At 45.3% G+C, this 141,830-nt stretch overlaps 6 protein-coding genes and 1 non-coding gene across 8 annotated transcripts in view; 3 read left to right on the forward strand and 4 right to left on the reverse strand.

Moving 5' to 3' along the window:
• Positions 1 to 2,266: 2,266 nt before the first annotated feature.
• TBPL2 (TATA-box binding protein like 2) lies at positions 2,267 to 12,718 on the forward strand. Its single transcript, XM_075712816.1, has 7 exons — positions 2,267 to 2,317; positions 5,346 to 5,752; positions 6,787 to 6,874; positions 7,547 to 7,638; positions 8,522 to 8,689; positions 10,715 to 10,809; positions 12,639 to 12,718. Exons 1-7 carry the CDS (start codon positions 2,267 to 2,269, stop codon positions 12,716 to 12,718), a joined length of 981 nt encoding a protein of 326 aa, XP_075568931.1.
• Positions 2,385 to 2,456, reverse strand: TRNAG-UCC (transfer RNA glycine (anticodon UCC)). The gene has a single exon. It is a non-coding gene; the product is annotated as a tRNA-Gly (tRNA).
• A 5,138-nt stretch (positions 12,719 to 17,856) lies between the features above and the next one.
• ATG14 (autophagy related 14) lies at positions 17,857 to 36,149 on the forward strand. Its single transcript, XM_075712973.1, has 10 exons — positions 17,857 to 18,086; positions 23,597 to 23,659; positions 23,789 to 23,831; positions 24,242 to 24,323; positions 30,137 to 30,374; positions 30,782 to 31,011; positions 31,468 to 31,585; positions 32,687 to 32,777; positions 32,889 to 32,974; positions 35,843 to 36,149. Exons 1-10 carry the CDS (start codon positions 17,857 to 17,859, stop codon positions 36,147 to 36,149), a joined length of 1,488 nt encoding a protein of 495 aa, XP_075569088.1.
• A 6,736-nt stretch (positions 36,150 to 42,885) lies between these two features.
• Positions 42,886 to 55,519, reverse strand: FBXO34 (F-box protein 34). Its single transcript, XM_075712625.1, has 2 exons — positions 55,326 to 55,519; positions 42,886 to 45,598 (listed from the first exon to the last, which is right to left on the reverse strand). Exons 1-2 carry the CDS (start codon positions 55,400 to 55,402, stop codon positions 43,408 to 43,410), a joined length of 2,268 nt encoding a protein of 755 aa, XP_075568740.1. The 5' UTR covers positions 55,403 to 55,519; the 3' UTR covers positions 42,886 to 43,407.
• A 34,997-nt stretch (positions 55,520 to 90,516) lies between these two features.
• Positions 90,517 to 114,345, forward strand: DLGAP5 (DLG associated protein 5). The gene is made up of 19 exons (XM_075711853.1): positions 90,517 to 90,530; positions 93,597 to 93,847; positions 95,185 to 95,393; positions 95,864 to 95,956; positions 97,570 to 97,654; positions 99,749 to 99,853; positions 101,015 to 101,085; positions 103,979 to 104,274; positions 104,690 to 104,811; positions 104,894 to 105,023; positions 105,426 to 105,511; positions 106,120 to 106,280; positions 107,814 to 107,906; positions 109,119 to 109,338; positions 110,505 to 110,754; positions 111,090 to 111,147; positions 112,530 to 112,701; positions 113,113 to 113,162; positions 114,223 to 114,345. The coding sequence occupies exons 1-19, from the start codon at positions 90,517 to 90,519 to the stop codon at positions 114,343 to 114,345; spliced, it is 2,589 nt and encodes an 862-aa protein (XP_075567968.1).
• A 2,531-nt stretch (positions 114,346 to 116,876) lies between these two features.
• On the reverse strand, positions 116,877 to 119,111 carry LGALS3 (galectin 3). The gene is made up of 5 exons (XM_075712975.1): positions 119,094 to 119,111; positions 118,496 to 118,774; positions 117,787 to 117,875; positions 117,347 to 117,515; positions 116,877 to 117,032 (listed from the first exon to the last, which is right to left on the reverse strand). The coding sequence occupies exons 1-5, from the start codon at positions 119,109 to 119,111 to the stop codon at positions 116,877 to 116,879; spliced, it is 711 nt and encodes a 236-aa protein (XP_075569090.1).
• A 14,003-nt stretch (positions 119,112 to 133,114) lies between these two features.
• Positions 133,115 to 141,830, reverse strand: part of MAPK1IP1L (mitogen-activated protein kinase 1 interacting protein 1 like) — an 11,948-nt gene continuing 3,232 nt past the window's right edge. The window contains exons 2-5 of one of the 2 annotated variants that reach the window (XR_012831119.1): positions 137,764 to 137,791; positions 136,505 to 137,218; positions 135,784 to 135,923; positions 133,115 to 135,497 (exon numbers count right to left, since the gene is read on the reverse strand). Coding sequence is in view for 1 of the 2 variants with exons in the window: in XM_075712134.1 (XP_075568249.1) it covers positions 135,912 to 135,923; positions 136,505 to 137,218; positions 137,764 to 137,787 (750 nt within the window). In the remaining variant the exon portion in view is untranslated. Of the gene's footprint in view, positions 135,924 to 136,504; positions 137,219 to 137,763; positions 137,792 to 141,830 lie in introns of both variants that reach the window. The other variant, XM_075712134.1, reaches the window with a different exon arrangement.

Genomic DNA, 141,830 nt, shown 5'->3' on the forward strand with positions numbered 1-141,830 from the left:
CAGGGATGGGGACTCCACCACCTCTCTGGGCAGCCTGTTCCAATGCTTGACTACCCTTTCCATGAGAAATTTTTCCTAATATCCAATTTAAACCTCCCCTGAGCCCATTTCCTCTTGTCTTATTGTTATCTATTTGGGAGAAGAGACCAAAACCCACCTCGCTACACCCTCCTTTCAGGTAGTTGTAGAGAGTGATAAGGTCTCCCCTCAGCCTCCTCTTCTCCAGGATGCCCCATCCAAGGCAAGAAGCAAGACCAATATGAAGAGATTTGTATTTTATGTTCATCTCTGACGTAGCCTTTCTCACTTAAACACCATGGTTTGACCTCTCCATCTCAGGTTCACAAGATGCAGACAAATCAGTCCCCGGGAGCTGCAAGACAAACATACCTCATCTCCAGGGGGTTCTGCAGTGCAACAAAGGATTAATTAGATGAGGAAACTCAAGGTGGTAGGGCTGCAATGCTACAGGCAGGGCCACTCCAGGGAAACACCATGACCACCACAACACTCCAGCTTCCTAACTTAAGCACAGCAACAGTGTTCACACACTGGGGGAGCACCAACCTCCTGTCCCTGCAGGACAGTGCCACGAGGACAAAACAAATTCAGCGCAATCCCTGCACTGAGTTCAATGACTTTCCTGGGCGATGCAGACCCACACTGTCATGAAGGAGCCTGCGAGGGTTGTGCTTGCTGCTGCTGGTGGGAGCAGGGCCCCCCACCACAGCCCTCAGCACCCCGTCCCATCGTGCTGAGAAAAAACCAATGCCATGGAGTTGTCTGCAACCAGCCCAAGCACCCGCCAGCCCTAAACGGGACGTTTTAGTTTTAACCATCTCGAACTGGTCCGAGCTAGCTCCACCAGCCTCCATAATTCAAGGTGCAACCTCGCAGAGAGTCTTCTCCTTGCTTTGCTGCTCAGCTTGCCTCCTGGGTGCCGCAGGATGGGCTGTGTGGTGTAAATCAACCAGCTTGAGGTTGAATTTTTCTGGGGCTGGGGGGGGCGGATTTGGCACCTGTAAAGTGCCAGGGCGAGACAAGTCCCAGAAATACCACGAAACCAGCCCAGCAGGCTATGCCGATGGAGGGAAGGGTGCTCATCAGCCACGTACGTGCTGCCCCATGGATAAAAGATACAAATCAAATCCTTCACACCTCTGAGGCAGCGAGAAGGGCCTGGCAGCACCTCCCAAGGACCTGCTGCGTGCTTGGGCCTTGACATCTTCTTCCAAAGGGTTTTTTCAGCTCAGGCAGCTATCTGCAAGCAAATCTCACAGCAGAAAGCAAAGCCCTGTCCAGGAGAGCAACAGGCGCATCGATCATGGCAGCCAGCGCATCCACCAGCACAGGCAGGGACAAGGATGCGTCCCCAGCTACACCTTCGCAAAAACCCATCCATCCATCGCCGCGCAGCGACAGGACAGGAGAGAAGGAAGGAGTCAGAGAGCAGCCGCCGGCATCGGGTCAAGCAGCGCCCGAACCGAGCTGCGCCAGCGGCGCGAGGCTCCCGCAGTGTCCGTCAGCGAGGCACGACACGAAGCCTCTCCCGGGAACACGCTGTCTCACACCTGGACTCTCGACACAGGAGTCTTTTGAAAAGGGAATGGCCTTAAATCATCCCTCACGGCCGGGCAGAGACAGAGACGCCAGCGGGGAAAATGGCTGCAAGGGGCGGACAGCAGCGACTGCAAGGAGCAACGGCTTCCTGCCCCGAAACAGCGTTAGCAACGCTGGCCCAGCTGAGAATCGGCCATTTCCTTGCAATGCCTTGCCTTTGAGGTTTATAATTTTGGACTGGAGCTCCTCTCGAAGCCAAAAGGGAGGCAGCTCGTCTTGCAGGACCAGATGTGCCTTATCGCACTTGATGAGGCAGGTGGAAGAAATTAAGGGCGCGTTACCTTTGCTCCCTAAAAAGCACCAGCTAGAGGTGCTTTATCTGTGCAAGGCCTAGGCCACAGCGCCGACTCTCCGCTTATCTCCAGCCCCGCGGAGGGGAGCGGGCTGTGTTTGTAGGCTCAAGTGAAGCACCTGAGAGCCCCCCGATTTCCACAGCCCTTCCGCGGGATGGAGCAAGCCCCTGCGGACTGCCCTGCCGAGGGCAGGTGAAAAGCTCCGAGGGGTAAAAAAACCCACAGCCGGGAGGGATCGCAGCTGGGCCCCGCTCCCCCACCAGCCGCACCTGCCCCCGGTGCCGCCCCCCCCCCAGGGGTTAAAGCAGGGCCCGGGGCGGGGTTTTGGGGGGCCCGGGTGGGCGGCTGCGCCCATGGACGGCGCGTCGCCGCTGGAGCGGTACCTGGAGCGCTGCGGCGGGCAGGTAAAATGGAGGGAGGGGAGAAGAAGAAGGAAAGGAGGAAGAAAAAAGGAAAAAGAAAATAGGAAACTGCGTTGGCCGGGAATCGAACCCGGGTCAACTGCTTGGAAGGCAGCTATGCTCACCACTATACCACCAACGCGGCGCTGTGCGCCGTTTCCTGCCCGTGCCCCATGTGCATGGCCCCGCCGTGCCGCCCGCCTCTGCCCCCCCCCACTCCAGCTCCAGCGGGGCTGTGGAGGGCTGGAGCCGCCGGGAGCATGGAGGAGCCCCCCGGGAGGCTCCCTGCTGCAAGAGGAATGCTGCTGCGGTTACACTCTTGCGAGGGTAGTGCTGTTTGTGAGGGCCGGCCTGTGCACGGGGTGTGCAGGCACTGAGGGGGCAAGGAGGCTTGGATATCTGCATGCTGGTTAGTAAATGTTTGCAAAAATGTCCCTTTTTTTTTGGTATTTAGAATGGTCCTCCCTGGTCTCCGGTGGTTGCAGAGACAACCGGGTGAGGGACTAGGAGAGGGCTGCGCTCTGCAGCTGAGCATCGTCTTCACCCAGGGAACGCAACTTTTTTTACTTGCATCCTGTTGCAAGCTATTTTTCAGCTCAGAAAATGGGTTTAGCGCCGGCTGTTTAAATCCAGAGACCTCCTCGTGGCGGTCAGTAAAGCCCTCTGAACATAGCCCTATAAAATATATAATGTGGTGAGGTACAACCAGGGTTTTACAAATGCTACTGAGCTGCTTGTATTTCAGACTTGCTGGGATAGTCGATAGTAGCAGATGTGTGCGATAGCACTGCAGGAAAAAAAAAAAACCAAAAAAATCCAGCTTTAAGCTGCTTAAAGCAGCTGGATTTGATTTCTGTGTACCTGGGTTGCAGGGATTCCTGCAGCGGAAGCAAAAATGGCTGTTTCCCCTCAAGCTGCCCCAAACTTTGCGATCTCGGACAGGATCCATGTGTGAAATCTCCTTGCTGGGAGCTGCTGGGAGATGTCCAAAGCTATGCAGTTGACGGGGCCTTCAGTGAAGTTAATTAACCCAGAGTGTATAGCACTAACCCTTGGCAGCCAGCCCAATATAAACATGGTCTTGTGCCCCCTTTCACAGCCCCTGAGCATCTGGCCAGCAAGAAGGCAGTCTTCCCCGGCGCTTAACCCTATAACGGCTTCTTCCCAGACCAGTTGTATGGAAACCGGATAAGAAAGGCAGATTTGCTTTCTATCTACTTTATGCAGCTTACTTTCTGTTGCTTTTCTTGATTTTTCAGCTGTTTAAGGCTTCCAGCCTCATATACCGCCCACTTCTCCATCAGCTTCTTTAAGCTATGCCACAAACTGTCTGCTTTACATCTCTCTTCTTTTTGTTTTTTTGACTATTACGTTTCTCATGTTCTCCGATGCCTTTAGTATGATGTGTGAGTAGTCCTACAGGCTCACAGTGATGAGGCTTTTTTTGTACCGTCTTCTCTGCATCACGGCTCATATAAAACTTTCCTTATTAGCTCCTGTAGAGCTCAGCCTTAGTCCACTGGAGATCTTGCAGAGACTGTGCCTTCCTGCCCCTGTAGCTAACTTGAAAAATATCTATTTTAAACAGATGTATTTTAGCTATTCCATAGTATATTGTTATTTGTAACTGTTAATACATTTGTATCTGCCATCTTAATTGTCAGATGGTGCTCTTGGATCTGGTTTTCCAAGGAGCTGAGGGGTTAAGGAGTACCTAGTTTTACTCTGCAGCAGTTCTGCCCCAATAATTTTGTATGAGGCTCTGTATCTAGAAGACAGTTTTAGAAACAGTTTTGAACGTAGGTGTTCATGATGCTTTCAGAGCTAGACCTGATCACATCTGTATTCCAGCTAGTAAGGGTTCTCTGGGAGGATCTGTCACTTAGTAAGAGTTTTCCAAGCGTCTATAGGCACATAGACTGCGACGTAGGAGCCGAGATCTCCCCAGGTGCATGGTTGCGTTGCTAAGTGAGCTGATTAGCACAGAACACAGAGCAGCACTGGCTCAGGGCTGAAAAGCATTGATCTGGAAGCCCTGCTCCTGCTGCAGCTCAGGCAGTTGCTGCCAGCTCGAGGGCCTCCGCCTTCTGCACCGTTCCCTGTTCTGATCTGTGCTTGGACTTTTCAAGTCCTCCTGGCTCTTGAGCTCAAAAATGCCTAAATGAACACAAAACCTCTTGTATGGATCATCTAGTCCAAGCTGTCACCTGCCTTGGGTATTGGCAGAAACCATTTTCTTGGAAGAAGCTTTCCACTAACTTAGCGGCTCATGCCCTAATGGCTAAGGGAATAAATCCTTTCCTGAACTCTTCCCTCCTCATATTACAATGCCTTTTAAATAGATTCTCATAATAAATAGCTGATAAAGGAGGACATCAGTATGCAAGAACTTGCTTGCAGATAAGTTGCATGTTTGATCTGGGAAAGCAAGCTGGCTTTGCTGACTGTGTTTCACTGAAATTATTCTGGTGACCTCCGGCAGCTGAAGGAATGAACCGCTCGTCATTCTGAGAGCTGCTGCCCTCTGTTGCACAAATCCAACACGACACTGACACCGTGCCCTGGTAGCAGGGAGAGGAAATAGGGATGTTCTGAATGGGAATTAAAGCCAGCCAGGAAACGCCAGCTGTCTTCCCTGGGAAAAAAAGTCATGAGCAATTGGAGTTGGTTATGTGCATACCTGTGGCACAACGACGGCTGTGAAGGGCAAAGTGCCAACCTTGTTCTTCCAGTGACTGCTGAAGGTATCTCATGTTTCTCAATTTGTGGTATTGCAGGAATACTCTAGGCTGCCTTTGAAGTGTGGTGGGAAAATGCGTATCTCCGCTATGGAAGTTATCTGGATTTTTATATGCTGATAGGCGAGCAAACAACACGCTTCCAAATCTTAAGACTATTCTTTGCTATTGTATGTATGGGGAAAAATTATTTCAACTTCCTGATTGAATAGAAGATTAATTTTAATTTAGTCGCCCAGTTAAAGTAAATGTTTTAATACAAGATCCTTACTGATGCTTTTTCTTAATTCAAGGATGACCTCTCAGCTAGTCCTCAGCTGTTTACTCCCATGAGCCCTTATGATGTAGACCTTCCAATTCAAACAACTGAAGATGTGTTGTTCGGTTCTCAATTTAATCAGCCCAAAGAGCTTCCAACAGACTTCTCCTCTGTGGATCTCAGCTTTCTTCCAGATATCACTCAAGACAACAAAGAACAAAATCTCTCTGAAGATGGTCATGAAATGCAAAAAGAGCCTGATGGGTCAACATCAAGAAATGAGGACAGCAGTACCCTGATGGATGAAAGCGGCTTGTCGTATCCAGATGCCACCCAACCATCTCCTGAAGCATCTGGAGCGTGTCCTCCTCTGACACCAATGACTCCTATGACCCCAGTGACACCTGCATCAGAAAGCTCTGGCATAGTTCCACAGTTACAGTAAGTTTATGTATGTATTGTGTATGTACCATATATAATAGTCATAGTTTTGCTGAAACTGCAAGGTACTGCTCCGACTTCTCGCTTAGAGAATGTAGCAAGTGAGGCTGGGTCTTAAATAAGCCCATCCAAAAAACTAGAGGGGCAGTTATTCCCCTTTGAGGAGAGGTGGAGCAAATGAATGGACAATATTGGAAGGCAACTGGATACTGTGCTGATCCGTGCAACACAAAAATGGAAATGGCACAGAACAATACCCAGCTTAGCAAAACAGGGGAGAGTTGACTTGCTAAACACGCTGGGTAAGTGAGGATCTGAAATGCCTCTGGCTTGCTAAGGGGGAAAAGTGTCTTCTGGGAGACAGGCAATGAAGTCTACCAAACACTTCCCCCATTGAGAGAAATTATTTATATATAGTAAGTACTTCTAGTTACTTCAGTCTGCAGAATGAAAAGATAAATAATACTTGAAAAGGAGGATATCTTCCAGCAAGGAGAGCGTTGAGGATGACAGCAGGCTCCAGGGGTTTAAAGATGCCAGTCTGCTTTTGTGAGGGCAGAAACAGTCTGAACTGAGCAAGGGAAAGGGGCATGAAAAGCAGTATGAGAAATTCTGGCCTCGCTAAAAGATCCTACCCCGTCTAGGCTAGAGCAACTATGGAGTAGTATATACCTGTAGAGAATAACATACCCTTACCTACTTAAGAGTGCTGTAGTAACTCTGTAAACACTCAGTAATGGTTCGATTCAAAGCTGTAGAAGACTTCAGCGATGTAGTTATTGGAACACACACAAACTTAGTATTTAGGGACTAATAATTTCATACTTTGTTATATCTCAAACTGTAATTTTGGTATTGAATTACCTAAGTTTGGCCAAAAGTAGCTTAATGCTAGAGTGGGAAAGAGGCAAGCAGGAAATTAGCTGATGGCAGTTATTAATTGGAGTGTGAATTCACATTAAGCTAATAATGTTGGGGGTTGGCTCTGCAGTGACTTGCTTTTGCAATAAGAAAATTCCCCTCTCGTTCCTCAGGAATATAGTGTCAACTGTAAACTTGGCTTGTAAACTAGATCTGAAGAACATAGCTCTGCATGCCAGAAATGCAGAGTACAACCCAAAGGTAATTCTTAAGGACTCTTAAGCTTTACCCTCTCATTCCCCTTTCTCAGTGCTGCCGGATTCTAACAGATTCATCACGAGCTTTGTCCATTTTCTAATAACACTGCTTTGACCCATAGGAGAAAGTCATAAAATTCTGCAACTTGGGCCTGTTAAATTAAAAGAAATGTAGGGGACCACAAAGAGATTTTTTTTCCCCCCTTTGAATAAAGCCCTAGCAATGAGACGTTACCAAGCTGTTTAAGAAAGGAGATGAACTCTCCCACCTGTGGCCAGCTACCTCCAGCTGAAAGGGCTCAAGCAGCCCTCACTGGGGGGGGTTAAAACTCTTGTCTGAATTGGAGAATTACTGGAGTCAGACTGGTATTACATGAGACTTCTAGCAAGTGGCCTAGATAGCAGAAACTTGCTGGGAATAGATTGGGTTTCTGTAAGTGACTCCAGACTGCTCAACAAAATGTAAGGGACAAAGCAGCGGTCCTGTGACTGTAGTCTTAAGCCCCCTGGTCCTTGGGGGAGGTGGAAAAAAACTTCAGGGTGGTAAATAAACACTTAAAACAAAGCAACTGCATGCTGTGTTGAGCTTTGACTTTCATTCTTGAAAAAAATGAACAGAAAATACAGTACTGGCTAAATCCCTCAGCTGGACTGAGGTCTTCCTTTGAATTCGTAGAGGTTTGCTGCTGTGATCATGAGAATCAGGGAACCACGAACAACTGCCCTCATCTTCAGTTCAGGAAAAATGGTCTGCACAGGAGCAAAAAGGTAATTTTTTAATTTTCCTTCCCTCTAAAGGTCTGGGTCTTGTAGCTATGCCTGTATTCTGATGAAAAATGTCAGAAAACCTTGTTTAAATTATCTAGCAAAGGGCTGTCATAATTGCAAGGAAAAAAGTGAAGCACTGGTATTGAAAAATGTCTAGCTTTCTTCATGATGGCAGCGTAGTAATTACTGAACTGTCCGCTTCTGTCCCTGAATAGATTGAGCTGAGCAGATATTAGCAGAAAAGCTGCTAAAATGCCCAGGAATTGTTAACGGGTTATTTGCATTTCTCACTGACTTTAAAGTGAATTAGGCCATAACTTGTGTCTGTCAAATCTCTCTTCAGTGTCTGTGTTCACCAGTCAACACATCTGCCTCTAGAGAAAATGGGAATTGGAGAAAAACAGATTATTTCTGTACTTTGAAGCTTTCTTCCTCAAATTCAGCAGCTGCCTTGATTTTTATGTCCCTAAACTGTCACGAGATAATGCATTAACTTACAGCTTAGCAGACCTCTTCTCCAACCCCTACCACCATCCCAACTAGCTAGATGATTGTACTGGTGTCTGTAGTCTACTTCTTGGATCAGCTCTGAGAAGCTGCTGTAAGGAACTGAGAAAGAAACCTCTGAGGGAGGGAACTCCTGGGTGATGCAACATGCTCCAGTGTGCTCCGATAGACCACAGGGAAGTGAATGACAAAGTGCCTTTTTCCTTTTAGCTCACTGAAGTGGTTCTGGGGATAGAAGTTTGCTTTTTTTTTTAAGCAGTAGCGTATCTTTTTCTGGAGGACAGATGAGCATGGTGGTGGTTCTAAACTGACTTCCAGCCCGAGAGCAGAAGAAAGTGCTAATCAAAGCTGCTTTCCCCTTCTGCTCGTCCTTCAGCGAAGAGCAATCGCGGCTTGCAGCCAGGAAGTATGCGCGTGTGGTGCAGAAGCTTGGGTTCCCTGCCAAGTTCCTGGACTTCAAGATACAGAATATGGTTGGGAGTTGTGATGTGAGGTTCCCCATCAGGCTGGAAGGCTTGGTTCTCACTCACCAGCAGTTCAGCAGGTACGTGGAAGTCAGAGTTGCAACCCCATGCAACTTGGAGCAGTGGCTTTGGAAGCTGCAAACAGACTCAAATTCTGAGGCCATACAAGCCTGGCCAAAGAGAGTAATAATTCAGTATCCAGTTAATATTGCGCACGTCTCTTCACTCACCAAAAGACATGCTCACTGGTTCAGCCAGCATGAAGTGGCTGTAGACTCCATGGGTTACAATAGTGAGGTTTGTCTTCTGCAATGACTCCTGTTGGGAGTGAGGCACAGGCCAAAATGACCCTCTGCTTAATTGCCAGGATGACATACAGCAGCTAGCGGTAAAGCTTCCAGTGCTTGAAACTGTGACTGGCATAATTCAGCAGCAAAGGGCTCTTCTGAATTGCCCTCCTGCGTGTTGTTCACTGCTCTCTCCTCGCAGGCACACCGTAACCATGAGCTTTAGAAACCTTGCAACTGGGAGCATACTACACAAGCGTTCAGTCGCTTCTGGGGTAAACTGGATGCACATTAGATGTGGTTAAGATGAAGGGCTGAGGAACTGCAAGAGCTTGTTTCTACAGATCCCCATTTTGTAATTAGATAGCTAAATGGAGCTACCCTGAGTTTTTTTTCTTCACAAGTTTTTCCTTTATTTTTTTAAAGAATCATTTCACATTATTCCACCTATGTCCATTAGCATCATTCGTCCTCTCAAAGTCCTTCACCAATTTAAGATTTCCTTACAAACAAGTCCAATCTTTTAATTCCTAAGAAAAATTCAACAATGTCAACAAAATACTAGTGAAAGCCATCAGTTTGCAGTCCAGGTTAAAACCTCTCCATGTATCCACAGGAGATAAATAAAAGAGGAAATGAAGACTCTTTCACATATCTCCTCTGAAGTGGGCATGGTTTAGTGGTGGACTTGGCAGCATTAGGTTAATGGTTGGACTCGATGACCTTAAAGGTCTTTTCCAACCTAAATGATTCTGTGATTCTATGCTCCTGGGTTTTTTGCCGAGTTGGTTGATGAAGAGATCCTCTCTTGTAAAACTTTCTCTGACCCGTGAATATTGTTGTCTGACACAATCTTCATTGTTGCTGCATATCAGCAGAGAAATGTGCACCAGAAACTTTCATTAATCTGAGCAGGGTTGGTGATCAGAATTTTACTCGTCTGTTATTGCCAAGTGCAATATCAAACCTCAGTGGGTATTTCTCTTCACCGCAGACCATGTCAGTAGGAAAATAATCAGTGTTGATTAAACACTTTGGGTTTAATTGGAGCAGCTCTTAAGCTACTTGAACCTGGTCTATGCCCTTGCTCCATTGTGAACCTTTAATACTAAGTGGGCCTCTTAACTCCCATCAAACTAGATGCATATCTGCAAGGATAAGGTTTCTAAATGTCAGGCATGAAGCCAGCCTCCAGCTGCAAAATACAGAACTGAAAAGACAGTCTGTTTCTGGGATATCACTTCAGTTCTGTCTGGATGTCTATTAGCTATCAATTTAAAATAAACCTGTCGCTGAGCGATGGGCATGCTGTGCCTTCAAGATGGGCTTGCTCAGAACTAGTTACTGCCATCACTGAGGAAAGGATGAAGATTTCGGCACTAACAAAATCAAAATTCAGTTGTGTCTTTTATTAGCACGGCATTTAGTATTTTGCATTTAATTTGGGGACTAAATATATATTAAAGATTCGCTTGGCTGTCATCTTGTCTTAGTTGTGCATGATGCTTCTTGATAAGGGCTCTTTGCAGGCTAAGAAGGATTTGAGTACTGTTTGATTACAATAATGGTTGCAATGCTATGGAAAAATCAGATTCAGAAGTCTTTAAATGTAAGTGTGAAGAACTCCTGCCACCTCCAGCTGGGATTACCAGGTTTCTCTTGAAGATGTCTAAAACCTGACCTGCCTTTCTCTGGGTAGCTAGCCAAAATCTGTGGGTTTAATTACTCTATTGTTAGTATAATTAAAGAGCACTTTAAGCATACAACATTGAAACAGTATTTGCATTTTACTAATCTTACCTGCTTGCTTTTAAACAGCTATGAACCTGAGCTATTTCCTGGCCTTATTTATAGGATGGTCAAACCAAGGATAGTGTTGCTTATCTTTGTGTCAGGAAAAGTTGTACTGACTGGTAAGTGGTCTCTGTATATCTGTAATCAAGTGCCTCCGTATCTTCTGAAAAAGCATTTAAATTGAACATTAGCTAAACTAATATCTTGCCGCAGTAAAGCCACTCGGTGAACTTTTTTAATGCTTGCTGCTGCTTATTTGTGAAAACACAGATGAGTGTTTTCTGCAGATAACAATATCAGTATTGTTGCACTAGAATCTTGTACTGCTTCATACAGCGTCTCAGATTTCCATGTTGTTAACCTGAGTATCTCTATTCAAAGTATAATTCCATGTGTCGATGTACAGAATCCCAACAGGATGCTGACATGCTAGTAACTACTCAGTCAGTTAAATAAAACTATCACAATAAGCAATTTAAAATTGCTTGAACAGGAAGCAAACTTCTCAAAACACTTCACTGACAACATTTAGTAGGGATTATTAGAGGAAAGGGTGGAGATCTAAGAACTTGTTCCGGACTGTTTGGCAAAACGCTCATGAGGCAAAAGCCTTGCTGTGTAAGTATGCTCAGCAGATACTGTCCCTCAGATCCCATGTCAAAAAAGTTGAATTCCTGAGCATGTGTTCCTAACACATTTTTTTGTAAAGCTCATTAAAATACTTTTATTCAGATGTATTGAAAGATAAATGGTACTTGTTCCCAGAGGACCCGAATGCAATATTCACAACACAGCTTTGAGGTACATGAAAGACAAAAGCGAAGCGCCTGCCTTTAGCCAGAGATTCTTACAATCATAAATCATGAACGAGCTCAGCTAACTGAAGAATGGGGTACTCTGTACAAAGCCTAAATGTTTTCCACTCCAGTGTCCCCCCATCCCCTGCCCCCCGCCTTCTTCTTAGGTCCAGTAAAATCATACTGGCCAGTTCCATTCCACTGATACTTGCATTTTTGGGTACACTAATTGCGACACCCTCAAGTGTGCAGCAGGCCCAGAAGGACTAAGGTAAGTCCTTGTCTGTGAACACCGGGCCCAACTGTAATGGCAAAACTGAATTTGAGCTATGAGGTGTTGTGGGTTTTGGTTTTTTTTCCCTTATCAAGAAAATAACTTGCAAGTAACTTTACTTTTGAAAGTAAAAGTTGTAGTAATGCAGATGAATTAGTCATGTCTAAGTGTGTTCTGAGGGAAAGGTTTACACATCCATCCCGAGTGCTGCTTAATCCAACTGCTAGTTCATTTAAAAGCAGTCTTTTGTAGCTAATGTTTGTTGCACTGGCGTGGTAGAGTATTGTCACTGTCAAGGAATGTTCCTGCCTACTACAATACAGTTAGTGTACAAGACTTGGTAGGAAAGGTTTAGCTTGCAGTAACACAGAAAAGGCTAGCTTTGAAAGCTTTGGTAGGGCACCTGTGATTAAAAATAAAAATGCTCCTCAGAACTGGAGGAGGGGAGTACTCAAACTGTGGGGCAACTTCCAGTATGGAAATAAATGCCCTTCATTTCTTGTTTCTGTCTTTCCACTTACCTTATCAACAGGCAGGGCTGTTGCTGCTAGGTAGATAATACCATGATTCTTCTCAGGTGTTGCTTTTTTACCCAAATCTAATGTTTTGCACCTGTCAAGAGTAGCCAACTGCTCTTTTGGTTCCACAGATTAACCAAAACTAGTCTAGTCTTAAAGCAAAGCAAGCTAGAAATTGTTCTTTGTGAGGTGGCAGAAGTATTGTAGAAATTCTGCCTTAAACTAATAGTAAGTTGCTTTTAAACTCCTGTGTTTGTTCATGGTTTGTAATCTTATCATTAGGTTTGAGCTGCATTCAGTTATTCTCAACACTCTGTTAATTCTTAACCTTTTTTCTTTTTTCCTAAATGTCTTTCTAGGAGCAAAAGAGCGTTCTGAAATCTATGAGGCATTTGAGAACATCTATCCCATTCTAAAAGGTTTCAAGAAAGCATCATAACATGGCCCATAAAGCAACTAAGAATAATACCTGGGTTTGTATAACTGTGCGTGGAACAGAAGCAAGAGTATTCCTGGACCCAATTGCACAGTTGTGGATTATTGAGCAAATGATGCTGTTCTGAATGCTATAAATGCTGATCCCTTTCCATAGTTTGTGAAATGTTTTTTTTTGCTTTCAGATTAGCTGTCTGTAATCCACTTGAGTTCTGACAACTTCTGTCAAGCTGAAAAATTTGCTAGATGAATGTACTTTTAATAGAATGTATATTAAGGTGGCACTTAAAGAATTCTGAAACAGGAAACCATGTGTCTTTTCCCCTGTTGAACTGGTGAACCAACACTGTACCTCACTAACTTTATCAAAATCCTCAGCTTAAGTGTGCTGAAACCTAGCTCCTGCAACGTTGTATTTTCGTGTTTAAACTCAAAATGTATTTTTGTCTACAATATAGCTTACAAAATCCGGCATGACTTGATTTCAGTGTTTTGAAGATGGTGATTGTAGAAGACATGTACCAAATCCCTCTGACGCTACCAGTTGGATAAACTCTTGTGTGTAATGGTGTTGGTGCTCCCTTTACAGAGGAGACATTCAAGGCTTCTGGCAGTGCTGGAACATACCTAGAAAGTCTGTGAGCGGAGGGGTAACTAAGCAAATTATCTAATTTGTCATAACACAAATTAGATTTTAACAAAATGGTACCCACTTGTATTAGTGAAGTCCCCTCAGATGATGGGAGTTTGTTGCTTGGCCCAGAGAAAAAGATGTTGGTTAGGGAACTGCCTTTAAAATGGACTTGAGGAAAATACGGTGGGGTTTAAGTTTTATGTCCAAGTGAACTCAAGGCTTCCTTTGCAAGAGGTGTCATGCTCAGATGGGTGATGTGACTAGGAAGAGTGTAAAGATTATCCCTTGACTGTTCTGGTATCCCCTATGATTCCCTGGAAGCAAGGGGCTTTTTTTTCCCCAGAACAGGGCTTTGGTGCTGCTGGGGTTTGTCTTGTGTCCTCCTCGTCTTTCCTGCTGAAGATGGGACAGATCTGTGTCGTGGTTTAGCCCCAGCCAGCAGCTCAGCACCACGCAGCTGCTCGCTCATTCCCCCTACCCTGATGGGATGGGGGAAAGAATTGGAGGAGTAAGGGTGAGAAACACTCCTGGGTTGAGATAAGAACAGTTTAATAATTGAAATGAGGTAAAAGAGTAATGATAATAATAACAATATAATAATAATATACAAAGCAAGTGATGCACAATGCAATTGCTCACCACCCGCTGACCGATACCCAGCCCGTCCCTGAGCAGCAATTGCTGCTCCCCTGCCACCCCCCCCAGTTTCCATACTGCCCATGACATCATATGGTATGGAATAGCCCTTTGGCCAGTTTGGATCAACTATTCTGGCTGTGCCCCCTCCCAGCTTCTTGTGCCCCTGGCAGAGCATGGGAAGCTGAAAAGTCCTTGACTGGCATAAGCAGTACTGAGCAACAACTAAACCATCAGCGTGTTATCAACATTCTTCTCATCCTAAATCCAAAACACAGCACTATGCCTGCTACTAGGAAGAAAATTAACTCTATCCCAGCCGAAACCAGGCCATCTGTCAGGAAACTCCCTGAGCCACTAGAGGTTGCTGTTAGATGACTTAAGTGTAACCCAGGCCAAAAGCTACCTCTGTCCTGGATGGAAATGCACAATACGGGCGATGGCTTAGTACGGAACAGGCTGTCATTGCCTTGCTGGGCTTAGTTTTGCTGTCACAAGTTTATTTCTGATTCGGTGAGGATGTGATTTCAACTTCTGTGTCTGTAGTATGTCTCACAAGTGCTTTTATAACTGTCTCTCTGCTCCTCTGGGAAAAAAGTTTGGAAGACTTCATGCACTTCCTTATGATAAACTGGTCTAAACTATGTTATCGGTTTCTGTGTCACAGTCAAACTGTGGATTTCCACACTCAAATCTATTCTAAACAGAGGCTTACTTTTCTGTTTGTTTTCTAAAGCTGCAGACTTTCCACAGCTACGGGCTGGATTTTTATTTGCGCTGTAGCTGTAAAAGCTGATAAGCTTGAGTGACAATAATCTTTTTGCAAGTGAAAAACAACCTGCTCTTATTGGGATGCTGGAAAAAGTTTATCTAAGATGAGTCCGCTTCAAGAAACTGCATTTTAATTAAGAGCTTGCCACATGATTTCACCAGTGAAGCTACTGCTCTTTAAAAGTGTGGCTGAAGGCTTAAAGATAAGAAGTGTGCTCTGTGCCTTTTCACTGAGCTACTGATAACTTAGTGTTTGCTATGGTTGTCCTAAAAACAACTACATAGTGCTGTTCATGCTAGTGTTTTGTAGCACTTAAATACGCTAGGAAGGGGAAACAATATAGGCTGGGATTCTCTCTCTTTTTTTTTTTTTAAACTGGGACATGTTTTTATTTTAAGGTTTTTTAGGGGGGGCGGTTCAGGGAGTATTTCTTTAAGTTATTCTGGCTTGCATGGACTCTGTCTCTCTTCTAATTGCATGGTGTTTCCCGCTCTATCCTCACCAGAGAACTGGCTTCTAGGTACTAGTTGATCATACCTGTTTTACTCTTGATTCTGGCTCCAACCTTGAGGCTGGGGTGAGGAAGCCTACTAGCCTGTCACTCTTAAGGATGTGTATCAGTATTTGCCACTTTTATACAAATTGTTCTTGATGTTACTGTAAATATATCCCCCAGGGACTGACTTTGGGCATAGGCAGGCCATGTGGCAGTGTTACTGGCTGGCTGTGGTGCAGGGGCCACCCTTGGGACTGCAGTGAGGATAAACTGCAGTGGGACCCCCACCACTGCCCTGCTGCTGGCCAGGGTGTCCCACCCGGGGAAGTCAAATGATGCCTCTCCTGGGTTACAGACTAGTGCTGTACCTGTATCGGGTCCATGTGAACACCTGGGAAGCAGAATAAAACCGCCTTAGAGATCCTTTCCAATCTTAATGATTCCTAGGTTTTACTTTCATTAAAAATAATCCAGCCACCAAGCCAGGAAACATGAAACTGCTACTCTCCCCTTAACTGGTTTAGTGGTGGACTTGGTAATCGTAGAATCATAGAATCTTTTAGGTTGGAAAAGACCTTTAAGATCATAGAATCATAGGATGCTTTGGGTTGGAAGGGACCTTGAGAGATCATCTAGCCCAACCCTCCTGCAGTGAGCAGGGATTGAACCCATCCAACCATTAACCTAACACTACCAAGTCCACCACTAAACCAATTAAGGGGAGAGTAATAATTTCAAATGTTCGGTTAATGGTTGGACTGGATGATCTTAAAGGTCGTTTCCAACCTAAACAATTCTATGCTGCTTACCGCAGGCTTTAGTAAGCGTGATGGTAGACCTGCAGTGGATGTTTTATTTTCCTTCAGCTTTTGCAAAGAAAAGAAAACCGCACAATTTCCTTACCAGGCCCAGCGGAGGTGTGCTGGCTGACCTGCCTGCTGCAGGGCAGGCCCCGTGCCCCTGCTAGCCCACCTCCTCCTCCGGGAGCAGAGAATCATAGAATTGTAGAATCATTTAGGTTGGAAAAGACCTTTAAGATCATCCAGTCCAACCATTAACCTACACTACCAAGTCCACATTAAACCAATCAAGGGTAGACTAGACTAAACCATGTCCCGAAGTGCCACCTCTGCCCGTTTTTTGAACACTTCCAGGGATGGGGACTCCACCACCTCTCTGGGCAGCCTGGTCCAATTCTTGACCACCCTTTCCATAAAGAAATTTTTCCTAATTTGCAACCTAAACCTCCCCTGGCACAGCTTGAGCCCATTTCCTCTCATCCTATCGCTAACTACTTGGGAGAAGAGCCCAACACCCACCTCACTACTACCTCCTTTCAGGTAGTTGTAGAGAGCGATGAGGTCTCCCCTCAGCCTCCTCTTCTCCAGGCTGAACACCCCCAGCTCCCTCAGCCGCTCCCCACCAGCCCTGTGCTCCAGACCCTGCCCCAGCTCCGCTGCCCTTCTCTGGACACGCTCCAGCACCCCAATGTCCTTCTTGTGCTGAGGGGCCCAAAACTGGACACAGCATTCCAGGTGCGGCCTCCCCAGTGCCCAGTACAGGGGGACGATCCCTGCCCTGCTCCTGCTGGCCACACTGTCCCTGACACAAGCCAGGATGCTGTTGGCCTTCTTGGCCACCTGGGCACACTGCTGGCTCATGTTCAGCCGGCTGTCGACCAACACCCCCAGGTCCTTTTCGGCCAGGCAGCTTCCCAGCCACTCTTCCCCAGCTGCAGCGCTGCACGGGGTTGTTGTGACCCAAGTGCAGGACCCGGCACTCGGCCTTGCCGACCCTCACACCGCTGGCCCCGGCCGAGGGGCAGCCCACCTTCCTTCAGCCGGTGCTGCAGGCAGCCAGGCTCCGGGGCGGAGAGAAGGGGGGGTTATTTCTGGGGCAAGTTATTTTTGGTTGCAGCCAAAGGTCAGGGGTACAGTAGGTGCGCGTTACTCCGTGGTAAACAGGAGCCTGGTACGGTGCGCTTTTGTAATTTCCACGATGACTGGTGGGGTGAGGACACGCAGGAGGAGCGAATGCGCCGGCTTGGGCAGCCGGGCTCCAGTTGCACCACATTCCTCCGGCTCACGCGTGGCCTCTGGCTTTTATGCCGAGCACCTGCATTTGGTTTTGGTTTGTTTTGGAAGGAAAATGGGTATTTTTGGTTGGCTACGAAGGCAGCAGCTGGTAGTTTTGTTGTTGTTTTAATGCTAATGTCATCTGGAAGGGTGATTGCACGCTTTGTGAACCCGAAGATGGTCTCTAAGCTCTCAGATTTCAGCTCTTCAAGGAAAGAAATGAAGCATTTTAAAGTTTTACCTCAATTCAAACCCAGAGAGCTGAGTAGGGAGGCACAAGATGCCATCCTGTCAAGGCTTAGGGTGTAACTCGTTATAAATAAAGCTTAGATATCGCTGAAATAAAGGGCTTGATGGGTCGTACGTGAAGTATTAGGCCTCTGCTAGGATGAGGCGGCGGGCAGGGGGTGGCGGGAGGCCGGGGCCGGGGTCGGGGGGGTCCGGGGCCGCCGGCCTCCGCCGCCCGTTTCCCACAATGCCCCTGCCCGCCACCGGCGTCCCACGTGACCGAGGGCGCGCGGAGCCCATCATGGCGTCTCCCAGCGGCTGCCGGCCGCAGGCGGGCGGGCAGGGCGGCGGGGCAGAGCCCGGGCCCGGGGCCGGGCCGGCGGGGCTGCGGGGTGCCGAGGAAGACGCCGAGGGGCTGTACGTGGCGGTGGAGCGCTGCCCGCTCTGCAACACCACCCGCCGCCGCCTCACCTGCGCCAAGTGCGTCCAGAGCGGCGACTTCGTCTTCTTCGACGGTCGCGACTCCGAGAGGTACCGGCGGCCCTGAGGGGAACGGGGACGGTGAGGGGTGTGGGGGGGGAGCGGGACACCCTCTCCATCCCTGCCACGGCGCCGGGGTCCGCCCCGCCTCGGCGGCGGCCGTTGGGCTGCCCCTCCCCCGCTCCCCTCAGGGCCGGGGGCGGGGGGGGCGATTTGTCCCCCTCTTTCCCGCCGCTCCGCACCCCCCCCCGGGGCCGGGAGCGGTAAACGGGGGTCGGGGATCGAGAAATGGCGGTGGGGTCGGAAATGGGGGTCAGTGGGGCGGGGGAACGGTTCTGCCGCTGCCGGGCCCACCGTGGGGCTGTCTGCTGGGGGGGCCGCCCCACGCAGGTAGAGCAGGGCCTGCAGCGTGTTGCTTAAAATAATGGTAAAAGTAATAATAATAATAATGCCCCGACTTTCACTTAGTCAGGTGCAGCAATCAGCAGGCGTGCCCATGTCGATGGAGCTGACAGAAGCTCCAGACAGTCCAGGGCAAAAAGAGAGCTGTGCGGTAGGATATTTGGAATGCGTATCTTATTTGCAGCAGCATGCGTTAGAACGGTAGCCGTGTAAATCATTAAGCAAAATTAGGAAGGTGTGCGAGAAAGCGGCCCCTCTTTTTTATTTTCCTGTCTATTTATATAGTCCTAATCACGGGCCCCCTTTTATAATTACAAAAAATACTCCGCTTGAGTTAATCATGCACCTTCCTGCTCCTTTTTTGCAAAGTGTTGGCTCTACAGGAGGGCAGCTGGATGAGTGTTACATCAGTAAGCAAATATTCTCATTATATGACTCAGATGCAGATCACCCCTCCGTGGCTGTCGTTCACAGCACGTCCATCCCAGATTCTTAAAAAGTCTGCCCAGCACCGTCTCCGGAATAGCTCTGATTTTTGGCTGACGTCGTGTTCTTGGTCCTTCATTTGTAGCTTCATTAGCAGCTGTTGAGAGTGATTTCTTGAACTATTTTGGGAAGGTGGTGAGCAGCGTGTGGTGCGCTACCGTCCTCACACCAAAGCCTCTTCGCGTCCTTCTGCCAAATACAAGAACAGCCAAGGGGACGGCAGTGCCTTTCTTCTGCTAACATCGGTGGGAGTGGGCACAGGGTGTCAGCCGGCGTGAATCAGTTTGCAAAATTGAGACCTTAGTCTGCCACTGGATGGGTTTTCTTGGTTTTTTACGTGAAAGGCTGTGTCATGGAACCACAAACGGTGTTTAGTCTTTCTAAAATAGAGGGAAAACTTGAATTTGCGTGAGACTGCTCGGGGTTATCTGCAGCTTCCATGAAAAAATTGGGTTTGGCTTTCAGAACGTAAACCGACTATTTTCTCCTGCCCCTTTTGTAGCCTTAAGATTTTGGCCAAACGTCTGGCCTAATTATAGAAATTCAGTTGTAGCCTTCGTTATAGTGGAACCACTGTTGTTCTGTGTTAACCAAGGCTTAAGCAGTTTCTCTACCCATCAGAAAAATAAAACCATAAAGAAGCAGCCTTAGCCAAAGTACTGGAAGCAACAGCTAGTTGGGGAAAAAAAACCCTCTTTATCTTCCTCGTATCTTCTCACGTGCGACAAGATCAGCTTTTCTGTCTGCCGTTTTCACTGCTTCCTCCTAAGATGCTTTAACTGTCCCATTCATCTGTGACTAGAAAACCTTCTCTATATTTACACTGTGTTTCTTAACTGCAGGAATTAGGCTCCTTTTTTTTTTTTTGGTCTTTTTTTCCCCCTTCTGCCTGGACATCATGGTTCCACTGGTGGGGATCACTGCTGTTCTGTTCTCCTAGAGTCTGCATTCTGGGGGATCTACCTGTATGCCCAATTTCCTCAGGCTTTGTTTCTCCTGCTGCTCAAAACTTTCCCAAGCAGTAGTACAATTCATTGAAAAGAGCAACTTCATATTAATGAATAAAAGGAACACATAAACATGTGAATAACATGACCTGAGTAACATAAGCATGTTTGATTGCAGCAGGAGCGCTCAGTGTAGGGACAAAGCCCCATAGAGCTTGGATTTCTTCTTCTGAAGATAATGGAATTGCTTATCTTTAAAACTGTGCTTGAAGTGGTGTGTCTGCATTCTATAATTAATACTTGGGATGACTGATATTAGAGTGAGAGAGAAAGAGCCTGTCATTTCAGAGGTCGGTTTTCTTTGTTTCCTCTTTGTAAGCAGCGAGCGGGCATCTATGAATTTCTAGTGATGCGAGCAGAGAGAGGGAGTGACTTTTTAAGCTGTGACCACACACACCACGGCAAAGTCACGCAGGGACAGGTGCAGTTAACTGGCTGCATTTAAGGTTGTGTTTACTGTCACCATTATTTATTTGTTTATTTTATGCCTTCTAGTAGTACCCGGGTTAATTTTAGATCAGCATTATGGCCGATGCTGGAGGAGGCCAACAGGGTCGTGACAAGGGCTTTTCTGTGCGACTCAGTTACAAGCACGGTGTGAGAAATTCAGAGTGAGGAAGTGTATGGGGTCGCTTGGGCCTCCCATTTGTCTTTTCAAAGTGTCACAGACTGGGGGAAAGGGTTGTTCTCTCTCTTGTGAAAAGTAAGGAAAGCGAGCATTACCCCTTGTATCCAGTGGTGTTTTATTTTTAGAATTTTCTTGTGATCTTTCCTTATAAGAAGATAAATGATTTCATGTTCTAACAGCAAGAATTATTTGAGATTTCTTTTCATTGGACTGTTTTGTGTGCTAATTTTTATAAAAGCTGCGGTAAGATTGCAGTTGTTCATATGTCTGGCAAAAATCACACCCTGTATCTGTGAGGAGGAGAGATTGAGGATCTGTTAAGATTAATTATTGAAGTACAGCTACAATTAAGGATGAGTAGTCCGGAAGTCCTCCAGTAAAATAATCACTGACATTCTTCTTTTCATTAGTAATGAGCTGTGTATTCAAAAGCTAAGCCGGCATCTTGATACTGGTTTCCGCTTGGAGGCTGCTCTTGCTCCTGGGAGTTTACTCCAGCCTGTCATGTGCATAAATTCACAGAGTGTATTTTACAAGCGTACTAAATTGCTTTGCTTTGTACATCTGCAGATGGCAAAAGCCAAAGACAATATAATTGTGACGTCTAAGCCTGTCCGACTTCTCTAAGCTGTGGTTTATGATTAGGAATAGTGACTTTTTGCAGCAATGGAGTTTTATTACAGTGAATAAGTACGGTAATGGATGCAGATATTGCTGTCCCCAACTCGTTCAGCATTACTCAATTCCTATAGATTAGGAAGTCCTCCTTTCTGGTTGCTTCTCTCTACTTATGAACATGTGGAAATGAGCCAGGTAGCTGTAGAAAAATCTCAGCTTAATGTGATAAGACTTGAGGAAAGAGAAACATTTAATGGATAATTTGAGATGCTGAGTTCTCTGCTTCTCAGTTTACATTTTATGGGAGTTCCTATAATAGTTCATCCAAAGTTTTGTTTCTTTGCCAAATTGAAAGGCTGTAGATTGTATAAAGAAAAATTAGTTACACGATGTGATGCAGTTAAAATTAGGGCTATATAAAGAAATGGAAATGTTTGCTTAGGAGAAACCTGCTAAAGAAGTTTGTAGGAGCTGTTTGACATAGTTGCTGAAGTGCGTGGTGAGCTGTAATTTTTGCAGGCTTTTCACAAATATTTCTATCTTCCCTCCCCAGTAAGAACTTAATTTAGTCCCAGATTCTTGACAGATCATTCAACTTTTTGCTGATGTGACGGACGCGATTTGGGTAATTGCGTTGAGTCAGACTCCGTGCCCATTAATCCAGCTTTGAAAACAACAATTGCCAAATTACCCCAGCACGCTCTCCCTGTGCGACTGCTGAGCGGTGTGTTTCTGGGGCAAGTTATTTTTGGTTGCAGCCAAAGGTCAGGGGTACAGTAGGTGCGCGTTACTCCGTGGTAAACAGGAGCCTGGTACGGTGCGCTTTTGTAATTTCCACGATGACTGGTGGGGTGAGGACGCGCAGGAGGAGCGAATGCGCCGGCTTGGGCAGCCGGGCTCCAGTTGCACCACATTCCTCCGGCTCACGCGTGGCCTCTGGCTTTTATGCCGAGCACCTGCATTTGGTTTTGGTTTGTTTTGGAAGGAAAATGGGTATTTTTGGTTGGCTACGAAGGCAGCAGCTGGTAGTTTTGTTGTTGTTTTAATGCTAATGTCATCTGGAAGGGTGATTGCACGCTTTGTGAACCCGAAGATGGTCTCTAAGCTCTCAGATTTCAGCTCTTCAAGGAAAGAAATGAAGCATTTTAAAGTTTTACCTCAATTCAAACCCAGAGAGCTGAGTAGGGAGGCACAAGATGCCATCCTGTCAAGGCTTAGGGTGTAACTCGTTATAAATAAAGCTTAGATATCGCTGAAATAAAGGGCTTGATGGGTTCTACATGAAGTATTAGGCCTCTGCTAGGATGAAATTGTCAATTCTATGTGTTCCAGAGGGAAAAGTAATTAATTGGTTTTCCGTACTTGGACTTAGCCCAAGACACACTTTTGAGGTGTGGATCCAGGATGGTGCTGTAACATGGGAGGCACAAAGGAAAGTTGGAAAGCCATATGCTGGGAGAAGACAAAGCACATTTCCTGTTTTTTTTATGCCATCTAAATCTCTTGGCTGTCTCTCATGCTGTTTGCTCTTACTGTTAGCTTTGTCACTTCATGCTTCATCGTAATTTCTCAATATGCATTGTTCATATGCTATCTTCTTTAAATGTATTTCTCAATACGTTGTGAAACATGGAGGGGAGCAGAACATGGCTGCTGCATATTCAAAGGGTGAAAACAGAGGGTGGTGAATCCTAAAAAAAATTGCCTTCTGATCAGTTCTTTGCAGTTCCTATACCTCAGACACCCAGTGAAGCTGAACTCAGGCAGATATTTGGGTCATGGACTTGTGAGGGCTACAGGTGCCTAGCAGAAATAAGCAGAAGACAATGCAACTTATTGCTGTTACTAATACAAGAAAGATTTGGATACTATGTAAAACTCTTGAGAGTGTACTGTCCTATTTGGACCCATTAATTAATAAAGTGTGAGACATTTCCACGTTAGAAGGGAGAAAATGCAGTGCATAGTGTATGAAAACCTGCATTTCCCACTACTGTAGTGGACTCAGCTAATACCGTCGCAGCTTGTGAAATAATGCAGTTCAGACTAACGCTACGGTATCTGAGGTAGTACTATTAATTTCTCCAGTGACTAAAGGTTTTTAGAGTACCATATGTTTTTCTTAATACACAAAATATTGATCTTGCTAAGCTATAAATCTTCTAGAAATGGCAAGTAATTTGCTTACAAGTGTGATAACATGCAAGCTGATGTTTTCTAAGCTTAGAGGTTCTGTTGCAATTCCTGTGAGACAGATGCTCTAGAATTCTGCAAGAGCTTTATACATTTTGGCATTACTTTCACAGATTAAGACAGCTGAGGTTGAAAGACTCACACAAGCTTCAGTCTTTTTATTGTTTCAGGCAACTTACAATGCCATATTGTGCAAAATATCAATAAAAACATTTAATCTCTTCCAGGTTTTCAGACAAGAAAGAAAGGCTGATGCATCTTAAAACCAAACAGAGAGAATTCCAAAAACAGTAAGTTATTAAATGGCAATAAACTATAAGAACTCTGAGAGAAACAAAACAGTCTCTCTAATGCACTGTTGCTGGAGACAGACGTAGTCCAGATAGTCATAAAACTTTTAATCATGTTTTTTCCTCTAGTGTTTTGAAGGCCATGGAAGGGAAAGAGATAACTGATCAGCTGGTGAGTTGTTCAAAGCGTCCCATAGTTTTTAAACTCTCTGAATTCCTAGATCGCGTAGTTTAAAGTTACAATTTACCTTGAGGGCGTTGTGTTGCTTTCCCAAAAAGCCTGTTGTAAGCAAAACTGAAATTGGCTCTGCAAGCAGAGTGCTTCAAACCGTCAATATTTTTCATTTCTCACTAGATATTTGTTCAATAGCTTATTATACTGATTGACTTTATCCTAAGCATTCCGTTTGTTTGTGGCATTCTTCTGTGCACAAAACAGTGTATGAAATACTTATTTATTCGTCTGATCCAATTAAGAACATCCTGCTACGTTTGCACTAAAGCTGCTGGCTTTGTTGTTAATCATTAGTCAGTGTGTTTGAAGTCGTTTGTGCCCTAGAGTTGCTGAATGTTCTTTTTCAGAGATGGAAAATAATGTCTTGCAAGATGAGGATTGAGCAGCTGAAACAGACCATTTGCAAAGAAAATGATGAAATGACAAGACGTGAGTACTGCCTGTGCTTTTGTGGTGTGTAAAACTCTGTGCCTTAGAGTGAAAAACCATTTGATGTGGATTTGAGTGTTAGTTTTTAAAAATGGTGAATTTCCAAACCGTCACTTCCTAAATCAGCTTGAAGGCAAATCGGTGAGTAGATTTTAGCTTTTTTATGCCTGGGCTTTAATTAGCAAACAGTAGACATTATTCAGCTGGATGGAGATCATTTTGCAACAGCTTTAAAAGTAAATGCTTAGCAGTTGATGACTTTGGCTTTGTCCTTAGGGATGGCTTTATTCAGTGTAGTGTTTCTGATTGCTCCCTCTTGATAAAGAGAAGCAAACAGCTCTGCTGCTCTTATGAATTTCATGTAACTGATGAATTTTAACCCACACCTGTCTAGAAGTCTTAAAATCCTACTTGAGCAAGACTGACTGAAATACGGTATAGGCTGGTGAGTTGCAGCTTCGGTTTTGAAACTCGTTAAATATTTTACACGAGAGATGTGTAGGGTTGTTTTTCAGAAGAGAATATGCAGCACTCCTTACAACCTGCATGCAAAGGGAAGATAGGAAGCATAATCAGAAGCGTATTGATTGAATTGGGAACATTTTTATGACCTGAAATTCAAGAAGAGCCATATAGAGAGCAGAAGCACAGGCATATACTTGAGAATAGTTATAAAGGAATAGCACAAGCTTGCAGTGATAACATCAAAAAGGCTGAGATGCAAAATGCTTTTCAATTAATAAGGAGGATGGGTAGTAACAATAAGAAATGTATAATAAGAAAGAGATTAAGGAGTAGGTAAGCCTGTTAGTTAACAGGAAAGAGCAAATAACAGTGCAGAGAAGTCTGAAGCACTCGGCACCCTCCTTGCTTCGTCTTCTGACAAAGAAAATGTGATCAACTGCTTAGCCAGCTTAAATTTTACATCATGAGAGGACTGCAGACTAAGGAAAGAAAACAGCCAGCTAAATATTATTTTGATTATGTCAGCAAGGCCTTATAAGATTCATCTTAGGGAACTTAAGGAACAAGCTGAAGTAGTCTGTGGAGTGCTTGAGAACACAGGAGGGAGAGATGATGTCCCAGGAAACAGAGTGAAAACAGCATCTTTTTTCGAAGGGTGGAAGAAGGAACTGATGACACAGTCATGGTATTATAAACCTCTGACCACTTTGTAGGTAGTTAGAAGATAAGGTAATTAAAAATAGGCATCACTTTGTTAAGAATAGGCCATGTCAAATCAACACCTTGTCTGGGGATCAGGTGGTCTAGGAGGAGAAAGCAGAAGGTGCAACATACCTTGCCATTGGGCACTACCCCAAACTGTCTCACGAGCAAGCAAAGACATTTGCTGTGGGTGTAATCAACGTAAGGTTGACACAAAAGGCTAGGAAGGCTGCATTCAAAGAGCAGCGATACTTGACAAACCGAGGAGGTGAGACAGGTGGAGCTCAGCAGGAACCGGTTCCTGGTCCAGGTTTGTTCAGTATTTTCCACAATAACTTAGGTGGTAGAATAGAAGGTGGAATGGAGGAAGCCAAGGTGGATGCTGTGCAGAACACGATCAAATTCAAAATCATGTAGATAAGTTGACAATATCATCTGAAAAGAGCAAAGTCAAGTGCGTATTGTTTAGGAAAGAGAAACATATGAACCCAAAGTAGGGGACGATGGTGAGATTTGACAGGAAACGATCTGGGGAATTGCAAATTAAAGAAAAAATATCAATCTAATGCTGCTCCAGAAAGGTTCAGACCTTATTCTGGGTTATGCTAATATAAGCATTGTATTTAAGATGGAGATAATTATCCTGCTGTGCCTGGTGTTGGTGTTACCTCAGTGGAAGTCTGGAGTCCAGTTTGAGGAATTTAAGATGCGAATTAATTGAAGAAAGCCTGGAGGAGAATATTAGCAATAAAACACAAGGAATAGCTAAGAAAATTGATGTTTGATTTGGTTTAGAGAAGAGGAAGGTGAAGAAAAACAAGCTTTCAGCAGGTAGAAGATAATTATGAAGGAGATAATAACTACTTGTTCTCTTTAGCCTGTGAAGAAAGGGGAAGAGGAGATCAATGTGGCTTTGAGGAACTTAGTCACCTTTTCTCAAAATGCAGCTCTGAAGGTGGCAAAATGTTAGGACCAGCTGGGGAGGGGAGTTCCTTCACTTTTCTGCTATTCTGTGAAGCGCATTATCTGCAGCTTTTGCAACTTCTCCGATTCACAGTGAAATTGATGAGATTTAACCCCTGAACTGACCTACACCAGCCTGTTGTTAACTCAGTTACCCCAAAACTGCTCTTGCAGGTAGACCCAAAATGAACTCTTGCCATGGGTAGCCAATAGATCAGGAACTCAACTTGGTTCATTCTTGGACCACGTTAGAAAATGCAAATAGGTTGTTTCTCTTCTCTTGGATATAGCATAGTTTAGTTTTCGGAAATAAGAACAATTTCTAGAACACTGGGCTCCTCATTTTGCAGTTGACTGGGTACCTCAGTAATTGGTGCTTCTTAAAATAAGTTTTTAAAATATGTGTGTTTGCCTTCTGTCTGCGGAGAACAGTTCAAGGAGACAATCTTGCAAATATCTGGCGTAGCTCTCCGTCGGGCAGACATTGGTTGTGCCTGTGCTTGCATTTATCAGGCAGTGTAGATGCGTGGGACGTAGTGGTGTCCTGAAATACTTCTGGGGACAAATTGTAATCACCTCATAAACTGGGTCATAAAGCAGAGGTGCTGTGCCAAAAAAAGGACAGTTGTTTCTGCACTGGGACTGCTAAAGAGGAAATGTGTGTGCAGTGTTCTCCTCTTCTCAAGTAATTGCTGTTGGCCCTGCAGAAAAGGGAGGTCGCTCTGTGAAAAAAATAGCCTTTCAAGTACAACAGGAATGTGAAAATTGAACAGGTGGATATTTTACTCCTCCTCTGCCTCTTAAGCTTTATGCAAAGGGAGAGTTTGGGAATATGAATGCAAGCATTAATTGATTTTCTGTTGATGTTACAGGAATGCTTAAAGGAAAGTGAATTACTAGCTGGCACATAGGGATTTTTGGTACCGCTCAGAGAAAAGTCGATTCTTTTTCTACGGTTCTTCTAACAGAGGGTCACTTATTTTGCAAACCTGAGGGTTATTAGTTCCAATCTGCACAGGGAAACTCCTCTCACAGTCTTGAATTTGGGACTTTGCATCCCAAACAAAGCTGGTGAAGGGTCTGGAGCACAGGTCTTATGAGGAGTGGCTGAGGGAGCTGGGGTTGTTTAGTCTGGAGAAGAGGAGGCTGAGGGGAGACCTCATCGCTCTCTACAACTACCTGATAGGAGAGGGTAGGGAGGTGGGTGTTGGTCTCCCAAGTAACAAGTGATAGGACGAAAGGAAATGCCCTCAAGCTGCATCAGGGGAGGTTTAGATTGGATATTAGGAAAAATTTCTTCATGGAAAGGGTAGTCAAGCATTGGACCAGGCTGCCCAGAGAGGTGGTGGAGTCCCCATCCCTGGAGGGGTTCAAAAAGCATGCAGACATGGCACTCTGGGACATGGTTTAGTGGGCATGGGGGTGTTGGGTTGATGGGTGGACTGATGATCTTAGAGGTTCTTTCCAACCTTAGTGATTCCTAGTTTTTACTTTCATTAAAAAATAATGCAGCCAGCAAGCCAGGAAACATGAAATTGCTACTCTCCCCTTAATTGGTTTAGTGGTGGACTTGGTGGTGTTAGGTTACTGGTTGGACTGGATGATCTTAAAGGTCTTTTCCAACCTAAACGATTCTATGATTCTATGATCCCCCGTGTATCAGATCGTCCTTCCTACCAAACACATCACGGATCACAACAGATCAGTTAGATGACTAGAAATAATTCCTGATGTTCCGAGAAAGTGCTCTCTGTGTCTCTGGGGGTCTGTCTCCCACCCTGCCAGGCCAGGGACCAGCCCGAGTTCTGTGCAGTTCCAGCTCTGCAGGTGCAAACCAGTACTGGCAGGAGGGTATCGTGTGCTGGCCAGGCATGGCCGGGCACAGACCTGTAGATGGGAATGGGTCTTGGGTCCCATTCTTCGGATGTAGCCTTTAATTTCTGTGTCCCCCTGTTGGGAAGACTGACAGTCTGAATGTGTTGTTTGAGGTAGCTGTAGCTGCCTAGAAGTTTTCTTGATTTTAGTAGTATATAATGCAGCTTCTTTGAGTAGCAGATGCCATGGAGCATTCTTATTGTAGCTCTGGTCTCATATATGCCTTGCAATCAAAATATATCAGTAAAATGATACCAGGGCTTAGTGCTTCCCTTCTGTGCACGGGGCAGTTATCCCACTTCTTGATGACAGGAGAGTGATGCCTTGCTGTGAGAGAACCTGACTAACACTGTTTCTTTTCAGCCATAAAAATGGAAAGTAAGTGACTAGTAGATGGGTGCTTTCATTCAAACTAGGGTACGTTAAGAGTTTTAGACATGTATTTGGAGAGCGTGTGTCGTGGTTTAACCCCAGCCGGCAACTAAGCCCCACACAGCCCTTGCTCACTCCCCCCGGTGGGATGGGGGAGAGAATCAGAAGAGTAAAAGTGAGAAAACTCATGGGTTGAGATAAAGGCAGTTTAATAGGTAAAGCAAAAGCTGCGTACTCAAGCAAAGCAAAACAAGGAATTCATTCCCTACTGCCTGTCGGCAGGCGGGTGTTCAGCCATCCCCAGGAAAGCAGGGCTCCATCACGCGTAACGGTGACTTGGGAAGACAAACGCCATCACTCTGAACATCCCCCATTCCTTCTTCTTCCCCCAGCTCTATGTGCTGAGCATGACGCCATACGGTGTGGGACACCCCTTGGGTCAGTGGGGGTCAGCTGTCCCGGCTGGGTCCCTCCCAGCTTCTTGTGCCCCCCAGCCTGCTCGCTGCTGGGGTGGGGTGAGGAGCAGAAAAGGCCTTGACCCTGTGTGAGCACTGCTCAGCAGTGACCAAAACATCCCTGTGTTACCAACACTGTTTCCAGCACAAACCCAAAACATAGCCCCATGCTAGCTACTGTGAAGAAAATTAACTCTACCCCAGCCAAAACCAGCACAGTGTATATAAGAAATATTTCCCTATGCTTTTGAGAGCCAGAGGAGGTTAACTCACTCTCTTTAGCACCATATGTTTGTGGAAGCATTACTGCAGTCAGTTATTTTATAGGAGAATCCGCAGATGCTCTTGAAGGGTATTTTTCCAAGCCTGAGTGCGCCTGACACATGGAGTAAATTCAGGCAGTTGCACCGCTTCAGTGCATAAACGCATTTCTCTTTTTGGGACTAGGAAGGGAGATAGTCAGCGTTCCCGTGTGGTAACGAGACGTCTGCACCGTTGGGATCCCAGTGCTTTATGAGCACATACATGAGTGCAAAGCCCGAATAGCATACGCTAATAGAAGCAGCGGTGCCAGAAATGGCGAATGAAGATGCTATCTGCACTTGATTTTGGCTGCAAGCAATGCGTGTCTTTTTGGCCAGCGCCATGCAAACATGTACAGTCAAGCTATTTCTGTCATGATGATTCCCTCAGAAGTTTAATTAAACTATGAAATCTTGGCTTTTCTGCCTCAAATCCAAAAATAGTTGGGTAAAAGATAGGAAAGATTAATCGCAATTTCGGTCTCTTTGGAGATCTTCAGAAAAGATTAAAAAGTTGTACCACTTAGCAGCTGGAAAATGTTAATAGTTTAGCAGGGTTTTCTGTTTTGAGCTGCTATAGATCTTGTTTTCTATAAATATTAATAACGCTTTTCTCAAGCATACTACAAGTACCTCACAGCTCCTTTTCCAAGGCTAACATCTGCTGCTGTTTTCACAGACGCGGAGGGGCTTCTGAGAATTAAAGAGGAAAACCAGAAGCATTATCGCAGGGCTCAGCGGCATCAGGAGAAGAAAGAGAAGATCCAGAGGCACAACCGCAAGCTGGGAGACTTGGTAGAGAAAAAAACCTATGACTTGAAAACCCAGTATGAGCATCTGGCAAATCTTCGTCGGACGCATATCCTGGAGCTAACATCAGTCATATTTCCCATTGAGGAAGTAAAGACAAGCATGAGGTACAGAAGGCTTATCCTTTTGGACTCGTTTTGCTTAGCTTTAGACACCCAGAAGTGAGTCATGTAAGTCTAAGCTAGACACTCTGGCTCCCTTAGCATCTGTGGGGAGAAGGAGGTGTTTCCCAAAGGCAAAACAGCTGACCCAAAGATAGAGGTCCGGAACAGAAGAGTCTGGAGGTGCTAGCATCTCCCCACTGAGAGGTCTGAGGTATGTGTCCAATGTTATACTTTCTTAAAATAGATAATTAAAAATCCCAGAACAAAGGAGTTTGGGGAATAAGGAGTTTTGCAGGAGTGTTTCTACGAGCATTTTGTTCTCTGTGAAGTCTAAGTGCCTGCCAAGTACATCTCTGATGGTATTTTTAAAACTTCTTTAAAAACACTGTGTTCCTCTTTGGGTGCTACAGAGATCCTGCAGACGTGTCTTCTGAGAGTGACAATGCTATGACCTCTAGCACTGTGAGCAAGCTCGCGGAAGCCAGGAGAACCACGTATCTCTCTGGGAGATGGGTGTGTGATGATCATAACGGGGACACCAGCATCAGTATCACAGGGCCTTGGATAACCCTCCCTAATAACGGGGACTACTCAGCGTATTACAACTGGGTGGAAGAGAAGAAGACTACGCAAGGACCAGGTAAGGAGCAAGGTCTGATTAGGCATCTGGGTTACTCCAGAAGCTGTAGAACTCGCAGCCTTGTATGCCAACAGAAGGCACCAAGGAGCAATAGTTCGGTCCGTTTGTTCTCACCCAGACAAACCTGAGTCAGAAATAGATACCGGCATAGGGATTAGTCCACGGAAATGCTCTTCTGCAGGAAATGCTCACTGGGGCACAGCACAATGTAATAGAGAGGTAAAGTTAATTATTCACAGTTTTGACATGGTTCACATGCCATCGCTTTAACAGGAATTCCAAGAATTACTATTTTCTACCAACTTCTGACAGATTTCACTGTAAATGATTGCTGGATTCAGGCTGCTCTCAATACTTAGAAATTACATTTTCCAGAGTAGACTTCAGTAACACATCAACACACCCACTGAGGCTTCATTTAAAATGAGACTTTCATGATGTTTTTATTTCTTTTAGATATGGAACATAATAACCCTGCTTATACCATCAGTGCTGCATTGTGCTATGCAACTCAGCTTGTTAACACTTTGTCTCTCATACTTGACGTCAATCTTCCCAAGAAGCTCTGCAACAGGCAAGTAAATGCAAGCCTCTGAGGAGGTGAATCAGTGACCGGTTTTGACTGATCTTAATTCAGTTTGGTTTTGTGAACAAAGTCATTATTTGGAACAGCTTTTATGGTAACGATTGATGGCTCATGGATTTTTGTGCTGTTTAATTTTGGATGGAGGGCTAGTAGGATTTTAGACCACAGTTAAGAGTTTCTCCCTCCTTCTTTACCTCCTGAGAGTGTAGACCAACCATCACAGCTGGAAATAACAGCTTTCTAATTGACATATTCAGCATCCTCAAATTAGAAATGAAATATGACAGTCCATGAATAGCACTCTTCATTTTATGAGACCCTACTGTGCTTTACAAAATCCCAGCCCAATTCAGCAACTCTTAGTCATCTTGAATAGCTCCACTACATTAAGTGCTGTAGGACAAGGCCTTATAATATGGCGTGCCAGCAAAGTAATTCTCTTTGGGATAAAATACCAATGGGGAAGGTACCTGGCTGCCAGACATCTGGGAGCATATTGCGTAAACCCCATTTGTGATGAAAAGCGCTGTTAGATTTTTAGTGTCTATGTGGAGCAGATGTACAGAAGAAGTACTGAGGAAGCTGTAGACCTGGTCAGTCTTCCAGAGGTCTCAAATACACTGCTGAGATTCTTTTAAGTGTTTAAAATAATGGTTGCCGAAGTGAGGGCATGAAAGTTGTGTAGGGTCTCTGCAGGTTTTTTATACTGTTATTTAGGTGCTCAGTCTTCGCAGAAGGAAAAGGTCGGGAACAGGAAATGATGCAAGATTTAAAAGGAGAGCTGAAATAGCTTGGCTGCAGTGGATCTTTGAGTTTCATACAGTTTACATCACCTGTCCTGTTGAAACCGGTGAGACTAGGGCAAGCAGTGCTTGTTGATGAAATGCTAACAGTCTTGCGAGGTGAAAAATTAATCTCCTGAGCGCTCTAAAACTGCCTGTACAGTTTAAACAAGTGTTCGCTGCGAGGATGTTTACTCCAGGGTTTGTTAGAAAGCCAGGACACAGAATGCTGGTGTCTCCAGTAGGTGTATTTTCACAGCATTTTGCTTTGTGTATATATATATGTGGGTGTGTGGTGTTTCAACAGCGAGTTCTGTGGAGAGAATCTCAGCAGACACAGGTTCACACGGGCAGTGAAGAAGCTGAACGCTAATATCCTTCACCTTTGCTTCTCTCAGGTAGGGGGAATGTACATTTGGATTCTTTAAATAGCTTTTAAAATATCAACTTGTGCCTGCAGATTTCCTTCAGTAACTGATCGTGTTTTTTTCTTACCTTCCCTGTGGTAGCATGTAAATTTAGATCTGTTGCACCCACTGCACACGCTCAGGAACCTTATGTACCTGGTCAGCCCAGACACTGAGAACTTGGGCAGGTAAGAAAAGCAGCATCTCAACTCACCTGTGACTGAATCCCGTTTGAAGTTATGCGTTTGCCTTGTTACTTATAAGGGAAAGTCTTCTCTTCTGCTGTACCTGTAGATCAGTCCTTGGCACATCAGAAATCAGGCTAGTTACAAAGAGGAGACAGGAGAGGACAGAAGAAGGGAGTCCTGAGTAGGAAATTCGATTTCAGAGATGTGTGTGTGCTGCGCTTCTGCGTATGGCAGGCTCAGCTGGAGGCTTTATAGCTGATTATGGACTTGTTTCCCCTACTCCCAGAAGCAGGAACTCCTTCCTTCCAGGGAACAGCAGCACATATGCCAGGCAGTCTCACTGTGCTCCAAATGTGACCCTGCCCACCTCTCACCAACATATAAATACCTAAGAGCATCCAGCAATATAAACCCTAAAATGAATACTAGCTAAAGCTTTCCCCAAATACTTCCAGTCAGTGAACACCCTGGGCCAAAGCCGACACTTCAAATAGTATTAATTTCTGTGTAAATTAAGATTAAAGACAACTTTTCTGTTAACTTAGTACGCGATGAAAAGAACAGCAGTTCCTGTGGGCTGCACGCACCAGGTTTAATAATCCTTTTTTTTAACAACTTAAATATAAGAAAGCCAACAGCATTGACTTCCTGTTGGGATAATCCAGTCACAAGTCACTTGTGCCTGAGACAGTCTGCAAATAATTGATTAATCTGACTACTGCCTTATTCCCCCTTAAACACAGTAATGTTCTGAAATCTACTTTTCTGCTTTGTTCTCATGTACAGATCTAGTTTTATTTAAAAACCTGCAGTGCCACTAAGAGGAACTGAATGCCTCTAACCACTTACCTTGCGTTCCTTGGGTATATCCCTACTGATTCAGCCCTAAGATATGGGGAGCCAAATCTTTGTACCATAGCTCAGTTTGGAAAAAAATGATGTGCTTGCTGCTGCTTGTCTGAAAACAGGGAGAGTGCAGGAAATACCCAGAGAATGAAGAAGTCTGTCCTGGAAAGCAGCGGCTGTAAAAGATCCAAGCACCACCGTGGACAAAAAGCTAAGCCTGACAGATCCCCATGGTGTGAAGTAAAAGGGCTGAGCAGAGAGATGGGTCTCACTTCTCTGTGCAAATGTTACAGAGCTCCGCACGCATCCATCATGTCCATGTAGTAAAAGAAGAGGTTACAGGAAGAGTCAGAGAAAATACTTACCAGGGAGGGGAATAGTTTAGTCTGTATAAAACTGTCCTAGGTCGCTAGAGATGAGACTGGGAGATGGCTTGATTTCTATGCCTTCATGGTGAGAAAATACAGGCTACTGGATGGCTTTACAGACACCACTGGAAGCAAAGAGTCTGAGCTGCGTTGAGCTGAGGCGCGTGTGCTTGACACAGAGTTTAATTACCCGCAAGAATGAAGGTGGGGATTCTCTGTTTCCTTATGTCATCCTGTCAAGGCTGGATGAGTTTCTGGAATGGGCGCTTTCATCAGGCAGAAGTTACTGGGCCCAGGACAGGGGGAACGGGTGGAACGTAATGGCCTTTGTTGTAGAGGAGGTCACTTGAGATGATCTAATGGTCCCTTCTGGCCTTAAACCTGATGACTCTCTTCGTCTGTTGCCTTGTTAAGCAGAATGCTTTGCCAGAAGGCAGCGCTCCCATTCCTTTCCGGATTATGAAAGAGGAACGTTTACCTTTAATTTATTCTCAGCTGTCTGCAAAGTTTGCAGCAACCAGCTCTCTTTATTTTCCTTTCTCTACCTAGGCCTATAGTTGCCCAATAGTCTTGTCTATAAGCTACTGCTTTCATTGCCTGGATTAAAGTTTTCCATGCTAAATCGCTGCTTCAGGCTCCTTCTCCCACTAAGGCTGGAGAAACGCTCTTACCCGTGTTAAATTCTTGCTCCTGTTAAATTCGTGTTTTGGAATGAACTTTGGCAGGGACGCTGTTTGTTGTGGGGCATCCACCTTTCACCGCCTCTGTGAAAACCTCGTCCTCTCTGCCCGTGGGTCACGGGCCTCTGAAACCGCCTGCTTTGGCTCAGTAAAGACGTTCCAAATTTTGGCTGCCCGTCCTCCAGTGCAAAGCAGTGGGATGGGGCGGGATGCAATTGCTTCTCCCACCAGGCAGTGGCAGCAGGGATCTCGGAGTCACAGCGCAGGTGGGTTTGGCTGGGACCTCTGGAGATGAGCCCGTCGCCCCGCTCAAAGCAGAGCCCACTAGAGCAAGTTACTCAGGACCGTGGCCGGTGGGGTTTTGAGTATCTCCAACGATGGAGACTCCGCAGCCTCTCTGGGCAACCCGTGCCAGTGTTTGGCCAGCCTTGTAGTAAAAAAAGATCTTGAGATGTCGCTCAGGGTGAAGTGCTGCTATGGGAAGTCTCCACTGGCGAGCTGTGCCAACCCAGTTCTGTAAGTTGTAAACTACACCCTTCCCCTCGCTGACAGGGCTGCAGCCGTCTTGGCCTGGCCGGGGCTAGCGTTAAAAATAAAAGCTGTCCCACATCAAGCTGAGACTTCCACCAGTGGAGCTGTGAGTTATTATCAGTAGCCTTTTCTTTTGTGCGTGCGTGTTCCACTATCCGCTGCCAAAGCAGAACAGCTCTTCCGCCGTTCCTGCTCCGTGGATTGGAACCCGGCTATCGCTTCCTTGGCCAACTGTTTTCGTTTCACCATTGTCATAATACAGTTATCTCTGTAGCCAGTGAGTTTCTCTCTGCCCGCTGATAAACTCAGCGGTGTTTTAATTTCTCTGCTCTACGTGTGACAGGGCAGGGTGCTTTGGCATGCCTAGGACTCGCACCAGCAAGTGACGGTCCCTCTCCTGCGTGGTACCAAACGGGCTGACGGCGTTGTGTCCATGTTCGCAGGTCTGGGCCTTTCGAAATCAGCGCTGATCTCGAAGACTCCATGGAGTTTGTGGATCCCAGTGCCACCGGCGAAACGGATGAGAGCGGAGACGAGCACGTCAGTGATGAAGAGACAGACCTAGGGACAGACTGGGAGAATCTGCCGAGCCCCAGGTTCTGCGATATCCCCTCGCAGCAGGTGGAGATGCTGCAGAGCCAGAGCACGCAGGTATCTCAGCCCATTGCCAGCAGCAGCGCTGGTGGAATGATCTCGTCCGCTGCTGCCTCGGTGACCTCATGGTGGAAGGCGTACACTGGGCATCGCTAACGAGCATGGGAAAAGGATCATGGGATTTGTGGAAGGAATCCCTCCCCGACAATGCTGTAGTAAACCTTACATATTCAGTTAAGTAGTGCCTGGAACAAAGAAAAGGTCAGACTTCTGTTTTGTAAACCAGAAAAAGCTTTTTATTTACCCAAGATGACTGTGATGGTACCATTTTGTAAATTAGCTAGCTACGTACTTCTGACGGATTCTGTGATGGCACTTTGTGTCTTGGTTCTGTCTGCGTTGTCGAGTATCGAAGAAAAAGGACCCGGTAGCCTCCAGCTCTACTTTCTAAAGAAGAGATGGATTTTGGAGTATTTGGATCGGGATGCATACAGAGGGAAGGCTGCGCAGCGTGCAGTCTGGACAGCGGTGCAAATGCAGTTCACATTTTCTTAACTCCTTACAGGGTTTTCGTTTGTGTGTGTTTTAAATCTGTCTTGCATAATGCAAAAATGTGTATTTCTAAATTTTTTTCATTCAGGACATGAAAATTATGCATTTTTAACATGTTTTCTAATCTCTGTTGCCATATTTTTAATACAAAGAATCAGCATGGACAGGAGTTCACACAGCAAATTGCTCTTATTTTAGAATTGGTTGTGAATCTTTACCCAGTTTTGCCGTAGAAAACTGGCTTGTTTCATGCTGTTTCCACCTGTAGGTAGTCTAAAAGTTTCGTGTTGTGCTGTCCAAAGCACACAGGCTCTTTACTCTTAATATCATACACCAAAGAAACACTGGACGTTCTCTTAGCTAGACCTACATTTGACGCCGATACAGGATTGCGTTGTTGCAATAATACTCATCAGTTACACCACCACGTTGCCACTTTTTAATATTAGAAAAACCTCATTTCAAGCTAGTTTATTGAAGCTACATGGTCTTCGCACTACATACATTTTAAACCCTATTCTATTTTATGTTTATGGTGGGGTTTGGGGTTTTGTTTTGTTTTGTTTTGTTTTTCTTGTTTACTGAATGCCAAGAAGTTTATTTCATTTCACTGCAGAAATGCTCCCAGCACAGCTGGCTTGCATGTAGAACTACAGGAGGTGCGATACCCACAGATGCGTTTGTTAACAAGCGCTCCTCCGCTTCCTCTGCCTTTGCGGTATGTATTACTTAAAGATGGGTTCGCTCAGTGAGGCTTCCGACGTATGGTTTACATTTTATATAGCTGGGACGTTGTACTTTCTCCATGGGGTAAACAAATGGAAAAGCCTCCTCGCGTCCCCGCAGGAGGGAAGATTTCTGCCACTCGTCCCTGCGGCGACGCGGCTCGTAACGGAGGCACGGCGAGGCCGCGGGGAGCGATGCGTGAGCCATGTCCTTGCCATCAGCTTTGATTTTTCACGTCCTCCTGCGTGTTTGAAGTCCCAGCTCCTTACCCGGCCATCTCACAGAGCGTTCTGCTCTGTTCCTCTCCAGGCCAGCCAGCGCTGCCTCCCGTCTCCACCGAGGAGTGGGTGGCAAAGCAGTTTTGGTACCGATGCCTGTGTGCCCCAGCGAGCTCCGCGCCGGGGTACCAGCTGCGTACCCTGCCACTTCAAGAATGCCAGTCGCTTTTTCAATAGCTAAAACTCTCTCCATGTGTTACTGGGTAGGAACACCAGATGTTTTCTCCTACTCCTACTCCTCTGTCCTCCCCTCTCGTACGGCAGCTCTTTCTCTTTGGGGATGGGCGTCTGTTGTCAGCAGTTTCTTTTTTCTTTTTTTTTTTAAAACCGAAGACCCTTAACTCCACCCTAACAGCACATACATTGTTAGAGGAAGACACCCTCGGTCCTACCATTCTTTTGGTCTGAATTCAACAGTTGGGTCAAGACTCCCTTGACTCCTGTGGCCTGGACGGGGACGGTGCCCCCAGCTCCCCCAGCAGCGAGCGCTGCCCGGGCCGGGGCCGGGAGAGTTTGGTCACTCGTCACTTCCCAGCACTTCACTCACCCGCAGCTATCGGATCCCTTGCGGTTCCGAGCAGCCAGCCCATACTCGCCAGTACCCCCCTATATTGGGCTCTTAGCATCGCGCAGCCCCTTCTGGTTCCCGTTTATTTTGCACTGGACCCCGCCATATAAATATCTTTTTTTTTGTTGTTTTGGGTTTTTTTATGCATTTCAGTCACTCTTTCATTGCTGCCTTTGTGCTATTTTGAACCCCTAAAGGTCAGGCCCGTGATTCAGCTTTGTCCACTGTCGTTTACTTACTTAGGGAAAGAAAAACCAACACAAAAAACCAACCTTTTTAAGCCATATACTTCATAAGCATCATGTTTTCCAAATAATTTATTTGCAACCATGTCAGAGGCTGAAAGTGCACAACAGCACTGCGAGGGTGTTAAAATGCATCGGGATAGGTCTTTTCACAAAACATTTTTGTAACAGAACACAGATTGTGGAGGTTTCTTTTTTTTTTTTTCTTTTTTTTTTTTTTTTTTTTAAAGTGTTTTGCACATGTGTAGCTAAGGAAGAATTGTGTGTGTCCAAACCTTGAGTGCAATCGCCAGGATTAGTTTTCCAGGTTGTTTTGGGGGAGGGAGGGCAGGAATATCTGTAATTATAGATATGTGAAGACAGCCAGCTGAGAGTTTACAAAACACTTTGCGTAGCATGAATGCGGGAATTTCAGTTCAGGCCGTGACTTTTGCCCGTGACCAGTGATCCGGGGTGGCCGATCTGAGCTGCCAAGGAAGAACCTGATTTTGAGAGCCCAGGCCTCTGCAGAAAATCGGGCGCCTCTGAAGGGTCTCAGGTGGGACACCCGAGGGCCGCTCGTCACCTGCAAAAACTCGGGGCCTCTCTCTGCAACTTCCAACCTAGATGTAACTAAACACAAATGTTTTGGGGTTTTTTTTTCTTTTTTTCTAAATTTTATTGTATTATTGCAATAAATCTTTAACAGTAATTTTTTTAAAGTTGTATATTTATAATCGTTCCTTCTGTGTGGTTTGTTTTTAACCGTGCTGGGGATGGACACAAGAATTTCCAGCCTTCAAAGCATCACAGCGACCGGGCCTGTTACAGGGCAGTCGTACAGCGGCGGAATAAGCAATACCCATTGTAAAAAAATACTCTTAAGTAAAATAACTGCATCTCCACTGGAGCAGGTACAAGAGTCCTGCCAAATGCCCACGTGCCCGCGCATCCCTGTACATAGATGTGGCGGATAAATCTCTCGTGTAAGCCTGGCTTTGAACTCCGCCGGGCGACGTGTTTCTGCAGGCGGCGAGCCTGAACGACTGCTGCGCGCAAGGGAACACGCTCCTCTTCACGGGGTGGTTTCAGGAGGGCGTGAGCACGTGTCTTTTGAAGGAGGCACCTGTTAAGGTGAACCGGCTGTGTGTCTGAGCGACGGGGATGGGAAAGGGCTGTGTTTGCCAGCGAGAGGCAAGCTCTGCCCGCGGGACCTGGTACCCTGGCAGGCTGTGGTTTACTGGCCGCTGAACGACGGAAGAGAAACGACCCATCCCACTTAATTCCCACTGATGGGGAGGACCGGCGCCCCTCAAGAGCAGGAGCGGCAGCAGCCTGGGGCTCCTGCACGCGGGGCTGGGGCAATTTTTGCTGCCCTGCTCGCGGCGTAGCCGGTCACAGCCACGCAAGAAAGCAGCCTGCGCGCAAAGCCAAGCCTGGCTCTGAGCTCAGCTCGTGCCTACGGGTTGCTTAGGTCACTTCTGCTGAAGCGGTGCCATCAGCAGGAGGTTTCACCCTCTGCCAGCGCTGGTTTGTGGCAGGAGAGCGGCCCCGTAACGCCCCGAGGCCGCTCGGGTTGCCCGGACCAGCCCAACACGGGAGGCCTCAGCACCATTCCCACCTTCACAAGAAGCGGGACGCAAGACAAGAGGTCGGATGCATCGGTGCAGTTTTGTGCGGGCATGACGTGACCGTTCTGGGGCTGGCACGGGGCCAGACGTTGCAGAAGGTGACCTGGAGCCGACGTAAAGGGAGCTGAACCCCGGTAAAGCCCCGCAGGGCCTCGCTGCAGGGAGCAGGGACGCAGCAACGGGGAAAAGCTGCTGCAGGAACAGGCAGGGTGGAGCGAGAGCCCAACCGCAAGCCTCAGCCACGGGTGGCTTTTGCAGTGGTGTCCATGCCAGGAGATCCCCAGAACTTGATGAAAACTGGAAGCTTAGGAACAATGGAAATGTTATTACAGTTTCTTCACAGGCGTATCTGGAAATTCAGTCCAGACACTCCAACCGCTCCCAGGCAGGGAAGTCAAGCACGCAGCGCACTCTTTAGTCCTCAGTTCTGAACACTGAATTTTGTAAATCCAATGCTGGACTTTTTTTTTTTTAAATTGCCTCTTTTAAAAAAAAGAAAAGTTCATCAGACCTCGGGGTCTCCCTGAACTGGCCCTTAAGGAAACAGAAATCTGCACTTCACTACTTTATGGGACCAAAACAAAAAGCAAGCTTGCAGGCAGCTCGGCACGGCTACATTCAGAACCAACCCACTTCTGGATGCAAAAGTTCGTTCTGTAAAACAATTTTTAACAGCCATGCTGTGCAACAGGGCTAGTTCCAGCAAACAGCATAGTAAATGATGTAGAAAACAGCCTTGTTCCTCAGCCAGCTTGGGGGGAAGGCGGGGACGGGATAGCATAGGGAGCAAATTGTCCTCCGTCTGTAACTGCTCCAAGGAACAAACCAGCCCGATGCTATTATTTTATTCTCATTTTTCTCCTTGTCCAATGAAGGCGACCAAAATTTCATACCCTGTTCCAAAAAAAAATGACATCACTGCCCCCTTATCTAGTTACAAAATATTTTCCTCTGCTGCTTCTAGGGACTTTCAGGCTGTCAGCCTGGCACAGGTTAGCTCAAGTTTTCCAGAGTCTTGGGTGGGGGGGAGGAAGGCAGTTTCTTCCCCCTCTTCCTTAACTGAAATTAAGCTGAAGGCCTTTGATGCTGATGGCTTCAGCACGACACCTCCTGCCAGAAGCTCTTTTGCTGCTCATCCCAGCGCAGCTGACGGAGCAGATTGAAGCTCGGGTGAAGGCTGCGCCCCGTTAGGGAATGAAGTCAGAAATTACCGAGGGATCCTGCTTTTCCTCTCCCTCTTCACAGCTGATTACAAGGCAGCCGCACCCTCCGTTTAGATTTCTAATTTCATTCCTCCTGCTTGTCATCGTGTCTGCTGCATTGCAGAGATGGCTGAGCAGCACTGGGGAGGGGTGCCTGACGCCCAGGGTGGCGGGCAGCAGGTAAAGCAGGGACTAGGGGGGAAAAAAAAAAAAATTACAGCATCCCTTTTAAATCTACCATGAACATCCTGAGCTTACCAAACCCCCATTTCATGCTCTAAGGGCTCAGTTTTCTTTCTCTCACTGTTAATGGAGAGAATAAAAGCATCTGCCTTCAAACCCTCTCTGTCCTCACGCTCCAAAACGACGCACATCACTCCACGCGATCCCACTGCGGTTTTAGGCACGCACAGGCAAAGTAGAAGGACATGGGCAGTTCAGCCCGGCCACCGCAGCCAGCAGCGCTCCTCGCTCATCCGCACCGTGCTGATCTTGTGCCGAAGGTCAGAGAACGGGACCAGGCGGGCGCCTCATCCAGACGCTGCTCCCTGAAGAGCCCTCACCTTGTCCCCGCGCTCCCTTGGGGTTTGCAGGGCAGAGGACGGCCCGGGGGGAGCCCCGTGGGAAGGTGGCACCAGCTCTTCTTGCTCCGGGTCAGAGATTTTTGTCTGCTCCCGCTGCGATGATGATTGCCAGGGCTCCATCCTTGTTGCAAGAAGGGGAAGAGAAACAGCCACAGCATGAAGTGCAGGGAGAGGGGGGACTCACCCCAGGCACAAGTGCCGCTCTCCACTGGCTCCCGTAGCCTGCAAAATGGCTCCTGCTCCACTTACTCTGCTCCCAGGAACCAAAAGCAGCTGCTGGGCTGTCCAGGGTACGTTCCCGGACTTCCCAACTGTTCACTCTGGGGCAGTGAGCTGGGCACAAGGAGGGCTGGAACCGGAGGCTGGAACACAGCACTGCAGGAGAGGAATGCGTTTCAGGAAACACTCGAATAGATGCCATACTCAGCTCCCGGCCGGAGTTCGAGGAATTGCCGTTCGTCTGCACTCCGGACACAAACGTTCACAACTCCCCTTTAAAAGCACCGACTCACGCCTCAGAAATAAGATGCCAGAGGCTGAAGTAGAGCAGGGCAAAGCAGTGCAAGGATTCCTCTTGCAAGGGAAAAATTCCATATACAGCAAAGCTTCCAGCACATCACTGAGCCAAGGCAACTCTGCTTTCATCCTGCCCGACCCACGCTCCGTCCTCGAGCATCCGCTGCACGGCTGAGCGGCCAGCACGAGAGTTGGGAAGCAGGACTCAAACCCGAGCGCCCCAGTTCTTGCAAGTCACCAGCTTTCCGGACAACGGGAGCCTCTGTCGAGCCTCTGCCGCACACACAGCTGATGGGAGGGAAAGGAAAAGCTGGAATTTGTGAATGTTACAGCAGGAAGTTCTCCAGGTAATACAGGTTTTGGGGTTTTTTTTTTTTTGTTTCTTTCTTAGTAGGAGGACTAGTTTTCTACCGGAAGCACACTGCAAGTCTCAACTACATCACAGTACCAAGTTTCTGCCAGGTATTTTACAGTATTTTTATTTTGGGGCAGAAGTTTTACACGAGAAAGTCAGGTAAGGCAGATCTAGAATGCACATTTTATTTAAGTAAAAAAAAAAAACCAAACAAAAACAAAACAAAAAAACCCAAAAAAAACCCAGACAACATGGATAAGGTAAACAAGAATTTTTTATATTCTGACTATACAATAATATTCCTCTCTTTTTATCCACTGCCACGCTACTATAATGGATCTGTTCTAGTTTAGTTTTAAGGTTGTCCAGTTAAGTTGTCTGAAGATTCTTTAAACAAGTTGACCTTTACCTTTTTAGAGTTTCTTCTCAGAAACATTCATATATTATACAGGATATACAGATTTTTGAAACAAGACACTTAAAAACACACACAACTATAGCCGCAACACTATCATAGCTGCATTGTAGTGATTACCTTGTTCAGCCAGCTGTAGACTCTGTATGTACAATTAGTTTTTATAGTGTTATTTACATAGATGGACTAAAAGCTATCTTTAATCTAAAAGGTAAAGGCTCTTGTGTTGAAGTATGTGCAGTTTCATAGCCCTGTGAAAAAAAAAAAAAAAACAAACCACGACAATTATATACACTGTAAACAGCACAAGGCATGAGAATCTCCCTCCTACCCCAAACAATCTCGCAGGAAAGTGTATGTGCACTAATACTCCTCTTCCGCTTCAGCTCCCGCTCCTCTGTTTTTCTTATGAATAGCTCTGTTAAAGCTGTGGCAGGCAGGAACCCAATGATTGTCATGAAGACCCAACTTACAGCCCGGGATGCCCTTCTGAGACCGGTGACAGCACATCCAGTACCCAGGCCCGTAGGGTAAAGCTTGACAGTATGGTTTGGGGTGCCACCGGCACAGCGATACGTCCCCTTTCACGTACTTCTTCTTGCACTGCTTGCAAGGGTCTTCTCTGTAGCGGGGATCGCGGACCCAGCGGGAGTCCGCTGGCCTGATGTTGTAGTATTCGATGATGAATTTGAAGTAGTAGCAAGTGCATTTTAGGGCAACCAGACTCCTAGTAGGAAGCAATCCAAAAATCTTCACTATGATGTGGTGAGGCAGGAAGGCCATATACTGCTGAGGCTCCAAAAGCTGCTGAATTTTAAACCTGGTCTCCAGAAAGTCATGCGAAACCTGCCTTTTTAAGCAGGAAGCATCAAGTACTTGCAAAGCCCCTTCTGTCGGAGGAACAGAAAGGGCAGATGGCTCTGTAGGGACGCTGCTTCTGACGCATGATCTGTCAGATGCCAAAGCATCCTCATCCTCAGTTTGGGCTACTTCTCCTGGCTTTTCTTGGGTACTTGCCCGTAGCGGCTGTTGCTCGTGAGTGGCGGGCTGGTCAGACTGGAGAAAAAAGAGCCTCCCTGGGAGCGGATCTTCACTAGAACTGGAGTTAGCGAGCTTCTCTTTCCTGCATCCTTTCTCAGTCTTGGTGACCGATATGCTGATGCATAAGGGCTCCTTCCTAGGAGCGTGCAGACTCTGCTTTGGGAAAATTACAGGCTCTTTCGACGTACAATCAACAGTCACGCTCTTGCTCTGCAAGGAATCCGGCGCCAACCTGGCGGCAGCGGGACACGCAGGCGGCAGAGGTCTGGGAGGCTCAATTCGCGTTTCAGAATCGCTCCTGCCGGCGGTTATCGCCAACACCGCATGAGCAAGTCCCGAATTCACATTCCCCATCCGAGTATCCAGCCCAGAAGGAAAAGGCTGCCGAGCAGAGGCAGCGCCATCCCACAACTCGGTGTCACCCGGATGACCACACCGCCCTCCGTATCCAGCCTCTGCCACCCCTGCCTCCTCCAAGCCATCCCCCGGAGCCAGGACCCCCGAGGAGACCTTCCCCGCCTCTCCCTCGGGCTGGGTGCCGTTCGCCAGGAGCACCCTCCCGACGTTTCTGCGGAAGCTGTTGTTCCGCGAGAGGCTCCCGGCCTCCCGCTCGCTCTGCCGCCTCAGGCACTCCGACTCCAGCTTGGCCACCATGTCCAGCACGCGCACGGGCTCGCTCTGCTGCTGCTCGCTACCGCCGCAGGGTCCCCTCTCCGCGTGCGCCTCGCATGCCCCGGCGGAGGAGAAAGGGTCTGAGCTGGGGAGCGCGCCTTTAGGCTGAGCGCTCAGCCTCGTAGTAGAAGCAGGCGTGCAAGTTTTAGCACAGTCTACCAGTAAAGCACTTGCTCGTTGCTCCAGAAAAGCCACCATCTCTATCACCGAGAGGGACCGGCCCGGGAACACACCCTCACCGTTATCGTTCACGTAATGCACCGAGCAGTGCTCAATGCCGCAGGCAAAAGGCTCCGGCTGGGAGCACCTGGCGTTCGCCTCCCTCATTCTTTCCAGTTGAATTTTGGCTTTTTTAAGATCGACTGATTTTTTCCTGCGTTTAGCTGTTCTTCCATCGATATCCCACGTGCTCTTAATTTTCATAGAGCCTAGCCGGTTGCTGCTGCTGCACTGCTGGGCCGCAAAGAATGCGATCTTCTCCTTTGTATTGCCAGGTTTCACGACAGCCCAGACATCCAGAGGCCCTTCTCCTTCTTCTCCCTGATGGATCGTCGCAGAGAGGCCGTTCTTCTTTTCCCTTGCACTTGGGCCATCCGCCGGACCTTTCCCATTCATATTGCACATAGTATTTGGATAAATAATCCCCAGAAGCTTTCGAGATGGAGTCACGAGGGAGGGTTTTGGGAAGACGCTCAGTTTGGTGCAGTTGTTGGCATATTTTTCTTCTTGTGCTGATCTCTGACGGCTCATAGGTGGGCCTCTCAGGGAATCCTGGCTTATTTCTGGAGATCGCTCTTTCTTCTGTAACTTGAGATATGGCTTTAAGTGCATACCAGAAACCCTAGAAAAAACAGAAAGGGAAGAAGTTATAGTTGCAAAATGTGCCTGCCTGGAATTGGAAAAGGTGGCCTAGGGTAGGCACCGGCATGCCTCCTACTCTACATCAAACAGCCCACACCTCAGAAGGAACCACATGAGAAAGGAAAAGGAGCAACCAAAGCTGCAACATCCACCCTTGGAGAACTTCTTGCAATAGGATTATGATCTTAAGGACAGCAGAGATCTTCCCGTTAGAGAAATCTGTTTCCAGGGAGTTGCAAGAAGAAATCCTAACGTTTAAGTTACATCAGTTGTGCAAATGTAGCTAGTGGTTCGTTCTAGAGTTAGAGCCATCCTTCTGGCCATCCATTCCTTCATCCAGTTGTAAGGTACCTGCAGGTCAAAGGGTTTATCTTGACATTAGCTACCAGATTTTTTTTTTATATATATATATATATATATGTATGTATGTATGTTATTTTCAATAGATAAAGTACTGTTAAAGCTGAAAAGAGAAATTAGCAAGTGTAATTACATTCATCAGAGATCCCAGCAAATAGCTAATCTCCTAATACCACCCAAAATGAAACCTATCCTTTACTATATTAATAATGGCAAATTTGGTGTACTTTCCCATAAGGGTCCTTCTGTCCAAAAAGTGACAGAAGCACCACGTACGGCTGAAGAGAACCACTTCCAAGTACGTGTTTTTCTGGTTAAGAATTTAAGAGCTGTGAAGGAGACGCTTGGATGCTGCTGACATTACAGCAGCAGCACCACCCCTGCGACAGTCCCAGGCACTCAGCTCCTCCTTTCTGTTACACCTTCGCAGTAATCTTCAATTCAAAGCTCAAAAAAACCCACCACAAAAGCCCAGGGCACTGCCACATAGGATGCAATTACCAGGAGACTTCAGGCTCTTCTCCCAGGAGTATCGCATAAGCATATTACGGAACTAACTATAGATTATGTTTCCATGGTAATCTTTGAATTGTTACATTAAAAGGCCTCCTTTTTGAAACGGGGATAATCCGTGCTTGCTGGTTTAAGAACAGCAGGTTCAATGCCACATTTATCATGAGCTGATACGGACACATTCAGACACTGAATATGTTTCCCTTGACAGCCACCACCAGAACAGTTGCTGGAGTATTGCATTCCTAGCCTAAAACCAGCTTTTAATTAAAAACCTCAAGCCATAACATCTATAAAAGTCGGACAAATTTATAGTTGTAACGCCTGCAGTTAACACACATGACAGGTTTGTATCGGATGCAGCCAGAGTCCAGCTGGGCTCTCCCCTGCCGCACCGCAGAGTGATCAGGACACGCAGCCACCTCGCGACACCCTCGCCGACGCTACGCAGGTACCCATGGGGTCTGCGCACGACGAGGAGGGAACCCCGCTCACCCAAACCTTGCGCAGACCCGCCAGGACGGCTGTAAGAGGGAAGCTGTAACAGCAACAGCAGGTGCTGACCAAGGACACCCATGGACATGCCGTACGAGCGACCTGGAGCGCAACCTGGGGACCTTCCAGGCAGCCCTGCCCCATGGAGCAGCCAGGGCTGCAGCCCCTCCGGAGTAACCGACGGCAGAACGGAGAGCTGAGCCAGAGAGCCGCGGAGTCAGCCGAGGGAAGGCTTCGAAAGCGTGATCACAGAATCATAGAATCGTTTAGGTTGGAAAAGACCTTTAAGATCATCCAGTCCAACCAGTAACCTAACATTGCCAAGTCCACCACTAAACCAATTAACAGGAGAGTAGCAAACCCACGCCTGCTGGCTTGGTGGCTGGGTTATTTTTTAATGAGAGTAAAAACTAGGAATCATTAAGGTTGGACTGATGATCTTGGAGATCCTTTCCAACCATCAACCCAACACCCCCATGCCCACTAAACCATGTCCCAAAGTGCCACCTCTGCCCGTTTTTTTAACCCCTCCAGGGATGGGGACTCCACCACCTCTCTGGGCAGCCTGGTCCAATGCTTGACTACCCTTTCCATTAAGAAATTTTTCCTAATGTCCAATCTAAACCTCCCCTGACGCAGCTTGAGCCCATTTCCTCTCGTCCTATCGCTTGTCACTTGGGAGAAGAGACCAACACCCCCCTCCCTGCCCCCTCCTGTCAGGAGCTGCAGAGAGCGATGAGGTCTCCCCTCAGCCTCCTCTTCTCCAGGCTGAACACCCCCAGCTCCCTCAGCCGCTCCCCACCAGCCCTGTGCTCCAGACCCTGCCCCAGCTCCGCTGCCCTTCTCTGGACACGCCCCAGCACCCCAATGTCCTTCTTGTGCTGAGGGGCCCAAAATGGACACAGCATTCCAGGTGCGGCCTCCCCAGTGCCCAGTACAGGGGGACGATCCCTGCCCTGCTCCTGCTGGCCACACTGTTCCTGACACAAGCCAGGATGCTGTTGGCCTTCTTGGCCACCTGGGCACACTGCTGGCTCATGATGCTCCACTCCGCGCTAACACAACACTCCAGTACACCAGGGCGACAACTTGGCCAGGCACCACCTGCGCCTGTCCCAGCAGAGGAAGCCTCCTACATTATTAGCAGCCACGCTGCTTAACCATTGCTTTCCCTTGAGATTTTGGTTCCTCCTTCTGGCCCTAGCGGTAAGCAGCGAGGGGATGGGTGACAAGCACAGGCAGAGAGGTTTTGGGGAGGTACATCAAGAGGAAGGGCTTAGTTCACCTTTCTACGAGTGTGCATAAAACCTAAGGGACCCCTTTGGTCCCGTGCAGTGCTTTGAAGGCACTGCACGTGCTTCGGAGACACTGCAAAGGATGTTGTTACGTTCTCTCCCCTCCTGATTTTATAGGAAGATCATCACCTCGCTCTTCCAGCCAGACAGTGCCAAAACCATCTGCACTTCACCTACAGACTGGGGGGATAAGAGAACTCCCATTAGCGCCGACACACCTACCTTAGTCCCCGGGTTAATTCTCTCCCCATGCCTTCTACGTGCTAATTCCAGCTCTTGTTGGAATTGGGTCACCTCCCAATTTAGGCTCCTCTGCTAAAACATAACCGAGCTATTTTGTTTGCCTTCTCGGTTGGATGCTAAGAGCTAAAGTAATCTGACAAAAATAGAACTTCAGGGTGCTGAAATAGATGTATAAAAGAGAATGGGAAATCAAGGGCGCCGTAGTTTGCTTCAGCCTCATTTTCCATAGGGTCTGCCTCGTCTCGGTGGCACTTTATATAGCTAAGCAGGGTCAGGCCACCAACGTGCTCGGGCCAGAGCCCAGCCCCGAGGAGCAGCGGGCGAGCCCCTGCAGCAGGCTGCTGCAGAGAGCCAAGCCTGCAGCCCTCCCTTCCCCATCCAGACGGGCAGTTCGGAGCCGTGCTTTTCCCCACTAGAGAGCGAAAAGCTCCGATGGCTGCCCGCCACCGTACCCCCGGGGAGTAGAGGTGAACACAAGTAAACACAGGACTTTGCACGTTGAAATCTCATGAGCTAGGAGCAGAAGATCAAATTTCATTCACGGGTTTTTATGCCAGGGTGTTTGAAAGATGAGCCAAACGTGTTTCTAAAAGGCTTTTTCAAGCAGTTTTCAGGAATCCAGCAGGACAATCGGTTCAACACCCTTCATTAAGAGAAGCTGCAAACGAAGGGGAGACCAGGTATTATACGAATGAAAACAGGACCAAACTGGTTACCCCAACGTGCTTCGAGGACATGTTTAGCCAGCAAAGTTGGTTCAGCTGCTCCCAGCTATTTCTGGTCTATGGAGAAAGACAAAGGGTAGAGTTATGCCTCACCTATTACAGAGTTCTCTTTTAAGGTTATATTTCTTCCTATGTTTCAGTTAGTCTCTGGCCTGGCCAACAATACCATTTAAGGTTGAAAAGTTATAATTTACATAACAAAATTATGCCTTAGTCAGAAGTTTTACTGCCAGAATAATTGCCTCATTTGAATTCAGCATTCAGTTCATTGCACTGTTTTAATGGATCCAGATTTAAAAGAAAACCTCAATTTAATAACTTCAGACAGCTATAAAGAATACTGCTAACTCCACCTGACCAGCTGAATCGCAGTGCCACCTGCCTCCCAGTTTTCAGGCAGCGGGGAAGAGAACTTCCATTTTTAAAATGGGATTAGTAATGGACCTGACCTTACCTGAAAGCATCACTTGGAAAAAAATGAGCCCCCACCCCACACACACTTTGCTGTGAACACTAAGAAGAACAAACTTCTAGGCAAGCATAGCTTCTTCCCCGCATGTCAGCAGCACATTTCATTTCTAGCTCCTAGAATTAGAACAAGGCTTCCCAGCAGAAATTGCTTTGAACATGAACCAGAGCCCAGTCCCCACCCACAGACTACCTTATTTCTGCAACATTTCAGTGCTGGCAAGCAGAGAATTGTGGCAGCTACAGGTGAGCTTTTAAATATTTAAAACCACCAAAAATAGTTGTTAAAAGGTGAAGTCACTGACACTTCCCTATGATACTTAATTCCAGAATAATTCTGTTTGCTTTCCTCCACCCTTTAAGTTATCAAGCTTTCTAATTTTATCTTTAGAGACAACGACTCTTCAGAAGTTCATGGAGTAAGCATAAAAGGTTTCCAGTCCCAAACGTGTGGTTTTGAATTGCTGATAAGAGATAATTCTGCCAGGAATGATCAGTGCTGAAACAAGTAGCAGTGCTGCCTTTATACTGTTATTCCATCCTTAAGCTGATGAATTAAAAAGGGCCAGGTTTTCTATTTCTAATCAGCCATGTCTGAAAAACAGGATACTTACACTTCTGGAATGACACTTCTGGAACGACACTGCTGTTTTTACAAGTCGTAACTACAGCTTGTTTCCACTACAGTTTTATCAAGTTAGGTACTACATGGGATTGACAGAGAAATATATGCCTTTATACGTGCGCAGACACACACGCACCCTTCCTCTCCCTACTGAGAGGAAGGCCCATAAGCTACTGTGCCAAGCTGGCCAGAATCATGCTGCGTCCTTTTGTATTTCTGTATCTTCTAAATCACAGCAGCCTACAAAAATAATGTATTTGCTTTAGCGGAAGCTCCAAAGTTGGAGGAAAAACTGGTAGAAAAGGCTCAATTTTCACAACTCCTTTCTAAGGTCCGCAGAGAGCCTAGATGCTCCTCGCTGCACCTGGGTCAGGGACTCTCACGACACCCCGTGAAGCCAAAAGATTTCCTCTGGCCAGTGGGAACAACAACAAAAAGAAAGGTAATCTGCTCAAACAGCATATTCACACCGCAAGGTTTTATTAAGGTGAATATTTCAATCAAAACCCCAAAGTTTCCTGTGGATTTCTTTTTGTAAACACCAACTCCAGTCGACAAAAGTTCCTAGCATTGCTGACTGCACATGCAGCGCCAACTACAACTCCAAAAAAACCCTCAGGACATACTAACACAAGGCAGAAGCCAAGAAGAAAAAAAAAACCCAAAACCCCAAACAAAAAATCAACAAAACCCAACAACAATAAAAACCCACACCAAGCATAACCTCTGGCAAAGCATTTCTATTCCCTGGCATCCCATTTCTCTGTTTATAGAGCTTAGCTCCTCTGTAGAGGACACTGACAATTATGAAGGACCGAGTACTGAATGCAAGTTAAACTATGGTCAACAACTTGTTATTTCTGGAAGGACTTGGTGGGTCCTTTGGACTCGATCTCCAGTACCATTTCCATCCCCTTTGCACTGCTGGGGCAAGGCAAAGCAGACGGAGAGCTGCTTCAAAGGCATTCCATGGATTCTGCTGGGGCGGGAAAGTCCCGGCCGAGCAGCCAGGATGGAAGACGCTCTGCTACTCACTGGAGCTTGTTCTGGCGCGTGGCAAGTGTCCAAGCTCGGAGAAAGGCGGGTTGGGAAGCACGACGCTCCAGACCAGGGGCGGGTTCGACTTCAGCAGCTGCAGAGGCATCTGATTTCTAGAAAACCCACTCCCTCGCAGCAGTAACTTTACATTAAAGCAACGGCTCCTGACCCACCTCCCAACGCCTGCGGAACTGCCTCTTGCATCGATTGGAGAGCAAGCGAGGATTATCATGGGCTTTGAAGGTAAACGGAAGGTATCTGACTGCTGAAGCAGCGCTCTCTGCTTGAGTGGCCAGCCTGGGGGCAAGCGGGAGCAAGCCAGACACGTGGGGCAGAGCTGGCCCAAAAGAGCTGAGGAGCTAAATGCAAAGTAGGCGCCTAACTCCTAACGCTGGATCCCCCACCGCTTGTTCACCCACGTCAGGTGTTCAAATAACCTGACTTTGGGGGAGACGACACCCAAATACAGCTGCACACAGGAGCAGCTATAAAATCCATCATGCGTAAAATCCATCATCTTCACCAAGCAGAGGCTTCAGGTGACAGATTGCACATCCAAGCCCAACGCAGACTACTCCAGTTTGAGGGCTCCCACCTGTTAATAAGTTTTGAAGACATTTTAAAAGTAAACGCACGCACATACACACCCTTCAGCATAAAGCACAGTAGCCTCAGCTACTTTCTGAATTTTACACAGGAAGAAGTGCCATTGCTTTGCCAGTCTTTTCTATAAAAGCACTTACTGTGAAGCGAGTGACATAGAAGTGACTCTTTGTTGAGCCTGAGGAAGCTCAAACCCATGCTCCCTGCTCCTCAACCATACTACAGACAACACAGGGACAACATAAAGCAGAAGGCAACAAAATAAACTGGAAGATTTGGTATTCAAGGTTATAAGCTGCTCCAGAAACACGTAGCTCAAAGATGATGGGATAGCACACATGCCTGTGGTGGAACAGGCTAAGATGAGAAGAAATCAGAAGAGGACAATAAGGGGAAAAAAAAAAAGTGGTCGTTTCATACGGCTTCTGCTGAAAGCCACCCAGAGCAGCACAGAAAAGTGACATGTTTCCTTCTGAAAATGTTTTATCTTTCTTGATTTAACATTTGTTTTCAAATTTATTAACTGCAAGAGGACCAAGAAATTTCTTGAAGAAATTTGTTGCGCCACAATATCAAACAGTTAACAAACCAAAGTGATGTTGTTTAGTCTTCATTTTTGCGCATACATAATGAGAACACATGAAAGGTTGTAGAAATTAACCTTGGACCGCACTATTGTCAAGAGACTCAGAGTTCAAAAGAAAGAATTAGCAAAAGTAGATCTGAAGGCAAGTCATCAGGTTGTTCTTTTGAAACTCAAGAGCGAAAGGAACTGGTTCATGAAGTCAGCTGCACTGCAGTGCAGAGGATTTCACTGCAGACAGCACAACCCAGCAGGCATTCTCCAGGAGTCAGAAGGTGTTTTCATTATTAAGAACGCATCCCAAACAAGAACATAAGAAAGTCCAACTGAACATGTTCCTTCTTTGGGAAGGATACAAGAAGCAGACACAGGTTTCAAGTCACCAGGTCACATCACTTGGAAACTTGTATCTTAGAGATCAAAAAGTCTAGGAATAAATGTGAGAACTGGTGCAGTGTTGAGTTGCTGCAAAGATATTTAAAAACAAATAAATAGTAAAAGGTTCTTCAGTTTGTGAGAAAAGACAGGGAGAGAAACAGGGCTGCAAGGAAGGTCAGGGCAGAGATTAAGAGTACTCTAGGTACCACACAAAATACCAAATTTGACTTTGCATCATTTTTAAGGAGGGGTGGTAAGGGTGATCATGAGGGCGAAAGCCCAGGGGTTAATTTGAACCAGAATACTGGTAGGGGGAGGATTAAAAAGCTTCATGAAAACTGTGAAGACTGGCTCATCTCAGTTTTAGAATCCAAAATAGACAGGCTCATAAACTGCAGGCCAAGAAGCAAGATTTATAAATCTCTTGAAAGGCAAAAACATGAGTTAATAAAACATGTGGCACATTGGAGGTGGCACTGCAGGGGAGAAAGCGAAGGGAGAGAGATCGCAGCCTCACCAGGCCTGGTAGCCTGACTTCAATATAAAAGGTGCTTTGCAAGCAAAGAGGATTAAGGCAACAGAGAGAAAAAGGGGGAAGAGGGAATAGTTCAATATGCCAGACTAACCTGAAGGTTCTCAAAAAAGTGATCTTTTTAGACAAATGTACTATATCTTACTCACATGGGCTTCAGAAGGCATGAGGAGATTTACTGGTTAAGACACATTGGCAGAGGAATGGGAAAACAGACAAAGGAGCTGGCTTAGCAGCAGACAGCCCCAGGTGATGCTGAATAAGAAAATACCAGCCTGGAAACCAAAGACGTGCCTCAAGAATCAGCCTTGGGAACATCCGATTTTGTTAGGAATGACCTCAGCACAAATACTACAGACGCACCCACAGAAACAAAGGCATTTCCAGAACAGCAGAGGCACAAAGCCCCAAGTAACAGAAACTGAGGAGAGTTTTGAAATACTGATGGTGATGCACCAGCAAGCTGAACACCAAGAAGTTTTGGAGCTGGCCAAGAAAGGTGCATTGGCCACTACAGACACATCCATGAAACAGAGGTAAGCAGAGACGATTCTGCGATACATTCAAGGCAGCAGCGAAAAGCCCTCCTGCCAGATCTGCTCCGGAGCACAGCATACACTTTTTGACATGACTCAGAGGAGATTCATCCACACTCAGAACGATGACGACAGTTGTTATTCAAGAAGCTACTAGGTAACACTTGGGTCATTTAGCACAGCAAAACCACGGGTGGGGGTATATACAACCACATTTTACAAAATACAGCAAAAGAGGTAAACCACTGAAAATAAGCAGCAGTCCTTACGCAAAAGGAAAAAAAAAAAAAAGGAACACAAGCTCAAATGAGCATGTAAGCTGGCATGAATGTTCAGTCTGGGAATCAAAAGAAGGTTCCTAATTGCATGGTTAGATCTGTCATCTTCAGTAATGGCTTAATCTACAGGAGAAGAGAAGAAAACACGTAATTGTTTTTAGGCTGGACTAAGTTTACAAAAGTTATGAAATACTGCTTGGGAAGACAAGTTGCTGGGTGACCAGGAAGTCTTTTCCAGCACTAAATTACCATCAGGCTAACGTAGCAAGTATATGCACAACCACAAAGAACAAAGGTTAAAGTTTGCTTTAAACCCACACAGCTTTTAGAAACCAGAAAGCTGGCTCTCTTCCTCAGGACTGAGGAAGTTTAAGAGTCTTGGTTTCAGAAAAGGGAAAAAAAAAAAAGATACATATATTTTCAAGTAGCTTGAACTCAAACAAACTGGCATGTTCTTGCATTTGCATAAGGACAAGTTGTTCTGTACGGTGTTCCTATAATGAGACACAGTGAGAGGCGTTCACTTAATTGTCACATAAGCACAAGTGTTTGAAATCAATCGTGCATTTCTTCTTAATAAGAGACACAGGAGAGCGAGCAATACAAAAATCTGAGCTTAAACTAATCTAATTACTTACTCCATAGTAAGACAAACCGCAACAGTGATTGCCAGTATTTCCACTTGCTTTAAGCTGACTGCATGTTTTAAAACCTACTATGACAAGCCATTCTCCAATTAAGTTTTACTTCAAAGCCATGTTCCCAAATTAAGTTACAGCTGTTGCTAAAAAACCCAAAGATTTCTCCAAGTACAGTACCAGCTGTGGTGAATCTGTAGCTGTCATTATCAAATAAAAACGTCAAAGAACATTTCTGCCCTTGAGCCATTACAACACTTCACTTAAAACACTATCTGAAAGCATGAATTTAGACCAAATATTTGAGCGACGCGCAAGACAATAGGAAAGTAGGAGAAGGCTAAATCGGTGCTAAATACTTAACTATAGGCAGACCAACCAGCCGGTCTGTTCATACCGTTTGACTTGGTGGAAGGTGGAGGATGTGGAATTCAGCGGTTCCCTGTGGAGGCCAGCTCTGCAGGAACTCTTCATCGTAACTACCTCTCCAGCTAAGGCACGCTGTCACAGCCAGTCCATCCTGGGCTACGCGCAAGGCTCCCCCATCAGCTCTCCTTGCCCCACACAGAGCTTCACCGTGTCTCTGCCACCTAGAAACTGAACAAACAAGAGGTACTGTAAGGAAATCCCATTCAAGTGCAGCAGCGGTTGAAGCACAGATCATCAGGACAAGGACTCATTCCCAAGAAAGAGAAAGTAAATATGTATGCACACACATACATATATATAAAAGATATAAATATATATAAAAGAACTTAACATCATCATGCCATTATCGCAGCTAGAGTTTCTGAACACCATTAAAACACAAATTAACGTCCCGCAAAACAGCCTGTCTGCACATAGAACGCCGCTTCCCCTTATATACGACTGCAGCACCACCTTGGCACCTCCCGTGGAACACGCTGTCCTCCAAGCTCCGTGCAAACAGGACGCACAAGATCTTTCTGCTTGTCGGTACCGCATCAAGCTTTGGAGGGAAATCGCTGCTAGCGGTAAGATTTGATGCTGCCAGGAGTTACATTAGCGTTCTAATCAAAATAACGCAGCGGATTGCATAAAGGACAAAAAACATGCCACCGTGCAGCCTCCGAGCCTTGTGAAAACTGCCCCATCTTTGCATCACACACAGATAAGGCAGCAGATTTCACCAAAACAAAACCGTTCTGCGGTATCTCTCGTTCACACTAGGTTGCTGCCTTCTACGCCTTGCCCTTGGAGTAGGCGCTATTACCAGCGCTTTAACGTACTTTGACGGTGAAAGAAAAACAACCTTCCAGCTGGAACATAAAAGGAAAGAGTGACACAGCAAGAGAGCCCTGGAAAAACTCAAAATACTCAAGCCTGAGTTGCCAGCAGATTGTTTTAAAGATCGTTTGCTTCCTCTCTGGAGGACCATGCACAATGATGCCGTAATAAAGGAATGCCATTTGAAGATGCTAACTATAGAGCTGTGTCCCCAGGACATTTGTGATTTAGTGCAGCAGGTCTGTTCTCTCCTTTTCAGCAGCTTTGCCCAGTGCTCCTACCACTGCCCTATTCCTACAGCGGCATTTCCACAGTGCAGCCTCGCAGAGGCACTTGCCAGAGGTTTGCGCTTGCCGGCAGCCGAGCTCTCGCAGAGATGGAGCCTCTCACATCACCCCTTTCGCAACACCTGCCAGAGGGGAAAAAAAACCCCAAAACTCCCACGCAAAAGAGCACCTACCTGTGCACGGCTCAGTTGATCAGTGCTTGACCAACGTGGTTTACAGCTCAGTGCTGCCACTAAACACTCCTGGCCTGGAAAGCCTGCTCTAACTTGGTAGCCACACTTGCCGAGAAAGTGATGAAGGATGACTTTCCAGGCAGGGAAAACAGAAAGTCCTTTAGATCCAGCTGACTTGATGTCTGCTATAGCAATTTCACAATTCCTCTAGCGATGGTGAATGAGAGGTTAATCATTTGCCTACATTTGAGTAAGCAGGAGCCTAAAATAATATATAAAATACTGTATAAACACATTCCAGTCTTCGTGAAGAAATCTCTGCTAAGCTCTACACAAGGCAAAGAAACACGTTGGACGGAGGAGACGGAAGCATTGCACTGGCAGAGCTGGAGGATGAGAGCATGCGCCATCCTCCATGAACTCAGACAGACCAGGAGTTAGGCTGCTGTGGTTAACAGCAGCAGCAATCGCAAGCTCTGTAGTTAAACACCATTTTCATTAGACTGCCCGGAGCCTATAACAAGGATCTACCTGCAAGAGTGAAACCTAGGCACAAAAATCAGCCATTTCTGATGTTTTGTGGGCTGTAAAACATATTTCCACAAACAGTAATTCAGAGGGAAAAAAAAAAAAGCACATGCCTAGTGCTTTATGAAAATCAAAAGTTAAACACAAAATCATTACTTTCCCATGAACCATCAGTAAGAGGCACTGAAATTCTGACTTTTTTCCAAGCTTTTGTCTGGCTTCCCCTTCTGGCTTTACCGACACTAGCATTTCAGACTCAGCAGGAACTGTATCACAGAAACATGATTATATCCACACCCAAATAAATGCAACCATACCATTTCAAGAATGCCAGTCACTTTTTCAATAGCTAAAACGCTCTCCATGTATTACTGGGTAGGAACACCAGATGTTTTCTCCTAGTCCTACTCCTCTGCAGATCAATTGAGAAGTAAACAATGAAAAGCCAGACAAAAAAAAAAAAAATTAAACCAAAAGATCATCTTGTTTGCAGTAAAGAGCTTGAGAAGCAAAACCGTCAAGTGAACTCGGTCAGGTCAGGGGCAGCCACAACCCCGATCCAAGCAGAGGCATTGTATGGTGGGATGTCACGCATTTAAGAAGGGACTAGCACCTACTAGAGGGAAGCAAAAGCTGACAAAATAGACACAGACAAGTTCAGATGGGCGCTGCAGCACAGCTCCAAGCACAGCTCCATACAAAGCATGCTTTTTCCCCTCCTCTAGCTGCTGGGCTATAGAAAAGAGCTTAAATAGACTATTAGTGCCAGCAAGCTACTGACAAATTCCTACTGTGTAAGTAGTAAAAAGCTGTGTTTGTGAATTTAAAAAAAAAAAAAAAAAAAAAAAAAAGAAAAAAAAAATCGGCATCCAAGCTAGCAGAGATACTTACTGCCTTTCAACTACCACAGTGTTTCTTTACCAAGGCTGATCCTTATCAGTAGGTGCTTCAGCTGATTTGTTAGTTTTGCAGAGTTGGGTACAGCCTGAAAACTGAAATACAGATGCACAGAGAAAGAAAACATAAGAGGAAGTTAAAAAACCTAATCTTGTTGTTCGCCCTTTCTGAAGCCACCCCCAAACATATGCCTTTATGCATAAGATGTGGGAAGGACTTAGATTTTGGCAGCAGTAAGCATCACGTCCTCTCAGCAACGGACAGCAGTTTGCTGAATGGTCTCACAAAACTCCCCGTCTTATCATCAATTTTGATTGAACACTGCTGCAGTTTAGGAAAGCAAATGTATTGACTCAATAGCGTGGGTGAGGGCGGGGGTCAAGGTCTCTTCATCTGTGCAGCAATACACTACAGCTTTTGATATTTTGATAGCTAAAGCTTTACTGCAAGAGCAAGTGTGTTTTAAAGAGTAGCAACAGTAACTGATAAACAAAGGAGCACAAAGTCCGAGGCCCATCCTTTCAGAAAATTTGCTTTCTAGGAAGGCGGCAGTGGCCTCGGCACTGGTCCTGAGCAGCAATCGCGCTGTTGGCAGAAGGAAGTTTGACCGCCCCACCTCCACGCAGGGCTAGCTTTAGGATGCTCCGCAGGGCCGTCGTGCTGGATCAGCTGGGCAAAGAGCATCGGCACACTCAGGATGCAGAAGGAGGCAACGGCAAGTATTTCAGAGGGGACTCGGAAGAGTCAATACCAAAAAACCAGTCATTATGAAGGACAGGTCATCTTTTAAAAATAAAAAATGCCAGTGATGAGGTTTTTTATAAGAAAGATCTCCACGTGGGTGTTTGTTGTTTTCTTGCAAGAACAGAGTTGCACATCCATCCCCCCCGACTCAGCTCAAGTTTAGGTTGCTATATGATGCTTGTCTCTAAAAGCATAATCCACCAGACATGCAATTCTGCCACTTCCCAGCGTAGCCAGCCCTCCCTCCCTCCCTCCCCAAACACCCCCCGGGACACCTATAACAGCACCAGCCTCTCCCAAGCAAGAGGCTTTGGCAGAAAGCTTTCCCTAGTCCCGACATTCCCATTTCACGGTAACAACCAGCAATCCACAGCAGCTCCCAGACCAGGCCGGACAGCGAAATGATACACCCGGTCCTCACACTCAGTCTCTTAAGACACCTGCAGCAACACAACCCTTTCTTTTTCACTGTTCTTTGTGTAATATCTACCTATTTTAAACACCTTAAAGAACTACCTTTTAACACTAAGTTCACCAGCCAAGTTTTACTTCTTTATTTAATAGAACAGCCTTAGGCGAAATAAGAGAAAACAAGGACATTGTAACGAAAGGTATCTTACGAAGAGTTTCAGAGTGCCCTCACATTTGTGTTTCCATCCACCTGCAGCTGGAAAACCCTCACATGAAACTAGGTGTTTAGTAAAGACACTGTATCCAACTTAGGAGCATTAAGAGATGCAAAGATTGATACCTACAATCAGATGAGATTCTCTGAGTCCTGCTGAACTGCAGATTGGCCTTTTCACCTGCAGCAGGAGGCTACGGGAGCCACCACAGACATCGCCTGCCTTGCGAAACCTCGTGTGCTCAGCTTCCCCTCTGTTTGATGGTCAAAAGGTGTAACTTTGCATAGATCTGATGTTATCTAACCTAAAAGCAATAAAGCTGCCACAGGGGCTCCAGCTGGAATAAACAGGGGGAGCTCCCTGTGTCTATTTACACACCAAACCTGCTGCTACCACTTCTTCTAGGCACCAGGAATTGGCACCAGCCAAGCAGCAGGGCCTCAATACCATGGCCCTTAGCTCATTTCCCCACCAAATTCACTCCAGCCCTTCTCAAAGCTTCACCAAGCTCCTGTCCATACTCTTACCCTGGATAACACCAGATGGAGCAGTTATTTAAATGAAATCTGAAGAGTCCCATGTAAATTTGAGTTTGGGCATCCACGTCAGCAGGGAGCACACGGATGCTCCAAAACACTACGCAGCCCGGCAGCCGTTTCAGTCGCTGCAATTCCTGCCATGCTGGGTCTTATCCCTCTCTTCCACCCAGCCCTTCCCCTGTATCAGCACTGGTTCCTGTCTGATTTTCTCACCTGAAGCAGCTCAAGGAACTGAATGAGGAGAAAATTAACCCAGGAGAGGCTGGCTCCCTGAAGCCAGCTACCCCCAGACCTGGCAGGCACTAGCAAAGCCCAGTGGGATGAGGCTCTCAGCAACTCGGACTGGACTCAGCTGTCTCGAATCTGCACCTTAAATCGTGCCAGGAAAGGCACCTGCCACAAAGTGGTTTTCAGCTTCTTTCAAGTCAGTGGAAAGGACACACTTCTGAATGCGCAGTGTGCGAACTACAGAGTGTCTCAGAAGCGGGGAAACAAGCACGTAGGGCTCCAAGGCAACGTTTGACTCTTCAGTGCCGTCAAACAGCGCTACTTGCTGCAACGATAAGCATACGAAATGCTTGTTCTAATGAAGCACTACAGGGAGGACCTGTCTTCCTTCCAAGATCATGTCAATAAAGAACAAGAGGCTTCAACTTTGCTCTCATGCTTTCTCTTCTCTAAGTATGGTTAGTGTTGGAAGGACTAAGTCATCCCCTCTCCCCTCAGAAGGAAAATCTCAAAAGGGAAAATGAAAATAAGAAAAGATAAGCTCTGCTGCACCTTGTTAACCCTGTATTTTAATACTGGGGGGGTGGTGGGGGGGGGGGAATATCACAAGTGTTTCCCGTGTTCAACTATTCCTGAAAGGTTTCAGCTGTCTGCACAATTTGGGTAAGGACATCATCTGTTGCTCAACTGGAAAGAAGTTAAGAACTGGCTCATTAGATTTGTTCTGCTTGATCTAAGAGGAAAACAAAAACAGTAAATCACTCATTTGCCAATGCTGCTGCAGCACTGGTGACAAACACACCCAGATCACACATTACTCTGCTTTCTAGAAAGCTACCACCTACTTTGGCACTCCTTGTCACCACATAATCTACAGTGTGCCCCGAATGATAAATAGGGGGTAGCTAAACACCCCTGAACAGGGCTACAGCTGCTGCGTCCTCAGGTTACTGGGTACGGGTAAAGATACTCACTGTAATGCTGCGCATTCGAGGCCGTGTGATCCATGAGCCACGTCTCAATTATTTAGCGTATAAAACTAGATTTGTTTTGCCATGCAGATTCTGAATTAATGAAAGCTTGGCTGAAAGGCTACACTTTCTTGGGGCGAGGGGAAGGAGAAAGCTTCCAGAAGCCTTCCTATTATAGAAGCAATAGAGCTGGTTCCAAAAATAGTAGAGCAGCACTCCCAGAACTCTGGAGATGTTGTGCCCTCGTTTTCTAAGGCTGAGGTCTCGCTGGATTGCTCCTGTACATGCAAAGAACGGTAGAAACGACTGCAAGATGCAGAAGTGACATTAAATGGGAGTTTCAGGACAAACACCAGAGACAGAAATCCGGACAGCCTACACGAAAGAAATCAGTTTGAATGCTAACAGAGAGCCAACCTGTCCCACTTTGGAGAAAGCCAGTTAAAACCAGCAAGAAGAGGAATCCCATCTTTTTCAAGAACGTAACGTTAGTTTGCTAAAGAAGATCCCGATTATTATTACACAACACTGATGTGGCAGATTAGGATTGTCAACAATAATTTCATCACCCTGTTTCGCCTGTGGATGTTAGGGATCCTGGCTGGAGAGGTCCACTTGACTCATTTTGGCACACATTTGGGAGATTCGTTTTTGCTGCGACAGCTAATAAATTGACCGTCACATGGCCTGCCTGACAGTAATTACTCACTAGTTAGTCCGTAATAGTTTGTTAGCAATCCAGCAGCACGGCATAACGACGCACTCTAATTTTTAAGATTAAAGTTCCTTTTGCCTCTTTTGTGGCAGCTCTTGTAACAGTGAAAATAAACCCATTTGCAATACTCCTCTGATTACAAGCGTATCTTTGAAACTACGTACTCCAGCACAGGACTGGCTATTTTATTAGCATATATCGACTACATATCAGCAGGAAACCAAGAAGCTCATACTTGACACTATATGGGCAAGAAGTCCCCCTGCACCATGGCATACAACGCATGATAATGCTTCTGTGCATCTCTCCACAGGCTACTAAATGGCTTCTAAAGTAGAAGAGCAACCCTGCAGCTAACTTCTACATAACCAATAAATAAATAAATACAGCTCCTTCTTTAGAACTTTGTCAATAAAGAAAACCCCACAGCAGGTGACCCAATGTTAAACACTAAAGTTATCAGCTTTGAAACTTAATTTACTGAATTAAATATGGTTTTAACTGGTTTATATGGCTCTAACCTGGCCTGGACCAGCCTTTGGGCCAAAAGTTCTTCTTTCACCAAGACCGCCCAATATACCCTGACCACAGGTCCAGCCCTAAATAGTTTAACAGAATAAAGGGTAATTCATTTTTGTTTACTTCTGTGGAATCTTACCCTTTAACCAAAAGGTTATGTTGTGGATTTCTCTGTCCTGTACCACTGTAGATACTTTCTCAACAAAACACAGGCACAAACCAAAACAAAAAACCTAAACACCACCCCCCCCAACCAACCAACCAAACAAAACACACACACACACAAACCTCAAAGCAGAACAACATTATTTTGTCCACATGGATTCATTCCCCCAACCCATTGCAGAGTTGAGAGGTTACAATATCCACTAGGCATCTCTAAAGCATCCAAATTTTTTCCTAAGGGTCTCCAAAACCAAATTCAACAAACAAAAACCAAAATACAGCAGTAGTCAAAATACAACTTTTAGAAGTAACTGTGCCATTAGTTGCAAGTATTTCTGTAATTCAAAACGCCCAAATTTTTCTATCATACTCCTGAATCCACCCTGTTTTCACATACTAGCATCTCCCACAATTTTTTGCACCAGTGTCTCATGATTTGTCAGGAAGTCTTAAATCCTTTCAGATTTTTGTTTAAACTAGGACACTGCTGATGCCCTGACATCATGCTTTCACAGAAAACTATCTTTCACCTTGCAAGGATAATGTAAAAACGCTGAACTCTGAGATTTCAAATTTAGAGGCCAGCAGTTTACAAAAAAATTCTGCTCTGCAAACTTCAGAAAACAGTTATACCAAGTATACCCAACTTCAGGACAGATTTCATGCAAAAGGAAGCTCAAACTATTTTTCACAGAACATTTTATAACAAATTGCATCATTACATCTGCTGAGGACAGAAAACTTCCAGCAGAACAGATTCATTAGGAGCATCTAAAAACTATCCACCCACCCACAAACAAACAAGACACACCACTACCCACACCCTCTCAACAACCTTTGGATTCACTCATCTTTCCAGTGGTATCTTAGGAAAAAAAAAAAAAATCAAAAAGCCCCCCACAAAGAACAGGCTGCAATCTTAAGACAAAAATAATCACTAATTAGTGTCAGGTTCTAACATGGCCTCTGTGGGAGGAGGTCACAGCTGCCCCCGGGCCCCTTCCAGCTGCCTCCACCACAACCCACTGGTGTTGAGGAAGTGTGTTTAAGGAAGGGCAAAAAACACCCAACAGAGGAGGAGGAGGGGGAAAAACCTGCCAAGGGCAGAGAAGGAAAGGGAGGATGTGCTCCGTGGCAGGGCAGGTATTCCCCTGCAGCGAAAGGAGAGAGTAAAGGTGCTGGTTTAATGTTTATCTCCTTGTTTCTCACAACCTAAATTAATCACCAGTGAAAGTAGATTAATTTTTCTGTTTTGCCCTGACTTTCATAGAATCATGGAATTGTTTAGGTTGGAAAAGACCTTTAAGATCATCCAGTCCAACCAGTAACCTAACACTACCAAGTCCACCACTAAACCAATTAAGGGGAGAGTAGCAATTTCATGTTTCCTGGCTTGCTGGCTGCATTATTTATAATGAAAGTAAACACTAGGAATCATTAAGGTTGGAAAGGACCTCTAAGATCATCAGCCCAACCATCACCAACACTATCATGCCCACTAAACCATGACCCAGAGTGCCACCTCTGCCCGTTTTTTGAACCCCTCCAGGGATGGGGACCCCACCACCTCTCTGGGCAGCCTGGTCCAATGCTTGACTACCCTTTCCATTAAGAAATTTCTCCTAATATCCAATCTAAACCTCCCCTGACACAGCTCGAGGCCATTTCCTCTCGTTCTATCGCTTGTCACTTGGGAGAAGAGCCCGACCCCCCCTCCCTGCCCCCTCCTGCCAGGAGCTGCAGAGCGATGAGGTCTCCCCTCAGCCTCCTCTTCTCCAGGCTGAACACCCCCAGCTCCCTCAGCCGCTCCCCACCAGCCCTGTGCTCCAGACCCTGCCCCAGCTCCACTGCCCTTCTCTGGACACGCCCCAGCACCCCAATGTCCTTCTTGTGCTGAGGGGCCCAAAACTGGACACAGCATTCCAGGTGCGGCCTCCCCAGTGAAGCTTTCTAAGCCTACTGCCACCCTGTGCAGCTGAAGAAGGGGAGTGAGCGAGCAGGTGGGTGGGCTGTTGGCCAAGGCTAACTTTTCGCACAACTTTTCACAAAATCTAAAGAAATTAAAGTTATTCTGACTCTGCTGTTAAGTGCTGGTGCTGTTTAACTGACACCACATGCAAGAAACACACATTTTCAATTAGCCTGCACATCAAAGGCTGCCAATCTTCACTCTTCATTAGAGACTAATCTGTCACAGTACCGGGGACATTTGCTCACTCCAGGCAGGATGAGGTCCCATCATTTCAATCCAGCAGCATATTTTTTGCCTACCATCGTGCATTGTGCTAGCATCTCTCCAACAGCTCCAGGCCTGCAGCATGAAGTCATACACGTGCGTGGCAAGGAAATGGGACAGCAGGGTGTCAAAGCCAGCAAAATAAAGATGTAATCCAAACCAATGACAGGAGGAATAACGCAGCAACGCAGATGAGGCTCACAACGGCACTTGGCACACCACCGCAATCAAAGCAGACCCCCTGGTTATCAGTCATACAAAACTAGGCACTTGCAGCCGTCACACGGCAGAGCTGGTCCAAGCAAACACAGCTCAGCAGGAGCAGGCACAGGGAGGAAATGGTGCATCGGTGAGCGGAGCCGGGGCCGCACAAATGCAGGTGAACGATCCAGGGAACAGCATCTGGATGTGGAGGGTGTTTCTCACCACTAAACTGCTTTGCAGCCTGCAAAACACCTGCTCAAAGAGACCAGAAAGGATTTTGAACACTCAAAATCACAGGCATGTCACCAGTGACATGCTAAGGCTAAACTGCTTAAGCTGAAGACAGAAGGCCAGCAATAGTACACACTAAAAATCTTTCCCAGCCAAAGTAGCTGCTCAGTTTTATACAAATTCTTAAAAGAACATACACAGAACATCTTCTGCTGAACTAACTCGGCTACAGATAAGCTTGGGTTTTTGGCAGGTAAACTGCAGTAGAGACCAACACTAAATACGGTATCTTTTTGCATGATCATTTCAAAAGACTGCTTAAAGTCTAAGCTAATTTTGAAACCTACCAATTCTGTGGATCTTTAATCTTTTTTTTGGCTACATTTTAAAAGATTTTGTTTTTCCATTAATAACTTGGAGTTACTTGAAGTTAAAAATAGTTTTATATTTTCAGAGCTTTGTAGTTGATATACCTAGCAACTAACACAATTAAATTTTCAGAAATTCCAAGCATAGCACGAATTCTGCTGTAATTCATTCTTGAAAGAAAAAAGAAAGACCCCAAAATAGCATCTGAATTTCAGTACAGGATAGCTTCTGCATGCTCAAGTACCTTGCTAACTGTGAGAACTTTTGCTGCAAATCTTTCACTTTTCATATTTTATCTTCAAAATTCAGTAGCAACTACAACAGGACACCAGAAATAATTCTGGTGCAATTCTCTCCAGGTAATGACCATTTTAGAAGTATGAACTTCCCTAAAAGTTCATCTGAAAATAACAGATTCAGGTTTGTTTCACATTACTTTTAGACTTTATAACAACATATACGTTTTTATAATAAAGCTTATATAGCTTTATAAACAAGACAGACAAGGAAAAAAAATGTATGTATTGCTTTTTAACTCAGCACTCCCCACTGCTCCCCCCCAGTACAATCAATACTCTCTTTTCAGGGTTTCCTCCTCTTGCACAAAACAGAGAAAGTATGAATGAGAAGAACCAAATCAGCAGGAAACTAAACAGAAAATAAGGTACCCCCAACTGTGTTTTAAAAAAGGATGGTTTAAGTGAACCAGGTTTTGAGCTGGGGAGTGTTACTGTACTGTGAATATACTCAGCACATTTTTAGGCTCCGCAGCTGGTGCGAGCACACCATAGAGCAGAAGACCACAGCCTTACAAATCAAATGTGCCAGCTCCAGAGCTCCTATTCCCCATGCTGGCTTTTGTCAACAAATTGCTACCAAATCCCTCTCCCAAAAGCCAGCTGAAGCTTGCTAGCCTGAAAACTAAATTACCAAAGTAATCGCCAAGCCCCATCAGCTCAATCTCTCACCATTTAACATCTCTTATTAATTCTCTATGCGCTTGCAGGAAATAGTTTCAAACAGCTCCCTCAAGAAAATAAGTTTCAAGCCGTAGTTTTTCCAGTCTGAGCCATCCCTGCACTATTTCATAGCTCTGATAATTGTACCACTGACTAACCTCCAACTGGGAATAGCTGTTTTTATCATCACTATTAAAAACAGTCCCTCACACTGTTAGGAATCTGGAAACTCATTGTAGCCACATCCCACCCTTCAGCCTCTCAAAACACTACAGAGCGATGAAACTATGTGCTGAAGCCAGAGGATCCCTGTGCCGAACAACTCCTGTAATTTTGGGGTAATTACAACTGCTTCCTAAGCAAAGGCAGCCATGGAGGTTTGGTTATTGATTTTAGAGGGGCAAGTGGCATGAGATCTTAGAAAGTCAAAGTGAACTTAAAGTTTTCCATACTGGACTGGGAAAGCTAAATTATTTTTAGAAGTGAAGCATTGTTAAAAAGCCTCACACATTCACCCAGTTTTGTAGTTGAGGGTTTTTTTTAAAAATAAAAATGATTCACCTGCAGCTTTCCCTTCCTAAGACTACATTATCTTGTTTTTTATACATTAGCCAGACAAGTGACTGACAGCTCTCAGAGAAGTAGCAAGATTGAAAAAAAAAAAAAACCAACCCACACCACTACCCAACCCCCCCGCAACCAACCAAAACCAACCAACAAACAAAAAAACCCCAAAAATACCAAAACAGTTGAAAGAAGAGTGGCTTTAAAAAAAACACTTTTAATTATTTGAAGGTACAGTTGCCAAGCAGACAGCAAAGAGGCTGTGCATCACATACGGATGGGAAAATTCCTCCAGGTTTATTTCACAGCCAATTACAGTGGATGAACCTACTAGTAAGAGCAAAATTTATTTTTCTTTTTAATGCAAGTTTCAACAACTTGAAAAATCATTGCCACTCATACTTTGATACACAGGATCAGCAATCTGTTTTATCACCCTTCCAGTCATCTCAGTCCATAAACACACCCTACAAGCAACCTCTCCCTATTTTTTAATGCATCTTCTGTCATTATTTCCTTCTCAGGGAACGGCATCCCTCTTGGCTTCCTGCTTTGAGTATCATTTTATACAGCCATTATGGTATTTCTTTATTGTTGTTAAAGAGAAGCATCAAACCCCTCCAACCTCTTTTATAGACAACCTTGCATAAACTGACAGGTGCTTATACTGTTCACTTCTGCCTCTGCGAGATGTCACCATACGACATATTTGTCAAACAGAAAAGCATCACGGCACCAAAAAGCAGCTTTCCAGGATCCCTGTGCTAAATACTGGGTGTGCCTACTTTTGTTTGGTATCACGTTCCTTCTGCTGGCTCCGCTGCAAGAGCAAACTACATGGATAGTTAAGTTTTTCCCCACCTCCAAAAACATCTGTTCCTTTTCTAAGTTCTCCAGACTTCCTTCCCCTTTACTGTACCACAAAGCCTCTCTTTTTAGCAAGGCTGCCTTCTTGATAGTCCATCACCATTATCTTCTTGTTCGCAGGGTGAATCACTGAATCTTGCAGAGCTTCCAGCCCTTTCAGCTCAAGGCCAGGCACTGAATTCAAGCATCCTGATTTAGAGAGAGGGTTGTTAAACTCCTTCCCAGCTTCTTTTTTAACACTCTACAGCTTCCTGTCCTGGGAGGCAACCAAATTGCTATAAGAAATGCCAGTTTCTGTTAAGTATCCTCAATTCCTGTGACACCGAACATTTAAAACAATTACGTTACTTCCAAATCTCGTGCTATAACAGCCTTTATTCCACAAAGTACAGAGATGAGCAAAAATTACTTCAGCACGAAGGAGTTTTAGTTGGTTATTTGCTGAATCCCACAGCATTTCAAGTTAACATTCAGCCTTGGCACGACTGACCATCCGCTCAAACACACAGCACAATCCCACCCCTCAAAACCCCACTGTTCAACCTAAAGACACTGTTGGTTTTTTTTTTTTTTATTTTATGGGTGCGTCAGCTGCTAACTGAAAGTGGGAACGCTTCATTTAGCACACACACTTGTTAAACTGCTCACAGCATGCAAATAAAATACCGCATTGTGCAAAAGTCATTCAGTCTCCCCATCCGTAGATATGAGCAATGGAACCGCGTCCAGGAAAGAGAAACTTGGAACAACATGCAAATATTTCAGTCCCTTATTCCCAATATCGACATACTACACTAAAGCCCACCTCCCTGTCCTACTGAGGGGTGACCATGTTGAGAATCTGCTCTACGTAACGGGTGGGAAAACGACCATTATCTGTCTTGCCCCAGTACTGCACCCTTTTATTTGTAGTTATTACTGCAAACTGTGCTTTTTTTTTTTCCAGACAATGGTTGTGTTATTATAGGTACCTTCATGCGGTGCCAAAGCACATACACACAGCAATTCAGAACAATCAGCCTTGTTTTCATGGGAGCAAAGGTTGCAGCCAAATGAAATGGGTGGAGATCACATTAAACAATCTTGGAATCTGCTAATAGGATATAGGAAAATGTGACCATAATGCAGATGCAGAGCTCCCCTTTCACCTTCCAATGTTATGGATAAAATAAAAGCTTTGGAAAACCAATTAAACTGTTTGAACAACATTAAGCAAGTCAAAGTGTTCTCAGCGTGCTTACAAGACCACTGAGAAGTTCTTTAAAATTAAAACAAGAAGGTGCCCTTTCAAAGCTCCGAAACCAGAGAGCAAGTTTCCCCACCCCAGAACACCACCTGTTTAAAAGACATAGGCTACCTGCAAGATGTCTGCTTATCCATGGCAAAGAGAAGCTCATTGCGACAACTGTTCCTGTCCTAAAGACCTGACCAGCCCCTCCTCTCTCCAAGAGGGGAATTTTCATACTGAAGCACCTTGCTTGGTCAGCTGTAACCTGCATTCCCCTTGTTTGCTTTTGAGATGTGCATTAGTCAGCTTTCTCCTTCACAAATCTGATCGTGCCTCTGCATGATCATACACTGAAGTCATGTCCTTGAGTCTGTGACATCAGTCTGTTGCCATGGTAATGTACAGGGCAGTCCAAAATTCAGTATTATGGCATCACTGCGGGATCAGACAGCAGAGCAAGCCAACGCCCGAGAGCTGGTTAATGCAGCACAAACAGCTAAGACATTTCAATCTAAATGTTAAAGTGTAACTGCACTTTATCATGATATTCTTCATAAATACGGCTAGAAGGCTCTCGTCAAGAAAGACGATCCAGAAGGTCATAAAGTTGAAGACAAACAGGCAAGCCATCGTGCGTCACTAAAAAGAAGGGCAATGTGTTTCCAAGGATGGCCACCAAGTATGAAGAAAGCTTAGCTCAGCTCTCTGAATAGAAACCACCATCTGTTCCTAAGGCAACACCAGACCTGCCTAAAGAGATCGCTCACAGGGAAACAGGGATGGCCCCTCGGCACCCCGGATCAAGTGCCGGGTTGCACGCCGCTTTTCTGGAAATCAGAGACTAGAGTGTCACAGCACTGTCACCCTTTTGGAAGAGACAGCATTACATAAGACATGGTTCTTCAATTTCGAGCTTTGAAGCAAAAGATCAGTGCATCCATCATTAACCCAACCTATTACAAAGCCATGTAGTTAAAAAAGGGTGGTACCTTCAAAGAGCTGTTACTCCATGTAGGGTTAGACATTACAGTTCTGTAGGTTTCTTGCACACTCACGAGAATGGCATTTCTGAAGAGCAAAAGGGAAGGAAAAAGGAAATTAGTTACACATTAATGGTGTTACAACTACTAATCAGCTCTTAAAACCCAAAAGATCCTGTTTGCCCAATGCGAAGGGCACGCGGGAGCAACCATCAATGCGCTGCTGACATGTGGAGCACCACCAATTCGAGAAGGTCTTCAGTGCCAGCAGACCACGTACGCTCCAAAAAGCGACTACAGTCGAAGGCGACTCTCCACAAGGAGAAGTCCCACCGGGTGGCTGGGCAGAAGCTGCTTTGGCACAGTGGGAGCCCAGGCTGCAGGGACAGCAAAGCGGAGAGACCACAAAGCTCTCAGTAGCCACGCTGGAGCCCGTTCTTCACCTGTTCCTCCATTCTTATCAAGCATGTGTGTTTAGGGGTCTGCGTGAGGATTTCCCAGTCTCTGCTCTAACACCAAAATTCCACAAGACCCTTGAGTGCCATTGCTTCTGCATGTGCAGGCTCCGTGTAAACCCAGCCACTCCCCGCACACTTGACTAGTTTCAGTTCACCTCCTTCCGCTTTCCCTTATGAATCCACGCGTCTCCCATAACTCACTCAACACTTCCTTCTGCAAAGCTGACCTCCATCCTTCCTATAACCTCAGGCGCACCCACAATTTCTTAACAGTGCCATTAACAAGCTGCAGGCACAACAAGGAGCATTTTATGTTCTCTACACGGATGTAACGCTCGCCCTCTCCTAAACCCTCCACCCAGGTCCTTGGCTATAATTACCCCATGCCGTGTTATCTAATACTGAACACAAGCCTCGGGGCTGGGAACCATTGTTTATTTGTCTCTCCAATGCCACACACCCCAGTGGTGTTGTATAACTAAATTCCACAACCTGTTTGAGCCTGAGCTTGATTCAGACCTGAATTATACCCGTTTCTAAATGACTGGTGCAAATACCTTCACTCACTCCCCGCTCACTTTAGCAATACCAGCTTACACAACCAGCCACCGCAGGCAGCTCCAGTGCCAAACATCACGACAGCTAATTGCTCCTATGGACCACAACTGCAGAGAAAACGAGAATTAAATCCCTCTACTTTTAAATACAAATTACAAAGGGAAGAAGAGTCAGGCAAGAGGCACACTGCTCTCAGCACGAGGACACCTGAATGACCAGTTCCACGTGCCAATGTCATCTCTCAGCCACCAAAGCATCCAGGCTTTGCCCCAACCTCAGCCCTTAAACACCCAGCAGGTTACCCAGTTGCAAGTCTGAAGCACCGCGGGGGCTGAGATTCTGGAGGCAACTCTAAGCCAAATGGATTTCAGAGCAAAATAAAGCCAGCAGGCTTCATCTCCATGGAGCTCCTGCAACATAACATAGGCTGAACAATTTGCTCTCAGGGCAGAGGTCTTACTTATTAACTACCTAGTAAATTCAGATTAAAGTCGGACAGCTTCTTCCCCTCCCTCGCATAAAGATCAGATGCTATCCAGCCCTGAGGAATCAATCCAGCTTCTGCAATAAGGAAAACTTGCTCACAGCTACATGACACCACACACAATCTACAGGATTGTGGCCCTTCAGGTACTCATTAAACTTCTTCCCCAGAAAAGGTTCCAGTACTGGATAATTTGCCTTCAATTCATTTTCTACAGTCAAGATGGACCATAACTAAGTGCTGGATATTGAAGCACACAAGCAGCCCCAGCGTACCTGTCCCAGCTCATGAACACACCACTGCAAAGACCTGTGGACACTCATCATCTACCCTCCCAGTCACGAGTGTCTAGTCAAGCAACCATATGTTGCTTCAGATGGGCGACCAAACCCCAAAGCCAAACATAAGAGAGGAAGGAAGCATGGAGGCACACTTCAAATATTAAGAGTTAATAAAGGCCGGAGAAGAGCCAAGGCTGGGTGGCTGCCATGGAAGCTTGGTTAACAAACTTCAACAGAAGCAGAGCATGGGGAAGGCAACTCCACCATTCCAAACGGCCACAAGAGCCTTGTCAACTTGCAGAGACCCATGGGCATTTCCAAAATAGTACGCGCAGCGCTGGGAAGGCAAACGGGCCATTTTGAGACATAGGGTTAGCTTTTTTACCGGAGAAAGGGAACACAACTGCACACAACTGCTGAACAACTAACAAAGCACTGTGTGTTTGAGACATCTGTGAGACACACCATTTTATCAGCCAGCAGTTCACCTCAGCACAAAAGGTGCCAAGGTCTTGCTCTGAGCAATGGTGTACACCCTCATCATAAGCATACAGGTGGAGGACCTTCACCCACTTGTAGGAAGGGGCTGTGCTTTGCAGACCCTTCCTCACTACCCAGCTGAACCTCCTGTCCATCGGTGAGTCCCTTTCCACCTGTATTACCCTCAGAGCAGGTTGACCAGCATGAAAAAAAAGTTACTGCAGCCCACGCTTTAGTTTCTTTTCCCTTACAAAGGCAAGGCCCCATACCTCATCAACAAAAGGCAGCGGGGCACCCGTGCTCCCACATGAGACTCGTGTCCTGCAATCTTCTCCCAAGGAAAGCGTGGCTAAGAACAAGCTGGGTCAACTTCCCCAGTGGGCTGGGGGTCAGGCAGCCCTGCTGCCAGATAACGCTCCAGGCTCAAACCTAGTTTTTATTTAGGCAATACCCAACTCAACCCACCAGCCTCCTGTCCCTGCAGTATCAGTGGCTAAAAATGGATCCAGGAGTCTCATCAGCTACAGATTTTCACAGGAATAAAGTCACTTCCCCCTATAAAAATAAATAAATACCTCCTTAAAAAAAGGCGATGCAGTTCATCTCATTAAAAGAAACCACAGTGTTCTTATCAAAGCATGGATCCACTCCAGCGCACAATGCACAGCCCAGTTTGCAAAGCATGTTTGGGTCTTTCCCTCTGAAAGCCACCCTATAAATGCAAGACCGAACTAAGGGGCCTTGTTCTCTTTAATTCTTTCAAATTCACCATCATTTCACCTTAAGTTATTCCCAGAGCATAATGCTGCAGTTAGATCCATACTGAGTCGCTTTACATGATCAACCCTATCAGCCAAGTTACAACCAACACAACCAAGCCCAAACTTACGAAAAACTATGAACATTAAAAAAAGGGTATTACGTTTTCTTTCCCCAAGATGTTTTACCCGTCAACAAGTGTCTTAGTGGGCTACCATCCTCCCATCATCCTGACTTGAGTTACTGTGCTTACAGCAAAAAGCAGGGAGAGCCAAGAGCATTCTGCCTGGAGTCCAGGCAGAGCCTGCAAGAACAGACCCCCTCTGGGGCAGTGACAGTTGAGTTCAATTTAAAGCAAAAACAAACTGCTTTTCCATTCAAGTCAAAAGCAGAGACAAAGCGTATGTGGCTCAGACTGCACAGTCAGCTGTCTTTTTAGGAATAGATCAGATTTAACAGTTCTACAGCAGTCCAGAAAAAGTTAGTCTGACAAGAGTTTTAAGCTTTGCCTGGTACCACGCCATGCAAAATCCAGGCACTCGTCTGTGGTGCTTTCACGGCCTTAAGCCTGTACCTCAAAATCATCAACATCGGTTCCAGGAAGGCATTTTATCAGGATTCAACCTGATGCACAAATGCACTTTTATCCTCTTTCAAAGAAAGACAAAAAGCCTCTCTGAAGCTCTGCCCAATAATTCTCTTTTGCATCATATGGGATGCATCTAAGGCCATGTCTGGGGAACCAAAACTACGCAATTCTGCTCCAAACTCGTCAACATTACCACTCTCACTGCAGGGACTCATTTTCTGAAGCAGCAGACTTGGTAGCGGAGGTGTGCTTGGGCTGTTTTACTTGACTATTTAGGGCCTAATGCAGACAGAGAAACTAATTAACGGGTATCACTATGGAAAGGATATATAATCTAAATGCTCATTGGTTTATATCTAAACCCTATGAGACATCTAATGTCAAAGCTAAACAAGTCTTCACCTGGCAAAGTACTTGGAGAGCCTTCAACTGAAGCTGCCAGGCAAGGGAATGCAGTATTTTAGGGTATTTTTGGTACATACACTGGGGACACCCCTCTAACACGCACAAAGCCCAGAGAAGCATCATGACAACTGCAGGGGGAAAAAAAAAGAAAAAAAGCCACCACCAAAACAACCCAAAACACCTTTGTCCTGGCTAACATTCACATAATGAAATTACAGTTTCACTCCAGGGAAAAAGGAAAAAGCACTTAAGTTCTGTTTAGATTAAAGCGCTGCAAGCCACGCCACTTATCTGCTATCAGAGCAGACTGCAGGGCTGCTCCAATGATTATTCAAGTAATGAAGTAACTGGAATTGGAAGGCATGCAATTAGCGCCCTTCTCCTCTTCCTCCTCCCCCCCCCCGCCCCCCCAAAAGAACAAAAACCAGCACAGACGTTATCACCTCTCCCTCCAGCTCTGCTACCCTCATCACTTAAAATACCCGCAAAGCAAAGCAGGGCTGTCGCTTACAAGCTGCTAGCAAGCCTGGCTTGGCCCCGACTGGCAGCAAAGGTGATATTCCCAGCATCTCCCCAGAAGAAAGTTACTGCTTTACTTAATGGGATGTTTTCCCAAGTACCCCCACACATGCATATATTAAGCTTAACACGCCTGCATTTAGCTGCTCCAGTGAAAGCACACCAGTTTTCGGGGGGGGGGGGGGGGGGGGGGGAAGCATTGCTGTTCCTACTAGCTTTTAAGTTAAAGCATCTCTCACTAATCCTCCTGGGCACGACCACTGCGAAGTGAATATATTAAGCTCAGGACACAGGTATTGCTTGCTGGCACTCTGTCTAGCTTTACTGACTCCAGCCTGAAAACACTGGCTCATTTTACCTTAGCAATTTGCACCCTGCCTTCCCTTAAAGAGTTGCACTTTCTGTTTGTAAAGTGGTATACACAGCTTCTTCCATTACTGCGGCTAATATATGGAAGACACAGAAAAGGCCCAGACGCCCCAAATCCAAATGGCAGCTCACAGTAAATCCCCGCTTCCAAACTGCAATTCTGATAAAATTATGTTGACATTTATTCACGCTGAAAAGCTCACTCATCCTCCACCCCAGCGATACCAGTTGGTCTAATTAAAGACATGCCTTCTCCCAACAGCCTCTGCCTCACGGATATCCCAGTAAAGTTTCTCTACCTGTGATCACTGACTTCTACATTTCCTTTTTTCTTTTTTTTTTTTTTTTTAAATCCCTAGGCTTCTTCAAACGGAAAGCAGCCTGACAGACTCCTCAGTCCTTAACTTTGTTCTGCCTGGACAGCCACCTGATGAAAAACAATTCCTTACTGGTATGCTGCGACCCACGTAACACAAGGAAAAAAAAACAATTTAAAAAAAAAAAAAAAACCACAACCAATATTAACACAACTAGCAACATCAATGAACTTGCTCTGTATAGCTCCACTACGGATGCAACAATTTTACACTCAGATTAAGTTCCTTGACTTTTTTTCCCCCGAGTCAAGTTCTTCCCAATCTCTTAAAAATGTTTTCCCAAAGATGAATGAGCCATCCCTGCAGGACACTCTGGTGCCTTCACTTCCTTGGATTCAGTCAGGCCAGGGATGAAGCTGTGTTAACTTCACAAAATCCATACACACCCCTTCCTCGCTGGCTACATCTGCTGATCCAAAAGAGGAAAAAGGGGGGGGGGGGGGGGGAAACACCCAAACTTTTAAGGCGAGAAGAGTATGCAGAATGCTGCAGAGACATTTCCTACAAAGGTATGTAAACTACTACTATTTATCCTACAATTTACCCAATTTTAGCAGTCCTGTAAGCTGTTAAAGCCTAACAAAGCAATCATCAGGAAAACTGGTTTAGTCCACTGTCAGTGGCATCCCATGCTCCATCCGGGGAGGGAGCGTGACTCAAAGGGCTCCGGGCTCAGGCTGTAAAGCTGCATGAAAAGAGAATTCCCAGTCACTTGAACCAAAGCCACGTCTCCAACTGCTTCTGCTGCAAGACCAATTCAAAACAAGTTATTATACATTTTAATATGACTACATCTGCAGTCCTACTGCATCTAAAAAAATTCACAAGCATTCTAAGAGAAATACAGGGATTTTTTCTTAACACCACGGGAGACGGGTTCACTGCTATCAGTAACCCTCCCACAGCCCAAATTTCAGAAGTGGTAGCAGATTTACTTAGATTTCAGACTCATAAACAAGCGCTCTTTGCATCACTTCATCCATGCATTTATTAAGATAAAGTCACCTCATTAAAAAAGCGACAGCAGAATACCATCCTTCTTTAGAAAGGAAATTAAATGGGGGAAAAAAGTGAGAAACCAACAGCCTGTCCCACACTTGATGGCAAGTTCTGGTGCCCTGATGGTTAAACCGAGGTCTAGAAACCCATTTCCAGAGGACAGGCTTTCCTTAAAGGATGGGTTTTTTTGCTTTTTGGGTTGTTTTTGGGGGGTTTGGTGGTTTTGGGGGTTTTGGTTTGGTTTTTTGGGGTTTGTTTTTTTGGGTTTTTTTTGAGTTCTCTTACCAAGTCCCTGACACTTATCTCAAGCTACCATACCTTGCACACCTTGACTGTTCAGCAGTGGAACCCTGCGCGGGGACAGCCCTCCTCTCCCCAGGACAGGGACACGTGCAGGCCGTCAGGAAGGCAAATGAATGAGAAAGAGAAAAATGGCAGCCAGCGTGATAGGCAGCAATACCAAAGCAAGAGCAGGCTAGGAGCAGGAGGATAAGGGGCAGCTCTGCATACGTGTTTACCGGGAGCTTCTCTCAACCTCAGGAGTCTGGACCGGGAGAAGCACAAAAGCTTTGGAGACATCAGTACATGAAGACCGCAGTCCCAATACCAGAACAGAGGCTTCATGACAGAAAGGATTTTTATGCTTTGCAATGAAGACTTAGGTGAGGCAAAGTTCAGAACAAAAGCCTCGATGAAGAGCTTTATAAATCAAAAGGGAACCAGGCTGCCTCTGGAAGCACGTGAGCCGGTGCACACAAACCCCAGTTCAACACTAGCTACTATCACCCGATACACCGCAAGTCCTGTTTGAACCCAGCGTCCAAACTCTTTTTTAAAATATAGCCTGCAGTATGACACGTTGCAGAAAGCCAAACCACAGGCACAAGCCATGAGTTCAAGTCTTTGAAGTTTAGATACAACAGAAAATTCTTTCACCTACCTAGATGCAGAGGGATAGCTGTTGCCTTTGATGCTACAAGAAATTTTGGTCTTAAACTGCCCCAAGAACTTCAAATTGCTTGCTGGGCTGCAGCAACACCCAAGCCTACATGTACACACGAATGTAATTATGCCTGGTCTAGACGGGGGGGGGGTGGTGGTGGAATCTTTTCAGTGATGTTAGCATGCAAAGAAAATAATAGCATGTACAAAGAAATCTCTAGAGTGACTTATGAACGAGATTTCATGCTTGGCATTCTGCCAATTAGAGAGGAATTAAAGAGCCTAGCAATATAACCCCGTTCATCCCAAGGAAGAAACTGCATTCTTAAGTGATCAACTGAGTAAGAGGGAGGAGGAAAGAGGGACAAAGACACAGGACTACAATCGCACATAACAAAATGGGAAGTTTCTGATGGTACCGAGAAAGAAAGCGGGCTAAGACTGTAACACAGAAGGAATAGTTAAAATTTTAAAATTAATCCAGTATATTGCATCCAAAAGAAAATTACTCAGTAAATAACAGCATTCCAATAAAGCAGACAGTATTCTTTTAGTATAAAATTCCAACCGTTTTAATATTTTACAGATTATACACCTCCCCCGACTGCCAACCAGCAAAACCAATAAAAGGAGGAGGTCACACAAACAAAAGCAAACCAAGTGGAAAAGGCATTGCTAGACACCTTGAGATGCTGAAAATGTGTCAAAATCCAGCCTTTTAGTAAGAGGCAACATTTAGTAGCTATCTGCAATGATGATTTTAAGCACCAAAGAGTTTGGATATAAGAATTCACATCATGTGACCAGCTTCTAGCAGAATTAGGACCAGACTTGACATGCCCCAGTTTCCCCAAGGTTACTTTTTGAAAACCATCTACACCTGAAATATTTCAAGTGCTCTTCTCACACTGCAGAAGAGCAATGGAAAACCTAGCTTCTAATTTGACTGTTTTAGTATTCGTTTTATGAGAATTTAATTTCAACACTTTTTTTTATTTGAATGACAGAAGGAATTCTGCCTTAGATTGCAGGTTGAAAGTTACTGGAAATGGCAGCAAGCTGCTGGTTTTTTATATATATAAAGTCACTTCAAGGAGAGGAAAAAAACCCATTACTGAAGCTTACTAAATCAAAGCTTATAAAAGACCAAAAATACAAGATGACCTAGAAGTAGCTTAGGAGTTGCTAGGGTTGTTGAAAGTTAATAAAATTCTAAATTAAATGGCTGCCGCTTAGGTTTGCCAAAAACTTATGCAAATTTCCAAAGTTCATACATAGTAATTAGCACAGCAAAAAGCGGGTCCCAAATAAGTGATGAAGTTAGTAGCCTTGCTCTTATTTTTCTAGCAGATGGAATTAGCTGTGTGTGAAGGTTTTTTTCTGGTTTGGTGTCCCCCCCCCCCCAATCAAAGATTAAACATATTATTCTGAATATCAATTCTGCAAGTACGGCATGCTGGACACATGCACACATGGTATCAGGAATATGCAAAAACCAATGTGAATCCTTCTTTTCCATCATTCTAAACAGGACACTAAAGAGGCTGGGGGAGGGTTTACATATTTAATACTTCATTTTTCAAACCGACTATCTGCCGACAATTTAGCTGAAACAAGTTCTCTCAAAGTACATTAGCGTTAATAGTCCAAACAGGTTTTTCCAAAGAAAAATGTCTGCCCTGACTAAAAAGACATCCTCTTCATGTGCTAATTGACAGATCACAAAAAGTCATCCAAATTGCAAGTTCAAACAACGTGCATAAGCTAAAAGTCTCCAGTTTTTGCCCATTACTTCTCCAAAACTTGGTTTACAGGCATCCCCATCACATACTGTATATCATATACTGTAACGCACAAGTCCGCCTTTTCCACTCCTATTACCGATTTGTCACTTCTTGCTTAGAAAGATACAGCCTTCTCCTAAGCCCCGGTATTCTCAAGCTACCTGCAGCAATGCGCTGAGCGATGGCTGAACCGCACGTGTGCCCTTGACCAAAATACTCCACCTGCGTTCCACATTCTGAATTTAGTTTCTCTTAAGCACTCGAGCCAAGAGCTGCCCCAGTACAGCAAGTTACTCTCAAAGACGTTGAAAGACCCAGCAACTTTTCTCAGTTGTTCGCCTGCCTTAACCTTGGTATTTGTATCGTGCTTATAGCAGCATGACCCATAAAGACGTATGTCAACGCACGCATCCAGTTTAGGGGGAACCCACCTAGGAGCACCCGACCTCCTACCGCGAGCATCAGCAGACAAGTCTTGAGAAAGGGCAAGGAGGTCAACAAAACCACAGCTACTGCGCTCAACATGACGAGAGAGGATAGGCTTCTCGTGCCGTACAGGCGCCGGCTTCTGAACAGAAAGGCAGCAAAGGAAGTGAAAACAAGCCGCAAGTCTTGCTACACGAACATTGCTTTGTAGCTCCAAACCCTGAAAAGGCTTCCAGAACCTGTGCGTGCTACAAAAAGAACCCAAAACCTACATAATTAAAGGAACTTAGGGAGGGGAAAGTAAAGTTTAATTTCAAAGTCAAGTATGCGACACACTGGATTGAATACTATTAGCCAAAATTGTGCAAATGAAAAGTAGATGTACTGAAAGCAGTAGAAACCCTGCTTGAAACAAAACAAGAATTCTCATACAAAAATACTTCTGTGGCCAAATGAAATCCTAAGTTTGAGTAAGAAAGCAAGCACTTACATCTATTGTGCTCTTCTTTTCCTCCCCTTCTCAACTAGGAAGTCTCATTTATCTCAAAGCCATCAAATGAAAACAATTTGATTTTTAAAGTGAGAAAAGCTGCAGAAATGAAAGCCCTGTCTGGCACGAACAAATAATATTTGAGAAATCAAAAGGAGATTCTCCAAATTAGGGGAAGGATGAAAACAGTGCTGAATAATTTACTTTGCATAGCCCAGTTCCTGCCAAAACAGTTCTGTAAATCCCATGGTAGTTCAGATAATTTCCATTCGTAGAACAAAAAAAAAAGCTAGATTGAACATTAGCAACATTAATTGTGTGATATGACCTGAATGATGCAAGAACAAGTAGTTAAGTGAACCACAACATCTGCTGAATTTTTAATCACTAGTTGTTTTGCTGCAAGGCAGAAGAACATTGTATATCAGCTTCCAAGCACTGTACAGAATGGCACATTAGGACAGCAAGATTTTAACTGGCAGAAATTGGGCCTCTGTGCTACCTAAATGCCATTACTTTGCTATGAACTGCAGACATAGCAGCTTCTGAAGCGGGATACTTTTTTTTAATCCTACAGAAAAGAACACTATTTTCTGCACCCCAAGATATCAGACAGCCATTTCTGAATTTTTTTTTTTTTTTTTAAAGCTGACATCATCTTAACAGCCATTTATGCGTCCCTCTGTAGGGTATTTTTACTCTCAAAACAGCATTAAGTAGTCATGTGGCTGCCCAGCAGCAACTCACTACAAAAGAGGTAGTTGAACCTCGGATGTGTAGGAAGGCGATCTATGTAAACATTCAAATTACCTCTGTACTGCAACGGGAGGTGCAATTGCAACATGCTTAGGCGTACCGGAGCTATATTTAATCCATCTGCCTCCGATACCCACTGCAATGACACTGCAGACACCTTAGGTTTTACCACAAACCGGCTGTCCAAGCGAGTACCCCTGATGGGAGGTCGCACAAGCCCACCCTATACCAAAGCCAGTCCCGCTGTGCTTTCTCTGCTTTTGATACCCAAAATAGCTAGATTAAAACCAACCACCCTGCCTACAGTGGTAAATATATCCCCAGTTATCCTCTAGGCATAAGACTGCAACAGCAGGATTAGCAACAGATACAGCAGATATTCCCCTTCCACAAGGAGGCAAAAAAGTTACTTGGGGAATAAACACAAATTCCACAACTACAAATGCAAATTCCAAAAACAACCCTGCAACTACGGCCAGAATCTGCGCTATGGGCAGTTATCCCAATTCATATTTCAGGGGTGGAAAAAAACCTGACATTAAAAAAAAACAGGGCAACAGTCATACAATAAAAAAGAGTCTGTCACACTGACTTTAATAGATTCTAAGTTTAATAAGTTAATAGAATCAAAATAGCTTAGAAAACAAAACCAGTAAAATATGGTACAAATAAAAACTGAGCAGCCACACATACCAAAGCAGAATTCCTGTGCCCTCCTTACTGCAGAGCTTACAAAGCTGGGAAGTCGATCTCTAACCAGCAACTTTGACTAAACTAAGATCTCCTTCAAAAGCTTAAACGGATGGATAGGAACATCTAGTAATGCATCCAATGACCAAGTAATCCACAAGAGCCACAAAAAGCAGCAGACAGGGACAAGAGAGATGCACGCTTCCAAAGCTACATTGTCTTTAATCCCAGGCTTAGGACCAGTCCCATGTTTTCCTTACAGACTCAACTACCAGCTGCAAGAAAAGCTGCCGTCTTCACTGAAACCAGCTATCAAACCTGCAACGGGAATACCGAAATATGCCATATCTGCTGGTAATAAAGCAACGAGCGTTTGAGGATTATACCAAATTGTTTGTTTTGTTACGCTACAGGGCAGCAAGAAGTGAAAATATCACCTTACAATGAACGTGTTGACACTTGGAACCTCAGGGACAGTTAGTACCTAGGTAGTATGGTGCGTCTACTACACAGTATTCATCTTCACAGCACCAGAAATCGACCTTGGCACCTCTGTATCCCAAAACCGCAGCCCTTCCTGGCAAGGGAACTACAGGCAAGTCTCAATGAACACATGCTCTCACTGCTAGATGCGATTCAAGCCAGCGGAGAGCTCACCAACGCCGTGGCACACGTCCGCAGCACGCTACGAGACGAGCTTCCAATTTTAAGGGACACACAAAGATGTTTTATACGCCGATGAGAAAATTAGTTGCAGCTTAGCACTTGACAAGTCACTCACGCTTCTTCACGAACCTTATCTAAACGAAAAAAAGATTTTAAAGAGCATTTATAACGCAAGTGAAACGTACACAGCTTCCTCCTCAACCTTTGCTCGTTCTCCAATTAAATATGAAAGACAACTTAGTCGCACGGAACACGCAAGATGATTTTAAGACACTGGTACTAAATCAAATCCCACAACTTTTCACACCTATTAAAATGGAACTTTGTCGTTAGAAGAGGAGATTTTGATAAGCGCGACGCGATTAACAGACACTGCCTTTGTTACCAGGCTGCTCGTGATGAAGCCCAGAACTCCCTGACATTCCATTTCTTTCCCTCAAAGGCTCTGCGCTACAGCAAATTTATGGTTTTAGCATGTAAGAGGAGAATTGGGAACGTTACCTTCAAAACCAGTCAATAAGGCTCTTTCACTCAGGCCTGGGGAAGGTGGGTGGCTGCTGGAAAGCAGTGCAAGGCGCTCTCTTCCCCCTCCCCTCAGGACCCAAAAACGCTGCATTCAAAACACTCCCATCCCCTGCAGCAAGGGATTAGCCATTTATTAAAAAGGAATCAAAACACTGTAAAAGGTTTCCAGTTAAGATTGGGGGGGGGGGGGGGGGAAATAAAACCCACAAAAAAACCCCTGCAACGCTGGTGCAACTGGAGTCGCATTAGGAATTCTCAGCACTGAAGGAGCTCAAACGTAAGCAGGATGTCATTTGTCCGGACCATGCTGTTCAAATGGCTCAAAAGGAGATCAGAACTAGATGATTTTTTTTTTTTTTTTTCCCCCAGTCAGTCATTTTGCTGCCTCCACGTTAAGCAGTAACAACATTAACAGCCTACAGGCATTTACGGGTTTAGACTCTGGACTTCCAAAACAACTGCCTACCTCCACGCTGCTTTTTTTTTTTTTTTTTGGCTCTTCTTTAGGGGTGACAGACAATTATAATGGCCAATTATGTTAAACCTTTCATCCGAGAAAACATGAAGCACTACGCAAACACTCATTAAGACTCACAACTCGAGTCTGCGCCGCACGTTAGCCGGTTCAAAGCTAGCCTGGATATCTCAGGCTACCAAAACTGGATACCGAGAGCCACGGCATAGCCAAGACAGCACGCAGCGCGGCAGGGTTAACCACTTGAGTACCTACGCAGCTTCGCAGGCGGGTTTTACAGCCCTCGACGAGCCCCGAGCTGCTGTGGCTGTGCTTTCCAGCCCCGTCCAAGCCGGTTATCGAGAAGCAGAGCAGAGAGACGCAGGCTGATGTCGGGCGTTGTACGGAGCACCTCGCAGGACAAGCGTCGGACACACTTCTCGGGCTGACAGAAGGAGATTTTTTTTTTTTTTTTTCCCCCTCAACTGGAAGCCACACGGCACAAGTCAATCGCCTCGGTTGACTGAAGAAACTAAAAGCTACACTTAGTGTTTCCAGCAAGGCCTCGGAGGAAGTAATTTTGAGAAGAAATCACTTCCACTGTAATTGTACTTTTAACCTTTCCTTAGGTTCTTACGCCATCCCCGCGTGAACACGTTATTAGGAGTGGTACCTACAACACCTAATAACGATTAAAGCTTTATTTTTAGATCACCGTTCACGTTTACCGAGCCTTCCTCTGAAAGGCTGACAGACCTACGAAGCACGGGGTAACCCGCACAGACAAAACACGATCAGGAAGTGACAGTACTCAGAAGACCAAAATTTGGGGAAAAATACGTGGGTTTTCGGGTTTGGTTTTTTTTGGTTTTTTTTTTTTTTTTAAAAGAAAAACCCTGCGTGGTTGCCCGCAGGCCCCGAGGGGACGGGCCCGGCGCCCACCGGGCTCACGCTGTCAGAGCCGCCGGGCCGGAGGCGGGAAGGCCACGGGAGCGCGGCCAGAGGGGCCGGGGCACAACGGGGGGGAACAACCCCCCCCCCCCAAAAGGGAGGCGGCCCCCTCCGAGCCCGCGGTGCCCCGGCACGGGAGAAAGGTGCCGGCGCCTCGGGGAGCGGAGGGAAGAACTAAAATAAAATGAAATGAAATCCAATAAAACCCCGCAGGCAGCGGAGGGCGGCGGCGGCGGGGAGGCCGCCGCGCCGAGGGAGCGAGGAGGCCCGGTGCCCTCCGCGGAGCCCGGCGCCTCGCAGCCCCGGCCGGCGGGCGGCCAGCGGCCCCTCAGCGGCCCCCGGAGCCGCCATGGCCGGCCGGGAGAGCGGGCGATGCGCACTGGGCCTGCTCGCCGCCCACCTGCCCGCGGCCCCGAGCCGAGCGGCCGCCGCCACCGCCGCCGCCGCCACCCCGTCCCGTCCCCGCCAGAAGCCTACCCGGAGCGGGGCCGGCGGTGCTCCCGCGGGGAGGAGGAAGGGGCGTCCCGGCGGCGGCGGCAGCTGCGCGGAGCCGCCAGGCTGGGCTCGGCGCGACCGGATCCCCCCCGCTCCCAGCCGCGGCGGCGGGAGGGGCCGCGCCGGCCCCGCCAATCCGCGCCCGGGGCGGGCCGGGGCGGGCCGGGCCCCGGGCCCGGCGGGGAGGGCAGCGGCAGCGCCGTGCCAGGCACCGGCAGCGCCGGGCGGGCTGCGCAGCGGCGGCGGGCCCGGGCTCGGGGCCTCTCGGGTCGCCTCAGAGCCCCGGGGGGCTCCTCCCCGCCGCCCTTCCCGCGGCCGGGGCTCTCCTCAGGGCCTCGGCGCTCGCCTCGGAGCGGGGCCAGGCCCGCGGGGGCCCGGCCAGCAGGTTCAAGGGCAGGGACGGTTCAAGGCAGAGCCCGGTGCTGGGGACCGGCGGGGCCGAGGCCTCCCCGGGCCCCCCGAGCCGTGCTCGCCCTGATGCCTCCAGGCTGGGACCTCGATGCTGGGGTGCCCTTTGCCATCAGGTTGAGCCACCAACGTGGCACTGAAGGCAACGGGGGTGCCGGCTCCCAGCCCGCTGCCTGGCACCGGCAGCTTACCTGTGGATTTAATATGGTGTTAACAGGCCAAAAATCTATACAGTCCTCTGCAGCGGTGGGCAAAGAAACTCATTTGATAAACCTTTTGGTCTTCAAAATCTATTTAACTCCTGACTGCAGGGCCAAAAGAGCTGCTGGGAGGTTAGCAGGAGCATGAAGGGGTAGTCCTTCAGGCTACTGGAAGCCCACCAGCGTGGTGCCAGCCTTGCCAGCTAGCTTGTTTTGGCAACGTTGCCCCCCGCCACAGTCACTAAATACCCTTTGCTGTCATCTGTGCAGATGCTGCCCTCGACAGAGGAAAACATGAGCTGCCGTTCCAGGTGTAGATGTACCCTGGGTAGTGCTTCGTCACGCGAGCATCACCCCAGCCGTCTTCCGTGCCGTCCTCACGAAGCCCTCAGCCCGCAGGGAGAAAGCGATGGGCACCAGAGAAGTCCTCCAAAACCAAAGGTATTGAGAACAAGCGTGAAATGCAAAAGGAAGGCATTGGGAAAAGGGGAATTAAGTGGCGGCACCAGATGGTAGCTTGAGCCTAAGGGGTTCCTGCAAGAAGGAGCCTTCCCCCTCCTTAAAGAAGATTTCAGCAGTTCGTTTCTGCTTAGAGGGAAGCGGGGAGGGATGCAGGTCCCCGCGGGGGACCACGGATGATCCAGGGTGAGAGCAGGGCTAGCAAAGCGACGAGGCCTGCTTTCTCTGACCTGCAGGAGGGCAGCAGTGGAGACACTACTTATTCTGTGTAATGCAACCCTGTCAGAAGATCCTTGAGACCGTTCTCAAGCTAAAAAGCAGTGTATGTGTGTCAGCACCGCACTGTGCCGCAGTAGTCCTGACGAGGGGCAGAGCTAATTAGCCAAGGCACGATATCACATTAACATGGCAGCTCAGATGGCTGAGATGCATCTCCCAAAGTCTCTGGAGTCCCTGTTGACTACGGCCGCTATATACAAAGACAAAGGGAGGACAGGAGGGAAGATAGGACAGGAGGGAAGATAGAGGTAAAACGAGTTGCTGAAGGTCAAATATCAGATTGGTGACAGGACAGCACTATGCCTGGTACTAGGAAGAAAATTAACTCTATTCCAGCCGAAACCAGGACAGACAGAAAACAGAACCTACAGTTCCTCATCCCTCCAGTACTTTCTCCTCTGGACCATAACAAAACCCCAGAACGCTGATGGGATTTAGCTGCTGCTGACACAGTAGCTTCACGTGTTCCAGGGGAAAATGCTGTATTTTGGTATAGGACCATGGTGATTTTTTTGTGCATGTGGAAAAACATCCTATTTACTAGCATGGTGCCACAGTTCAGTGACACACAAGATATCGCCAGATGACTTGAAGGGGAATGAAATATGTGTCCTGTCATATTAGAAAAAAAAGCCCCACAACGGTACAGACCCAATCTTCTTGTAAGTTGATAAAGACAGCTAAATGCCGTGTGCTGCTAAGTGACTTCTAATGATTAAATAACCTTGCTCCCCCCACCCCACCCCCCGGGCATTTAGTGATAATGTAAGAAAGATTTTGCACATTGTTTAGCTTACATGGCCATCTGGCACTTTTGCATTTCTGTAGCCTTGAACATTAAAAAAACAATAGATAAAGAAAACCAGTCTTATCTTTACCAGAGACCTGGAGAAGTTTAACTGTGTCAGAGTACATCGGATTAAGCAAGTCATTATAGCTCTTTTCTTGTTTCCATCTTAATTAACGGTCAGGTCATATGCCTCAAAGCTTTGCTGGTTGTACTCTCTAAACCAGGCTGTTCCTTATCACCTTTGTATTTGTTTTAGCCATGAAACACTTGACTCCAGTGGTTGCATCCAGCTTCCATACAAGATGTTCTGCGTCTGGGCAATGGAGACACAAAGGAGATGCATGCTGAGAAAAAATACATACCGGTTTTAAGCCAAAATAACAAAAATAAAATACCAGAAGTCTCATCTAAGTTAGGGAAAAGGATGCTTGTTTCAAAGGAAAACGCAACGGTCCTGGCCTAACTCAATTAGAAACCTACTTAACGCTGCTGAAACATCATCTAATACCACTGCAGTAAGTGGTTTCTTCATCTGCTTTTGCTAAAGGGGATAAAAACACAATTCACCCAGAGTAACCAACCCCAAAGCCCCTGGAAGCAAGAAGAAGTTTGGTCTCAACTCAGCAGTGGCTTATGGTTGAATCCAGCATTTGTTCTTGGGTTAATTTCCACTCTCCTCTTCCCCACGGAAGAATACCAACAAGGTTTGGGTCTGTTTGGAAACAAATGTGATTTCTGTAAGAATGTGGCTTTGGGCCTTGGAGGATGAAAACAGCTGCAGGATGCTTTCACCTGTAGTGCTAGAGCGGGTTTTTGACTGAAATCTGTAACAGCAAGGAACATGCACTGTGAACACACCGTAAATAACAGAGGATGTAAAGATATGCTGAGATAAAAACTACTCGGGCTTTGTTTCCAACTGTACTTTGCATTGTAAGATTGCTAGTTTGCATTTTAGACTGGCTCCAGTGAAAGCTGGGAGCTTATAAATGTGCTACGTCATCTAGCTATTAGTTATCAGGCTGCCAGAGTGCAATGTAATGCCCAGAGTTGGGTACAAAACGAAACCCAAAAAACAGAGCAAGAAAATGCAACAGAAGGCTTAACTGTGTTTCCTAGTTGTTGTAAGACAGGAATTTAGCTTCTGTTTTCTGCTCCTACAATTTGTTGTGGTTTTTAAACCTAACGACCACTTCAGATGAAAAGCGTAAGCAGAAGTGGGAACAATAGCCAATGCGCCGTAATGGTTTTGCTGCACAACACTCGAGCAAAGGGCTACCACTTAAATTTGGCAGGAGGACTACTCTGTGCCCTCCACAGCATTGTGCTGCGCTCCACGTACAGTAGGTTGCCTACAGAGGCTTTTCTTTGACTCTGTGCAAGTGGCAAGTATGTGGCACCATGGGCTACAGCTTTGTCACTCCGTTTGCCTGAACTTTCCCAAAAAATATATTCGGAAATTGTAATTATTTCAGAGCTAAACTTGGAGGCAGGTTTCCCTCCATGCTCCATATTGCTCTTCAGTAAGGTGTATTTATGCAAGGGTAGGAAGAATTGCCCTCACAAAAACCAATATCCCACGTGAACGAATGAAGAGTAGAAAGAGCAAGTTAGCAGATTTCCATGTAACGATCTCCTCAGTACAAAATGTACCCGATAATGACAGTTGTATTGTCAAGAAATGGATAAATTCAAATTGGTTCTCAAAGCTTCAGTGGCTAAAATGTAGGCATATTATCATAAAATCATCGGGGCTGTATGAGAATGACATGGCTAATCTTTCAGGCACGTATAATACCTGTACAGGATAATGCGTTTATATATTCATATTGCTTGTTTATCTCTATTAAATGGTATTACCTTTATTCCTCTTAATAAAATCAGCAGCAATCAGGACTTTGGCTGAAAAAAAATTCTGACCGTGTTTTATCTTCAAGTGACATTGCGATACTTTAAAATCATGGCATTTTTCAAATAGATCAAGACCCTCGCGGTGACCTAGATACCGTCAGTGGAAGGTGTCACTGCGGCGCGTTAAGGAAACCCATTCTGGCTTTAACCTGGCTCACTCAGGTAGCAGCCGGCGAAGGTGCACAGCAGAGCCTGAGCCTGCCACGGACCCGAGTCAGGTACTCGGGTTAGCAGTCCGCCTTGTAGGGCGTACTGCTGCGTTATCGCCAATGTTGTTATTTCAGCTAGTAAGATTAAAGCCCCGGCTGCAGTGCAGCCACACTTCCTAAATTTGGTATTGACATCCGTGAGTGGGAATTAGTAAATGCGCCAGTTTTTGCTCCAAGGAGCAAACAAGTATTGTTTCAGCATGAAGGAATCCTTCAGATGCAGGTATACCATGGGAAAAAATGATTTTTGGGTGGAAGGAAGACACTCCTAAACCCATCTTTTCCCTAAAACTTGTGGTTCAGGATGGCTCTCATCATTGGACTATATCCTGGTATTGTAAGGGAGAACTGCTGAATGCCCTCAAATTCCACTCATTTGGTAGAAAAAGGGGAGTAACAAAAAGCAGCAAACACTGAGGACTGCATTGGACAGGACCCTGTGGGCAGAGTCTACAAATATGAACTCCTGTACCTCTGTTGTTTAATAGGATCTTTTTCGTACCATTGGGGAACCTGGCAGTGGTCAATAACCTCCATACTCATCTTTCATTATCCTATAGCAAATCAATGATTGTAGGATTAGTCCGGATGGTCAACGTTTGCCAGTCTTTGCTGTAACCCCTGGCAGTCTATACAGGGAACCGGCGGGTGACATTTTTCCAACTGCTACGATCTGTGATGCGCAGAGCCACTTTCCAGTGATGCAAGACTGATTGCTACTGCGGGTAACAGCTCTGTGCTCTGACCAAATAGTCTTTAATCCACTTATTGCTGCCTTCATCCACTGTAATCGCGTTTATATAAAAAATTACTGACATTTTACTGTAAGGCTGTATGGAGGTCCTGCATTTTTAGGCTGTTGGGAAGGTATGGTTGTCCTCTGCGCTTTACCATCACGCCTGCTGCTCAGCAGTTTCCTGTTTGGCAACTTTTTTTTTTTTTTTCCCCCAAATGCTGTCTCCATTTTTGCAGTGCCACCAAGTGGCTGGTTTCTCCATTAGCATTTCTGCAGTTTATCATGAACAAACACAGAACAAACCATCGTGCAGATGAGACTCGCATTAAACACAATCCACCCTAGCAAACCGCAGGGTTGGTACGGTGCAAATACAGGAGCGGATACCGGGGCAGCAAACCTCGGCACGACCCCAGGCCCTTTAACGCCTGCGTAAACCCGGCTTCGGTTCCTCAGGAGGCGGCACAGCGCGGTCACTGAGATGCAGCCATAGCCCTGCCCGGGCACCGGGAGGGCGGTGACAAGGCCCGCCGGCCCCTCACGCCGCCCCCGATTCCCCGTGATGGCCCCGCAGCTCGGGCCGCGGCCTGAGCTGCCCACCCCACCGCCAGGTAACCGGCTCCGCCATCTTAGAGCGGCGCCCCCGCGGCGGGCGGGACGCCGGAGGAAAGCCTCACCCCCGCACTCCGTCAGCCAATGAGCGGCAAGTGCGCGCGGGGAAATGCTGAGCCCAGCCAATGAGTATCAAGCGTGGCGATCACCGGAGACCAATAAACAGCCCGCTCTGCGATTTCGCCCCTCCCATCAACGGTCGGCCGGGAGCGGGCCAATGAGAGCCTGCGTGCGGGCCGGGACTGGCCAATGAGCGTTGCCCGGTGAGATTTGAAAGTGAGCCGAGGCGGGCCGCGCTGTGGGCGCTGAGGAGGCGGTAGCGTCGGGGGTCGGCACAGGTATGGCGGCAGCGGGCTCTGGGTGGGGGCCTGTTCTGGGGGCCTGGCAGCGGTGCCTCCTCTCTGAGCCGGCCTGAGGACGCTGCCGGGCGGTGACGGAGAAGGCGCCAAGCCCGTGGCGGCCCTCTCGGAGCCGCGGTGGGAAGCAGGGGGCTGGAGGGGGTGTTCAACTTCCCGTGATCCCCGGGGCCCCGTCTCGAAACCTCTGAGTCTGGGCCTTCCTCAGTCCCTACACTTCCCGGGTTCCCGCTTTAAAAATAGCGATGCTTGCAGTGCCTGCTCTACTTTGTCGCTATTCGGGCTAAAAATGCTAACGGTGCACCTGAATGGTTTTCGTATCTGTATTGCTCCTTTGGTTCTTGTGGCGTTGCTGGTCAAAAGTGGTTCTTTTCCCTCACGGTTTTTTGTATAAAAATCAATCCTATAAATTTTCAGCTTGAATTTTGGTAACATATGCTAGCCAGTCCCAAGTCTTTCCTTTCATTTAAGCCCTCTGTCTCTTTCCTGCTACTAGTCTTTACTTGAATTTATGCCAATTTAAATTCCCATTAATCTTCTAGACTCCTGTTTGGGCAAGGTACTACTTGGAAACCATAACTTGGACAGAAAAGGAGACAGGTATTTTTGTCCTAAAGAGATCTTTAGAACATTGAGCATGCCATACATTTTTAATGAGCCCAAAGAGATCATGGGTAATCTGGTGTGTTACTTTTGCTGACCTGGGATATGAGTTAATAATACCTTTGTGGGAAGCGCTCTCTGTATCTCTGCTTATGTTATATTTGCCTTCTTCAAGTTTCAGATGAATCCTGCTGCAGGATTACTTACTGAAAGGTAGATCCCTTGCTCTTGAGGCTTATTCATGGTAGAAGACCTTAAGTGGACTTATATTAAAATAACTAGGAAAATATTGTTCAAAGTAGAAGGTAGAGCATAAAAATCTCTTCCATGTGTTAAACACTAATCACTGTTTAAGGCAAATGCAGCTTTCTGTAAGCTTGCATGATAGATAATGATGTATATATCCTGTGGATGGAGAGTATGTTACCTTCCATTAAGGCACTGAATTAAAAATTGTGCGTGCACTCTGGAAGGACAGTGGCTGGATGTAAAGAGCATGTTTAAGGAGTCCCAGAGCCAGGGAATTTGTCCCGCAAGTCCACAGAAGATGCGTGTAGAGATTTAGTGTTAGCTGCTGCTTTTAGAAATTATTTTCATCCACTGGGCTCAAAAAGCCCGCTTCTTCTGGGAGGTAGATAGTAGGGATATATTACCACTAACTGTTTTCTTCATGGTTTTCCGTGGGAATTACTAATAAGATCAGTCCAAAGATGATTATTGGAGGTGCTTATGAACTAACCTCCCTTAATCACTTACATATAAAACAAGGCAAATATGACCTATGAACTACAGTAGAGTTAGTCTGATCATTTGCAATCATTATTAATTAACTGACATCTTTAAAACATTTCTGAAAGTTGGAAGGCAAGATGCAGGATGAAATGTGAGATATTCACAAATCAGGTGGCACTGACATGCACCAGCTCTTCCAGGATTATGTGGAAGAGATCCAGTCTCTGATTGCAATGCTTTAAGTCTAGTTTAGCTTTTTATTCCCATTTGCTCATTTACACTTCCATTGACCGTTTTGCTCTCCTGCAGCACTGAATGTATTGGGAAAGAAAGCACCAAAATATACCCATTTAGATTTCTGACTCATGTTACCTCCAGTCTCTATTCCAAGTGCTTCCAGATGGTTGTGCAGGTACTGTTGGTGCTCTGCAAGTTACTCACTTGTGAATACTGCCATGAAGCGGGGCACAAGGAGCTGCCACTGCCAGCAGTGGTGGTAGCTGAACAGACTTTGTCTGTGTTCCTTTTTACAATAGCTCAGATTCTCTCCTTGCTTGCCTTTTCCTGAAGTATATACAGTTTAAGAGTACATTCTTATTTATTTCTGTACTCTTTCTGTTTATTTTGATACTTTTTTTTTTTTTTCCTTCTAACATTTGGGTTTTTCAGTTAGGCTGCTGGTGTTGTTTTTGGCTTTTGCTAGCAAATGGAGGGGGAGGGTGTTGACTTTAAGAAATCCTGTACACCCATAGTCAAGGCTGATCTTTTTGGCCTAGTTCACTGATGATTCCTTTAGCTTGATCAAAACTCGTTGGCTTGAAATTTAAGAACCTCAGTAAATGACCAATTTACAGGTCAAGGAGTAATTGTTGGCTATTTATTTTAGCTCTGTCATCCTCCTTACTTACTGTAAAGCTGTTTCCTGTAAGTAATGGAAGATGAGATTTTTAAAAGGCCCTGGTTGAGGTGGCAGACAGTAAGGCCGATTGCAAGAACTGATCCTGACCTCTCTCCAGGAAGAAAGCATGAAAACCCTCAACAAGACAGGCTTCAGCGGGAGGCAGGGGATGGAGCTTTTTACATTGCTGTTAGCACAACGTGTACAGACCAACTGACGTTTGCACCAAGTCTTCCTTAGGTTAAAAAAGTAGGGAGAGATCGTGCTTGAAATAAATGCTATTGTATTGCAGTTGCATCCTGGATACTCGGTTGGGAAATGGTGCCAAGTGCTCTGATGCATGACAAAAATGCCTTGCCATCAGATAGGGTATAATCTAAATGCTCAGTGGCAACGTTGCTTCCAAGTATTGTCCTACAACCTTGTCATTTACTTGCTTGTCTCCTTAATGTGAAAAACATCTGTGTTGAAAATACCCCAGCAGGACAATCTCTGGCAGTGACACAGCGTCCCCTACTAATTCTGTGTCAGACTTGTTGACCGCTTAACAAACTAGCCCCTTGAACGCATAAAATAGAGAAATGAAGACTCATTACTGACCTTGTCATTTGCATTTTCGCTGGTACACATACAGAAACAAAGAACCTAGGGCTTTCTTTGGTCGTAACGTGTAAACGCTAATGAAAAGGGCAAAACAAAACATGATAGCTTTTTTCCTAATCCTGATGATTTTTGTCTAGGGTCATCAAGATGGCTGCTACCTCCCAGTTTGCCAGTCGATACAAAAAGGATTTGAGTACAGAAACCCTCAGAACAAAAGTTGCTCGCAGGAAATCAATGCTTCAAAAGGAGAACAGACACAAGTTGTTTGAAAAGGGCAGACAGTTTGGATTGGCAGATGTCAACGTTCAGCTCTCAAAAGAGAGGGGAATTTCTCAACTACATGAGACAAGTGACATGTGCTTTCAAGAGAACAGCAGTGTGAAACAGAGTAAGTAAAGAGTTGTTATAAAGCTTTTTTTAAATTGTTAAAAATGTCTTTAAGTAGATTTGGTAACATTGTCACAGGAACCTAATGGTTGTCAATGTTTTAATTTGAAAAAAAAGGTTAAGATTTAAAAGACAATGACTACTACCAGTTCTTCTAACTGTTAAGAAACTCAAGAAAATAAAAGTCTTAATACAGCTTTATCCTCCTCACTGCTCCAGTGGTATGAATGAGGCTTTGCTCTGATTTGTCTGCAGCAGCTAAAGGAAGAATGCATTTTGCTATTAATATTCAATGGGGAGTCTCTTAATGATTGCTTTGCCCTTCAAGAAGTGAAAAACCCTGATTGAAAATCTTGTCTAACATATAACTGGTGTCTGTCATGTGCTTAAAGTATGCTTAGAAATGGGTAATTGTATATTATAATTAGGTGTATGTAATTATGAAAGGGTAAATGCATGGTATAATTTTATTTTTAAAATTGCTAGTTTTTGACAACTTCTCTTTCCTCCCAGAAAACAGGGCCTGCCTATGTATTGAATTCTGCCTCCCTGGCTCTCCTGGATTCTTATGGCCTAGGGAATTAATTTAATCTTTAAAAATCTTAACAGATTTCTTTAGAAATATTTTCACCTTTAGTGTTTTGATAGCAGAAGTTTATGGAGGAAGGAGTGCAATCCCTATGTAATCATGTCAAATATGAAATTGAAGAAATTTATATCTTGATTATCTTCAATAAATTTTAACTTTAGATACTAATTTAGATACTAATTTTTCAGATAGACATGTAATTCAAGTTTCACCTCATCTTAAGGTGAGGTATATTCTTTCATATAACTTCTGCCTCATTTATTCTCAGCTTGAGGCAGACTTTGGTATCTGAAGCTGACCTAAACTTCAGCTTTCAATGACATTACAAGTGTTTGAATAGATAAACTGATACAAATAAACTAAGTAGTTAAAGTGTTAACTTTAATATTAGTAACCTTGCAGGAACAGCCTGTACACTGTGAAATGGATACGAATTTACAGTGTCCCTCAGGTGCAGATTTGGGGAGGTGTATTTGCAAGTTGAAATTTACCATTGAATAGTCTTTTAGTAGGAAGAGTTAAAGCAATTAAGATACTTTAAGCTTTTAGCAAGCTAATAGATCACATGTATTTGCATTCTAAGACTTCAATTGGAACTTGCAAGCACATATTCCAGATGGTCTTCTGCTTTTTGACTTGGTATGTTCCTCTTCTATCTTGGAAAAGTTTTTTGAAATTTTCTGACTTGCTTATTGTTGGCTGAAAAATACCTTCAAGATTTTATAACGTGTCTTCCATCTTTGCTTCAGAACAATCTACAAATGCAGCCACCAGGAAGGTTAATGAACGCAAGGAAATGCTCCAGCGCTATAAAGAAGAAAAGGAACTTCGAAAACTGAGAGAGCAGAGAGAGAAAGCAAAAAAGGGTGTCTTTAAAGTTGGGTTATATAGACCAACTGCGCCTGGTTTTCTTTCACTTGTACCTGAAGATCCAGTGATAGTGAAGCCAAAAGAGAAGGTAATAAGAGTGGTATTAAATATCTAAATGCAGTATATGTAGTATCTTAAAATTTCTATTTGTATACAAAATTATGTGTATGTTATGCCAAATTACCAGTTTATTTTGTAAATACTTCATACTTTTTTTTATAATAAAGAACAATCAGGGAGTATTTTGGCTCAGTTTTTTTAAAACAAAGCCGGAAATGGTACAAGTAATAGGTTGATTTTTGTATTTATGGCTGTGTTCTCAGTTCAAAAACTAGAACGGCTCATCCACAAATGAAACGGCTAAGTTATTTTAGAACTGGTAACTGTTCCTATTTAGTCCACTTGACTTGGAAAGTTTTTTAGATTACACACTTGACCCGTTTTGACTCTCGAGTGCGTGGATGTGTTGCTTTTCACACTTAGGCTTCTTGCCCACTCTAACAGTGATGGGGCGGAAAAGGAGTGTGTTAACTCTTGTTTCCTTGGGGATGTTTCCAGGCAGTGCCTGCTTCCTCCGGGAGGATTACTCGATCAAAGGCCAAGAACCAAGAAGAAAAAACTGTGATACCAACGGCATCTAAGCACTCTACGGTTTGTTTTTATATAAACTTCAGCAAATAAATTGAGAGAAAAGGATGTAATTATCCTTCAGACCATAACTCAGTTGTATACTTACATGTTGAGTGCTGTCTCTGAGGAGTTTTTCCTGGTGAGAAAGACAAATTAGGTCAGAAAAGCTTTCAGCAAACTGATAGACCACATTGTGCTGAACTGAACTACAGAGAGTTTGATTAGGTCAGTACAAACACAGCAAAGTGCACTGATCTTCTGGATTCCTTTTTCAATACAAAATATGGTAGTCAGCAAAGACTGCAAGTAAGAGTAGAGGTAGTAGTGAGACTGAAGTTATATACTTTGGTTTTGGCTTGGAGAACCAGTGAATCTCTCTTGAATGCTGAAAGTCTGTCATGAATGCAGATTACAAGAAGTTTCTCCTCGATCATGTTCTAGCATAAGAAGTTGAAGGCAACCCAGCAATTTGACTGCATTCTTAAAAAGTTATTACAGTAGGAAAGAACACTTGTTTTTGAAGTTGAACTTAAAATATTCTTGCATTTTAAATTATATGCCACCTTATTTATCTGCCTGTTTAAAGAAGAGGTATTGAGTTAGCCCAACTGTGATATTAGTTTGACTTCTTGGAGTCTATACAGTGACAGATCTGGTGGACATAACTGTTGAAATAACACTTATTTTGTCAATTTGGCATCTTAATTTCATACAGTTGAAATGGTATTTAAGCTTTAAAAAACTGTAAAATGTTTCATCTCACATTAATGTATGCAAGACCACCATTGCTAAATTTTACTTTTCTTAACACGCCAGACATGGAGCTGTCTGTTTTATTTTGTTGGGGAATTTTATCAGCAAGAGGTTTTTTTGCCTTGCGTTTTCCATATTGTACTCGGTATTATAAATGGGTAAAAACAGTGGCTAAAAGTCAAAGTTGGTATATAGCATTTGTGCAAATTTCTATCTAATTTTTCCTCAAAGCCTTATAAATGGAGATGTATTTTATTGAGATGCAATTACTGTAGGTATCACCCATGATTAATCTTTACCACTCAGAACAGCATTCAAAGTCAAAGTCACTTCAATGTTGGCATATTTTTACTGTGAATCTTGGCAGTCCCTTCTGCTGTTACTGGTATAAAAAAAAGTAGGGTTTTTTGAGGAATTTCACCAGCAGTAATCTGTAAAAGAAGCTATATTTTGAATCTAACAATCTTGTCTTACAAAACTTGAATGCATTTGAAGGATTTCCAGTCATAACTTTAGAAAGGGACAATGGAGTCAATATTGAATTTTTTTTTCCTGAAAAATGGTTTTTAAAACATGTAATATGTACTAAGATGTAGCAGGAATTGGCACCTAGTTTCGTAGTAAACTGCAACTGGTTCTTAAATATTTTCCTTCATTCTTTTTCTGACAAATTCTTAATTAGCTGGATAATGCGTGTTCACACATGTCTAAAATGAGCTATTGTAGTCATCCTTAAAGGGCTTTAAAATATAAAGAGAAATCGTGCCAGATTGTTTGACCATTTGTTTTCCTGGAGCCTAGGATAGAAAAAATGAGGAAAGAAATAGGCTGCTGCATTTCTGGAAATCTGATACTTCACAAAAAATTATCTTCTCTTGTAGGTCTGTGCCAATGGGCATAGCATGCGCCCTACACAAGCAGGACGCAAACAGATGAGTACAGACAAAGTGGCTGAAAAAGAGAAAGGTATGAAAGTAGTATGAGCCCTACATCTCAATCTTGAAAGGACACTCTGGGTTTTGGGGGGATTTTGTTTGTTTGTTGTTTTCTTCCCGAGTCAGTAATTGTGACGTTATGGGAGGGAGGCAAGCAACATCTTTGGGAGAGATCCGCGGTACATTTTTGGGTGTAGGAAATGAGGAGTTTTTAGGACGGCCATTCCTACCAACTGCGACGAGGGCAGCAGCTGGCTGATGAGTGTGTGGCTCTAGGTATCTCATGTACTTGTTGCCTCTGTAGGCTGGGGGAAATGGAATGTGGGATGCTTAATGCTCTCCTGGCTGCTGATTGTTCACCCAAGGAGAGGGAAAAGAAAAAGGTCAGTAGGCAGAATTGCATGACTGCTAGCTGCCTTAGCATCTGGAGGTGTGCAGGGCCTTCTGTTTGTCTCCAAGAAGAATATCATGTGTAGTAGCTGCTCCTATTACAGAACAGCAAGTGACTTCACCTGGAAAGATGAAGAATAGCTGACATAAGTAAAATATGCATTTCCCTTTGTATTGTGGGTAGCCTGAAAAAAGTCTGATTGAGCTGTGAATATTTTCATTGAAGTCTTTCTTCTGTCTATACAGCAGATACGCTGTTGTCTGTGGTCTCTAAATGAAACTGCTTGTGTAACTGGTTTGGAAAAGGATAGCCTACCGGTAAAGCACATTGGGCTCCTGTCTCCAACATTAGATGCTAAACTTCTGATGCACACTAGTGCAACTGAGTAAATGTGTGATTGTTGTCTTCAATAAATGACAAATATGATCTTACCTTTTCATATTTTACAACAGCCTCTTCTGTTTCTGTCACTTTCTATGTGACAATTACGTATGTTTCTTAAGAAAACAACAGAAAAACCCAACCCATGCCACCTTTAAGGGATTAGAATACTTTTGATTAGAAATTCATCCTGATAGCACAGTGATGTCCATGCCTTAAGTAGATAAGGCTGTCATGGAATATTGACATTAATGCAAGACACTCAGTAATTCAGAGTGAAATGAGTTTCGCATCACTAATTTAATTAAATCAGCAAGCAGCAGACCTTTAAATAAATTTCAGTAGTGCCTTCAGTAAATACTAAAAAGATCCATTATCAGTGTTTGATATAACAATGAAAACATTTAATTTTTGAAAAATTGTAATTCACTAGACTTGATTATTCTTTTTTTGTTGAATCAAGAATATGCATTATATGTACTTAAACACTAGTACAAAAATGTTAGGGAAGTGAATGTTTGGATAAATCAAATGTTATAGTTATTTATCTAGTAATTTTTTTCCCAACTTGTCATTCTCGCTTCCACAGAATTGCAGCTTGCCATTAAAAACACAAATAGCATTAACAGTAACCAAGTGGGGCTACTAGATTTCAGGCAGATGTGGAAAGGGAAGGTATGAAATAAAGAGCTCCTGTTACATTTTTCTGTGCAGGAGAATGCTACAATTTTTGAAGGCTATTAGAAACAGTACTAAAATACAAAGATGAAAATTATTAAGCTGGGCAATACAGTACATGAACTTGTCATATTTTATAAAATATTTCAGGGGCAATTCGTCTTAAGAATACTTTGTTAGATTACATTAAATTCAGACCTTAGAATACTTTCATATAATGACCAGGGCATCACTTTGTTACACAGATGGTTCGCTTAAGCTTCCAGCTGTGCAAATAACCATGGCAAGTTATTCCTCTAGAAAACTTCGTCCATAAAACAGGGATGATGTTGACTCTGACTGCAGGGAAGATTGAGAAGGGTTCCTTAAGCTTCGTACATGGCATCTAGCACGCTGGCAGCTTGATGGTCCTGGAGGTACTACTTACAACAAAAACCTCTTCAGTCAGGATCCTTCAGAGCATTGCCTTGATGCCAAGGCTGAGCTGTGCTGCCCATGTTCAGCGCTGCTTGCACTGAACTGACAAAAAAGCCCCTGTTGATTCTGGCAAACTAATGCAACTAATAATTGCTAATGCACTTTTCTGATTTCTACAAAACGTAAACTTTCAATTATATTACTTGAATGCAGCTTCTTATTAAGCTTTGAAATCTCTGGAATTCACATTTCTTACAGTGTTGCAAACTGCAGTCCAGACAACCTCAAATGTAAGAATCACCAGAGCAGCCTCCTCTGCAGCTAGGCAGATGCTGAAAACAACAGCTACTGCTGCTACTGCTGGTAAGTGAGGCGGTGAATATAGACCTGCTTGTATAGCTCAAGCCTGATGTGCAAGGATTTGGAATAGTGTGCTGTAAAGAGATACCATCTAGTGCCGGATAAACGAGCGCTGGAAATAATGTATGTACGTTCATATGCTGCTGTTAGACTCATTGTCAAATGATATACTAAGACAGCTCTGTTGTCTTTAGGATTTTGCTCATATCTCAGGCACTTTGTTGTGCTGTAGAGATACATATCAGTTTGTTCTGAACTGTTGTAGCACACTGCATTCTGCTGTGTAACTATCTCCTTTGAATAGATAGACTGTATGTAAATCATGCCAAATTGTCATGTAAGAAAAGGACTAAATACTGTGTCACTCTCATCTGGAACTCTATTACAATGTTTAAATCAAGATGTTGAAACAAACGTTGGACAGTTTCCCATAAAATCCATCAGTGTGGAGCATCAATATCCATATGGTAATTATAAACTGAAAGAACAAAACCAGAACTGGTAAAAATTTGTCAGAGTTCTCTCACTGTTTAAGGACATATGATGATTATGTGATCAGGAACAGATACCTCTGGAAGAGATGAGAGCTATGTTCCTCAGGTCAGGAATTTCTCTTCATCCATGTTTGTCTGTTTACTAGAATAGGGGAGCATGATGGTTCTTGAAGGGGAAATTTTTAGTATATGTTCTTGTTCTCAGGATATTGTCTAGAATGCTTTGCAGTGTCCTTTGTATTATGTATGACAGAATTTAACCCCTAGGCTGAAAACACAGTTGTGTTAATATTGGTTTCAACTCTCCCATAGAAATCCTATGCCATATAGAAATTAAAAATCTAAACTCAAATTGGCTTTACATTATCGCTTCAGCCTTTAAGGAAATAAGGTGACTTTTATTTGTAGTATATGACAACATCTAAAGACTAATGACTTAATCTGTTTTCCTTTCTTGGTGATATGTCTCTTAATAGGCTGTTAAATCCTAGGCCAGGTTTTCTTTTGGATGAACTTTTGCAATTAGGTGTCTGCCCTCTAGCCACCTCCCACTCAAGAAACAAAATGGTCTCTCCCTGTCTCTAACCACTGGACTTTTATGGCAGTCTTCTGGTGATAGAGCATCTTAATCAGATGCCTTTTTGACCTTTGGGAGTTTCTCTCATTCTAGGTAACCAGTCACAGAGAAAGACAGCTAATGTAGGAAAGCAGAAGAAAGCAGTCAAACCTGACATCATGGAGGTAGGTGATTTAATATTTGAAATGGAAAAGCAGTAAAACTGATTTAAGATCCAATAACAGTGTAATTGTAGCTCAAATATACTTGTGTTCGAGCAAAGAAGTAATAAGTTCACTAATAAGCTAGATTTTTGGGAAGAAGCTGTGTGTATTTATATTGCCATATTTTTAAAATTAAGATCAAATGTAGTGTGCTTATATGGATGACTTGATTATTAATCAATATCTGGACAATGATTTAAATTAGACAAGAAGTTCTTACATGACATATCTCATGTCTAAACTAGTAAACTAAACATGTATTAACTAGTAAAAAAGGCTGGCTTTGCTGGTTTTGTCTAGCATTTGTAAATCACAGTTCATTGCTTTTTGACACATACTCTGAATGTATCTGCTCATGCTAAGGTAATGATATGAGACTGTAGAAGAAAAGAAGTGACAAGGTGACCCACTTAATGGATGAGGGAAAGGCTGTGGATGTTGCCTACCTGGACTTTAGTAAAGTCTTTGACACTGTTTCCCACAGCATTCTCCTGGAGAAACTGGCTGCTCATAGCTTGGACAGGTGTACTCTTTGCTGGGTAAAACACTGGCTGGATGGCCGGGCCCAAGGAGTTGCGGTGAATGGAGTTAAATGCAGTTGGCAGCCAGTCACAAGCGCTGTTCCCCAGGGCTCAGTATTTGGGCCAATTCTGTTTAATATCTTTATCAGTGATCTGGATGAGGGGATTGAGTGCATCCTCAGTAAGTTTGCAGATGACACCAAGTTGGGCAGGAGTGTCAATCTGCTCGAGGGTAGGATGGCCCTGCAGATGGATCTGGCCAGGCTGGGCCGATGGGCTGAGGCCAGTTATGTGAGGTTCAACAAGGCCGAGTGCCAGGTCCTGCACTTGGGTCACAACAACCCCGTGCAACGCTGCAGCTGGGGAAGAGTGGCTGGGAAGCTGCCTGGCCAAAAAGGACCTGGGGGTGTTGGTCGACAGCCGGCTGAACATGAGCCAGCAGTGTGCCCAGGTGGCCAAGGCGGCCAACAGCATCCTGGCTTGTATCAGGAATGGTGTGGCCAGCAGGAGCAGGGCAGGGATCGTCCCCCTGTACTTGGCACTGGTGAGGCCACACCTGGAATGCTGTGTCCAGTTTTGGGCCCCTCAGCACAAGAAGGACATTGGGGTGCTGGGGCGTGTCCAGAGAAGGGCAGCGGAGCTGGGGCAGGGTCTGGAGCACAGGGCTGGTGGGGAGCGGCTGAGGGAGCTGGGGGTGTTCAGCCTGGAGAAGAGGAGGCTGAGGGGAGACCTCATCGCTCTCTGCAGCTCCTGACAGGAGGGGGTAGCGACACAGGTGTTGGTCTCTCTTCCCAGGTAACAAGTGATGGGATGAGAGGAAATGGGCTCAAGTTGCACCAGGGGAGGTTTAGATTGGATATTAGGAAAAATTCCTTCACGGAAAGGGTTGTCAGGCATTGGACCAGGCTGTCCAGAGAGGTGGTGGAGTCCCCATCCCTGGAGGTATTTAAGATGTGTAGATGTGGCACTTAAGGATGTGGTTTAGTGGTGGACTTGGCAGTGTTAGGTAAACAGTTGGACTTGATGATCTTAAAGGTCTTATCCAACCTAAATGATTCTATGATTCTATGAAATAAATGTGGTTTTAGGTTTTGAACCACGAAGAAATAAGGCTGGAAATGTTACTCTCTGCAAGGTAGACAGATCATAATTAAAGGCAGTCACAGTGGCTCTCAGTGTCACTGCTATAACACAACTTTTCTGCCTCTACACAGAGACAGCAGTATGTGAATTCATTGTAGCCCTCCAAGCCAGGTTCCCAAACAATTTGTGTATGCATTCACATGCTGACAGTCCTGTGCAAGAACCATCAATTACTTTTCTCTTTCTCTGCGCTCCACCATTCCCTCTCACCTCATGTCTCCCTCACGCCTCCCATCTCCACTCCCGTTTCCGTAACTGTAGCTGTGCTCTAGTATTGTCTTGAAACTGGTGCAATTATGCACAAACACTGACAGGGGAGGTAAGAGGCACTTGGATCTTTGCTCAGGTAAGTACCTCTTCACAGGCTGGAGTTATTTTGTGCTGCCAGTTGGTAAACTCTTGCTGTAACCTCAGTCATCTCATTACAAAAGTGTGTTAAAAGTTGAATTCAAGGCTTACATTCCAAGCAGGGGTATCTAAAGTATAACAAGACTTGCAGTGGACTGAAGATGAATATTTTCTTGAAAACCAATCTAAGCTCTTTTGGCTGGTTTGAGCTAACAGTATCTTAATATAGGTATCTCAGAAATGCATTCTGTATGACTACCTGGTTACTCATCTCATAGGAATGTGGATTCAACTTACTAACTTTTTCTCCTCTTTTAATAACATTCTGTGGTCCTAACTGCACTTGTCCTGGGCTGCATTCCTCAGCTGTCAGCTTATTTTAGCTTGTTCTTTGGTCTTTGGATTAGAGTATGTGTATAAACTGTGATTATTCAACGGGCATAGTTGGTTTTGGAGCCAGTAATTCTGCTCTTGAGGAGCTGATCACCTTTAAAGCATTTTTTTTTTTCTAGCAGGGGGAACAAGTGTTTGCTAATTTTAATTACTGATTTGGTAGACAAGGTGTTCTGCTACTTTAGGCCCTTCAGTGGATCACTGCATTCCTCGTAGTGAAGTGCTATCCCTGTTGCTAGAATGATTTGCAGGCATCAAAACCAGTTGGGCTTACCGGTAACTCATGACTTCTGCACACGTATGCTATTGTAGAAAGTGACTTACCTGAAACTGTTCCCTTCCTGATGGCTTTCAGACAGTCATGTTCTAATTCAGCCCGTGCCTCTAGTAAACATTTTATTGATTTGATAATGTAGTTTTTGCTTTGTCTATTTGTGCTGTTATTATAGGTAATTCCTTCTAAACACGAAGTGGATAAAAAACCTCAGCTGGATCCAGTAATGAAAGATTCTGCAGCTGATTCTAAACATTCAGTGTCAGTAGAACTTCAACAGGAACAGACCTCAGTGGAAAACAAAAACAATTCTGCTCCAGGGAGACCCAGAACATGCTCTTTTGCACCTCAAAACTTTGTGTTTCAGCCATTAAGTGGATTAGCAACCTACAAAGTTACACCCATGACTCCTTCTAGGGCAAATGCATTTTTGACACCTGATGCCTTCTGGGATTTTTCGAGATCTCCAGTGTAAGAGTCTTTCTTCTAATGGCCTAAAATGCAAGTGAACCTCTCTGTGATGCTACAGAAAACATTAGCTTTCTATGGAGAGGTTCCCTGCATAACAAACTGTTGTGTTGAAACACCTGATCATCATGGTTGCTCTTGTTGCTTAATCAAATGTGGACTTAATATAACAGCAAAGCAAGCTATAGAATCTATAATTCTGTCTATGATTTAAAGTAAAGCAGCTCCATATATCAGGGACTTGTGCCATATATATCTATACACAGATTTATTAAAATTAATAGGAATTGCTTGCATTCTCTAGTGTTGAATGTAAGATAGCCTACCAAATGGGGCATTTTTGTGTATCTGGCCATATTTGATGTCAGTCTCTCAATGTGTCTTAACTCTAAATGTACTTTGTTGTTGTTGTTTCCAGTAATATAGCTGAAAAATCCAGTGAAACTAAGGCACAAGAGCCTAATTTAAAAAGTCAAATTTCACCTGCTGATAAAGGCATTCAAGAACAGCAAATTGCTACAACTTTGAAAGGAGAGAAAGGTATGAAGTTCATGTTTAGTTTGTTGTTCTAATGTTTTTGTTTTTCACCAGATTCTGAACAAATGCCTTTCATGTTTTTCAGCAAGTGAATTGGATGACAAAACTTCCATTCAGAGATCCAATGAAACAATTCCTGTCTCTACAGATATAACAGTGCTTGAAACAAAGTCAGATGATGTAAGAGAGCAAGAGCATGATGTCCCCTATTTCAGGTTTGTGTTCAGTTGTTTCACTTCCCTGGTGTCCATTCTGAGGTCCTTAACATGAGTAATGGGACATCTTGTAAAGATTAGGTTATGGTGCTTGGTGTCTGTCAGCAGTGGCCTGAATAGGCACACATTCCTATCTCCCTTTTTGTATTGCTAGTGCGAGTAAAGAATATAAAATTCTGGAGACTAACACCTTGTCCTAAGGAACACAAGCTTGAAAGCAGTAGAAAAGAAATTGCATCTCAGTCAGTCAGCAAGCTAAAACAGTCTAAGGGCTTCTGCTCAAAGACAGTGTAGCTTCTCTGAAAGCAAAAGGATAGTAACTATTAAGTCACATGTAGTCATGACAGCAGTTAGAAAATTCTCCAAAACCTGATTTTTTTTCAATATCCCTTTATTTTTTAGAAACATTCTTCGGTCTGAGACAGAGAGGCTGATGTCTCAGTGCCTCCAGTGGGATGGAAAATTTGAGCTGGACATTCCAGAGGATGGTAAGACTAAACTGTACTAGGCTTTAGAAGGGGTGTTACGGTAACTGAAGGGGACAGAGGGAAGTATGTATATCTGAATATATTTGCAAAATAGCACTGTCTACAGCACTTAGTAAAAGTTGTATTAGATAAAGTTTAGGGTTGTATCTGCCTCAAGACAAAAAGGCGTGCTTTATCTCCTAATACTAAAACTTGTGTAGTACTTGACATGATAGTGGTTGACACTAAAGTGAACAAAGTGCACATCGAAACAGTTTTTCTGTTTTAAGTTTTAAATATATTTAAATGTATGAACTTTAGCCAAGCTGTTTTTTTAAAATAAAATTAGATTTTAACATAGAATAAATGTTCTTATCTGGGAAAATGAAGATGACTTGTCAATGCCTATCTTAAAGACTTAAGGAGATAGTAACATGTTTTTGGAAGAAGCAAGTTTGGAGCAGTTCAATGGATATGTATGCTCCATCTGAATGGTATTGCAGGTCTGCAATAGGTAAAGTTAGTGCAAACAAGAAACAAATTCCAGACTCTTCAAATACTTATTTAAATCAATTGTGAAATGATGGATTATTTTAAGATGGACTTTCTTGTTTTCTTGTTGCTATCAGCTAAAGATCTTATTCGCACTACAATTGGTCAGACAAGGCTGCTCATAGGAGAAAGGTTTAAACAGTTTGAAGGACTGGTGGATAATTGTGAATTTAAACGGGGTGAAAAAGAAACGACGTGTACAGACTTAGATGGATTTTGGGACATGGTTAATTTTCAGGTATGTACTTGCATGTTAACCTACTAGAATAAAGTTGATGGGGTTATTGACAAGCAATGGATTGAAACTGTTCTTTAGTTTTTTGAATGTTCAGATTCTGATTTTTTTTAATGTAAAAAACGCAGGTCCTTGTTTAACACTTTATGATGGTGAATAGTATCAGCTGGTATACTACGATTTATAATTCATGGACCTGTTCATCTGTTGTGTTTTCTTGTGGTCTGTCTATCTTGTTTTTCTCTGGAATGAAGGTGTGTAGGCAAGTCTTAGTCTGGTTTGGAGGGAGGACACAGTCACAATGTCTACCTGGACCAAAAGCTAGGAGCTTTTGGAAAATTCCTGGAGCTCACCTGAAATGCAGGGGTTCCATGCTTCAGTCTGAGAATAATGCAGAAACTAAAATAACCTCATTTAGGGGTGAGCTTAGGTGGTAGAAAACCTTCACCTCTGTTTCTTTTTTGATGCTTCCATTGGTTTCAGAATGGAATATAATATCCTAAAAGATCAAAATAGCTCTCGATAGCATTTGTAAATCAGTATTCCACGAAGGAACTTGTAACTAGTTAAATCAAATGTAAAGATGGATTGATTGTTAAGGCCTTAGTTGTAGGTCTTGAATTCCCTCCAGAATGCATGAAGGTTTGACCTGCTTATACATCAGAGATATTTGAGGGCAACTCTGCTAGATCCTGTAACTTGAATAACAGGGTTTACCTATGCTTACTATGTATCTGGGAGCAGCTCAGGTTTCTCCTAAGCATCCCCACCTTTTCCCTTAGATAAACGTGGAGTAACAGAGTTGCTAACTCTGTCCCTTTTTGCATTTGTTTTTTCTTTGTGTCCTCTGAGTTTCGGGGAGGATGTAGAGGACTTGTCACCTCAGTGACTGGTCTGCTGTACGTAATTACTAGCTAATGAGGCAAGTGTCTCCATTACAGAGCCTAAGGAGAACAAGGCTGTCAGTCAGGGAGGAGGTAATGCTGCAGAGCTAGTTTGTCTGTAGTCACAGGATGTCGTGAACAAGCACAAACTGTGTCAAGAAGCTGTTCAGGCCAGTAGTTTAAAAGAGCAAACAAGCTTGCATGACGTGTTTCCTACATAATGGAAGACTCGTGCTTGGTTGGTGTAAAAACAATTATGCAATGTGTTCTTTTGCATTCCTTAAACGTGACCATTGTCAAAGTGCCTAAGTTCAGCACGAGAACAGGTTGTAAACCAGGTCCTTCATTGAAGATGTTAGATCTTACTGAACAATTCTATACTTCCCCTACTAGTCTTTAAACTACAGAAATGATACCAGTCTTGTCATCTAATCTGAAGCTTGTGTATGTTAGCATAACCTTCATGTCAAATGTATGAGAACATTTAGTACTTAATATCCGTTGGTGGTTTAATTTGTTTCTGTATTTAAAACAAAAGTACTTAAATGCATAACTGTGCTTAAATTTGTTACCCGACTTATGAAACACTGTTCTATTGTGAATCTGAGAAGTCTTGCAAATTAAACCTGGACTTTTCTGGGATTTCCAATAGATAGAAGATGTGAACAAAAAATTTGATAATCTGAAGAAGCTTCAAGACAATGAGTGGCAACCACTTGATGTCCCAAGCAAAGCAATTGTCAAGGTATGAGTAGCCCCTAAAGCGTGCCTCCTAAGGCATCAAGGTGCAACAGTGTGTTGAGATATCTAAAATAACTAGTAAGCTGCTACTGCAGTAATGAATACTCTTCTTAAATGGAAGTTCCTTCTAAAGACCTACTCATCTGGCTTCTTTAGATGTAAATTGTTTAAAAAATTCAGTGAAATTCATCTCCAGACGCACCCTTCTCCCTTGCATCTCCCAAGTGCGCTTACATTAGTTGGTGTTTGTAATGATAGTTGCCTCTTTTGGCTAGGAAGATTAGAACTAAGAATTAACAATGACCCTTTTGGAGTCATTGGATTCTTTGCTAGTAAGGCAAGTCTGTTAAATTTAGAATGGAAATTTACCCTTCAGATGTAGAACACTTTTTTTCTCTGGGCCACTGGTGTTGGCACTGACTTAATTGAAAAGCAAACCACACAGGAACTTGGCAGTGACTGCCAGTTTTGAGCGGTGAGTGCTAAATTACAATGGTGTCCCATTAATACAGTACCATGGGTAGGATTATACTACTAATTCTCTAAGCACAAATGGTTCTGACACTATCCAAAATAAGTTATTGCTTATTGCAAAATAAGCTTTATTGTAAGCTATTTTATGTACTCTTTGGTTTGGAATATGTAATTGCTTTTAATAACTGAGTATCAAGTCATATTCACATTGCCTAAGCTCCATCCCGTTCGTTGAGACTGCTCAGCTAATCATAAAAACGATATGAAGGTCGATAAGAAACTCCAGGCATGGGAAACAGGAAAGAATGTAGTCTGTGTGAGCTGCCCATAAATGTCAGAACCCTACAGATGGTACAAGACACAAAACTTGGAAAAATTGAATGCCAGGAGAGACTTCACTGGCTGACTGGTGTCTGTCCTGCAGTTACTTTATCTCCCTGCCACTAGGAGTCCCTGTATCCCACTGTTTTAAAAAAATGTTAACTGGCATTGTTAGGAAAAAAAAATTGTACTGCATATATGTGAACTGCAGACTTAATATGAAAAATCCTTAATATTGTTATCCTAGACTAACCTTAATAGCTGAATGGCAGTCCAAGACATTCTGGAGATGAACGGAGACGTTGTCTCCAGCATGCCTGTTGCTGTGTCTATGTGCGGCCAGCAGCTGTGTTAGATGTTCGCGTGCAATTGCTTCTATCTGAAACTTCCAGTTGTGACCTAGACTTCCTTACAATTTCAGAAAAAGACTGTTCCAAATGGAGTGTCTAAACCAAAGCTGGGAGCAGCTGGAAGAACTGCTGCCCGAAACCGGCTTGCTGCTATAAAAGCAGCGATGAGGGATAAAATGAAGCATGACGGAGCTGCTGATTGTACACATCAGGAGAAGCTGCCAGAAGTAGAAAAAGTGGTTTTTGAAGCGGGATTTTTCAGAATTGAAAGCCCTGTGAAAACCTTTCCAGGTGGGTGAAGTTTAATCATGATTTCTGTAACCTGAAAGTACTGAAGAGCATTTAACCAATCTCATTGGGGAGAGGAATTATGCTGTCTATACTGGCTACCACTCCAGTACTGGACACAATTAATATTTCATCTAGTGGTTAATTACGTCAGGGATCCAAAGCAAACTGTTCTACATGAATGTACTGATTTGAGTGATTATGGCAACATGAAATCTCTGCTTAGACAGAGAGGTAAAAGCAGTTGGTTCATGTTTTCTCAGCATGTGTTTAACAATCAAGTTTTAATCTGAGTGTTTCCAGACTTAGCTGACGAACCTGTTCATCAAAGTCAATGCCGGCTAATGTCCTCTATTTGCAAGACAGGAATTGGCGTTTTTTTGAATTAAATCTCTTGCAGTGCTGTCTTCAGAGCTGCAAATAAAGTATACCTGTAATCTGTATTCATGTTCAACAAGATTGTAATGTAATTCCAGTCTGCTATAAAAGCTGTTTAACAGGGTTTTTTGAGCAGATGCTCAAAATATAACTTTCTTTTCAGTATCTATCTTATTGCAATCAATGTGAAGCCAGTATTTTCAGTAAACCTTGTCTCTTTGCGAGCCATTCTGCTTCTCTCCCATTTCTAGTTCATTAGTTGACTTTTAATTTCCTGGGTTGGTTTTTTTTTTGTGTACATCTCTTCATCACAAGACTAGCAATTTTTTCATATGCCTCTTGTTAGTGGAGGAGACCTTCTGAAAAGCTCTGAGCCACACTGGGTTTAAGCAAGCTCTAGCAGAGAATCTGTTATAAGAATCTGTTCTGAATCTGTGTCTTTTTAAGTCTATTAAAATTGTCTAATGTAAAAGATGGAGATTAATGACAGCTTTCACCAGATGGACTTTTTAAGAAGAACAGCAAGTCTCATTATTTCAGTTTTTTTGTGAAGGGATAGTCATTACTAAATTGCTTAGCTGGAGTTAAGGTAGACTTGTAACTTCTTGACCTACTCTTGTCACCTTTTTTCAATTTCTCCTTGCAATCTATATAAGATTTCAATATAATATTTGCATAAGACAATTCAGCAAGCAGAAGACAATAGTGTTCCTAGCTAGAATGCAAACAAACAGTTAATTTCAGCTTCTGGAAACTGCTGTAGTAATGAAACATTAAACATGCTTTTTCAGGCTTGCTCTCAAAGGCACCTCGCAGATCTTCTCCGCGGACTTCTGAAAAACTGGCAACTCCAAGATCATCCAGTAGAGCTTTGCTTCAGAGCGTTCCTTCTGTTCTTTGTAACCCTGAGGATACAACTGCAAAACAAACACCACCAGTGCTTAAAGGCTTCCACCCAGTGCAAAATCTGAAAATGCACCCGTTTCCCACTGGAAAAACTCCCCCACTGGAAAAACTCCCCGGCGTTTTTCTTGAACAAAGGTAGACATGTTAGGGCAGCTTTTAATTAACTTTGTACAAATAATTTTATAGTTTTAACTCAAAGAATTAATATCCATTAAATGTTACCTTCCAACTTGGCAGTGATAAAGGTTCCAAAGTCCTTGTGTCTCTTCCTTACCTTGAACAAAAGCTTTGCCCAAATGTAGTTTTGCTGCAGGGGTAGAAGTTTATTTTTTGCCTGGAAAATTTGATATAACTGACCAGTGCCAAACAAGCAAGTGTAATTGCAGAATAAATTGTAGGATCAGTTGGGTAAGTCAAAAAATGATTGAAGGCGATTGAGAAGAATGAAAACATTTTGGTTTCTGTTTCAGCATTTCTGTAGTTGCAGAAGAACACGGTTCTGTTGCTGGCACAGCAGAGGGAACTAAGGTAAGTCATGCATAGTTCATTTACGTGCTTTAAATATTTTATTATCATTAGCAAAAAAAGAAGTTATTTTTATTAGCCCCAGACACTTGGATTTCTGATCAAATCCTCATTATATATCCTCTGTATTCCTCAGGCTGGTGCTTCTTCCTCGTCAGTATGGACATAGATAGGGACTGCTGCAGTTTGGGGACCCTGTCTTGCTCTTTAGGAGCTATCTTTTGTTGGCTGCTGTATGATAGCACTTGTCGCTTGGGCAAGCAGTGTTCCTTTGAAGTCCGCTACCTGTTTTCTGGTGTGAATTTTTTTAAATGCTTTTGCATTTGGGGACCGTGACTAAAGGCAACAGTAGTATTTAGCTCTCTGGATCCTCTTGCTGCCATAGCAGAGCATTGGGCTGTTACACTGTTTAAAGGTATAGCAAGAGCAAGTATCAGAAATCAGAAATGCATGCCCTGAAATGTCTGAGGACTTGGTGACATGCCTACATTTGAGTAGCCTTAAAAAGAACAGGAATGCAGCCTCCATAGTTTAGATGATGCTGTGCTACTCAGTGAAAGGCAGTGCTTTGCAGTTAATCATCCTTTAGTACCTTTAATTGGAAATGGAGTATCTTAATTTTATTTGTTAATGCTTGGATCTGTGCATGACTCTAGCAGTTGTTTCCTCCTCCCATCTCCCCATATATATTAAAAAAAAAAGTAAATAATCTTGGTTACTTTGTTCTTATGCCTTTTACTTCATCCTTTCCCTGTCAAATGAGAAATTGCTTGTTGGCGATGTCGCTCTCTGGGGAAAACTGTGGTAATCTTTAACCTCCAGTATTGCTGATAGGTGGGGGGTTTTTTTGAGGTAAAGTCTCATTAGAGAACATCTTCAGAATGTTTTTGGCGCTTTAAATTCAAAATCTTCTTTCATGTGGAAGAATGTCTTTTATACTCTCTGAGATTATCAAGCTTACAGGGGTGTTTGGGAAATACTTAATGTGAAGTGGATTTCAGTGTTAAGCTGCAAGCCTTGTCCTGCCTGTCCTTTGTACAGTGTCTGGAGTTAAAACCCTGTCTCTCCTGAACTGTCTATAAAAACTGCAGATTAGATGCATGGGTGTGGTTTGACGTAACAGGGACGTGCTGGTTTCTGTAAACTCGCATCCCTTGAATGTCCTGGCTACCTTTTCACCTTTGTGTTTTCTGCATCAAAAGCTGACAAACTTCCTTTTATTGCAGACAAGACAGAAAATACGAAAGCTTCCTGGTGTCATAGGTGCTGCCTCATGTCTGATTTCACTGATGCTTTCCTTTTGGCTCTCTGGGAAGCAAATATGGCTACTGCAGACATCTTAGTCTCTCAGAGGGCAAGCAACAGTTAAAATTCCTCTTTTTAAGGTGCTGGAAAATTCTAGCAGTGAATTCAAAGTAATGGATGGCATGGAAGAGATGGAACTATCTACTGCAGAACAACAAGGACAAGATATTGTCATGTGCAGTCCAGAGAAGGAGACCTGCACAGACACACCTGCACTTGCTCAGTCTGGAGAACCAAAAATACATCAAACAGGTGCATGTCTTAAAGTATAGTTTGTGTGGTATTGCTGGGGCCATATGGTTATTCTAAAGCTTTATGACAGTCTAAATATTACTTTGAAGTCACCGTCATTGAAGCTTGGTTAATCTCTGTATGCTATTAGCAAAGCCTCCTTTAGCTAGTGTGACTTAGACACGCATTGCACATGAGCAAACCGTGCCCCTCAGATTTTTCTGTATTGTTTCCATGTGATATATGAAGGTGAAAGCTAATAGAAAGGCTTGAGTAGAAGTAAATACAGATAGTTTGGGGTTTGTTTGGGTCGTCGTCGTGTCTTCCCCCCCCCCCCCCCCCAGTAAATGCAGAAAATAATACTGTTCTTTCAGCTTTGGCAGCAGCAGACTAACTTTTTTTTTTAAAAAATGAAATATTCTCATTTTTCAGACCTTTCGTGTAGTGATTTGACATCCATTGGCAGAAATCCTTTTGATATGGTAAGTTGACCTTCAGGTTTATTTGACTAAGACAATCTGCATGTTACACTACTGTTAACCTTTCCCACAGAATCAGTTACTGCACGAAGTAAGTTAAAAGTCTGTAAGATGTTATCAAGCCAATTCATATAACTTACTCTAAATACGAGCCACGATTCCTGTCTCCCTGCTCGGGCTCACGCTGTTATTCCTTATTGCACATGATGAGTGTAGGATGAATCAAGACATTTGTGACAGAAGAATGTCTGATTCTTATCAGATTGATCCTTTAAATTATATTTCTTGTGGATTTCCTGGTAAATATTTACTAACCTAATGAATGGCCTGGCCTTTTCCTTCCACTTTCTTCTTGGGGTTTTCCAGGTCTGTCCCATCCTTTTTTTCTTATAGCTTTATCTTTTAGAGCTGGAAGTAAGATTCAACAGGGAAAAGCAGGTGTGCAGAAACTTCCAAATGGTTAAAAGAATTTGGGTGTATGGTTTCCTTGGTGTCATGTGAAAGGCTGTCTTTCAAATATGGATTACTGCTTGAAACGGACCACATGCTCACTTCTTATTTTATGTCTGGAAATAACCTCGCAAAATTTCTCTTAGGAAAGTCATGGCACTTAGAGCAGTACATGATTTTTGAACTGTGGCTGCTGCTTTGAAACAGTATCATATATAAGCAAGCACATTTTGGTATACTTCGTACAGCTACGGAATCGTTGCAGGTTTCGGATCTGCCTGACAGATCCATGCTTTGTTTATTCTGAAGCTGCGAGGTGTCCCCAGTACTGAGAGGCAAGAGGATTGCACGCTTCTCCTGTTCCCTTGTCAAAAGCATTTGCTGCTAGTTTTTTTTTCCCCCATGATGTTGAAGTGGCCTCTCAAGTGGGTAGGCACCTAACGTACACACGCAGTTGCCTGACAGTAATTACGGTTGGTCTGGTGCTTATACAGATCTTCCTAGAGAAAGGGGAACTTGCTGTTAGCTTATTTTGTGTGTCGTTGCAGTGGTGTTTTGCAGAGCAGATAATTGTTCCTCAGACACTTACTTTGCTCTCTGATTTCTCCCACAGCCAATGCTGGATGATGAGCTTCCCTTCACTCCAGTCAAGACCAAAGCCCAGAAGTTTGCAGCAGCTGAAGCATTCAGTGACCTTATTGTATTTTCTCCCCTTTCTCCCTCTGGGGAAAAATGAAGAGTGACTTGAAATTCAAAATGTGTAAATTATATTAACAAAAAAACCCCACACCACCAAAAAAAAAAAAAACCCACCACAGAGGGTATCTGGAATACAGTCTGCTACCCTTGAACTGTGTTCTGAGCGAATTAATACCTGTAGTATTTTGTAGTGGAACTTATTAAAAATTTTTGTAACATTTTATGGTGCAGTTGTCATGCACTGTAAGTACCGCTGTATATTAGCGGGGTGTTCACTGCTTATTCCTGCTGTATCCAATGATTGCATATTCTGACTATAACCTGAAGTATTTTTATTTCTGTATAATTTCATGTATTTCCTGTCTACTTCAAGTTGTAAAACTATTGATCTTTTAAGCTTTTGTGTCCTGACCTTCTTTACCTCATGAGTTGTTATTATAAGACGCCTATAGGCTTGCTGTACCCGTGCCCTATTTCCGATGCGAGGGCATGTTCTGGGGGTAAGGCTCAGCCCGTTGCCTCCCCCAAAGCCGTGTTTCATACTCAGTCGCTGTTGTGAGGGTACTGTTGCACCCTTAGGCTCCAACATTCTGTGCATTAACAACTCTGCCTAATCAGCAGACGTGGCAGGGTTTGATGCATGTAATTCTTTCCTGTGGGAGTCTTTCCTGGTGTTTAATAGTAGAAACTATGCTGTTTCTAGGAAATAGGAAACTATTCCTGTTTGTAATAGTAGAAACTATCTCAGAACAAGGATTTCAAAGTCAGATAATAGCTTAGGCAGTGTATTAAAATAGGCATTGATTCATTATTTCCTTTAAGGACAGTTATCTATTGAATATCTTAAGTACCTTCAAGCCAAACCCTATTCTCTCTTTGCTTTTTCATGTGAAAAATCTCTTAACCTCTTTCTCTGGACACTTGACACGTGAACCTCAGCCTCTTCTTGCATCTTGTTCCTTATGTATTTTCTTATCTGGACTGTAATATATTTATGCATAAGGAGCATGCTTGTTATATATACTCTATATTTGAGTAATAGTATTAGAGTACTTCTAGTTGTTATATTTTTAACAAATACCTGACTGGGCTGCTTCTTGTAATGGTGACCCTAGTGTAATACACACATTCTTCCGCTAGCCTTTATTTTAAATGAAGCAAAAGTAATTCAAATCCCTCAGCAGAAAGCATTCCCACTACAGCTGGGCGGGCTCATCTGACTTAAGTGTTAACCTGGAAGCTGTGTACTGATTACACTGAAATAAATAGAGGCAGCTAATGTGACTTGGTGTTTCTGTGCTGGAATCAACTTTCTTCATTACTACACTCCAGTTATACGGATAGTTTCAAACAGCTCTTAATGACTTGCCTGCTCTGTTCAGTCATTAACGCTGTGCAATGAATAGAGGTAATGAGGGATTTCTGACAGATCCAATGTATATGCTTAAGCCGATGTTAGCAGTGTGCTGCTCTAGGCTACTGCATCTGCTGGAAATTTCAACGCTGTGCTGCTTGGAACTCGGCATCTCCACGTATAAATGAAGTGACTGTTATAAAAAACTACGAGACGTGTCAAAGAGATCCTTGAAAACTTTGGTAGTGGCTATTTGTGCTGTTCTTGTTTTGCAGACAAGACCAGCAGAATGACTCACAGCGAAGGGAACATTTGGTTTTTTTTATAAACCAGCCTGAGTCATGAGGTGAACTTGCCAATAAACCTCCCCGCCCTTGAAACTGGTCTTGACTCGCACAGAAGCGATGAGGGGAGAGAAGCCCAAGGCTCGTGACCTGTTCCATGGAGTACATAGCACTTGTACAAATTGGAGTCGCCTCAGGAGGGAAGTGTGTTCGGGACAGGCTGATTTGGGCACCAAATTGGGTAGAATGGGCCTTTGAAATGAAGGAGAGGGGTAACTTTTCTAGCCACGGCCTAGGGGAGAAGTTTTGCTTCCTCCAGCTCTGAACCCCCTCTTGAAACACCTCATTCTGGTCAGGCTCAGAGACTCTCGAGCATCCCCTTTTTTCCAGTGTTTCCTAGCAGACAACTTCAGTGCGGTGACGCTTCCGTGAATTGCGCACAACCCGTTCATAGCCTGATCACGCAACTCTTCCTCCTGGAGTGGGAAAAGTTAAGTCCTTTGCTGCGCTATTTTGATTCCTTTAGTGAAAAAGGAATAACTGCTCTACGTAGCAGAGCAACTGCTGAAAAGACCAAGTTACTGACTGCTGTCTGGGACTCGGAGAAGACGGGGTTGAAGATTGCTGCCCTAGTCCATAGGACCAGCGGCGGTACGCCGCTGGCCGCTTTCCCAAGTGCTCCATACAAATCGCAGGGCTCCTAGTCATCATTCCTTGGCAAAGAGATTCTCTGTCTCTACAGCAAGAACTCGGATACTTCCACATTTGAACTTGCCTTGCCGGAGGATGTCGTGTCTTTTGAGATCTTACTGAAAACCAATTTTACTTGTGAAAATACGTTTTATTACCTCAAAGTATTCATGTAAGAAGACACTTCTGTTACAGCCATATTAAGAGCACGAAGCTTGCACTAAAATTACACCGCTGTAGTTATATCATGGTGGGTGTGACGCTGGTGAGGGTGATGTCCCCAGCAATGCAGAGTTTGGTGATCGCGTTCAGCTGCTTCTCGCGGAAGCTGTACTGCAGCAAGTGAGCGTCGTTGACTGCTACCTTGAAGTGATCCACCTCGCAAAGGATCTGGAGCTGAAATAAAAACCCCAAAAGCTAACCGTCACATTTGTTCTAGGAAGAAGTTTTAAGCCCCAGACTTGAGCAGGCTGCTGCCAGCTGAGTCCAGCCCGGTGGTATGTGGATGAACTGGTGCAAGCAACGCAGCTGCAAAAACACCGGTGACCTTTGCCTTCCCCAAAGCCCTGCTCTACTCTTCCTCTTTTGTGTTTTAGCCCACAGTTCCTGTCTCCTCGTGACTACGATAGTATTTTCAAGGAGTATTGTACGGTTCACACAGCAAGAATGTTGGCACATTAAGATGGACTCAGGGTCGGGTTTTTTGGTACCTTGAAGGGTTTTCCAGCTTCAAATGGAAACCTAGGAGCTGTCCTCTCCTCCTTTCCCCAGTTATTCTGGAACATCGAATTACAGACGATGACTTTCCTGTTGTCTTCATTAAAGCGGGGATTGAAGTGGAAGGCAATGTCATTCCCTTTCTTGAAATCCAGTGAAAACCTGCAAAGACAATAACGGGTTCACTGTTTTTTTCACGAAAGCCCTGGGCTCTGTTACAGGACTTGCCAAAAGTAGCAGCAAGCTGGCAGGAAAAAAAACCCCACAGATCCCGTTGGGCAATGACAGGGCATTTACACATTTATTTTGTGTAATATTTGATTTTATACCACGCAGGTGTTATTCAGGAACAGAAAGCAAATTCCAGTTCCCTGCCCTGTCCAGCAGTGCCCCATGGAAACACCCCACCCTCGGTGCTGGACACCCCTGGTACCTGTTGGCGTTGGGGTTGATGGTCCCGGTGATGGTTATGAGCAGCCGAGGGAGGAGTCCTGCCTGCAGGGGCAGATCGAAGGGGACTTTCTGGGAGACAATGGGGATTTGGATTAGATTTGGATACATTGGATATTAGGAGAAATTTCTTCACGGAAAGAGTAGTCAAGCACTGGAACAGGCTGCCCAGAGAGGTGGTGGAGTCCCCACCCCTGGAGGTGTTAAAAAAACGGGCAGAGGTGGCACTTTGGGACATGGTTTAGTGGGCATGGGGGTGTTGGGTTGATGGTTGGGCTGATGATCTTGGAGGTCCTTTCCAACCTTAGTGATTCCTGGTTTTACTCATTAAAAAATCAGCCAGCCAGCAAGCCAGGAAATATGAAATAATTATTACTCTCCCCTTAATTGGTTTAGTGGTGGAGTTGGCAGTGTTAGGTTAATGATTGGACTGGATGATCTTAAAGGTCTTTTCCAACCTAAACAATTCTATGATCTTATGATTTGCTGTTAGCAGAAAACCACATCCAAAGCCAAATAAATGCTCGGGCACAGGCTGGCTCTCGGTGTGACGACACACCAGGGCCGCCCCACGGCATGGTGACAACCCATGCCACCCTCCCCGGGGACAGCCAGCCCCAGGTCCCTCCCATGGCCAAGCCAAACCAGGCAGTGAAGACACAGAAACCCTTCTCGTACGACCGAGCTGTTACCATCGGAGGAGCCGGTCCCCCCTGCGGAGGAGAGGGCCCGAATCCAGGGCCACTGGGCGGTTGTCCTGGGGCAGGATACAGCCCTGGTCCAGCTGGTGCTCCAGGGAACGCTCCGGGTGCTCCAGGATACGCTCCTGGTCCTCCAGGATAGGTCCCCGGGGGGCCGGGGTACGCCGGGACCCCCCCGGGAGCCGGCGGCTGGTTCCCCCAGGAGGGCCAGCCTTGGGGAGGGGGGGCAGACGGGGTGGGATTGTTGCTGGTGGCCAAGGCATCGGATAACTGGGGACAGAGGGGAGAGGAGGAGGGTTAGGGGGGTGACATGAATCCCGGGGTGAGGTTGACCCCTCCAACACCCGGCATTTGTAGCCCGCAGCGTGCGCAGAGGGCGAGCGCTCAGCTGCTCCCAAGCAGTGGCGGGGGGGTCGAGTGCCTGGGCTGAGGTTTCCGGAAAACCGATAAATGCCGATGTAACCAAAGCGGATTTGGGGAGTTAGGCAGGTTAGCGAAGCCGTGCTTCCACCCTGCCGAAGGTCCCCGCTTCAAGGCAATTAAACAATCACAGCCCCCACTTTTGTTTTTTAAAGCAAGCCATACTTACAGAGAAACCGTCTGACATTTTTTCCTAAAACAAAAAAGACGCTTAAGTCATTTTTAACATAACGCCATCCGAAAAATAGAGATTTTTGAGAAGAGTTACAGTTTGCAGTGGCAAGGGGCTGAAAATTGGGAAGTCCCCATCACGCACCTGGCAGGCAGAGCCGACAGCTCCGGTACCGCAGAACAAACCCTCGTCTGCTACCTGCGGGAGAGATGGAGGGTCACTGCCATGAGCCGCGGGAGCGGCTCCGGGGGCGAATCTAGCCCAAACACCCTCCGGCTGAAATCGGCTACTGCGGGGTTGGTGTTACGGCAACGCCGTCGATGACCTTACAGCGCTGCTGGTGTCGAGCAGAGAGGGGACGCCGGAGCGCGGGGACCTGGTGCTGCTCTGCCCCGAGAGCCCTCGGCTCCCTCCCGCCTCTCGACGGGTTTTCACCGGGTTTTCGCTCTTTGCTCCCAGGGGAGCACCACGCGGCACTGCAAACCATGCGAGCACCCTCCTCCTCCTCCTCCTAGAACCACGGGTCAGTGTGGACTTCTGCATTTCACGTACCCAAAAAAAAATGCCCATGCCACGTCTGCTGCGCTCAGAAGTCAGGAAGATTTATTCCGGCCTCAAAACACTTTATAAAAAGGAAAAAAAAAAAAACAAAAACCAAAAGGGCAGTGCAGTGGGCTGTGTTTTCTGTCTCCAGCAAACCCGCTCTTGCAGCCAGCCCTCCGCTGTCACGCTGGCTAGTTCGGCAGCGCTGGGGGCAAGCAAGGGCCTTGTGGGGGGGGGTGACAGTGGCATGGGGGGGGACACGGCCACCTCCCTGCCCTGGCTGGGGGTGCTGGCTGTCTGTGAAGGAGCGGAGCTGCTCGGTGGGATGAGTAGCGCAATATTGTCACCCACCCGTGGCACGGGAGCAGTTTTGTCCCGCACGCCGGCCACAGCCAGCAGTAGTCACTGCCCCATCCCCGAGGCATCATCCCAGAAAAGATTCCATTAAAAAAAAACCAAACAGAATCCCTGGGGCTCAGAGCTGAGCTGCGGGGGGGGGGGGGGGGGGGAGGGCTACAAAACCAGCACAACACGTTGGGGGACACGCAGCCACCCCACAACACGTGGGACGGACGCTTGCAGCAGGGCTGGAAAGGCGAGAGGAGGGTGGCACCCATGGGTGGAGGTCCCCTTTCTCCCCCCATGCAAACCCACGCATTTGGGCACCTCGCTACAAGAAGGACATTGGGGTGCTGGGGCGTGTCCAGAGAAGGGCAGCGGAGCTGGGGCAGGGTCTGGAGCACAGGGCTGGTGGGGAGCGGCTGAGGGAGCTGGGGGTGTTCAGCCTGGAGAAGAGGAGGCTGAGGGGAGACCTCATCGCTCTGCAGCTCCTGACAGGAGGGGGCAGGGAGGGGGGGGTCGGGCTCTTCTCCCAAGTAGTTAGCGATAGGATGAGAGGAAATGGGCTCAAGCTGTGCCAGGGGAGGTTTAGATTGGATATTAGGAAAAATTTCTTCACGGAAAGAGTGATCAAGCATTGGAACAGGCTGCCCAGAGAGGTGGTGGAGTCCCCATCCCTGGAAGTGTTCAAAAAAGGGGCAGACGTGGCACTTTGGGACATGGTTTAGTGGGCATGGGGGGTGTTGGGTTGATGGTTGGACTGATGATCTTGGAGATCCTTTCCAACCTTAATGATTCCTAGTTTTTACTTTCATTATAAATGATCCAGCCACCAAGCCAGCAGGCGTGGGGTTGCTACTCTCCCCCTTAACTGGTTTAGTGGTGGAGTTGGCAGTGTTAGGTTACTGGTTGGACTGGATGATCTTAAAGGTCTTTTCCAACCTAAACCATTCTGTGATTCTGTGATCCCCACTCGCCCCGCGCCGGCCGGAGGGCATGGCGGGAGGGACACACGTGCCACCGGCCGCTCCGGGCCAGCAGATAAAAGCTGCTTTACAAGTTTTATGAATCCACGCTGAGCCGCTCTACCGCGGCAGGGGCCAAACGCGTACCTGCCTGCGTGCAGGAATAGCTGCGGCCCTGAGCTGGATTCCTCCTAGCAAAGAGAGCATTCATAAGAGGAGGGCGGGGGGGTGGGAAGGGAGTGGCCAAAACGGGGAAAGAAAAGGAAAATTCCAAATTAAAAACAGAGAAGGAAAAATGCTCTTTGAAAGAAACATTTGGCTGCACAAAGGTCAAAGCAAATCTGGCTGCCCTGCCTTAGGAATAACAAAAAACCAAACCCAAGTTTTCACAACCAACGAACAACCCCTTCCCCGGCAAAACATTCACGCTCCTGAGCGCACGTGATTTTTTTTAAGCCAGTCTTTCAACCAGCATCCAGATGCCCAGACTGTTTGAACAGCCCATATCTCGCAAAGCTCTTATTTGCCTTCTGGGTTTTTTTTTTATTTTAAGCCCTCGGATTTGCCATTTGTTTGCAGGGTGACGCCGAGGGTGCGCGCACGGCTCCCGCAGACGTCCCGGGGCCGGACCCAGCTGGGTCAGGTTTGGTCGAGCCGCAGGTCCGGCTGCCGATGGCTCGTGCTGCTCCGGCGAGGGGTCCCACCTGCTCCCCCCCTCTTCTCCCCGCAATACCTCGTGGAGAAGCAATTTTGCTCCCTTGCACGGATTTCTTACGGCTTCGGCCCCGGTGGGATGGCGTGGCGGGAGTTCCGTGTCTCCGCACCGAGCCTGGGATGGCCGATTTGGTATTTGTAACCAAAGTCTTTCAAAACCACCGTTCCTCTGCCACCAAACGGGGCCGCCGAGCTTGGAGCCTGGCGGTCATCCCGTCCTCCCTCTGGCACTGCAGTGGTGGAGCTCTTGGATGTGTCTGCCTCTGGAAACGCTCCAGGAGGTGATTTAGAATAGAATCATAGAATCATAGAATGGTTTAGGTTGGAAAAGACCTTTAAGATCATCCAGTCCAACCAGTAACCTAACACTGCCCAGTCCACTACTAAACCAGTTAAGGGGAGAGGAATAATTTCATGTTTCCTGGCTTGGTGGCTGGGTTATTTTTTAATGAAAGTAAAAACTAGGAATCATTACAGTCATCATTAGGAACTAGGCAGCTCTCCGAGCTCTCACCGACCCGACGGGAGATCGGCTGCGGGGAACATCCCAGGGCAGACCTCCCTAAAGCACCCTGAGGATTTCCTATATTCACGCAAAGCGGAAAAAACACCTGTTTGGGAAAGAAATAGAAGTTTTCTTCCCCTCGGCGTGACTTCTATTTGGAAAAGCAGCCTCTTCCCCTCGGTGCTATTTCTGCCGGGATTTTCCTGGGGCGTCTTTCTGGGTGCCTCCAGCCTCCCACGCACCCACACTCGCCCCCACCCCTCCGCGTGGGTTTTGGGGGACGGGGCAGGGCTACCCCGGCAGCCTGCGGGTCCCGAAGAGCCTTCGGGCTCCTTCGTGTTCACCACCCCAGTTCCCCCAGGCATCCCCGAAAGCCAGCGGGCGCCTTCTGCGCTCTCCGGCGGCTGCTGTTGACGCCGAGCCGTGGCAGCCCCCGCGTGTCCCAGCTCCCACTCCCACGCACAAGCGGGGGGCGAGCGCACCCTTAACCCTTCCTTTGCAAGGCAATACGCGCCTGAGACCCCCTGCTGCCGCTCCCCCTGCTCCCACTCGGGCCCCCCGTGGGTGGAGGCACCCACTCACCGGCGGTGCAGCGGTGGCGGCTCCGGGGCTGGGATCCCACGCAGGCGGGTGGACCGGACACGGCAGCGCGGACCCCGCCTGCCCGGGGCGGGGACGGGGCGGGGAGCCCGGGGATGAGCCGGGAGCTGCCGCCCACGGGCACCCCGGGGACCCACGGGGTGTCCCCCGTGTCCGCCCCGCGCGGGGGAAGTCGCTGGCAGCACAAGAACATCGTCTGATTTCCCTTTATCAAGGGGTGACACCAGCAACGGGCAAAATTAGGCGGGGAAAAATTTGGGCTTCTCGTGTTTTATGTCTCGAGTGGGTCTGCTCCCACGCAGCAGAGGTTTTCCTTCTCCTGCCCCGCGGGACCCCATCCCCGCCACGACTCGCTGGCGAGCGGGGGTCTTGCGGGAGGTTTGGCTGCGGCTCTCACGGCTCCAGCCCCCCGGCTTTACTGGAGCTCAGTAAAACACACCTTTGCTTTTAAATCCGAAAGGGTTTCTGCTTCTCCCTGGCAACTGCCAAGAAAAAAAAAGCCAAGGGAAGGGAAGGGAAGGGAAGGGAAGGGAAGGGAAGGGAAGGGAAGGGAAGGGAAGGGAAGGGAAGGGAAGGGAAGGGAAGGGAAGGGAAGGGAAGGAAGGGAAGGGAAGGGAAGGGAAGGGAAGGGAAGGGAAGGGAAGGGAAGGGAAGGGAAGGGAAAGGAAGGGAAGGGAAGGGAAGGGAAGGGAAGGGAAAAAGAGAGGAGAGGAGAGGAGAGGAGAGGAGAGGAGAGGAGAGGAGAGGAGAGGAAAAGAGAAGAGAAGAGAAGAGAAGAGAAGAGAAGAGAAGAGAAGAGAAGAGAAGAGAAGAGAAGAGAAGAGAAGAGAAGAGAAGAGAAGAGAAGAGAAGAGAAGAGAAGAGAAGAGAAGAGAAGAGAAGAGAAGAGAAGAGAAGAGAAGAGAAGAGAAGAGAAGAGAGAAGAGAAGAGAAGAGAAGAGAAGAGAAGAGAAGAGAAGAGAAGAGAAGAGAAAGAGAAGAGAAGAGGAGAAGGAGAAGGAGGAGAAGGAGAAGGAGAAGGAGAAGGAGAAGGAGAAGGAGAAGGAGAAGGAGAAGGAGAAGGAGGAGAAGGAGGAGAGACAATATTTCTGTTGGAAGGGATCTACGATGATGACCTGGTCCAACTGCCTGACCAATTCAGGGCTGACCAAAGGTTATTAAGGGCTGCACACTTTAATTGGTGTCATTAAAGACACAGAAACTACTTATTTAAGGCAGCAGCTGAACTAAACAGCTAGCTGATACTGCAGCTGATAAAAAAAAAAAAAGGCAAAAATCTGTTGAGTTTGGTTTTAATGAATTTTAGTATAACTTCTTCCAGTTCATCTCTGCCTGGCTAAAAGATTGGGCTTTAAAAGAGGGGCGCCTCCTCTCTACTGGGGCACCAGCCTGGATTTTAGCATCCTTCGTCTTCGTATGCTACTTGTCACAGGGACAGAGACCAAACTTAAGCGTGCAGAAACGCCGCAGGCTGATGAGAGATGCCAGGGATGCCCGAGGGAGCGGCCCCCACGGGATGCTCCACTCGGGGAAATACTTAAACAAGGAGTGCTGCTTCACTTGCCTGTCCCAGCACCCAGACCTCACCGCGGTAAATAGAGACTGCGACATCTTTGGGGCTGTTGTAGGGCAAAGGGACCTGGCGAGGATTTAAACAAGTCACATCGAAGGATCCCTGATAGGTTACATGAGTATCTGGAGCTTCCTGCGCCTGTAACGCAAGCAGGAGGAGATCACTGCTCTTCAGAGCAACCCTTCAAATCCTTGCTCCGGCATCTGCCCCGAACGCAGCCTTCCGGAGAGTGCAGTAATCGAGGTGCACGTGTTCATAAAGTTGATTCAAGTGACACGCACTAAGCGGTTTTAAGCAGGTCCCGGTGACTTCTGCCTTCCCGGGTAAGGCTGTATTAACTCGTTAGTGCACTGCTTTTTCCCTTCCTCCCTAAGACACCCACACACACCCAAAAAACATCTTTGGCAAGAGATATTTTCACACAAAACCTGTATTCCTATTTTCAGGATGTCACTCAAAGGCTCCAAACATTTAGCAAAAAGGTTTGCCTGGGGTTTTTTTTCCAGTTCCAATGCCATAAGCTTTGCGCTTCCAGTTATGCAACAGATACATGATGGTAAAAAAAAAAAAAATGTTTGACCAAAAGTGAAAACATGAATCAATGTGAGCTAATTTCTTCACTTAAACAAACCCAGCAGCAGTGAGGAGGATGAGTGAGCATCCCTTCAGCATGCATGGGGTGGGTGCTGAGAGCCCTTTGCACCCAGAGCTATGAAACATCCGCATTTCGCTTTGCTCCACATCCCCTTGTGACTCAGATGGTTGGACACGAAGATGTGGCAACCCTTGTTTTCCAGCTTAGCCTCTCGGGATGGAGAAAAGAGAGCAGCTGGGTTTATTGCCAGAGCACTAAGCGAGCAAGGCAGCGCACGAACGCGACGGCTCTGGAGGAGACGTAAGTCACAGCAATCGCATCTCTCGCAGCGTTGCAACACCGTGTGATGCACGGCCCTGCAACCCTGGCTGCTTTTCAAAAGTGGATTAAAAAAAATAGTCTTTTCTCAAAATAGGTGTATGCTTGGGTTTGGGATTTTTTTTTTTTTTAAGCACTCAGAAGTATCCTGTTTGCTTTAGAGGCTCTTCGTGTAAAATCCAACCCTGCTTGGTACCACGTACAATTTAAAGCCCTGAATTGCAAACCCAAGGGGTGGGAGAGACCGGGGACCCAGGCGCCAGGTCACGCCGTTTCTGAGGGACGTGCTCTCCGACGTGCCCTGCGCTGCGGCCAAACGCGTTCTCTAAACACAATTGACCTTCCCCATTTTAAAATGCCCAGCATTTATCTGATAGCATGCAAGAGCCAAGCGATATTTAATGGCCATCCAGCACGAAGGCCCGAGATGAGCTCATTACCTCAATTCCACAACGGGCTCAGGGTCAGACCAGGACTGGGAGTAACTCACCCACCAGCTCCGGGTCCCCAAGATGCTCAGACACCATTACCTCTACAGCAACATACATTATTAAACACTTTCCTCTAGCAATAACCTTCGACAAGCTGTTTATTGAGGGGCTTGCCTGCTGCTGCATCACAGCCACGTTTACCATCAGGTTCATCAATGACATGCCACGGTAGCTTAAAAGAAGCCATTTAAGCTGAAGAACTGCACAAGACTGAGGAGATAAAAACATGAATTCATGGAGACTGGATGCTGGGAGCCAGGAGAGCGAGCAGGAGCAGCAGCAGCGGGCAGGGACCGGAGGAGGCGGCCGGCTGTGCCACGCCAGCGGCGCAGGCAGCCCCGTCCTCTGCAGGAAAGGGGCAGGAGGATGCGGAGTCCGGTTGCTTCAGGCTTGAGGGCTGGTTTGTTTTGAAGAACAGTTTAAAAAAAAAAAAAAATTATACATAAAATATATATATACACATATAAATATACACACGCAAAAAAAAAAAAAAAAAAAAAAAAAGACAGTATGCAATTACAGATTGGAATTATCAACGCTTTATTTGGTCCCAGTACCCTTTACGCTGATTTATGCCAGGAGTTTATGTCTTCTGCATCTTCTATTCGTGCGGATACCGAGCCTGCCAGAGGCAAAAGTCCCCACCCCAATGGGCAATCTATCTCTATAAATAACTATAAAGCAGTCATTTCAGGCTGCTTATTGGAAATTAATAAATAGAAAGCTGCTTCTCTCTTGTCTTCCTGACGCTAAATTAACGGGAAGGAAATGAATCTGGAGGGCAAGACGCTCGAGGGCACAAGAGAGCCGCTCCCCTTTACAGAGCAGAACAACGCACGTCCCCGTGATTTTATCAGTCTGGTGATTTCTGCGGCCTGACTTGGGCGTGGGGTTGGCAGCAGCCATCACGTGCAACGTTTGGGCCACCGCGGCCGCGCTCGGTGCAAGCCCAAGGTGCTAAATTCAGCCGTCATCTCTTCTTCCTCGCCCGTGGAGCCCGGGGAGGGAACGGCGACGGCGTTCGCCACCTTTCTCAGACACAGGAGTGAGGTTCCGAGTGCCACGAATGCCTTTGCGGGGCCCCGCGCCGCACCTCCCCGATGTGTCACTGCAGTCTCAGCCCTGCGTGCCGGCGGCTGAGTCACCTCCGACTCTCCACCTCTCCGCAGCAATAAAAAAAAAAAAAGGGTATCGCAGCAAAAGCAGGCAATGGGACTCTCCTCCCTGGAAGCGTTCAAAAAATGGGGAGACATGGCACTCTGGGACTAGTCTAGTCTACCCTTGATTGGTTTAGTGTGGACTTGGTAATGTAGGTTAATGGTTGGACTGGATGATCTTAAAGGTCTTTTCCAACCTCAACGATTCGATGATTCTATGTCCTCCCAGGACTTCTGAAAACAGCCTCCTGCAGAGAAGCGAACAGCCCCGCTCCTCCTCACGCAGCCTATTTTGGGGAGATGGCTCACTCCAGAGCTCCCTTGGCTGCATTACGCCCTCCCCAACACCACCTTGCTCTAGCGCTAGCGAAAAATTCAACGCAGAGGAAGGTTGCGAACTTCAATAACTCAAGTTTGATGGTAAAGGAAGCAAAAGCAGCGGATAAAGATCACTGATGCTCGCAGCACCATCCCTGCTGCTCATCTGCAAGTCTGGACTTGCTCTCTTTTTCCTGTAGCAGTTCCCTTTTATTCTCTTTTTATAAAGCACAAAGCAAAACTCCTGCCTTTGCAGCATCCTTCTCCTGGAAAACAAGAGTACCGGTGCGAAATTGCAGCTGATCCAGCTCCCTCTTGCTCTGCCAGTGCCAGGAGAAGGGCAAGCTCACCCCCGGAAAGCTTCGCCCGGCTTCTAACGCTGATGCTGTAGATGAGCAAAACCATGCTACAGTTTGAAGCTTTTATTAAAGATGAATAAATGAGAAGCACTTCACTCTTGACGTGCCGATCCGAGCGTTAAGTTGCTTTCCAAGCCTTAAACGAGTCTTGTAGCGATTTGTGTCAACAGAGGTTTACAGAAGTCCTCAAAAACCCCCTGGCTTGTAACTCAATAGTAACTACCTCCTCCGCTGCACCAAGCTCTGCGCAGCACGCTGCTTGAGGAAGGTCCTTCATCCTAACGTTATTGAATAACTGGATGGGAAATCCCTACGGCGATCCCAAATGCCTGCGCAGGTGGGATGAAAGACCCCCCTGGCTTGTTGCCACCAAAAAGACGAGGTCCCGGTGCTTTTCTGGGCCACGCACCGTGCTGGCCCAAACACGCAGCCAACTCATTCGACCTCACAGAAAAATGAATCCAGTCTAAAAAGCCAAAAGGAAGAGTCCTGTGCTGCCGGAGGGGGTTGGATCTGTTCAAGCCCACCCTCACCGAAGCCAAGGTGGGACCTTGTTGTCTCTTTGGGTAGCACCAGGAGATCCAGGAGGCGGGTGGGGGGCTCACATGGCCAACCTGGGCTTCTTGCCCAGGCACAGCTTTGCCACGGGAAAGCTGCTCGCTAAGGAGAGCAAAAGCCCCGTGTGACACCGCGCTGAACGTACGGGGTTGGAAAGGAAACGTGAAGGCTAAAGACAGACAGGACGGTTCAGCCTGATCCAGCAGAAAGGCAGCTGCAATGCCAGCCACTCCGATGAATTTACTTTAAAAGGACTTTATTACAACGGCAATTTGTGGCTTTTACCATAGCTCAGGAAACCAGAAGAGAAGGGAAAAGGAAGAGCTTTGCAAGAGTCCCGGCAGGTTAGCAGACTTTCCTTCTTGGCTGCACTGCTTTTGATACTAGATTTTTACAGAGCACAGAAATTCATTCTCCTATGAAACCTTAGGCTAAACAGGGCTCAGATTTAAACCTTGCGTACAGCGTGTTTGTCTTCTTCCCGTACAAGTCAAACCAAAGGCAGCTTACCACGAGTCTGCGCGAAGACACAAGTTATAACGCCATCTCCCAAACAGCACCCTAATCACTAAAATGTTCTTTTAGTGACTACCCAGGTTTTTTTTAATCAAGTTCAATGCTAAAAAATAATCAATCCCAGATACAAGCCTTCTCTGCCTGGGAGGATTGGCCAAGGGGAGCAGCCGGGAGGGCTGGGAGCAGCTTCACTGCCCTCTGCTGATGGCAGCAGATGGTGGATGTGCAGCTACCAGCTTGGAGAGCAACAGGAAAAAAAACCCAGAGGGACCACATCAGGCTTTGCTTTTGCACAACAGCCTCATTTTTCCAGCATCTGATTTTAATTTGAACCACTCGGAGGGGTTTTTGCTCGGTGTCGCTCCAGGGCAGCTCTCTTTTTAGCTACTACTTACTCCGACAGCCAGTACAGAGCAGCGGGAGAGCACCAGGACGAGGAGGATGGCAGCGGCAGCTCAGACCGCTGTGATCATCCCCGTGTTCCAGGCAACGCGGCATCCCTCACGCTCGGCTTTCCGAGTGGGAAAAGGGGGACAGCATCAAGGTCGAAATGCAAGTGTGAAAGCGTGAAGTGCAAGCTCCTAATAAGACTTCCAAGTGCCTGTGTTAAAAAGCTTTCAAGATAACCAACTCTGATGTTGTCTCCTCGAGGAGCGCCAAGGAACTCCAGCTTTACACAGCCCAACGCGCAGCGAGAACAAGCACCAGGGTATTAAAGCATTAATTCTTCCCCCTTCTAAGCAAACTGAACATAGGATATCCTGCCACCTTCTCTGTGCTGGCAGGTGTTGCCCTATAACTGAAGGGAATACAGGCAAATTAGAAAGCACAGGATTCAAACCCTCTTTGAACAATTTCTATCCTATAAAGCACTAGGTGAAGCTTTTCACGTCGTGCAAATTAAGCGTGTGCTTGTGAAATGGCACCATCATACAGTTTTACTTTTCATTATCCATTAACAGCTTAGTGAAATGGAGCATCCTGACAGATCACCCCTCGTTAGCACGTATGGGGTTCCCACCAGAAGCCACAGATGTACCCCAGAAAAACACCACGTTAATTAGCCAGAGTAAGCCCAAAAAGTCACAAATGATATCTGCAGCCATTTGTCACCTTCTTTATTTGTTTAAAGAAGGGATAAATTCCACGTTTGCTTTTAATCAGACATGGAGCAGCGAATTTCTTGAGAGTCATGGGGTGATTCTGGTGGGGAGGGACATCGGGAGGTTCCTAATCCCTGCTCGGAGCAGGGCCAGCTCGGAGCTCAGCCCAGGCTGCTCAGGGCTTTGTCCAGGCTGGCCTTCAAAAGCTCCAAGGATGGAGACCACACAACCTCTTTGGGCAACCCGCTCCAATGCCTGACTGTCCTCATGCTGAAAATGTTTCTCCTTATTGCCGGTCCGTCTTGCTTAAACTCATGCCGTCATCCGGTTTTGCAGCATTACAAGCTGGTGTTTGCTTTAGAATATGGTCTCCACCAGCAGCAGGAAGTTTTCCTCTTTAAACCTAAACTATAAATAAATCCCATTTCACACTGAGGATGCCAGCTCCAAGCCTAAACGTCACTCAGCAACAGCACAAGGCACAGCAGGGCACCCAACTTCCACCCAACCTCCCTCCCGAGACCCAACCTTTAATAATTTAAATAGCTCATCCTCCCTAGGATCCCTCTCTTGCTCAGAGAAATGAATCACAGAATGGTTCAGGTTGGAGAAGACCTTTAAGATCATCCAGTCCAACCATTAACCTAGCACTGCCAAGTCCACCACTAAACCAATTAAGGGTGAGCTCCTCTGCAGAGCGTGAAATCCAGTGCTTATGGTGGACACATGCTCCAGCTCCTCTTCTGGATGAGCTTCCTCCCACTGACTAAATGGCCTAACACAAGCGGCTCCTCACCGAGGCCACGGTCCCCTTTCCACTGCTCTCCACAGCGGCACCGGCTTTTGGCTCTGCCCCATTCCGCAGAATGCTCCGTGGGATGTACATGGGATTGTATCGGAGAAGTAACCTCTTTAAAGATAACTGGGGTGGTGGCAGAGGGGGAAGAGGTAGGGAGAGTACGCTACTGCCAAGCGAAACAAATTCAGAGGTTGATGGCGCAACTCGGTGCAAGGGTTTAAGGGTTAAGTGCTGCAAGAATTCCCTCCCCTAATCTCCACCCCAAGGACGTGAACCTGCAAGAGCAGGTAAGATCTTGTGCAGGCAGCAGAACTGGGATCTGAAATTAAACCCAAAGGCGTGCCCACTGCCTTCGCGGCACGGCCGTTCCCTGCCCAGTGTCATGGGAAAGCTGGAAAGAGGACAGGAACAGGGGTGTTGCTATTTTATCTCTCGATCTCTCATTTAACAGGGATGGTACTCTTTGGAAAGTGATGCTACAGAACTGAAGCGTTTGTAGTATTACACTGGCTACCCCTTATCTAGGTGTAGCTTGTAATTTTACTGTAACTTAGGACCTGCTGCACGCAGGATACAAAGTCCCCGTTCTTCTGTCTTCACTGTCGTGAAATGGGTCAGCTTGACCAAGCGGCAAATCTGTGAAACAACAGCGGACTGCCTTGGTGCACGCAGCTTTTAACGTCCGATTTCCCACGTACCCGAGAGATTTTGCAGGCAAGAGTGGCCAAAAAAAGAAAATGTTACCTCGCTGCTATCAGCTTAACGAGTGCGGGCATACATGCATGTTTTTAGATCAAGTTAACTGGAATTCCGCTGAACTGCGAGGGCAGAGGAAAAATTATAGATGATCCTGCAGCTACAACTACCTCGAAAATGTATTTGGGAAAACCATATCCAAGACGAAGTGAAGCATGCATCATGTCTCTCCAGCCATTTTCCCTCTTCAGATCATGACCTGTAGCACCACAGCCCCTGCCCACACACGGGTGGCATGGACACGGACACGGACACCTGGGAATCATAGAATCGCTTAGGTTGGAAAAGACCTTTAAGATCATCCAGTCCAACCATTAATGAGTGACTCCCGGCTGGAGCCCAGAGCGAGCGGGGAGCTCGCCTCTCCCAAGGCCACAAGTACTTACATCCACCCACAAAGCACGTCCAAGCCCACTGGAGATCCTTCCCTGGGTGCCTCAGGGGTAAGCAAGCACGCTGCGTTGTGTAACGCAGTCACAGTTAATCTTGCGGGACAGACCAGTTGACAAGAAGCTTCTATCAAAGCTGAAACTTGCGTTTCTTGATTTGCCGGATGACACTTAACATACTCGCCTATTAGGTGCCTGGTGAATAACGGCCCTTTGAAGTGTATGGAATTGCATTTGAGTAATTGGAGCTTTGTGCTTAACTTCAGACAATAGGAAAGCCACTGTTAAGAAAAATAACGTATGAGAAGTTTTGTCCTTCGACGCCTACGAGCTCTTACTACACAGAGGCTAAGGACGACCTTCGTACCGACACCCCAGCCTTCGGACAGTGTGGAGGCAGTTTTGAACAGGCCGGTCAGTGAATCGACGCCTGCGCACGGGAACGGGTCTGAACTCGCCGGGAGAGGGCTCAAGCGTCTGCCTTCGCAACGGTGGGCCAGAACAAACACATCCTACAGCGTGGATCTAACCACACGCATACTCCCCACTTTGCAACACCCCTGGAATTAGTTTTTCCAAAACTAACTACTCCCCTAAGAGTTATGTAGATCAAGTATCACTTGTCAGATGCTTCCCAAAAATTTGATTTTTTGGGTCTGCAGGGCAGTAATTGGATCAGCACACTCATGTCCTCATCTCTACCGATGCAAAAGCCTTGCAAGAGACAATTCATTTGAGGAATCCGGAGGAACAGACAATCCCGTAGCTGAACACTCTTAAGATAAAAGCATCAGCCAGGCGTTGTGTTGTTCTATTAACAGGTGTAAGGATTACATTTGGTGGACAGTCTAAGAAGAGCTTGTTTTCTAAGGCTTGAAGTGGGTAAATATTTTTTGTTTCTACTCTTTGCTGCTCGCTGCTGCCTTTTTTACCTTCCTGGAAGGGTGAAGGTGTGGACAAAGGTAGCCACACCGGCCAGCTCAGTGTTCCACATGCCACTATAGAGGAAGAATGTAAGTGTAGTGATGCAAAGCTTTGTAGTTCACACCACTGCCAAGCCCTGGAGTTTCTCAAACGCTGCTATACACCCTATCCCATCAGAGTCCTGATAAGCAGATCAAAACCTTGGTCTGCGGGTCACTTACCACATCCGCATGTGGCAATCTAGCATAGGAATTGTTCAGAGCCAGGAAAAAAATCCACACCACGCTCTTCACAGGTAACAAATAAGTCCCATTCCTCCTCTAGAGCAAGCAAGACCAGATTTTTTTTTTTTCTCTTAATTAACAAGGTGGTTTGTGAACAGGCAATACCTGAGGCTGACGTGCTACAATACGGCAACGGTCGCATCCACGCTTAATAGGCCTTATGCACAGGCTGCAAAAAATCACCAAAGGAAGAGGAAAAACACTCACAGAAGTCAAGTAATTCTGATTTTATATTCAGTCTTTGCAAATCAAGGATGTCCTATTTTCACTATTCATTCAAGGCAAAAGTCTACACAAGCATGTCCAAAGCAGTAATTGAAAAACAGTAAACACAACAGTCTTGAAAATACGTTTAATGTCTAATCTTATACAAAAGTGACAGCATTTTCAAAAAAATATCAAATCCTGTATTTATAGCTTCTCACTATCATACAGCAATATTTGTTTCATCTAAAGAAAATACAGCAGCAGGTGATAATCTATACTTTAAAGATGTGATTGCTTATATTTCATATTGTAAACAAATGCAGTATGTCAATCTCAAAGCACAAGTCAAAACGAACTTCTCAGCAATTTAACTCAAATGATGCATAGAAATGTACAAATTCCATTGCAAAAGCTTCAGGCCAGAAGTTGCTCACACTTGACATAACATGTGATAAAGTTACTACACGGTATATAGTGACAACTTGAGTTTTTACACAATAGATTAACAGGTATACCCTTTTCACTGCTATGCAAAGAACTTCGCTCACAAAAACAAAGGGGTTATGAAACAGTTTTCATGACCTCAAGAAATACGAATATACATTGAAAAACATCCCATATATACTGAATTTTAGCCTAAATGTTCCAGTAATAAATCCTGCCTATTTCAAGAAGAACCTAGAAGTCTAGTTACTTTTACAAAACCCCTTTCCAAAAATCATTACTTGCTACCTTTGCTTTATCCTTTCCTACCTCTTCCCGTTCCCTGCAAAGACATATGGCCAGTGCAATTTCAAACTGGAGTACTGCTACTGCATGATCCATTCAGTTGGAATAAATGTTTTTTTCATTACATTGAGTTATAATCTAAGGCTGCAGGTATCAAAAAAGCACTTGAGCAAACGCAAACATAGTCAATGTTCTCGGATGTTAATTTTTAATTAGTCTTGCCAAGATCTAAGCCAAGTCTGTTTGGGTGGGCAACTGGGGCTCGTTTAAGGTTAGTGAAGATTTGCGCTTTTTCTAGGGTTACAGATGCTAGGTTTTAAGCTGAAATGTTAAGTATTTTAGTTCAGCTCCAGTACTGTCTTCCTAAAAGAAAAAAATTACACATACCTTCACTATTAGCTTTCATGCCATTAGGTTAAAGCAGCCACACCTAAGCTGACCGCTTTCTTCTGCAAAAATATTGCAGGACTGCGCCCTAAAGGCTAAAACTACTAACAAGCATCACGGCCAGGTCACCCCATTTGTTTTTAAGAAGTCCATCACATGCATGCAGGAAGCCACGATAAGGTACTGGAAGAGAATTGACTCGCTTTCACAGTTCCATGATACAAAGACTCCCTAATGAGCTACCATGTTAAGCAAAATTTGTTCCTACTTCTACCTACAGAGGCTAAGTTAGGACGTCCCCAGCTGGGGATGAAACAAACTGTCCATGGTCAAAAGTCTAGGCTATGAAGTACCACAAAGAGTGCCGGAACTCCTCACTGACACGTGGCTGTGTGTCTCGGGAATGCCAAACCAGCATTGCAGCAAACCCCTCGCATGCTCTTCGCACAGATATGGCAAGAAAACGAAAACTTACTGCAGTGCCCCTTCAGAGGGGGGGACAGCTACACAGCAGTGCACAGGCTTCTAGACATTCAATTACTCCCAAATTACACTTACTCGGTGAGGTATGCAGACACCTAGCTGAGAACAGAGGACTTCTCCCCACTACAATATTCAGCGGAGCCCTGATGAGACCTCCTCGTTCTCAGCTGTGGCAATGAGGATCTCTGTAGCCGACAGAACCAAATGCCATGCCAAAAACCGCCAGGAAGGGAATTGTCAGGTTGGGGTTTTTTGGGTTTTGTTTTGTTTTTAAATCTTTTGAGCTCAAGTTCCGATTCTAGGGACTCTGAAAAAGTCTGCCAAGTTTACACAACTTGGCAGCAAAGTCAAATTTTAAATGACTAGAACCCAGGTTAGAAATAGGGAAGTACCTTACCTAAGTGGGAATCAAATTTCTCTTTACATAGACCAAGCCAAACTTCCAACCACCACAGAATGAGAACTGGCAAAATGATGTCCTCATTTGCATGCATAAAACTCACATTTGTTGATTCGAAGTTAACTGCACGTCCAGGTTATTTAATTTGCACATAAATGCCTGTTTGTGAACACGAACAGTGTGCTGACAAGTCAGACCAAGTATTTCAAATGCGTGTCTTCTCTTCCGTAGTCCCAGACTGAGCAATTGTTTTGAGTATATACAAAATGCTGAGAAAACCTTCAAGTTCACATGCTCTGTCTCTTTAGTTTGAATTACTGTAGCGTGTTCAAAAATTAGATTTCTTGACAAAAATCTTGAAATACTTTTTATTGACATTTTCGAATAACCTGAAAATAGACAAAATATGACTATCCATCCATTCAGTGACCAGCACGAGTCTGGCAATGACACTTAAAGCATTCATGGAAATTTAGGAATTAACATTTTTTCAAGTCCTTGGGCCTGATTCTTTATCATCCTTACTTGGCAACTCCCATTTTTCCATGGAATACTTGCCAACGTAAGAACCACAGACATTAGTTTTATTTCTGCTCTTCGTAATTCCTTTTGTTAAACCAAACAATTATGCCAGTATATGAGCAAGGTAAATTTATGCAAATTGCTCCTTCATACCTCAAATGCACATACAAGAGGCAAGTATTCTTCATAGCCCCAAACATTACTGAAACAAAAACCATAAAAATCTCTGTAAGTAGTGGATGAAGGTGGAAAGCTACAGTATTTTGTTGCCCAGAATGTATTCAACGGTAAGGCTGCAAGAGACAATAATTCATGGTCAATACAGGCTTTTCACAAAGCAGTTAATACACAGTTACAAGAATTCGTAATTAAAAACAAATTCATCCTTATAATTGGTTATTCCCTCCCTGTGTGCCCTAGAAACAATCTCTCTAGATTACAGAGACTAGAATATCTTCTCTTTCAGAAATTATTACAAGGCTTTCCCCCCTTTTTTGCCTTTTAGAGAAGGCTTTGCAAGTAGTGGAAGACCACCATTATGTGATGCTTAGACACACTCCAACTCAATACAATTTCACTGTTCTAGTATATTTAGTTAAGCATTTAAGAAGTTGGCTATTATTCCACTGACTACAGAAATAAGACAGATGTGCTGAAATTCCTTACCTGCGCTAACAGGTCTTACACTACCAAATTTCCACACTTAGAAGTGTAACGTTTTAGAGTAATTCAAGACCAAAATTAAATACTCACATGGGGACCATGCTACCAAATTTCCATGCTTAAAATTGTAACATTTTAGAGTAATTCAAGAGTAATTAAAAAGTAATTTTTTATTCTATTCTATAAAAAAAGACCAAAATTAAGTACTCACATGGGGACCACCAGGCATTGATGGAGCACCAGCAGGACCAGATGGCACTTGAAAAGGATTAGGGGGCGTAGGATATAGTCCTGGAGCTGGATATGATCCTGTGGGTGGAGGAAACGGACCTGGCGGTGAAGGTCCCCATGTTCCAGGTGGGACCGTACCCCATGGTACTGTTGGCGCAGCCCCTGGAGTCTGGGTAGGAGCGGAATATGGCCCTGGGGGTGGATATGGCATGCTAGGTGCAGGATACTGCCCTCCCATTGTTGGTCCCCATGCTCCAGAGGGCATGGATCCCCATGGCCCAACAGGAGCAGGAGGTGCAGCTGGCTCTGTTGGACCACCATAAGGTCTTGGAAGCTCTGGAAAGGGCATATTTGGTGGAGGATATTGCCCTGGTGGGACAGGACCTGGCACAGTTGGGGGTGGATATGGACCACCAGGAGGAGGGCAAGAGGGTCCAGTAGGAGGAGGAGGAAATGGAGCAGGCGGTCCAGGGGGCATTGAAGGATACATTCCTGTTGGCGGAGGTCCGAATGGCACGCTGGAAGCGGACGTATTTGGTGGCAGTCCGGTTGGTGCCGTAGGGGGAGCGCTTGGGTTGTTCCAAGGATTCGAAGCTGGCCAACCCTGCGGTGGCTGACCAGGCTGTTGACCAGGTTTTGTACTGCTCACTTTGGAGGTTTTAGCAGGCGACTGATCTGGTAAAGCATCTGCCAACTAAAAGATAAAGCATCAGTGAGAATGTAAAACGTCCACTGGACTCACTAGTTGCAGACATTCACCCACTACATGTATACGTTTCAGTTGCCAAAATAGGAGGAAGAGAGCTCTCTGTTGCTGCGCACAGATGATTACATTCATTTTTGTGCGGCTTCTATCATTAAGGTAGAAGAGGCATTCTGACATGCTGCAGCTAGAAAACCAAAGATAAAAGGCGACCTACCACACATAGCGATAAGCAATTTCGGCACACATCCAGAAAGGAAAGATTTTCATAGATTTCCAATATAGCTATTCTGACACTATTAAAACACAACTCCTTTGTTAACATCACAGCAAAAAAGAACCCACAAGGCACCTAGCAGCTTCGTATGTTTAGTCCACAAATTGCTACATCTACCCAAAAGGAAAACACCACAACTGCAATACAGAGGAAATCGCCTCTCAACTGTAAGCTCCCCTTCTTCTTGAAAAAGTACGTCAACTTTTAGAATGAAGTAACACAACTGGCTGATCTTCAGGAAAGAAAAACTGTTACTTACCGAAAAATCATCAGTTCCAGACATTTTGCTGAAAAGTAAGGTAAGATAAAGTGAAATTTGTTGAAAATAATAAAACTATTTCAAGCAAGAGTTCATGAGACAAACTCTACCTTTGTCTCATTCAAACCACAGTTAAGTGTTGAACTGGTCACGCTTCTTAGCGGTGGCTTTGTTTTAAGGACTCTGGCCCATACAGGTATGTGCTACCCAAACACTTTCCTCTTGACAGAAGTTCTCATGAAAAGGAAAGTCTTCAGCCTCTACCTGTCTCACCTCAGACAGGACCAACACATAATGTAAATGGGTCACATTACGCTAAGAAAAAAATATTTCAAATATTCATACCAAGTAGGCAGCCTACCCAGACAGTGATGCCTGTAAAGTTTTCAAGGTCTTTTCTAAACTGGGACTCGGAAAAGTTATGGCAGGCTGCTTGTAGGTGAAGTTAATGCACCTAAACCAAAACATGATTAAATCCCCATGCAGATCTTATTGTCAGAAATAAAAGAACTATAGTTTGCTGATGCTTTATCCTCCAATTATTTCCAAACATACTAAAGGTAGCGGATGCTCTTACTTATGTTCACTGACTCCAGCTAGCTAGCCTTAACTGAAAGTATATATGGCAAAGGTGTCATTTTCACATACCCAACTTCTAACCTCTGAACACTTACAAGAAATACTGAAAATAGGGACCAATGCGTCACGTGTTACCTTTTCTTGAAGGCAACTACTACACTTAAGAGACTGCCAGAGCTTCAGCACAATGAAAACTGACTGGCTTTCTCAATCTTTATTAGCCATACAAAAGGGCAGCTGTCACAAACCTGAAGTTATAGTCAGTTTGACAAACTGAGAACAAATACCGGCTAGACGCGAAAAACTCTTGAAAGGATGACCAACAGCAAGTGAAATAGGTGGGCATGCCCCAGTGCAGCCAGAAGGTTCTAGGGGAGAGTGTAGGAGATAGAGAGAAAAAAAGAGGAAGAAAAATGCAAAATATAAGTCAAATATAAGTACAGATACTACTGCCAAGTTGACCCTCACAAAAAATAACCCTTGTTCTTCCTTGTTGATGGTGAAGACCTGACTTAACATAGACACTGGTCTCGGGAACGGAGGTTTGTACAGATAGCCTACGACAAATAGGTTTATAAGCTCCATTAAATTATAAATTACATAATGCAAATAATGCACATATAAACTAGAGCCTTCTCTGAAACTGTATTGTAAATTCATTACTATCTACACAATTTCCTAATCTTAAGGGAGTACTGGATCAGAGCAAGGGGCCGTTTAGCTCAGCATGCCATTTTATCTTCAGTGATGATGGTAGGGAAGAACAAGAACAGGGATGACGCTCACCCCAATACTTCAATGGTTCCAAGCTCAGATACTTCCTAAGTTATAGGCAATTTCTATGGAATAACAACCCTCAAAGAATTTCTTTTCCACAAACATGTCTAGTTTCCCCACTTGCACCTACAACATCCACTGGCGAGGAACTCCACAGGGCTGCTATTTGTTACACAAAAAGGCACCTTCTTTTTTGTTCTAAACCTGGATCCTACTGGATTCAGTTGTTGCTCCTTCATTCTTGCAGCCAAGGAAATCAGTAAATCTGTTCTTATCCACTTTGCCCATGCTGCTCATTATTGTACAGATTTTTACCATTTTCTTTTAGCTGTTCCTTCTCCAGGCTGAGCTCTAGCTTATTTTCTTGACCCTTGTGCAGCAGCTATTCCATGCCTTTGATTACTCTCCCTGCCTCTCTTTGAGGCTTTTCCAATTCTTTTGTATCTTTTGAGATGAATGACAAGAACGAACCACACAGATCTCAAGATGTGGGATAACCACTGATTTATACAGTTTCGTAATTATGTTCTGGTTTTTCCTCTATTTCCTTCCTAATACTTCTTAATGTTTCATCTGCTTTTTGATCACTACAGAACTGACACTTCTGTGGTGATATTTCATTCCTCAGTGTTAAGGGTCAGCCCATCATTTTATATATGAAATTATATGCACCATTCTACGTTTATCTACTCTGAATTACATCAGATTTATTGACATTGAATTATATCTGCCATTTTATTACCTAAACCTTACTTTCCTGAATGGCTTCATATCAACAGGACACTGCTCATCTCACTTCCTGAGTTATTTATGACCACACCGAGAAACCCAGACCCCTGTGGAAGCACAGTGAACTTCAAGTTACACCCAATAATCTAACTAAACCTTTTAAGAAATACATATCTACAAAATTAGTGCCCTGGTGGAAGTCAGTGCCTAACTGCACGACTCCGAAGGTTTGTTAAAGCTCCAACATTAGCTTGTAACAGCAGCAGTTCCTGCAAGTAGGTGCAAATACCTGAATCTTCGTATCAGGCGAGGTACACTGTTCAGATCAATGGCCATTTGCTTAAAGCTGAGAAACCAACTGAACTACATCAGGAAAGTGGTTTCTGTTCCCATTAACAACGGCTCAGCTGTTCAAGAGATATTTACCAGAAAGAGCTCAATTTCTTTTCAATAGATAGCTCTTATGTTAAAAGAGTTTGTTAGTTATTGCAATGAACCATGTGCAGTAATAATCAGAAGCTGATGTGTGTTTTTTAGGGGCATTGTAGTTCAATTTACCTACACAGACACAGAAGCTATTGAATATAACCCACAAAATATAGGAAATCAATCACTAATATGGAGACAAGTACAAAAATAACTTTTTACGTAAGTGTGCACATAAATGTATTCATAAGCAAAAAACCCCCAAAAACCAACAGGTTAGGAAAAAGCAACACCAACACAGGCCAAGAGAATCATCCTCTCTTTAGGCAGAGATGGGATAAGACCAACTGAAAAGCAGCTCTACAAGCGATTGAAAAAAGCCCACAGAAGAAGTTAGAACATATGCTGCAAGGGAGAAAAGGAAGAGAGGAAACAAACCTAAAGGAGAACTCAGAAGAAAATCCCATGATCTGTCACAAAAGTGACAAGAGAGTAGTAAATTCAAGGCAAAGCAGTGGATGAATACAGTTGAAACAGGCCTGCTTACAAAATATCAACAAATATCCCCAGTATTTGTCAGCAAATAATTTCAAAATATTTCTGTGCCATGAAAATTAAGGAGACAATTCTGCTACACGACTTATGAAAAAAAAGTGTAGTTAAGCATAGCTTATAATGAGATTTAGTGGCTTTTTTATTTTGGCAAGCAGACTAGAGAAACATTTGTTGGCAACATTTGGCATAACTGAGTCAATGCCAAGCATGTCAAGGATCCTCTTGCAGACAGGATGGCCTACTTCGGGGACGTTTTTTAAACATACATTTAATCTGGGTACTGCCACCTTCATTTAATAAAAAAGAAATTACTGTTAGACACATTCAGACAACATATGAACTAATTTGTACTTAAATCCAGAATCTGTATTTCATTCAAGTTGTTCAACACTGGTATAAATATTTCAATCAGAGGCTTACAGAAATATCAATTACATTTGTAAAAGTATTGCCCAAGGTATTCACATGCTCACAAATTTGACTCAGAGATGCTGTCAGACAGAAGACCTCCAAGTAACTCCATTTTAAAGTCCCCACTGGTCACACATGGGCTCAAGATTTTAGAAAAATGTACCGAATGGTGCCTTGACTAGGTTTTTAGAGTTGGTGCAGTTAATAAATGGACTCTCGTTTTCTCTCGAAGCCTTCCTAGAAGAACACTGCACAAGCACTGATATGAGCAGAGAAATGCTGATTCATGTAATAGACGACCGTTTTACCACATTTAAGCTCTACTTCAAATTATTCTTTCCTGGAGTTGGGGGGAAGAAAGAGTGAGTGGAAGAAGGAGGGTTCAGAAGCTCAAGTAATTTGGCAGGGAGTAGAAAGACTACAGAACTGGCAGTGTTCAAACTGAAGCCCTGCTCGCATCCACTGTGCCGTAAGATAAGATTTCCTTTGTTTTCTGAAGGCCGCCGCCCCTGGAAACATCCCCCGCTTTCCAGAAGCACAGAGCCTGCCAGCTCCAGCTCGGCTGGTCAGGGCACCATTTCTCAGCCACC

The sequence above is a fragment of the Pelecanus crispus genome, chromosome 6 (assembly GCF_030463565.1).
Source record: "Pelecanus crispus isolate bPelCri1 chromosome 6, bPelCri1.pri, whole genome shotgun sequence".
Lineage (NCBI taxonomy): Eukaryota > Metazoa > Chordata > Aves > Pelecaniformes > Pelecanidae > Pelecanus > Pelecanus crispus.

Excerpts from the sequence above, each read along its gene's own strand:
- ATG14 (XM_075712973.1), top strand. The coding sequence starts at position 17,857 with ATGGCGTCTCCCAGCGGCTGCCGGCCGCAGGCGGGCGGGCAGGGCGGC. Across the intron at positions 23,660-23,788 it reads CAGAGAGAATTCCAAAAACA|TGTTTTGAAGGCCATGGAAG; the intron begins GTAAGTTATTAA and ends TTTTTCCTCTAG. Across the intron at positions 32,778-32,888 it reads TTCACCTTTGCTTCTCTCAG|CATGTAAATTTAGATCTGTT; the intron begins GTAGGGGGAATG and ends TCCCTGTGGTAG.
- DLGAP5 (XM_075711853.1), top strand. Across the intron at positions 105,512-106,119 it reads GCTGGACATTCCAGAGGATG|CTAAAGATCTTATTCGCACT; the intron begins GTAAGACTAAAC and ends TGTTGCTATCAG. Across the intron at positions 110,755-111,089 it reads GGCGTTTTTCTTGAACAAAG|CATTTCTGTAGTTGCAGAAG; the intron begins GTAGACATGTTA and ends TTTCTGTTTCAG.
- LGALS3 (XM_075712975.1), bottom strand. Across the intron at positions 117,876-118,495 it reads GGGGACCGGCTCCTCCGATG|AAAGTCCCCTTCGATCTGCC; the intron begins GTAACAGCTCGG and ends ATTGTCTCCCAG. Across the intron at positions 117,033-117,346 it reads AAGCTGGAAAACCCTTCAAG|CTCCAGATCCTTTGCGAGGT; the intron begins GTACCAAAAAAC and ends TTTTTATTTCAG.
- TBPL2 (XM_075712816.1), top strand. The coding sequence starts at position 2,267 with ATGGACGGCGCGTCGCCGCTGGAGCGGTACCTGGAGCGCTGCGGCGGG. Across the intron at positions 7,639-8,521 it reads GTCTGCACAGGAGCAAAAAG|CGAAGAGCAATCGCGGCTTG; the intron begins GTAATTTTTTAA and ends CTCGTCCTTCAG. Across the intron at positions 8,690-10,714 it reads ACTCACCAGCAGTTCAGCAG|CTATGAACCTGAGCTATTTC; the intron begins GTACGTGGAAGT and ends GCTTTTAAACAG.
- FBXO34 (XM_075712625.1), bottom strand. The coding sequence starts at position 55,402 with ATGAAGAGTTCCTGCAGAGCTGGCCTCCACAGGGAACCGCTGAATTCC. Across the intron at positions 45,599-55,325 it reads ACCTTCCACCAAGTCAAACG|GGTTTCTGGTATGCACTTAA; the intron begins GTATGAACAGAC and ends TGTTTTTTCTAG.